The sequence below is a fragment of the Mus musculus genome, chromosome 18 (genome assembly GCF_000001635.26).
Source record: "Mus musculus strain C57BL/6J chromosome 18, GRCm38.p6 C57BL/6J".
Classification (NCBI taxonomy): Eukaryota; Metazoa; Chordata; class Mammalia; order Rodentia; family Muridae; genus Mus; species Mus musculus.
Genome location: NC_000084.6, coordinates 9,955,316 through 10,064,089, shown reverse-complemented (window position 1 = coordinate 10,064,089; position 108,774 = coordinate 9,955,316). Strand labels below are relative to the sequence as shown.

The window sequence follows — 108,774 nt, the reverse complement described above, 5'->3', positions numbered from 1 at the left end:
TTTCTTCCAACAGGACCCAGTTCAGTTCTCAGCATTCAATGTCTCAACAACTAACTCCAAGGGATCTAAGACCCTCTTCTGGTCTCTTTGACACCAACACAAAGGTAGCATACACATACATATGTACATAAACATACACACACACTTAAAAACAAGAAAGGCTGACTCCTTATACTTGTAGTTTCTTCATCTGTTATATAAGACCATCCTGAGTTCAGGGCCCACCTGATCTGGGGGAACAGGAAGATCATGCTGCTTGCTATGAGTAAAATAGTGTTCATTTTTCTCTGTCATGCACATGTTTCATGTTGTCTCTATCCTAAGAACTGTGATAAACTTAATTTGTGACTTGCAAATGGGATGTAGGGTGTGGATCCTTTCTTTATCACCTGACAGTTTACTTACTGCATTCTTAGAGACATCCGCATTAAGTAGTATGTCAAGGTTGAGTAGCAGCCAGCACAGTTAATTCATACTAAATATAAGGATTTTTTAAAAATGAAATACTGGCTTGGCAGTGGTGGGGCATGCCTGTAATCCCAGCACTTGGGAGGCAGAGGCTGGTGGATTTCTGAGTTTGAGGCCAGCCTGGTCTACAGAGTGAGTTCCAGGAAAGCCAGGGCTAAACAGAGAACCCCTTTCTCGAAAAACAAACAAACAAAAGGAATATTACATTTATTTTTACAGCAATACAGTTAATACTAAATATAAGGGTATCTTTTTTAATGAAATACTAGTCTGAGCATCACAGTGCTCAGAACTGAGTGTCCAGAGGAAGGACTCCTAATGCTGACTTGCAGAACTGCTTCTCTGCATTCCCAGCATATTCCAGTTCTATAATGGCCAGAGCATGCTGGTCCAAGAAGCTAGTACCTGACAGTACTTCCAAGTATCTGCTATATCTACAGACCAGTCTGGCACTTTGTACTTTTTGCCACTTAGGAATTTCACATCCACTCATGTGAATCACTGTCCATCCTGCCTCAGAAAACCACTTTAGCCAAAGATTGTCCTACCCAGAACCCTAGCTCAAGATTGTCTAAGAAATATATTACAGCTTCTAGATCTCTCCTCTCACTGGAAGACACACTAATGGAATGGAGATTTAATAGTCCACCTGAAAGAGACGGGACTGTGGGGGCACTTGTAGCTGACAGAGATTGTCCTACATCCAGCTGTTAACAAAAATAATTCATAATATCATGCTTTCTTTTTGCTTGACATACACAAGGACCTATGTTTGAGCTTGCCACCACTGCCCACAAAAGAGTGGTGACAACAAAAAATAAGGAGGAAGGAATCTTACTTAAGTTATGAAAACAAAACAGACTGGGCTAGAGAGATCGCTCAGTGGAGCTGATACTGTGGCACAGCACTCCATACCCAAATACCTTTGAGAGAGAGCTGGTCTCCCAGAAGTGTGGGCAAGCCTGTGTGCTCCAGTAAGACCACCACTTCTGCTCAGAGGGAGACCCGCTCAGAACCCTCAAGACACATGAACTGAGGAGCAGCCTGGCAGGATCCTTCTGGTTTCCATCTGTGCCCTGAACTGACCCAGTGCCACAGCTCTACATACCTGAATACTGCCAGGAAAGAACTGGTCTCTCAGGAGTGTGTAAACACTTGTAAGCACAGGTAAAACCACTACTTCTGTTCAAATTCCTGGCCTAAGAGGGGCCCGCCCAGAGCCATCAAGACACAGAAACCAAGAAACAGCCGGGGACAGGATCCTTCCAGTTTCCATCTGCACCCCTGAGCTGATCCTGTGCCACAGCTCTCCATACCCAAATTTCTCCCAGAGAGAACTGTTCTCCCTTGAGTACTGATGCACAGGCTTGCAGGAGGGACAAGCCACAGTAAGAGACAGCAAAACCATCTAACACCAGAGATAACCAGATGGTGAGAGGCAAGGGCAAGAACATAACAGAAACCAAGACTACTTGGCATCATCAGAACCTAGTTCTCCCACCACAGCAAGCCCTGGATACCTGGACACACCAGAAAAGCAAGATTCGGATTTAAAATCAAATCTCATGAAGATGATAGAGAACTTTAAGAAGGACATAAATAACTCCCTTAAAGAGATATAGAACACAGGTAAACAGGTAGTAGCCCTTAAAGAGAAAACAAACAAAAAAAAATCCCTTAAAGAATTACAGGAAAGCACAACCAAACAGGTGAAGGAATTGAACAAAAGCACCCAGAATCTAAAAATGGAAACAAGAAATCACAAAGGGAGACAACCCTTGAGTGAGAAACCCTAGGAAAGAGATCGAGATCAGGAGTCATATATGCAAGTAAAACCAACAGATAAAAGAGAAGAAAGAATCTCAGGTGTAAAAGATACCATAGCAAACATTGACAAAACAGTCAAAGAAAATGCAAAAGGAAAAAACCTCCTAACCCAAAACATCCAGAAAGTCCAGGACACAATGAAAAGATGAAACCTAAGGATAATAGGTATAGAAGAGAGTGAAGATTCCCAGTTTCAGCAAAGTTATAAAAGAAAACTTCCCTAACCTAAAGAAAGAGATGCCCATGAACATACAAGAAGCCTACAGAACTCAAAATAGATTGGACCAGAAAGGAAATTCCTCCTGTCACATAATAGTCAAAACACCAAGTGCACAGAACAAAGAAAGAATATTAAAAGCATTAAGGGAAAAAAAGTCAAGTAACATATAAAGGCAGACCTATCAAAGTTAGACCAGACTTCTCACCAGAGACTATGAAAGCTAAAAGAACCTGGACAGATGACATACAGACCATAAGACAACACAAATACCAGTCCAGGGTACTATTCCCACAAAAACACTCAATTACCATAGATGGGAGAAACCAAGGTATTCCATGATGAAAACAAATTTACACAATATCTTCCCCAAATCCAGCCCTGTGAAAGATAATAGATGGAAAACACCAACACAAGAAGGGAAATTACACCCTAAAACAAGAGTAATCTTTCAACAAAACCAAAAGAACATAATTCCACCTCTCACAACAAAAATAAAGCAACAACCACTGTTCCTTAATATATTAACATCAATGGTCTCAATTCCCCAATAAAAAGACATAGAGGCTGGATATATAAACAGCACCCAGAATTTTGCTACATACAGGAAAAGCACGTCAGTGACAAAGGCAGACGCTACCTCAGAGTAAAAAGCTAGAAAACAATTTTCCAAGCAAATGGCCCAAAAAACAAGCTGGAGTTGGCATTCTAATATCAAATAAAATCAACTTTCAACCAAAAGTTATCAAAAAAGTTAAGGAGCACTTCATACTCACTAAAGGCAAAATCTACCAAGAACTCTTAATTCTGAACATCTATGCTACAAATGTAAGGCCACCCACAATCATAAAAGAAACTTTACTAAAGCTCAAAGCACACATTGCACTCACAATAATAGTGGAGACTTCAACACCCCACTGTCATTAATGTACAGATCATGGAAACACAAACTAAACAGATGCAGTGAAACTAACAAGTTATGGACCACCTGGATTTAACAGATATCTATAGAACATGTCATCCTAAATCAAAAGTATATACCTTCTCAGCACTTCATGGTACCTTCTCAAAAACTGACCATATAATCCTTCACAAAACAGACCTCAACAGATACAAGAAGACTGAAATAATCCCATGCCTCCTATCAGATCACCACGGACTAAGGGTAGTCTTCAATAGCAACAAAAACAACAGAAGACCCACGTACACATGGAAGTTGAATAATGCTCTACTCAAGGATAACTTGGTCAAGGAAGAAATAAATTAAAGACTTCTTAGAATTTAATGAGCTGGGCGTGGTGGCACATGCCTTTAATCCCAGCACTTGGGAGGCAGAGGCAGGTGGATTTCTGAGTTCGAGGCTAGCCTGGTCTACAAAGTGAGTTCCAGGACAGCCAGGGCTATACAGAGAAACCCTGTCTCGGAAAAAAAAAAAAAAAAGAATTTAATGAAAATAAGGTCACAACATATCCAAGCATATGGGACACAAGAAAGTAGTGCTAAGAGGAAAACTCATAGTTCTGAGTGCCTCCAAAAAGAAACCAGAGAGAGTATATACTAGTAGCTTGACAGCACACCTGAAAGCTCTAGAACAAAAAGAAGCAAATATACCCAAGAGGAGTAGACAGGAGGAAATAATCAAACTCAGGACTGAAATCAACCAAGTGGAAACAAAAAGTACAAAGAATCAACCAAACTAGGAGCTGGTTCTTTGAGAAAATCAACAAGATAGATAAACCCTTAGCCAGACTAACCAGAGGGCACAGAGACGGTGTCCAAATGAACAAAACCAGAAATGAAAAGGGAGATACGGCACAGCAACTGAAGGAATTCAAAAAATCATCAGATCCTATTACAAAAACCTGTAGTTGCCCGGCGTGGTGGCGCATGCCTTTAATCCCAGCACTCGGGAGGCGAGGAAGCCAGATTTCTGAGTTTGAGGCCAGCCTGGTCTACAAAGTGAGTTCCAGGACAACCAGGGCTATACAGAGAAACACTGTCTCAGGGAAAAAAACAAAAAACAAAACCAAAAACCTGTAGTCAACAAAATTGGAAAATCTGGATGAAATGGACAATTTTTCTAGACAGATAACAAATACCAAAGTTAAATCAGGTTCAGATAAACCATCTAAACATTCCCATAAGCCCCAAAGAAATAGAAGCAGTCATTAAAAGATTCCCAACTAAGAAAAGCCCAGGACCAGATGGATTTAGTGCAGAGCTCTATCAGACCTTCAAAGAAAACCTAATACCAATACTCTTCAAATGAATCCACAAAGTAGAAACAGAAGGAACCCTACCCAATTCATTCTATGAAGCCACAGTTATACTGATACCAAAACTAAAGACCCAACAAAAAAAGAGAACTTCAGACCAATTTCCCTTGTGAATATCAATACAAAAATACTCAATAAAGTTCTCACAAACCTAACCCAAGAACACACTAATACAACCATTCACTACAATCAAGTAGGCTTCATCCCAGGGATGCAGGGATGGTGTAATCCACTACATAAACTCAAAGGAAAAAAAACAAAAAACAAAAACAAAAAAAATCACATGATCACTTCATTAGATGCTGAAAAAAGCGTTTGACAAAATTCAACATCCCTTCATGTTTAAAGACTTGGAAAGATCAGGAATTCAAAGCCCATACCTAAACATAATAAAAGCAATACAGCAAACCAGTAGCCAACATCAGACTAAATGGAGAAAAACTTGAAGCAATCTCACTAAAATCAGGGACTAGACAAGGCTGCCAACCTTTTCAATGTAGTACTTGAAGTTCTAGCTAAAGCAAAAAGACAACAAAAGGATATCAAAGGGATACAAATTGAAAAGGAAGAAGTCAATCTATCACTGTTTGCAGATGATATAATAGAATACTTAAGTGACCCCCAAAACCCCATCAGAGAACTCAGCTGATAAACCACTTCATCAAAGTGACCGGATATAAAACTAACTGAAACAAATCAGTCGCTTTCGTATACTCAAAGGATAAACGGTCTGAGAAAGAAATTAAGGAAATGACACCCTTCACAACAGTCACAAACAATATAAAAGATCTTGATATGACGCTAACCAAACAAGTGAAAGATCTGTAGGTCAAGTATTTCAAGTCTCTGAAGAAAGAAATCAAAGATTGGACATAGTACTATCTGAGGACCCAGCAGTATCATTCCTGGGCATATACCCAGAAGATGCTCCAATAAGGACACATGTGCCACTATGTTCATAACAGCCGTATTTATAATAGCCAGAAGTTGGGAACAAACCAGATGTCCCTCAACAGGAATGGATACAGAAAATGTGGTACATTTACACAATGGAATACTACTCTGCTACTAAAAACAATGACTTTATGAAATTTGCAGGCATATGGATGGAAATTGAAAATATCATCCTGAGTGACGTAACTCAGTAACAAAAAAAAAAAAAAAAAACACCCAGTATGTAATCACTGATAAGTGGTATTAGCCCAAAAGTTCACAATATCCAAAATACAATTCACAGAAAATATGAAGCCCATGAAGAAGGAAGACCAAAATGTGAATGCTTCAGTTCTTTCTTCCTTTCTTTCTTTTTCCTTCTTTCTCTCTCTCTCTCTCTCTCTCTCTCTCTCTCTCTCTCTCTCTCTCTCTCTCTTTCTCCTTTCCATTTATTTTGTTAGATGTTTTCTTAGTTTACATTTCAAATGTTATCCTCTTTCCTAGTTTCCTCTCTGAAAATCCCCTATACCCTCCCCCTGCTCCCCAACCCACCCACTCCAACTTTCTGGCACTGGCATTCCCCTATACTGGGGCCTAGAACCTTTGCAAGAAGAAGGGCCTCTCCTCCCATTGACGACCGACTAAGCCATCCTCTACTACATATGCAGCTAGAGACACAAGCTCTAGGGGTACTGCTTAGTTTGTATTGTGGTTCTTCCTATAGAGTTGCAGATCCCTTCAGCTCCTTGGGTACTTTCTCCAGCTCCTTCATTGGGGACCCTGTGTTCCATCCAATAGATGACGGTGAGCATCCAATTCTGTATTTGCCAGGCACTGGCATAGCCTCACAGGAGACAGCTATATCAGAGTCCTGTCAGCAAAATCTTGTTGATATATGCAATAGTGTCTGGGTTTGGTGGTTGTTTATGTGATGGGTCCCAGATGGGGCAGTCTCTGGATGGTCCTTCCTTCAGTCTCAGCTCCAAACTTTGTCTCTGTAACTCCTTCCATGGGTATTTTGTTCCCCCTTCTAAGAAGGATCAAAGTATCCACACTTTGGTCTTCCTTCTTCTTGAGTTTCATGAGGTTTGCAAATTTTATCTTGGGTATTCTGAGCTTCTGGGCTAGTACCCACTTATCAGTGAGTGGCATATCATGGGTGTTCTTTTGTAATTGAGTTACCTCACTCTGGATGATTTCCTACATTTGCCTAAGAATTTCATAAATTCATTGTTTTTAATAGCTGAGAAGTACTCCATTGTATAATGTACCACATTTTCTGTATCCATTCCTCTGTTGAGGGGCATCTGGGTTCTTTCCAGCTTCTGGCTATTATAAATAAGGCTGCTACGAACATAGTGGAGCATGTGTTCTTATTACCAGTTGGAACATCTTCTGGATATATGCCCAGGAGGGGTATTGCTGGATCCTCCAGTAGTACTATGCCCAGTATTCTGAGGAACGGCCAGACTGATTTCCAGAGTGGTTGTACCAGCTTTCAATTCCACCAGCAATGGAGAAGTCTTTCCTCTTTCTCCACATCCTCACCAGCATCTGCTGTCACCTGGGTTTTTGATCTTAGCCATTCTGACTGCTGTGAGGTGGAATCTCAGGGTTGTTTTGATTTGCTTTCCCCTGATGATTAAGGATGTTGAACATTTTTTTCAGGTGCTTCTCAGCCATTTGGTATCCTCAGTTGAGAATTCTTTGTTTAGCTCTGTACCCCATTTTTAATAGGGTTATTTGGTTTTCTGGAATCCAATTTCTTGAGTTCTTTATATATACTGGATATTAGTTCCCTATCAGATTTAGGATTAGTAAAGATCTTTTCCCAATCTGTTGGTGGCCTTTTTATCTTATGGACAGATTTTACCTTTGATGAGTATTAAGTTCCCCTCCTTGTCTTTTTTTGTTAACTTTGGGTTGAAAGTTGATTTTATTCGCTATTATAATAGCTACTCCCACTTGTTTCTTGGGACTTCGCTTGGAAGATTATTTTCCAGCCTTTTACTCTGAGGTAGTGTCTGCCTTTGTCCCTGAAGTGGGTTTCCTGTATGCAGCAAAATGTTGGGTCCTGCTTATGTAGCCAGTCTTTTAGTCTATGTGTCTTTTTATTGGGGAATTGAATCCATTGATATTAAGGGATATTAAGGAAAAGTAATTGTTGCTTCCTGTTATTTTTGTTGTTAGAGTTGGGATTTTGTTCTTGTGGCTGTCTTCTTTTTTGTTGAAAGATTGCTTTCTTGCTTTTTCTAGGATGTAGTTTCCCTTCTTGTGTTGGTGTTTTCCCTTTATTATCCTTTGAAGGGCTGGATTCATGGAAAGATATTGTGTGAATTTGATTTTGTCATGTAATACTTTGGTTTCTCCATCTATGGTAATTGAGAGTTTTGCTGGGTATAATAGCCTGGGCTGGCTTATCTTTGTTCACATAGCAACCAGTTGATGTATGACTTTACCCGCCGACAAGGGGCAATAGACAGAGGGGAGGTTCCAGTCAGATGGTGTGGACTCAGACAAGATAGCCTTACCTGCATCCTTGCATTCTTTTTCATCTTTACAGTCAAGAGCCCTGCCCTGGCATTTGGGCTCATGGACAACTCTTTTACATGAATCACAAGTTACAAAATCTCATTTTCCTTCATTCTCCTCTTCTTCTTCTAAGTAATTCTAATCTTAGAATTTTAGAACTCTATATCTCTATGTGGAGAATAGAAATCATACTACTGTATCTTAACTATAGGTTGGTATTGATGCTGGAGGACCATAAGCTATACTGTATCTTTAACATGGGAACAAAAACAGAATAAGAAGGGATAGTAAACAGGACTAGGCAGGGACCATTTTAGCGAGGCTTGAGGGTCTGGGCATAATGTAGGTGCACGTAGATCAGATCTTTGGCTGGAACTGGTGAGATGTCTTTGGGGTACCCGGTTTGTTCGCTGTAGCCAATTGTGACCAGCCTTCTTTCTGCACCACCTGCAAGCCTTTTAACTTAGCATACAGATTATTATTACAACAACATGTAGATTTAAACACATCATTTAAGACAGTGATGGCCATGGGAGCCCCATAAAGGATCTCAAAAAGAGTAAAACTGAATCAAGAGGGAGTATTTCTAGTTTTAAATAGGGCAAAGGGAAGGAGCACCAAGTCTGTGCCAGTCTCTATGATTAATTTTGTCAAGGTCTGTTAGAGTTCTATTTATTTTTTCTATCTGTCCTGAGCTCTGAGGTCTGTACACACAATGCAATTTTCATTTGACCTCTAAATACTTGGCCACACCCTGACTTACCTGGGCAACAAAGGCAGGGCCATTATCTGACACTATTGCTTTTGGCACTCCGAACCTTGGAAAATTTTTCTTTAATAATCTTCTTGATGACTATCTGAGCAGTCTCATTTTTACAGGGAAAAGCTTCTATCCATCTTGAGAACGTTCACAAAACCCAAAAGGTATTCATACACATATTTTTCTCAGTAAAGTCTATTTCCCAGTAGATGTCAGGTCTGTCTCCCATGGGAGGACTAGTTTTTTTTCTTCAGTTTTTACTATTTTATACAGGGTTTCTTTTACCAGTCTTAATTTGTCTATAACTTGATAGTCTTCAGACTGTCAGGATCATTGCTCTTTGGGATGCCTGTTTGGTGGTTAGATCTGCCATCTGATTTCTTTTAGCCACAGCATCTTACTCTTTTTCTGCAGATGTCAACAACTCTCTTTGTCTGTATATTGCTCCGCACAGTGGCAAAAGCATATCTGCTGTCAGTGTAGACTTCTCTTTTGTCATTTATAGAGCTTGTATCAAAGCCACAAGTTCAGCTTTTTGGGCTGAAGTCCCTTCAGGGAGGCTGCTGGCCTAGATCATTTGCTTTCTGTCCACCACTGCACTGCTGTCCCCACCTTCCGCTTACCTTCAACTGTGAGGCTACTGCCATCCGTGTACCAGCTCAAACTCTCAGGCCAAGGCTGATCTGATCCTTCAGATCATTTCCAGTATCAGTTTCTTCTGCCAGAATGTCAGAGCAGTGAAGAGTAGGTGAAGTCTCGGCAGGTAGCAGGGGGAACGTAGGTTACTTGTTCAGTCAACAAAAAGCTCTGATAATGTGTCCATCGGTCAGGGAAACGGTTGGATAATGTTTTCAAGAGCGTTAGTCAGCCATTGGTCAGGGGGGCTGAACCACACTTTTTAGGGCATGTGCCAAGTTTTGTCTCAGAGTCAATTTATCTGCGTCCTTGACCAGAAGCCACTATGTGCAGACAAGCAAGCCATCTTACAGTCACCAGGTCTAATTTTTTACAAGTATGCCACAGGTCTTTTCCAGGGTCTCAATCTCTGAGTAAGAACCTCTTTGGCAATATTGTTGTTTTCAGTCACATCTAAGAGTCTCAAAGTTGGGGACAACATTAGGGCAGTCTTAATAGCATCAAAGTCCATCCAAGATTGTTCTTTATTTCTCTATATGAAGGGCTGTTTATTTCTTTAATTTAGCAAAACCTGGAATCCACAATCTGCAAAAGCCCGCAGTGCCCAGGAACTTTTCTAGCTTGTTTTGCACTGGTTGGTGGGGGAATGTGAAACACAGTCTCTTTTCTAGCTGCTTCAACAGGTAGGCCACCGGTCTTTTCTAAGGACTCAGCTTCTGTGTTAGCACCCCTTTTGCTATCTCTTTACTTTTAGCCACAAACAGGAGAAGGGTTGGTCATGAGGGGGGCTCCTCTTCTTTTTGTTAGGGCAGTCTCTCACCCAGTGCCCTTTTATTTACAGTAAACACATTGATCTTTAGCCAAAAGCTTTCTTTTGTTGCCAGGTACTAAGTTTTCTAGTTTCCCTGACTTTTGTGGCCAGCATTTCATTTTTCTTATCTTTTTAAAAAATTTTTCTGGCTTCCTATTTCTTACAGATCATTTCTAAGTGTGCCACTTTGCTAGGTTCTAGTCTTTGTCATTTACCTTTCTTTGCTCCTGTTTCCTAACTGTAATGGAGATCTCATATAATGATATATATGAGATCCTCCTTGTCTTTGCTTCCTTTGGATGTTATCTAATTATCACATCTATATTCTGTCACTTATCTTCTCTCATAGTTTGCCTCTACCCTGGTTTATCTTTCTGTCTCACAGCACATCTCTGATTCTGACTCTGGTCTCTGTCTTTGTCAGCCTCATTTTATTGGTTCCTCTTCTAAATATTTCTCATTCAGAGTATCTCTCTCATCTCAGACCTAATTTCCTTCATCTCTATTCTACCTCTCCTCACTGTTAACCTATCTCTTCTGAGTCTGCTGAAGCTTTGCTCTCAGCTCTTCTTTGCAGACCTCTATCCTTCTTTTGTTTCTCTTCCTCTGCACTTTCTTATCATCGACTTACACTAACTTTTTTACTGACTAACCCTGTCCTTCTCTTAACTTCTGTAACTTCCTATTACCTCGGTCAGATTGTTGGGGCACTTTCTAGTCCCACAGAGACGAGACACTCATCAGAGCCTGGCAGTTAGACTCGCAGGTGCTCCTTACCTTGGACAGAAGCCCCAAGTGGGCAGATGCCTCCCTCACTGGAGCTTGGAACAGACTCACTGCCAGCAGCTCAGGGCAGTGCCTGAGAAGAGAAAACACGTGGGGCAGAGAAGGGAGTGCAGCTTTCACAGCTGGCTGCACCAGACCACTGATATCTCAAAATGAAAGCACTTTTTTCTGTTAACAAGAGACGGGATGCCGGGGACAGGGGAATGAGAAGCTGCCAGGGAACCTGCGGTGCAGGCTCCTGGGAGCAGCAAACACTGGCAGGGACGGGGGAAGGCGTCAGAGGCAGCGACTCAACCACTTGACGGACGCCTGGTGCTCGCTGCACTGTCTGCCCGCCTGGCTTGCCCTTGGAGGCGGCGGTGGTGGCAGCGAGGGAGGGAGCAGCCAGGCGGGCACAAGGGACGTGCGGGCAAGCACCCATGTGCAGACTCTGAGGGGCAGCGGCTGTAGTCAGCCCCTCCTCAGCTGTGGCAGGCATTGTGGCTGCTCTAGGGAGCTAGGCGGGACCAGTGCGGGCCACGGCGGGCCTTGCCCCTCTTCTTCTCTCTCTCTCTCTCTTTTTTTTTTTTTTTTTTTTTTTTTTTTTTTTTTTTTGCCCGCCTGCGGGCAGCGAAGTATGTGGCGGTGGTGGGCATCCCGGGGAAACCTCTGTGTTGGTGTTCCCCCCGCCCCGGGCCTCAATTTTTTTCCGCGGCGCCTCGCCTCGGCCGCCCACACTCGCCATTAGCGTCTCACAACTCGCTCGCAGGGCACAGATGGCCTCTGTTGCCGCTGAGCCTGCAGAACCCAGAACCGCAGCACCACTGCTGCTGCCAAGGTCCTAACTGCTCCGCCAAAGCCAGAAGTTCTTAGTCCGGCTCTGCGGCTGCATCCCAGAACTCTTCTGAGCAGCCCGGGGCTCATGCAGGGGAGCAGGTCCGTCCACGGGAAAACAGCGCTGAGTTGTTTTTTCTTAACTATCACTGACAAATTCTGTCCCAACGTTAGTCCAAGTCTACAGTCAGAGACAAAGGGTTGACACACACACAGTCTGTCCCATGACAAAAACCACAACAGAAACAAGACAGCAACAGTGGAAAAAAAAAAGACACCAGTATATCTAAGCACACTCGTCCGCATCTGGACATATACAACCAGCCAAACGCTATTTCCTGACGGGGTCGGATTCCACATCGACTCCCTTTCTGACGGGGTAGGATTCCACATCCACTCCCGCTCTGGCAGAGAGAACACTCTCTTCCTTCACTCTGCCAGGCAACAGCCAGGTCCTCTTGACTGTTCCATACCCTGGGCACTCCCTCCAGGATCTCCCTTGGAATGTCTTCCAGGTGTGCAGCCTGTGGGGCCATAGTCCGTTGTCCTCCCACAGCCACTAGGGTCCTTTCGGTCCACAGTGGCAGCTGCCAGAATACAGAATACCAGAACTGGTAACACAGGTGGGGCTCAAACCCACAATCTCAGAACTGAAAAACTAAGACACAAATTCAGCAGTGCCACACTTAGACACTTAGACAACAGACAACATAACAAGACTCACACAAACAAACGCACCTCCAAGGGGTCCTTTGGGGTTCCTGGGTGTCACGCAGATCTCGGTGGAACCTCCAAATGAAAGAACCTAGTGGGGAAACCCCCACTCAGCTCCTGATTCGGCGTGCACCCAAGAATCACGAATAGAACACAACACCTTGATGTAACAACACGAGGTATTTTAATGGCGGAGCTCCGGGTCGAAATGTATCTCACACAGGAGACAGTGGATTCGACCATGAGGCTTGGAAGCTAGGGGTTTTTATAGAAAAGGAGTGGGGCTAGGGGAGGAATTGCCGCGGTTTCACATGATTGGTCCATTTAAACATCAGCAGCCTATAACATTTAACTTAGGTCAGAGGGGTGGGAGATAGGGAGGCGATGGGCCTGCCCGGGTATGTCCTGGTCTGTTCTGCTATGTTCTCAGCCCCAGGTTTCAAAGCTCACAAACAACTCTTTGGGCTATTTGACATACATTACATGAATCACAGTTTTATTTCCTTTCAGTGCCACACTTAGACACTTAGACAACAGACAACATACAAGACTCACACAAACAAACGTACCTCCAAGGGGTCCTTCGGAGTTCTTGGGTGTCACGCAGATCTCAGTGGGACCTCAAAAATGTTAGACCTAGTGGGGAAACCCCCACCCAATTCCCGATTCAGCGTGCACCCAAAAAATCACGAAGGACCATCTCTTGATGTAATTACATGAGGACGTTTAATGACGGAGCTCCGGACCAACATGCATCCCACACAGGAGATAACGGATGTCGGCCACGAGGCTCGAAAGCTAGGGGTTTTTATGGGGGAAGGGGCTTAGGGGTGTGGAATCAGCATAGCGACACACTGTTGGCTTATTCAAACATTAACAGAAAGATTACAGGGCATCAGGACTTTGTTCCTGTGGGCTGGGGGCTTATCTTTGTTTACATAGCAACCAGTTGATGTATGACTTTACTCGCCGACAAGGGGCAATAGACAGAGGGGAGGTTCCGGCCAGATGGTGTGGACTCAGACAAGATAGCCTTGCCTGCGTCTTTGCATTCTTTTTCATCTTTACAGTCAAGAGCCCTGCCCTGGCATCCGGGCTCATGGACAACTCTTTTACATGAATCACAAGTTACAAAATCTCATTTTCCTTCAACTCCACCTTAGGTGGGCTAGCTGACAGTGGCAGAACTGGTCTGAGCCAGCCTGCTCAAGGCTGGGGGAGGCTATAATTCCTCCCTAATTATTTAATAAAATTTAGCTGGACTGGGGCATAAAGTTTACTTATGCTCCACGGTCCTGCCTGGGAATTACGGTGGCTGGAAGCCTTGCCTGTCTTAGGACTGTGTCTAATTGGACTTATTCCGTATCCATCCTGAAGAACATATGCAGCTTGTTTGTGTTTATTTGCACAAACATGGCTCTATGGTGTTCTTATGAACAAACCATGGCCTCTTGGCACATGCCTCCGTCTTAGATTGAAATAAGCCATAGACCCAGTTTCCCATCCTTGGCTGCCAGCCCTCATTGCACACCTTTTTCCCAGTCAGACCAAAGCCACAATATGCACTCAATGCATCTCTTCATATCAATGAATTACTGCCATATGCACTTGCTGAAGGTGAGCCTTTGAGGAGGTAACTGGCCTGCTTGAAATACAAAGCTGAAAGTTGAAAAGCAACAGGATTAAGGTTGACTATGGGGAAGTTCAGGTACTCTATTCAGCTGCAAATTAGCAATGATCAAGCCCAAGCTCTGGCCTCCAGGTGTGAGGGAGTTGACTCTGAGAATCAACAGAAAAGCTGTTACTTCTCATGTAAATAGGCTATGCTCCAAGTTAACTCTGCTGGCTAATAAAGATTTTTAACTATCTTCATAATAGGAATCTCTAATAGTGGATTTATTATTAGACCAGTCCATGATTGAGTCAGAATACCTGGTCACATTAAAGGAAAGAGAAGAATCATTATAACTACTTCTTTTGATTAATTTTTCTAAGTCAGTTTCCAAAGTCTCTATGTTCTCTGTCCTACAAGGTTAAAAAGCTTGAAGCAAGGTTTGTCTAATCTGGGACAAAGGCAAGCAAAGGTGGGTCAAGAACATACACCCAATACAGCTTTCTTGTGACCATTGTCAGGACACTCAGCAAGCTCACAAGTCAACCTGTTACACAAATCATTCTGGCAGCTAGCATGCCCCTGCAGCATTCTGTGGAAAAACCACAAGCATGTCATCTTCCCCATATTAAATATTTGATCAGGATCATGCCATATTCCAATAAGTGGATCCTTCCATCTCACCTAGGCATAAGTATGCCTAGTTTTAAGATACTATAAGGCACTCATCAAGGAGTTCTTTGACATCCAAATTTTAAAATTTTAAAAATAAAAAGTGTGAAGCTGGGCATGGTGGCACACACCTTTAATCCCAGCACTCGGGAGGCAGAGGCAGGTGGATTTCTGAGTTTGAGGCCAGCCTGGTCTACAAAGTGATTTCCAGGACAGCCAGGGCTATACAGAGAAACCCTGTCTCGAACATCTCCCCCCAAAATAATAATAATAATAATAAAATTAAAAATACAAAAAGTGTGATTTAAATAATGTACACGGAGATATAATTCCCCCTTTATTGTTTTTTAAGAAGATAGAGTTTTATAATTCCACAATACCTCATCCTTGATAAATATAAAAAGTCTCAGTAACATGGGTAACATTAAATTGTTGACAAAACATCTCAAATACTTGACTGTAATAGCCTGTTCCAAAATCTGTTTTAATCTGATTTGGAACACCAAGCATTAAAAAAAAATATTAACATAGGCAATGACTAATTACACTTTTAGTTGCTTCTCTTGTTAGAGCTGTTGCAACTAGAAAGCCTAAAACTGTATCAATAGTCTCATGTGCATATTTTATTTATTAAAAATCAGAAATAGGAGTATTCATTTGCAATAATTGATTAAGTATAAGTCCTCAAGAATTAACACCATTTTGGGGAACAGGTAGAAACTGAGGACACTGAGAACAAGTCTTTACAATTTGACATGCACATTCTCTAAAAATACCAAAATATTATCTTAAGCCAGTACTGTTTTGATGATGTAAATAATGAGATTATGCGGCCAATTATTCTTGTGTAAGGCCTATAATCTGCCTGGGATATAAATCTGGGGTGGCATTGTCTTAAGAGGTCTTGTCCGGACAATCTAGAATGAGTTCTTAAATGTCCAAAGACAGTCCTTTAAAGGAACAGTATTTTTTTTCTTAACGTGAGTTGTATATGCATAAACAATTGCAAATTTGAGAATTTGTAGTATCTAAGAAACAAACAATTTCAAGCAATTGTAAGCTCTGAGATATATAGATAGATAGATAGATAGATAGATAGATAGATAGATAGATAGAGATAGATACACTATTAGTATACAAATTAAAGCTTGATTTGTCAACATTTTAATACACTGACTACAGCACACAATTTAATTATCTGTGCTGAAGCAGGAGGAAACTCAAAAGAATAAACATGTGATCCAATCACATATGCTTTCCTCCCATACAAGGGCTGTTTCTAAATACAGTAATTTGGTTTTTTTGTTTTTTTTTGTTTTTTTATGGTTTTTTGAGACAGGGTTTCTCTGTGTAGTCCCAGCTGTCCTGGAACTCACTTTGTAGACCAGGCTGGCCTTGAACTCAGAAATCCACCTGCCTCTGCCCCCCGAGTGCTGGGATTAAAGGCATGCACCACCACGCCCGGCTGGTAGATGTATTCTTTATGGGATGCATGTATGTATAAATTTACAGAAAATACAAAAGCATGCATAGAAGCAATCTTTAACAAGTTATATTTTGGATAATGATTATCAATTTTACCTAAAAAGTTTGCTATGCAATAGGCCAAATATCAATATTCTGCAATAACCAATTTAATTGCTGTTTGGAAGAAGGAACAGATGCCTCGTCAGGTTTTTAAGACACATTTTTTTCTAAAATAACTTCATGATTTTATCTTACAATTCTTTATTAGCACTACAACAGCGTCATAATGGGATGTTAAAACTTTAATTGGATATGAAGTAACATGATTTTACATTAATGTTCTATTTTGCCAAAGAATTGCTGTGGGAACATTGAGTAACAATAACTGAAATAAGCAGCTAATATTTGATTACCATTGATTACAATTGATAACAATTAATTATAAAAGCTTCCTCTACTTTCTGCAAAGTATTTTGTTTCTCACCAGTTAATTTGCATCTCCCTTGATAACATCCAACAAAGGTTTAAGTCACCTTAAGACCTTAGCCATTTAACATCTCCTGGAAGCTTTTGAAAGTAATTTGAAGTAAGCAAATCATCTTTTCTTTCTTAAAATTTCTGTAGCACAATTTTTCTAGGATTACTAAGACCCTAAATATTAAAAAAATATTGCCTCTGAATCCTTTCTGGAGCAACAGCTACTCCCCAGAACTTTAAAGTTCTCATTGTGTGAGAGCAAAGATTTGAAGTAAGCTTCCCTTCAGAGGCATTTGCTAATAAATTACTTTCCTTTTAAGAAACAATATACACTGAAGGATTCAAAGTTTTAGCTTCTTGTATTGAAGCAGAGACAGAAAAAAATTTTTTTCTTACATAACGTAAGGCTATTAGCCATACCTAGAGGCAAAATTTTCCAATGATCACAAGCTCACTGGAAGCAAACCCTTTACAATTATCGGGATGCAAAGGAAAAAAGAGCCATCCAAATCTATAATAATCCTATATGGAATAGGCAAGCCAGATTGTAATGCCTCTATAAGTTCTACAGCCTCATTGACCTTTCATAAATCTAAAATTTAAACTTTATTTTTAACAACACTTGGATAGATCTGTAATAATGTTGTTTTAGCTTAAAAAAAAATTCCCCAGTGGCAAGCAAAGTCGAGGTCCCAAGAACTTCTCTAGGCAGGGTTTGCAAAACAAAAGAAATGTCACACAAGCTTTGCTGAGGCTCTTCTGAGCTTTGCATTAACTCAAATGTAAATATTTCTTAATCTGAGCAGAACTGTCTGAGTTTTGGCCCAAAGATTATCTCTCTTGTAGTGAGGACAAATTCCAGGGGAAATTTTCAACTGTCTATGTCTCTAACTTTTTGGACAGTCTTTCTTAAGATGACTTATACTTAAAACATTTTTTATAACCTTAGTGCTGTGAAAGCATTGCTTGTACTGTAGTCCCCTGCAAGGCAGCAACCATAGCCAAACTGATTGTATGAGGGTCCATTTTCTGCACAAAGACGAATATATCTAGATAACTCTGCCTTTGTTTTGTATGGCCGGAAGGCCGAAGTGAGCTACATTAGCACTCTCGTAAGATGATTACTCTTGTAATCATACTAATTACAATATATGGGTGAGTTAAAAATCTTAAACTTGCGATCAAACTGCAAACTGCAGTCAATGGAACACCGGCAATTTTAATCATAATTTTTAAGTTTCTTTTGCAATATTAGAATATATCCATAACTTTTGGAAAGCAAAACCCAATTTTAAACAATTTATTCTCTTTAAAAATCAATACCAGAAACATCACTTTCATGTTACAAAGTTTGGCTGCCAATTTGTAGATATGAATGCATGACATTGCAAATTTTAATGCTTCATTAAAGAGACATTGCTTTAAATCTTGTCTCTTATAAGTCTAGTTTCTAGGGTAAGAATCACATAAAATATTATCCCAATTTAGAAGTATCCTTAGAGGCTTAGTTTCCTGGGCTGGTTTATGCCACATGCTGTTGTTTAAAATGACTCAAACCCTGAATTACCAGTTTTAAGCTAACTTTCTTATAACTAATATTGTACCTTTTTAATAATGCCCAATAACTTAAAAGCCAATACTCTATGACCAAGACATGCAGAGCATATTTATACCTTTAAGACAAGTCAGAAACTGGAAGGAAATAAAATTTGAGACCCGTGATTCATGTAATTTATGTCAAATAGCCCAAAGAGTTGTTTGTGAGCTTTAAAACCTGGGGCTGCGAACATAGCAGAACAGGCCAGGACATGCCCAGGCAGGCCCGTCCTGACTGGCCTAGTGCCTCCCTATCTCCCGCCCTTCTGACAGTCTGTTGATGTTTAAATGGACCAATCATGTAAACTGCGCCAATTCCTCCCCCAGCCCCACCCCTTTTCTATAAAACCCCCTAGCTTCCAATCCTCACGGTTGAAACCACTGTCTCCTGCATGAGATATGCTTCGACCCGGAGCTCCACCATTAAACTACCTCGTGTTCTTACATCAAGTTGGTCGTCTGTTCGTGATTCTTGGGTGCACGTTGAATCGGAAATTGAGTGGGGGTTTCCCCACTAGGTTCTTTCATTTGGAGGCCCCAGCGAGATCGAAAGACCCCTTGGAGGTACGTTTGTTTGTGTGCGTCTTACATGTTGTCCGTTGTCTAAGTGTGGCACCACTAAATTTGTGTCTTGGTTTGTAAATTTGTGTCTTGGTTTATGAATTTGTGTCTTAGTTTGTAAATTTGTGTCTTGGTTTGTGAATTTGTGTCTTGGTTTTAGGGTTACGAGATCGTGGGTTCGAGTCCCACCTCGTGCCTTGGTTTTACATCTGGCAGAGTGAGGAATGAGTGCTTAGATACTGGTGTCTTTTATTCTCTGTTGCTGTCTTGTTTTTGTGTTGCTGTCTTGTTTTTGTTTGTGGTTTTTGTCATGGGACAGACTGTGTGTGTGGTGCCGACTGTGGACTTGGACTTACATTAGGACAGAATTTGTCAGTGATAGTTAAGAAAAACAACTCTGCACATCCCTGGCTGAACACAGCCGCAGGACCGGACTGAGAACTTCCGGCTTCGGCGGCAGCAGCAGCGTGCACTTGCCAAGGCGAGGTGTCACGTGAGAAACTGTGGCCTGGGGGGAACACTGATGTGGAGGTTTCCCCGGGATGCCTGCTCCACCACCGCCATACATTTCACCACCTGCGGAACGGGCAAGAAAAGAAAGAGGGGTGAGGCCCACAGGGCCCACGCTGGCCCCTCCTGGCTTTCTAGGGTTGACTAGAGTTGCTGCCTCCACCACATTCCCCTCCGCCCCCTTCCCCAAGTTGGCCCAGTGCAGCCAGCTGTGAGAGCTGCCTTCTCTTCCCTGCCCCACGTGTTTTCTCTTCTAGGGTCACCCCACCCTAAGCTGCTAACCTTCGAAGGGAGACATCTGCCCACTTAAAACTTCTGTCCCAGGTAAGGAGCACCTATGAGTCTAATCACCAGGCTCTGACAAATGGGTATAGAGGTCTAAAAAAAGGTGAGCTTAAACTGTAAGGAAGAGCAAAGCTTCAGCAGACTCAGGAGAGATAGATACTAGTGAAATAGAGATGAAAGAGATTAGAGAGGTCTGAGATGAGAGAGATACCCCAAATAAGAAATATTTAGAGTAGAACCAGTAAGTAAGAGGCAGAGAAGGCATATGACGAGAGGAGAGGAAGAGAGAGAGAGAGAGAGAGAGAGAGGAGAGAGAGAGAGAGAGAGAGAGAGAGAGAGAGAGAGAGAGAGAGAGAGAGGCGAGAGGCAGAAGAAAGAAAAGACAAGAGGGATCTAGACAAGAGAGAAATTTGACTAAAATCTTGGCCGCAGAGATAAGAGAGAAAGAAAAAGACAAGATCTAGACAGGAAATCTGGGCAACAGAAGTCCGAGCCTCCACTAAAAAGGCTCAGCTGTGTCAGATTGAAGTTACTTGAGATACATCCTTCGAGACGGGAAGTAGTGGCTAAAGAAAGCCAGAAAAAAGACTGTAACTCAGATCCCCACCCCAACTACACAAAGACAAGTAAGAAAATTCTTGGGCACCGCTGGTTTCTGCAGGCTCTAAATACCTGGGTTGGCGACCTTAGCTGCCCATTGTACACCCTAACCAAGGAAGGAGAAGTGTTTGTGTGGACCCCAGATCACCAGAAAGACTTTAGAAAAATGAAAAAGGCCCTACTGATGGCCAGCCTTTGCCTGACCTAACCAAGCCTTTCACTCTATGTAGAAGAGAGATCACGGGTCGCCAAAGGAATCCTTACTCAGACTTTGGGACTTTGAAAAAGGCCAGTGGCTTACCTATCCAAGAAGTTAGATCCTGTTGCCAGCGGGTGGTTTTCTTGCCTGTAAGCTATTGCTGCCATAGCTCTGCTTGTCAAAGATGCTAATAAGCTCACTCTGGGACAGCAAATAACTGTAGTGACATCCCACACTCTTAAAAGCATTATCTGAAAGCCCCCTGACTGATGGATGACGACCAACGCTCCTGTGACACATCAGAGCTTTTTGTTGACTAAACGAGTGGCGTTCGCTCCACCTTCTGTCCTCAATCTCACTACCCTACTGCCTGAGACTTCACCTACTCATCACTGTGCTGACATTCTGGTAGAAGAAACTGGTACTCAAAATGATCTGAAGGATCAGATCAGCCTTGGCCTGAGAGTTCGAGCTGGTACACTGATGGCAGTAGCCTCGAGGTTGAAGGTAAGCAGAAGGCAGAGACAGCAGTACGGTGGTGGACAGAAACCAAGTAATCTAGGCCAGCAGCCTCCCTAAAGGGACATCGGCCCAAAAAGCTAAACTTGTGACTTTGATACAAAGAGGGCTGTTGACATCTGCAGAAAAAGACCTAAGATGCTGTGGCTAAAAGAAATCAGATGGCAAATCTAACCGCCAAACATGTGGCCCAAAGAGCAATGATCCTGGCAGTCAAGGAGCCTAAAGATTATTATGATGTCAGAGATACCAGCTTTAGATACACCCCTGAACACTATCAAGTTATGGACATTACTTGACCCACCTGGGGGCCAAGAAATTAAAAGGTGTGGTTAGGTCCTTTAACTACTATGTTACAGGACTCTCTGACTTGGCAGAAAAAAATAGTCAAAAGCTACAAGGCCTGTGCTATGATGAAGTAGAATTTACAGAAATTAAGCCAGCTAGATATGGCAACAAGTACTTATTAGTGTTTATAGACACCGTTTCAAGATAGATAAAAGCTTTTCCTACCAGGACTGAGATGACCAATGTGATAGCCAAGAAGATCCTAAAAGAAATCTTCCCGAGGTAATGGACCTGCCTTTGTTGCCCAGGTAAATCAGGGACTGGCCAAGATATTAGAGATTAATTAGAAGTTACATTGTACATACAAGCTCCAAAGCTCAGGACAGGTAGAAAAGATAAATAAAATTCTAAAAGAGACTGGTGCAGACTTGGTGCTCCTTCCCCATGCCCAATTTAAAACTAGAAATACTCCCTTTTGATTCAGCCTTTCTCTTTTTAAGATCCTTTATGGGACTCCCATGTTCATCACTGTCTTAAATGATGTGTTTAAACCTACATATTGTTGTAATAATAATCTGTATGCTAAGATAATAATCTGTATGCTAAGTTAAAAGGCTTACAGGTGGTGCAGAAAGAAGGCTAGTCACAATTGGCTACAGTGAACGAGCCAGGTACCACAAAAGACATCTCACCAGTTGCAGCCAGACATCTGATCCACGTACACCTACATCATGCCCAGACCCTCAAGCCTCACTAGAAGGGCCCCTGCATAGTTCTGTTTACTATCCCTTCTTGTTCTTATGATTTCTATTCTCCACATAGAGATAATAAACTTCTAAAATTCTAAGATTAGAATTACTTAGTAGAAGAAGAGGGGAATGAAAGGAAATAAAATTTGAGACCTGTGATTCATGTAATTTATGTCAAATATCCCAAAGAGTTGTTTGTGAGCTTTAAAACCTGGGGCTGCAAACATAGCAGAACAGGCCAGGACATGCCCGGGCAGGCCCGTCCTGACTGGCCTAGTGCCTCCCTATCTCCCGCCCTTCTGACAGTCTGTTGATGTTTAAATGGACCAATCATGTGAAACCGCGCCAATTCCTCCCCCAGCCCCACCCCTTTTCTATAAAAACCCCTAGCTTCCAAGCCTCATGGTCAAAACCACTGTCTCCTGCATGAGATATGCTTCGACCCGGAGCTCTGCCATTAAACTACCTCGTGTTGTTACATCAAGGTGTTGTGTTCTATTCGTGATTCTTGGGTGCACGTTGAATCGGAAATTGAGTGGGGGTTTCCCCACTAGGTTCTTTCAAAACCAAATAAAGCAGCTACACAAATCATATAAATTTAGGCCAATCAAAGAATTTTACTTTTTCTAGCTATAATTTCAAGATAAAATACACTTTGTCATTTGCTGAACCCAATAATTACAATTGCAGAGAATTTTCTAGGAAAAAACAACTATCAGCTTATTTGCCTTAGAACTAAGAAGCTGCAGACTCCTTTTAAAAAACAGTTTTTCAGCAGGAGCTATCCTGCTTGCCTGTCTCCTGGCTAAGGTGCGGGGCAACTTAGATAGCCTCCACTGTGTAAACTGAGACTGAATCAAGAGATGGATAGATAGTCAGCAGATAAAGTTTTAAAAATTTTTTCTTTTCAACATGAAATATAGAATAACAGTCATTCAGACAACAAAACAAAACCAGACATGAATTGACCCGTGGACAGATTGGTGTACCAAACACAGACAATACAGAGTATAGAGAACTTGATGTAACCAGAACTAAGGATGTCTTCTGTAGGGGCCAAAGAGAAAGCAGGGCATCTCCCGATTTCCCTCTGTCCCTGGGAGAGCTCTGAAATCCATTTTCCTTCTCTCTTCATCTCTCTCTCTCTCATGTCATTTGTATATCTAGCATCTCCTTTTATTTTATTTTATTTTATTTTATTTTATTTTATTTTATTTTATTATTTTAAGCCCTACTCCTCTCACCTGATGCAGTTCTTGACTGTGGACAAATGCCTGGTTAGAATTTTCTACTCCCATTTTCCACTGTCAACCCTTAGCTTATATCAGCGCTGGGCCAATGCTGACTCAGTGTAGCCTGTATCCTTTTTGCACCCTTAAGATCAACAGCCTTCAAAAGATGACATTTGTAGTGTTAATATTAATTCTGTGTGTTGTTTACTGTGCAAGGATACATTTTTTTTCAATTTAAATGAAAATATTGCATATTTATTCAAATTATGTATTTCATTGACTTCTGTGACTTCTATACAGTTTTATACATTTCAATTACAAGTTTGCAAACTAATCTGTCTGTATTTTTAACAACTCCCTTCACTTTTTGTGAACTACTGTGAAGATTTTCAGTGGTAGGAAAAGGAAAGTGGATAAAGATTTTCATTTTTATAATGTAATATCTCTCATCACCCAAATAAGTGAATTTTGTAGTACAGCATTCATTCCACTAAAGAATCTCCAAATTCTATTCTCTGATCCATATCTTATCCACCTCATATCTGCCTCTGCTTTTTTTTTAATTTCAAGATTCTTTTTTTTTATTAGATATTTTCTTCATTTACATTTCAAATGCTATCCCGAAGGTCCCCTATACCCTCCCCCTGCCCTGCTTCCCTACCCACTCATTCCCACTTCTTGGTCCTGGCATTCCCCTGTACTGGGGCATATAAAGTTTGCATGACCAAGGAGCCTCTCTTACCAGTAATGGCCGACTAGGCCATCTTCTGCTCCATATGCAGCTAGAGACACGGATATTAGCCCAAAAACTTAGAACACCCAATTTGCAAAACACAAGAAAATCAAGAAGGAAGACCAACGCATGGATACTTCATTCCTACTTAGAATAGGGATACTTCTTCCTACCTTTCTTGTGGAGCTCCACCAAGACAGTGTTTTCCTCAGTTGGTCATTACGTATTCAGGCCGCCTGATCGAGGCACCACCTGTAGCTGCCCACAGCTACATGAACTGGGTTTCTGAAAGGGAGGCTGGGGCTGTATGGGAGAAAATGAGAGAGAAATAATGAGCCAAGACAAAGTTTTCTGACCAAGGCCCAAAGTTTACTTAAGAGTCTGAGCTTATAAAGGGGAAGGTTCATCTACCACCAAGCCAGGCTCTCGTCACAACTGGACCATATTCAGAGAGTGAGAGACTTTGGAGCACTCAGTCCTAAGTGGAATGTCTTCATCAACCCCTCCTTTCAGGCCTCAGGGAACTGTAGGTAAAGGAGGAAGATTTTGAAAGCTACAGTCAATGGATGACACCAAGGAAACAGGGTCTTCCAGATACAACAGGACTGATGCATGTAAGAACTCACAGAGAGTGTGGCAGCATGCACAGGTCCAAGCCAGCAGTGGTCCCAACACTAAAAGCGGGTAGTGGACATAACCAGGAATAAGTTATCTCCAGTTGAGATCCAGTAGCAAAGGAACAACTAGTTTTCTCCAATGGCATTTCACTGGGTATATAACCACATTTAAAGGTAGGCCTCATGCCCAGCAGTAAATAGCCAACATAAGAAGAATTCTGGTATTTCCATAGACATTTTGTCTCATGTTGCTTTGTTTGGACATCTTTTGCGTTACTGATCTTTCAGTTGTATATTTTGGTTTCCATTTTTGTAGTTTATGGTATATGTCTGTATGTGTTTCTCTGTTTCTTGTGTTTTCTCTGTTATTTTTTTTCTTTCTTTTCTTTCCTTTTTGCTAAATGATAGGGGTTCTCGTGTAGCCCTGGCTGTATTGTAACTCTCTATGTAGACAAGGGTGGCCTCGAACTCAGAGATCAACCTGCCTCCAGAGTGCTGGGATTAAAGGCATGCCACACCATATCTGGCATATTTTTCTTTTTCTTTTTTTTTTTTAAGTTCTGGTTTTTTTTTACATTTTTTTGTCTGACTGTTCTTCAAAGAGAAAGAAAGTGTGAGGTGGGGTGGGTGGGAAATGAGAGTATCAGGGAGGAGTTTGGGGAGAGGAAACTGTGATCAGAATATATTTTATATTTCATGACAAAATGTATTTTCAATAAAAAATAATTATTAGACAGGAGAGAGGTAGATTGTAACATAATAAATACTTTTTCATAGTTTACAGTGTAAATTCAGGAAATATTCCATTAAACTTGATAAATTAAATAATAAGGTTATGTTATTTAGAATTATAGAATTACAGGAGATCTGAAATGAAAGAGTCAAAATGCAGCTACTTGTAAGATATAAAACTAAGGCATGGGGAGATAGATAGAAGAGTTTTATATTTCTTTAAAAGGCTTTCCTGTAAATAATCAGCCCTCTAAATCATCATTTCCATATGCTGGAACAGCCCAGCATGTAGAAATGTCAATATTACTTTTCTTTTGTGATAAATAGTGACTTTAAGAAGGGAGCTCTGTTAAATTGAGACTGAACATTTTCCTCAGTTACCTAGGCTCTCTATAATCATCACATCCCATATTGCCCATCCTGCCTTATCTATCCTCACAGTCCCACACATGCACCCGCTGCTGGGAGCTATTTTCCCTCCTAACCTCCATATACACTTAGATATTGTGATAGTTCTAGTTTTCTCTTCTTCTTTTTAAAAGATTTATTTATTTATTATATGTAAGTACACTGTAGCTGTCTTTAGACACTCCAGAAGAAGGTGCCAGATCTTATTACAGATGGTTGTGAGCCACCATGTGGTTGCTGGGATTTGAACTCAGGACCTTCAGAAGAGCAGTCAGTGCTCTTAATCGCTGAGCCATCTCTCCAGCCCTCTCTAGTTTTCTTTCTTTTCTTCTTTCCTTTCCTTTCCTTTCCTTTCCTTTCCTTTCCTTTCCTTTCCTTTCCTTTCCTTTCCTTTCCTTTCCTTTCCTTTCCTTTCCTTTCCTTTCCCTTTCTTTCTTTCTTTCTTTCTTTCTTTCTTTCTTTCTTTCTTTCTTTCTTTCTTTCTTTTTTTTTGGTTTTTCGAGACAGGGTTTCTTTGTATAGCCCGGGCTGTCCTGGAACTCACTTTGTAGACCAGGCTGGCCTTGAACTCACCTCTCTAGTTTTCTAAGACAGGTTCTTACTGTATAGTCCAGGTTAGCTTACAACTCACAACCTCGTGTTTCTGTTTCTTGAATGCTAAGATTATGGGTATAAGCTACTATTCCTAGCCATATATTTTAATATAGTTTATTTTATTTTGATACCGAGTCTCACTATTTAGCCCTAGAACCTACTATGTAGACTAGGCTGGCCTCACATTCACAGAGATCCACCTGACTCCCGTGCTTGGTGTAAAGGCTTGTGCCTGGCATTGTTTTTTTTCCTTTTCTTTTCTTTTCTTTTCTTTTCTTTTCTTTTCTTTTCTTTTCTTCTCTTTTCTTTTCTTCTCTTTTCTTTTTGCTTTTCGAGATAAGGTTTCTCTGTGTAGCCCTGGTTGTCCTGGAACTCACTCTGTAGACCAGGCTGGCCTCGAACTCAGAAATCCACTTGCCTCTGCCTCCCGAGTGCTGGGATTAAAGGTGTGCACCACCCTGCCCGGCTGTTTCCTTATTTTCTGATGGTCTATTACTTCTTGGAATGTAGGGTCCATGAGTATATAATTAACAAATAATTATCAAATTAATGGACTTTATTGCTTCAAGGTTTTCCTTTTTTCTGTAATTATCTAGAGCTCTGATGCCCCCAAATGTCTTCAATATCCTTCAATTTCTTTCTTCTTTGATTTCTAGTATCAACATTCAGTTGATATATACATACATATATATTGCAAACATTAAGTAGATAATACAGATCATAATCTATTATTTATTTATTTGTATGTTCATGTGTGTGTAAGTGCAGATGTGTGCATGCCATATGTGGTATTCACAGGAAAGCTCTTAGGACTCAGTTCTCTCATGCCACCTGCTGAGATATGGGAATTGAACTCAAGTTTTCAAGCTTGCATGTAGTTACTTCTACCCACTCAGTCACCTAGCTGGCCCTACAGATATAAATATTGCCGTACCTCACGTAGAGGGTAGAATGAACTATTCATAGTCTAAGGGGAAATACAAAATATAACTGCTATATATCCACATAAATAGGATAATATACATCATTAACTGCTAATAAATAGCAAATACTAAAAAAGCAAATGAAGCACTAAAAGGGCCAGTAGATGCAAAGATCAGTTGTTTACAAAGGCAGAGAAGGGGCAGGAGAGCTGGTTCCAAAGATTGGCTGCTTTTCCATAGAATGTGTGTTCAACTCAGGTTCCAAGGAGTCCAGCACCCTCTTCTGGCCTCTGTGGGCACCAGATACACACGTGGTCCACAGACATACATGAAGGCAAAACACACATACACACAATACATTTCTGAAGAAATAAAAAGGCTTCGGAGACCATTACAGAAAAGTATAACCATCAAAGATCAGTGCTATGGAGCCCAGTCCCAGTGGACACATCTACCAGACCTCAGGCTCCAGCACCTCAGGCTCAGGAAACCCTTTGGAAAGGGAGGTGGAATCCTCAGGGATCAGGGAGTTTGCTGTGAGATTGTATATCCTAGAAATGTCAGACATTACATTTATAAAGTCTTACAAAATGGCTGTCTAAACATGAGCCAAACAAGGATGACACCAAAATACATGCCAAAGTGTGTGTGTGTGGGGGGGAGAGCCACAAAGATCTACAGGCAACTAAGGAATGCTGAGAGGGGAAGAATCCGTCTTCTCCAGGGAAGAACACACCAACTGGTTACCCAAGTCCAAGTGGTGATCCATAAAACATACATACAAATAGCATTGTACAGATTAAGCATGTTATATCTAGAAATACATACATGCATGGAACAACGATTGGTGAAAAAAGAGAATGTGAATTTGAAAGAGAGCAAAGAGGAGCATATTGACATATAATATAACGTAATTATATTATAATTCCCCAAAGAAAAACTTTAACATACAAAATAGAGAAGAACTTCCATATTGTACGGTTTAAACATCTATCATCAGAGTAAGTGGAGAGAAATTGGGGTCTGTAGGAGTGAAGAGCAAAAATTGGACGTAGGTCACCAGGTAAAAGCCTTTGATATATAAGCCAGACAATCTGAGTTCTAACCCACATAAAGGTAGAAGGAGAGAACTGACCTACAATGTTGTCCTTTGACTCCCACATGCATATTGTGGCACATACACACACACACACACACACACACACACACACACACACACACACACACACACACCATCACTGTCAATAACAACAACATCAATAATAATAATAATGACTGACAGAGTAAAAGCTGGAAGGCATGAAAAGGCATTCTTCAGTGTCCAGTAGGTTCTAGGAATCCCTGCAGATACCCACATTTTCAAAGCTCATGTCTCTCATACAACTTGATATATTTGCTTATACCCTATTCATACTCTGTTATACACATGGGACCATCTCTGTTACTTATAATACCTAGTGTAATAAAAATGGTTGTTATAGTGTTTTGTTTTGTGTTTAGATGTAAAAAAAAAAAACTGGGGTTTTTTGTTTGTTGTTTTGTTTTTTGAGACACCTTTTTCATGGAGACCAAGCTGGCTGCAAACTTGCAAGGTAGCTAAAGCTGGCCTTTAACTCCTGATTTCCCCACTTCCACTCCCCAAACATTAGGATTACAGGCATGTGCTGCCTTCCTTGGCTCATCTGTGAAATTGTTTTGAGAGTAAAGATTAAAAATTATATACTTCCATTTGGGCTACAATAATATAACTTTGGTAATTGAACTTATTCTAAAATGTAGATGTTTATCATTCAAGTACGCCTACTATTTACTCTGTTGTGGACTATCTTTGTTTGATAGTTATTTTGACATATAATCATTCAGTAGAAAATTTAACTTTACAACCCTGAGGAGGATCTGTATCAGTATAATTGTTATCAATGCATGACTGACAAAACTGAACTGCCAGGAGCTTTGTCACTCATAAACATAAACATAAGCTTTGAGATAATTTACAAAAGATCAACATGAGCAGAACAGGTACTGTTGGTTTCCTGTTAAAACCCACTGTCCTTCCTGAACACTGATGGCTTTAAGTGTGTATACCTGGGCTCCTATGATTCATTTCTCAGGATTCTATGTTGGCAGGTATGTCCATGTAATTAGTTTCTAGTGAAGTGTGAGTAGGAGCAGTTGATGTACGTTCCCTCTTTTTTTAAAAAATATTTTTAAAGATTTATTTATTTTATGAAAGTACACTGTAGCTGTCTTCAGACACTCCAGAAGATCTTGTTACAGATGGTTGTGAGCCACCATGTGGTTGCTGGGATTTGAACTCCGAACCTTCAGAAGAGCAGTCAGGTGCTCTTACCCACTGAGCTATCTCACCAGCCCACATTCCCTCTTTTTATTTAAAAGGAAACCACTTGGGCTGGATAGAAGTCTCAGCAGTTAGTACTTGCTGCTTCTTAGAAGAGGTGATTTTTGGGCCTAGCTGCCTGCATGGATGTGTATAATAATTCCAGCTTCAGAGGACCCAGTGCTTTTCTCTGACTTCCTTGGGTAACACACACACACACACACACACACACACACACACACACACTGTTCTTATTTATATACCTTTAGGCAAAGGCATTCATACACAAGAAAATAAATCTTTTTAAAAAGTGCTGTCTTGTACTTTCTTTTCTTGCTTCTTTTTTGGGGGGGACCAAAGTCTGCATATACATGTAACCTATTAAATCAAAGTGAAAAAGCAGAAAAAAAACACTTTTTAACACCTTCCTCCACAATGAGTGATTTTTAGACTGTCTCAGTATTTTCTGAGAACTTGTTAGTGCTTTAGACTTATCTAAGATCTATAGAGGAATTTGAATTTACATTTGAAAAAGGCAAGTAACTCATGTTCACATTTAATTTGTGTGTGTGTGTGTGTGTGTGTACATGTATACACATTTTGTTTCTTGTACCTGCTTAGAAGTCAGAGGACAACTTGTGTGTGTGTGTGTGTGTGTGTGGGGGGGGTCAGCTCTCTTTTTCCAGCGGGTTCCAGAGATCGAACTCAGACCCTCAATCTCAGCAGCAGGCGCATTTGCCCACTGAGCCATCTGATAGGCCCCGTTCACTTCCAGTTAGAGATACAAGTACTTCTGTAGTAGGTGGCAGATGAATTTTACAGATTCTTAACGTTCACATTTGGTCTGTTACTATGTATTGTAATGCTAAGTGCGGACCCCTAAGGCTTGGCTGCCCCAGAGACAAGAGAGTTCACACTAGACCCCAGGGATGCTGAGTTGATGAAACCCTGCTATCTCAGCTCCCTCACAGATCTTGCCTCAGACTGATGCCATTTCCAGAGACTTTGCTTCCAAAACAGCCTCAGGAAAGACTGCTGATCCTGGTGACCTTGGCTCATCCAGCCTTTCAGATTGTTACAGTCAAGACTTCAACTAACTCCTCAACTTTCTAAGACATAGAGACCAGACAACAAATGATGTCAACTAGCTTTCTTTTGACGTAACCAGTTTTTCATTTCCTTTTGGACCTCCAAACGGGAATTCTTTGCTCCAATTCAGCAGGAAGCAATTATAAGGAGTATGCCATCCATTCCCTTAAATTGGGGTAGATGATTTTGGTCATTTTATAAATTATAGATATGTTGTCACTTTAAGGGATGATTTATAAATAATAATAGTCTTGGACAGGGAGTAAACTAAATAGAGAACTTAGACTCAGGAATTTTTTTTTAATTATCTTTTTTTTAAGATTTATTTATTTATTTAATGTATATGAGCACACTGTTGCTGTCTTCATATATACCAGAAGAGGGCATCAGATCCCATTACAGATGGTTGTGAGCCACCATGTAGGGAATTGAACTCAGGACCTTTGGAAGAGCAGTCAGTGCACTTAACCACTGAGCCATTTCTCCAGCCTGATTTGTACACTTTCTTTCCTCTTCTATATCCTTCTTTCTTTTTTAGGTAAAGGGTTAAAAAGAAAAAGGGGGAATATATTAATATTATAAGAAAATAGATAGAGAAAATGGATTATTGAATCTACTCTTAAAAGCATTTTGTAGCCATAATTGGTAGAAATCTTTATATTTTGATGTAGAATTAAAGTTATATTTTGTTATGTTAGTACAGAATTTTGTTCACTGATACAGGTTTTTTTCATTGGTATACATTTTTGTATTTTGATAAAAAATTTAAAATTAACTTTGTTACGATATGTATGCTTCAACTCTGAGATAAGCATTGTGCCTTTGCATCTCATTTAAAAATATAAGGTTTAGTCCCATCCCTTTTTTGTTTGTTTGTTTTTTTTTTGTTTTGTTTTTCAAGCCCGGCTCAGCCCCATCCCTTTTAATAGCTGCCATTACAAACTGTTTAGGATAATTACGTGATGCAAGTTAACAGTCACTCAAACTCATGGCCTTGACAGTTACTAGTCTATATTATCACAAAAATGTATGCCCTGGGTTGTACAGATAATAGGTAGCTGGAGACAGGCAATGTTTGCTTGTTCAGATATGCTATGAATAGATAGATGGTCTTCAAAAATCTCAGAGACTCGCAGAATGTGGCATTTAAAAATGTTTTTATTAATTTAAGATTTTTTAGAATTGAGACATGTCAGTTCCTGACAGCAACCCATAAGACTTGGAAGAAGATGGTGGGCATAGAAAGGCCTCCATATGGAGTTGCTTCAACTGTGGCAAGCTAGCCACTGGGCAAGAAAATGCTCTAACTTTATCTACAGACAGAACGCTCTCCAGAAAGGATAAAGTACTAACTAAACTCTGCCAAGACAGTGTAAGCTCGATCTTCATACTTCTTGCTTCACAAAAGGTCTGTGAGATATTCTGGACTAGAAGGCTGAAGATAGATGCTCCAATACTATAAGGAATATTGGGGACTGTCCAGGTGGTGAGCTGTCTCAGTCATTTCTATGGTTTTTGGAAGCTAGGTCCCTGTGCTTTCTGTATACTCAAATAATATTTATTGTTTCTCAGATCTGATGGAGTTGAAGACAAGACAGTTATAGTGTCACAATTAAACTTTAAGTTGTTTAAGATTTAAGAAGAAGGGGGGAGGGTATGGGGGACTTTTGGGATAGCATTGGAAATGTAAATGAGGAAAATACCTAATTAAAATAAAAGATTTAAGAAGAAGTTGTGGGTCTAAAGGATGTTTTTAGGATGGAAATACAAGTTAAGATAAAAAAATAACTTAAATAAAAAATTCTAACTCACTAAGGATAGATGATTAAGTGCTTTATCTAAATTGTCAAATGTAATGAACTGGACATTATTAATGCATACGATACCTTATAACTTTCATAATTGTTATAATTGTATTCAATTTATATCTGAGAGAAAAGGAGTCTTTTATTGGATTAAAAAGCAGAATTGTTAAGATTTGGTCAGTTGCTATGTATTGTAATGCTACATGTGAGCCCCCAAGGCCTCGTTGCCCCAGAGACAAGAGAATCCACAAGTGATGCTATGTGACCTTGCCCCTCCCTAAGTTACTTCTGATTGGTGAATAAAAATGCCTATAGCCTATGACTGGGCAAAACTGAGATAGGTGGGGCTTGGAATTTCCTTGTCTTGAGGTCAGAGGAGACCATGAAGGAGAGAAGAAGGTGGAGAGAGGAGAAAGATACCATGAGTTAGGAGTCAAGAAAGCATAATGATGAGGGCTGGCCAACTGGAGTTAAGAGCAGCCCAGATGAAACATAGTAAGTGATAGCTCAGGGTTATGGATAGAAAAGTGGATTCTAATAGCATAGATGGTAGATATAGTCCTGATTAAGGCTTATTATAAATATAAAGGTTGTGTGTGTCTTTTATCTGGGAATTAAATGGTCAAAGGAAGAGTAGAAACCCTGGATTGGGACTAAAAATGTCAACAACATCTTGGTCCACCAATAACCTTTCCTCCTTTCTTCCCTAACTCTTCCACAACCATCTATCTTCTTCAAACAGCTGGACCTTGAGGCCTTTTTTTTTGTTGTTGTTGTTACAGAATCATGCATTTACTTGGTATAGTCTGAATCTTTATTGATTTCCAACTATGTTTTGCATCCACTTAGGAAATATTTACTGAAAATCTTTCAAGGCAATGCGACAAAGACAACAATAGGTTAATGAAAGCACAGTAGTGAGGATGATCTAGCCATAAGTGTTAATTCCAGGTTTCTACCTGTGGCCGAGTGTTCTCCTGTTCTCTCTCCCCTCTCTCTCTGCTCTCTCCCTCCTTCTCTCCCTCTCCCTCTCTCTCATTTTGTCCTGCCTTCCCATCCTTTACCCCCCCCCCCCCGCCCCTAGAGCTTCTCCCCCCCAAGCCCCGCCCCCACAACGTCAGTCCTTCCCCCCCTTTATGCCCCTCCCTCAGGCCCCGCCCCTGCCCCGTGCTGCTCTCCCCCGCACCTCCCCGCGGTGGCTTCTTGGGCGAACAGCGTGCGGCTGCGTCATCGCCAGTGGCCGGTTTGAATGAGGCTTGTCGCACCGGAGCTGCCGCCTCCACCTCGCTTCCACCCCGGCCGCCTCCACGAGTTGCTTCGTATTCCTCGGCTGCCCTTGTCAGACCCAGCCTCCCGCGCCTTTTCTTCCTTCCTGCCTCGCCATGCCACTCTACTCTGGTGAGCTCCGTCCTCCCCCGCGCCGCGCCCTCGCAGCGGACGCTAGGCCTCCGCGTAGGCCCAGCCTGCAGAGGCGCGCGCAGGGCACAGCCGTGGGACACGGTGGGAAGTGCGGAGTGGCGGCCGCGCGAGTTGGAGCCCAGCTACGCGTAGGAGCTTGTCTGCTGTGTCTCCGAGTGGGTTGGGTGGGAGCAGGAGTAGAGACGGGGGAAATCTCAAGAGTCGTGACTCTGCAGAATAGTTTCTGTCGCTGCCCTAGAGTGTGCTGGGAAAGGTGAGGGTGTGTCTTGGGGCTCGGAGACCAGGCTGCTGGAGTGTGATTGCTTTGAGTTCCTAGATGATAGCAGTGGGTGGAATGAGCATGGAGGGGAAGTTGGAGATAGAAGGTCTCAGGAATTAGGTTTGCTTACTTTCTGCTTGGTATTGCACTCAGTAGCTCCCTTCGCTCACACGTTTGGTTCTACTGCTCCCTTTGTACCGATTTCAGTTCTATCTCCAAGCCCCTGCAAATCAGTCTTTAGTGCTTAGTTTTAATTTCAGCATACATCGTTTTGGATTTCGAAGATAAAACATAGTGTTAGTTTCGAAAGGCAGATGAATACAAATACTGGCAAATGCTATTTCTTTCACTGTGGCATTTGGCAGGAGTCTTTTCTTGATGTCTTTCCAAGGTATTGACCGAGGATCACGTTGTCCTTACTTAATGGACTTCCCTGTACTTCCTCTTAGTCAAAATGGCCTCCGAAATGTGTGTGGCGACTCTGGTTGGCTATAGATATGTGATTTATTGGTTCTCTCTGACCCTCCACTTTAGGCAGACATAATTCCTTTATAAGATACTGCGTTTAAAGAATGATATGAACCAAGAAAAAAAATCGTTGGTCTTAGGGTAGATTCTTTTATTCATTTATTTGGAGACAGGGTCTGCTGTGTAGGCTTAACTGGCCTGGAATTTAAGAAATTGCCTATCTTTGCCTACCAATTGCTGGCATTAAAGATGTGCACCACTGTGCCTGGCCTCCTCTCCTTATTTCTAATACTGTTTTCATTTAGTCTTATGTTATCTTTAGCTTGTACTATTATACATTACTTTTTCATTTTAGGCCTGTGTTATCTCTAGCTTGTACAATTATACATTACATGTAGTGGCCCACGTACTTGGGAGGCAGAGTGGGGTGGATCTCTGATTTTTGAGGCCAGCCTGGTCTCACCCCCCTCCCCCCCCCCAAAAAAAAAACCCAACCCAACAACAACAAATAACAAAAACCCAACCAAACAACCAGAAAAACCCATCATGCTACTCTTATAATGTTGAGGAGGATCAAACCGACCCAGGACCTTGTGTATGCTAAGTAGAAACTGTCCCTCTAAACTATGTTCCCAGTGCCTTTTCCTTTGTTTCTTTATGATTGCAGTTTGTACCGATTTGAATCTATTTTTCCTGCTACTGCTAGAGATATCTAATAATCTAACAGACCAGCCAGCCTTTATTTAAATTTACAAGCAATTACACATTTCGTATACCATAACAGGCCATATGTATGTTTTAGCATGCCACATGCTACCTTTTTTGTTTGTTTGTTTTTTGAAATTGGGTTTCTCTGTTGTAGCCTTGGCTGTCCTGGAACTCGTTTTGTAGGCAAGACTGGCCTCAGACTCAGAGATCCATCTGCCTCTGCCTTCCCAGTGCTGGGATTAAGGTGTGCACCACTGCCTGGCCACATGCAACCTTTCTGACTTGGCCCGTATTATCTAGCTTTCAGTTTACTTTTCTACTGTCTAATTCACTCTGGGAATTACTGCTATCTCAGAACTCATGCTAAGTGTTTTTCTTGTCCATTTTAGGAATACTTCTATTTATACTGATACCTTTGTTTGGAGATTCAACTCAAAGTTGGCAATGAGAATTCAAAAGTTAATACTTCCTCTAAGAAATCTTTCCTAGTTGTGTTATGGTGGCTCATATCTCTTATCTAAGACAGAAGGATCATAAATTTTGGTACAGTGTAGTTTACAGAGGGAGACCCCGTTCCAAAAAGCAAGACCAAACAGAACAACAAATAGGAATACTTTCTTACTCAAGATCTTTGCTTGGCTGTTTGTGGTGGTACATGCCCTTAATCCCAGCACTTGAGAGGCAGAGTCCTTCTGTGAGTTCAAGGCCACTATGTAGGCTACATAGTGAGACGTGTCTTAGAAAAATAAAAAATTGTTGCTCTTTAAGCCTTTAGTATTTATGGTAAGCATTGTCACTACTATGTCCTCTTGTCTTTATTAGGCTGTATTAGCTTGGTTGCTATGAAGTCAATGTTTGTTTATTGTATATGAGTGGGTATTTACATGCAGAATGTGATGGTCAGAGGAATTGCTTTCTTTTCTTCTTCTTTTTTTTAACCTTGTGGGTTATGTGGACTCACTAAATCAGGCTTTAACACACTCAATGAACTGTTGATAGCATTGAGATGTAGAGTCCGGGTTAAGAATTAAAATTTTGAGTCTAGAAGTTAGAACTTTGTTTTGAAATTCCCATTTTTTTTAAGAAAATACATTTTTCAATGTATGTGCTTGTTTTATTATTTATATGTTTCAAAATATATAAATAGCTATTTGGTGAACTTGAGCAAAGCTTTTTAATTGCAGTATATTTTATCTTTGTGACCTTTTTCCTCCTTTTCCTTCTGGGGTGGCTTCACTCTAAATCCTCAGAATGAGGTAGTGCTCAGTTTCTTGAGTAGCTGAAATTACAGGCACATGTCACATCTCAGATATTTTTAAGTGTTTAAGTTCTTTGTCACCTAAATTCATTCACATTTTTGTGCAACCATCATTATTTCTAGAGTCTTCATTCTCAAGCTGGCACTCTTGCTGTTAAAAACATTTCTGTTACTTATTAGCTCTTGACAGCCACCGTTCTTTTAGTGTTTAAAGATCTTGACTTTGAATGCCTCAATAAAATAGACACATATTTACCCTTTTATGGTCGATTTGTCTCACTTTATGCCATATCACCACACTTGAGCTGTCTTGTGGTGTGTGTAAGAATTTTTCTACTTAAAATTGAATGTGGGTGAGCTTTTCCCAGCATGCCCCTTCCCTGCCTTCTCTTTTTCCCTCCCATTTCCATTTATATTCCCTTACCCTCTTGCCACAGGGATCAGCCCCAGAGCCTCACACGTGCTAGGCAGCAGCTTTCCCACTGGCCTCATCCTAGTCCTTTCTCAACTTTTGTCTGAATGATGCTGCTCTGAAGGAGTACACAGTTAGCTACTTTGAGTCCTTGCTTATGTACTTCTGGGTGAGAAATTTAATATGGTAATACTCGGGCTGGCAAGATGGCTCAGCGGGTAAGAGCACTGACTGTTCTTCTGAAGGCCCCAAGTTCAAATCCCAGCAACCACATGGTAGCACACAATCACCTATAATGAGATTTGATGCCCTGTTCTGGTGTGTCTGAAGTCAGCTACTGTACTTACATATAATAATAAATAAATCTTTTAAAAAATATGGTAATTCTCTGCTTAAATTTTTTTGAGCCAGTGTCCCATAGCAACCACTGTTGCACAGGATTCTACTTTCTCTACTTCCTTACGAACCCTTGTGTTTTCCTGTTGTAAGCAGCATTTTGGGTGGGCCAGCAAAGTGAGTGTGCTTGTTGTGCCGCCTGAGGTCATCTGTAGCACCTACCCACATGGTGGGAGGAGAGAACCAGCTCATAGGAACTCTCCTCTGACCACAGCGATTGCAGAGGCATGGGCACCTCCCATGCACATCCATGGACACTCAGGAATAAGGAAAAGGCAGTACAAAATTAAAAGACACTTTTTTTTTTTTTTAAAAACTATGCTTGCGTGCTTGTCCACTTCTAAGGCTGAGGCAAAGGAAAACAAAATTGAGCTCAGTCTCAGCAATGCTGATTTTCAACCTCAAGAAGCCCCCAATTAATCGGGGGAAAACAGCTATTTTATGTAGCTAATGCATATTTGTAGTTTTGTATACTTGAGTACCTCTTGCTTGGGAAACAGCCTTTCATTTCTCTCATGCCTTTCTTATAGTTTAGAACTGTAAGATTTTTTTTCAAAAACTGGTGTGGTGCACGTATGTCTGCTTTTGCAGGTACAAGACAACTTTCGGGGGTTGGCTCTGTCTTTCCACTCTGAGAGCTGGGGATTGAGTTCTTGTCATCAGGCTTGTGAGCCAAGGGCCAAACTCTATCCTCTGAACCGTCTCATAGGCCCAAGGATTGTTACAACCTCTCTAGCGCTCGCTTGCTCTCTCTCTGTCTCTCAAATTGAGACAATGTCTCATGTATATCTTGTTGGCCTGGAACTCTGGAAAGGCTGGCAGTGAACTCACAGGGGTTCACCTCCTTCTGCTTCCTGAGTGCTAGCATTAAAGGTGTGTATCCACATATCCAACATGAATTATGTAATTCCTTACCCTGTTCTCAATGCTCTTTTATTCTCTCAAGATTTATTTTCTCATAACCTCTCTTTTGTACCAACAGTATGTATTGCTTTAAACCAGTGATTTTTTAACCTGTCGGTCTTGACCCTTTAATAGGGGCTGCCAAAGACCTTCAAAAAACACAGTAGCAAAATTACAGTTTTGAAGTAGCAATGGAAATAATTTAATGATTGGGGTCACCGCAACATGAGGAACAAAGTTAAAGTTCCTAATGCTGGAGTTAGGAAGCATTAGGAAGGTTAAGAGCCACTGCTTTAAGGCTAACCACATCATGAAGGCCAGGAACTTTATCCTGGGAAATGATTCAGTGTGCTTAGAGGTTCACCTTAGTTTACAGAGTGACATTAGTGGATCAGTCACTTCTCAAGTCAGTCTCCTCCCCTCTTCCTTCTTCTTCCCTTCCTTTTCCTTTTGTCCTCTTGCCTTCCCTTTCCTCCTTTATCCTGCAGCACTGGGAAAGCTGTACTTTCAACACATTTGTATTTAGATAATGGGAACTGAGTTAGATCCAGTGAAGTTTTGCTTTGGATCCATTGCATTTATACTGGCTCTGAAACATGACGTTGGTAGGTAGGGGCGGAATTGAGACACAGTCTCTCTGTGTTGTCTCTGCTGGCTTTGAACTCACAAAAGTAGCTTGCCTCTGCCTCCCAGGTGGTAGGACCTGGTATATTTTCACCTTTAAAAGGTTATGCCCTAATGATTTTCTAAATTTGAGGTCTATAAATTTGAACATTATGTAAGTGAAAATATTTGTTTTTGTTTACAGTTACAGTAAAATGGGGAAAGGAGAAGTTTGAAGGTGTAGAATTGAATACTGATGAACCTCCAATGGTGTTCAAAGCCCAGCTTTTTGCATTGACTGGAGTCCAGCCAGCCAGACAAAAAGTTATGGTGAAAGGAGGAACCCTGAAGGTAAAACTGATGTAAAATGTCATAAATGCTGCTTAACAGGACGAATGCTAGAGACTAGGTTATTGGAGACATGGTCTCATGATGTAACCCTGACTGGTCTGAATCTTCCTGGTAGATCAGGCTGGCCTTAAACTCTCAGATCTGTCTGCTTCTGCCTCCCATTTAAACTGTTCTAGTGATGTTGTGTATGTGAGGAGCATCATGTCTGTTTCAAAATGTAGCATTTATTTAGTAGATACCTCCAGTGGTCAGGACTATAGCATGCTATAATTATCTGTAGTGTTTGAAATTTTTGGTATGAAGATGTTAATTTTATTTTTGTTTGGGCTAGTAAAAAATGGATTGGTATATCTTTAGTAATTTTACATACAGGGATAGAAAATTTTATTTGTTATAAGTATACAACCAGGGGTTGGAAAGATGGCTCAGTAGTTAGGAGCACTTGTTTCACTTACAGAGGACTCAGGTTGGAGTCCCAACATCCGTCTGGGGACCCACGACAGTCTATAATTTAAGTCCCTTATGGTTTCCCAGGGTATGCAAAATACCTGCGCACATGAGCTATAGGAGAATAAAAATGCAACAGTAGGAATAATTTTTTTTTAAACAGCACAGAATGTACTTTTGTAATATGTATTTGAATGTTGAAATTTAGTTTAACATCTTCATCAGAGCCCTGCTTCTCAAGTAATGGGACACATTTTTATACATTATTCTTACCTTTTCTCATAGTCTGCATTTTAAAGAAGAGTCTTTTTCTCTTAAGAGTAACTGCTGTCGGGGCCTGGAGAGATGCTCACTGGTGAAGAGCACTGACGGTTTTTCCAGATGACCTGGGTTCAATTTCCAGCAGCCACAGCACAAGCTTATAACTATCTGTAACTCCAGGGGTTCTGATACCCTCACATAGGCATATATATATATATATATATATATGCAGGCAAAATCACTACTGCACATAAAATTTTTAAAAAAGATAAAAGAAAAAGACAGTAATTATCTAATTCCTATCTAGAGCTGGAAGGAAAAATGTCTATTTAAAAGGAGAAAAAAAAACCCCAACATTTTCTCCTTTGGAGACCATATAAACCCTATAGTAAGGGTTCAAGCTTAGTAGCCTTTGATGGAGGACCATAAAAATAATGAGGGTTTTTTTGCTTTTGTGTTTGTTTCCTCTTATTGTTCTTCATACCACATAAGGATCGCTGAAAAATATTTTTGTAGGCTCGATGTGACATTCTGAAGAACAGTAGTTAACTTAGGATAAGGACTGCCTGCCCATTGGTTGGTATAGATAGAGATATTGATGAAAACTTGTTTACTCCCCAAAGCCTATGAGCCTTTGGCTTTCAGGGACTTGGATAGCTAGTTTGTGGTGGGCTGTGTCCTAATGGGATACTTTAGAATATAGCAGAAAATACTAACCAAACAAAATTGACTAAAAATAAATAATATTTACTGTATATATCTTCTATACCAGACTTTTATGATTTTTCATTACTTTTGAATTATATATTATTTATATTTTAAAGCTAAGGGAACATAAAATGTGAGATGTAAAAGGCAAGCAGGTCTGAATTGAAGCTTTAGTTTTGGGGCAGGCATGTAAATTTTGTTTTGAGGTAGCTTCAAATTTAAAATTGTGCAGATGTGGTTAAACATGTTTGTTTGTCTTTGAAATAGGATGATGACTGGGGAAACATCAAAATGAAAAATGTAAGTATTAAGAACACTCATTACAATGAAGTGAGCCAGCTATCTCACCAAAATAAATCTCAAGGTCCCTTTTTAAATGTGTATTTCCAGTTGTTCAGCACCATTTATTTATAATTCTTATTCAATTATAATTTTAGAAGAAGTCATTTCCACAAGTTAATTTTGTTTGAAAATACATAGGTGTTTAGACCAATTAGGAGAGGATGAGCCTACTTTGAGTACTCTATCTTCTAAATCTTAGAGTGTGGGATGCGTCCTATTTTGTTTAGGTCTTTAATTTGGCACAACAGAGTTGTGTTTCAGTATGGAGACCTTGCCTGGCTTTTGTTAGATTTTCAGAATCTAGTGTTCTGTTGCAGTAGGAGCAATATTTTAAAAAATTGTTTCTCAATGTTTATGGCTAGTGTATAAAATATAATTGATTTTCAATTTTATTCTTATTCTGTGATCTTAATTCACATAATATTCCAGTAATGTTTTTGGAGATTGCATTGTCTTTGCATCTTCAAATAATGAATTTGCTCTTCCCCTTTTAGTTATTGTGACTTTTATTGAGATATAATTGCTAAACCAAATAACTTCTGTTTTGTTTTTTTTTCCTTGAATTCTTAGTAGAATTTCTAGTATACTACTGAATAGAAAATAGAGAGTGGAGATTTTCTCTTGAATCACTAACATTTAAAATTATGAACAACTGTTAAATGTCGTTAAGTCCTTTTTCTGTTACTTGTTAAAATGATCATCTGATTTTATTTTATTTTTATACTTTGTTCAGTGTCATTGTTACCTGTCACCATCCTCTGTCCTTGGTACTGGGGATGGAACTTTGGGTCTAGTGCATGCTAGGCAAGCTCTTTAACACTGAGAAGGTACACACCAAGTGTGCTCTCACTGATTCTCAACCCATCCCTAACACCTGATACTTTGCTATGTTGTTTAGGCTGGTTCTGAACTCCTGGGCTCAGGCAGTCTTGCTTCAGCCTCAAAAAATGAAAAATGTGTATCTGGTGGGTATGGTTGGTATACTTGCCTTGAATCCCAGCACTCTGGAGGCAGAGATAAGTAGATCTCTGGGAGGTCCAGGTCAGCCAGGGATACTTAATAAGACTCCATGTCAAAGAAAAAAAATGCAACTAACCCCAAAGGGGATCTTGTATGTGGACTTTACCCATTGATATTTATCATATGGAGATATTAAAACTGAGATATTTAGGGGGCTGGAGAGATGGCTCAGCGGTTAAGAGCACCGACTGCTCTTCCAAAGGTCCTGAGTTCAAATCCCAGCAACCACATGGTGGCTCACAACCATCCATAACAAGATCTGACGCCCTCTTCTGGAGTGTCTGAAGACAGCTACAGTGTAACTTATATATAATAAATACATCTTTAAAAAAAACTGAGATATTTAAAAATATTATTCATTGATTTAAAATAATTACAAAGAAAGTTGGCAATTGACTTTGTGGGTAAGGGTGCTTGCAGCTAAGCCTGGGGTCCTGAGTTCAATCCCTGAAACCCATAGGGTAGAAGGAGAGACCTGGCCTCTGCAAATTGTCCTCTGGCCATTATGTGTTGTACGTACACACACACACACACACACACACACGCACACACACACTTAAAAATCATAAATAAATAAATAAAAAACTGAGAAAAGTGCCTAGCCCAGTTTGTGAGTTGACATTTTCAGGAGTGATAACCTTGAGAACTAGCATCACTCAGTGGGATGTAACTGTTTATGGCTTCTCAGTGTACTGCAGAGGATCAGCTGTATTCAGAGATGAGATTTATTTATAACAATATTTGCGAGTTTATGATTCTGAAAGAATCTCAGGATCCAGTGGAGGTTCACAGACAATATCTAGAGTACTGAGACTGTTTAAGAGGAAGAAATGTTTATCTCCTTAATATATTGCTGGGTTCCAATTTTTTTTTATTTTTAAATATATTTTTAAAAGATTTATTTAATGTATATGAGTACAGTGTTGCTGTCTCAGACACACCAGAAGAGAGCATTGGATCTCATTACAAATGGTTGTGAGTCACCATGTGGTTGCTGGGAATTGAACTCAGGACCTCTGGAAGAGCAGTCAGTGTTCTTTAATCTTTGAGCCATCTCTCCAGCCCGGGTTCCAATTCTTAATTAGGATGTTTGCGTGTATGATCATGAGACTTGTTAGCCTTCATTTCTATATTGATTTACGGACTTACTTTGTGACTCTGGTTGGCCTTGAACTTCGTATGTAGTGGAGGATGAATGGCCTTGAACTGATCTTGCCTTTGCCTCCTGGTGCTAGGACTAGAGGCCTGTGTCACCATACCTGGCTAGTCTGTATTTTTATTACATACTTAACTTTATTGTCAGAATTATGCTGAGCTTATTAAGAGAGTTGGAGAAGTATTTCTTCTTTCCTGATGAGTTAAAGAGTAGATGTTCTTCACATATGTGAAGTAATTTACCAGTGAGTTCTTTTGGACCAGGTTTTTCCTTGTGTGTGATTATTTTAACTTCCTTAAGAGATTTGTAACTTTCGCTTTTTCTTACATTAGTTTTCAATGAGGGTGTTTTAAAGAAAGGGATAGAAGGAGAGAGAACGCTGAGCATCCGTCCTTGTCTCCCACTGTGTTTGAGATAGGGCTTCTTTGCTGCTGTGTAGGCCAGGAGCGTTAGCCCCTGCCCTTCTGGAGATTTTCCTGTATGTGGTTCCTTTTTTGTCTAGGAGCACTGGGATTAGAGATGTATGCTGGCATGTCCTGTTTTATGAGTTGTGTCTCTTCAAACTCATATCCTTGCTTGCATGGCAAGTACTTTCCCTATTGAGTTAATATTTTCCCAGTCCTGTAGGATGACTTTTAAAGACATCCTATGCCCATGGATTTGCAGATCCTCCTGTTTCTATCTCCCAAGTTCTAGGATTAGAACATATAGGTTTGTGCTATCATGCCTAACTTAATACTGTCTCCTGTTTTCTTCTTCTTTTTTTTTTTTTAAAAAATAAATGGCCTGATTTATTTTAAAATTCATCAGTTTTTTTTCCATTTTTTATTAGGTATTTAGCTCATTTACATTTCCAATGCTATACCAAAAGTCCCCCATATCCACCCACCCCCACTCCCCTGCCCACCCACTCCCCCTTTTTGGCCCTGGTGTTCCCCTGTACTGGGGCATATAAAGTTTGCAAGTCCAATGGGCCTCTCTTTCCAGTGATGGCCAACTAGGCCATCTTTTGATATATATGCAGCTAGAGTCAAGAGCTCCGGGGTATTGGTTAGTTCATAATGTTGTTCCACCTATAGGGTTGCAGATCCCTTTAGCTCCTTGGCTACTTTCTCTAGCTCCTCCATTGGGAGCCCTATGATCCATCCATTAGCTGACTGTGAGCATCCACTTCTGTGTTTGCTAGGCCCCGGCATAGTCTCACAAGAGACAGCTACATCTGGGTCCTTTCAATAAAATGTCTCCTGTTTTCATACTGAGTATTAATGGTCTATTTAAATATTTGCATCCTTAGTTTTGGAAGAAGTTTCCTTAGTCATATTTTGGTAGTGTATTAGAAAAAGTTCATGGAGAAATAAAATGAAGGTTTGAAAGTTATTGAATTCAACATAGATATTTTGTGTGTGTGTGTGTGTGTGTGTGTGTGTGTGCGGTGGTTGTTTTAATCCTGATCACAGTTTCCCTTCTACTCCTTTCAGCTCTCTCCCCTACTTCCCTTCTTCCGCAGATCCACTCCTTCTCTGTTTCTCTTCAGAAAAGAAATCAACCAAATGTAGCATAACAAGTCACAATCAGACTAACCACATACCCTGATATTAAGGCTAGTTGAGGTAACCCAGTAGAAGGAAAAGGGTCCCAAGAGCAGCCAACAGTCAGAGAACCCTCACCCCCTATATTAGGAGTCCCATAAGAACACCAAGCTACACAACCATAGTATGTGCAAAGGACTTAGTTCGGACCCATTCAAACTTCCTGATAGTCACCTCAGGCTCTGTAGCCCCCGTAAGCCAAATGAGCCCTGCTTAGTTGACTCTGTGGGCTATATTCATGTGGTGTCCTTGACTTCTCCTGCTCCCATAATCCTTCCTCTACCTCTTTTGCGGGGTTCTCTGAGTTCTGCCTAATGTTGACTGTGGGTCTCTGTACCTGCTCAACTCTGCATCAGTTGCTGGAGGAAGCCTCTCTGATGACAGCTGGTCTAGTGTGAGTATAGCAGAATATCATTAGGAATCATTTCACTAACCTTTTTTTTTCTTCTTTCTTTGGCCAGTTGAGTTTGGTTCTATCTTAAGTTTCTGGGTTATCCAGCCTCTGGTTCCTGGCCATCCAAGCATGTCTTTTGGTGTGGTGGCCTCAAGTTGGCCAGTCATTGGTTTGTTGTTGTTTTGAGGCAGGATCTCACCACATTATCATAGCTGTCCTGGAACTTGCTATGGAGTCCAGACTGGACTAGAACTCAGAGTATTCCATGTTGTGACTTCTCTGGAGCTGGAATTAAGGTATTTGCCATGGTGCCCAGCTCAGATACTGCTCACCTTTCTAAAGAAACACAGTCACTCCCTCCAACTACTACCAGGGCTAGGTTGCCAGGCATCTGTTTTGTGTAGATTTTCCTTTTTTCAGCTAGTCGTCATGCTGTAGTCTGAGTGCTTTTGAGATTTCCTTTATTGAGCATACCATTGTCAGCTTTTAAGTGTTTTCATGAATTTATTTCTTTTGTACAGGGAATGACTGTACTAATGATGGGGTCAGCAGATGCTCTTCCAGAAGAACCCTCTGCTAAAACTGTCTTCGTAGAAGACATGACAGAAGAACAGTTAGCAACCGCTGTAAGACGCACCAGATTTTATGTTGAAGGGCAGTTATTAAGATGCCTTCCAGAAAGTAGTATCTAAAGGTTCTAACTATTAACATTGATGTAGCAATAAGTAGAATTTTAATATTTTTGAAACTAGCTTAAGCTTGGCCTATTGTCAGGTCACCATAAAACTCAGAAGGATATTGTATACTTTGATTGTTGTTGCTTTTCTTAATTTAGAAGTGATTTTGACTTAGCCTTAATTTACATTTAGCATTACATACGGAATTTCTAATTCAGGGCTTATGCTTTTATACTTCAAAGCAATGAGATATTAAAAAAAATTATTTGGGCTGGAGAGATGGCTCAGTGGTTAAGAGCATTGACTTCTCTACCAGAGGCCCTGAGTTTATTTCCCAGCAACCAGATGGTGGCTCACAGCCATCTGTAATGAGATCCGATGACCTCTTCTGGTGTGTCTGAAGACAGCAACAGTGTACTGATATACATTAAATAAATAAGTCTTAAACAAACAAGCCCCCCAAAACCAAACTATTTTACAGATGGTGTTATAAAATGCACACATAAATATACAGATATAAATTGATATACAGTAAGTATATATTGGGAATATTCAATTGAAATATTTACTACTTATAAGAAAGCAGGATCAAAGAGAAGCTTAAATGCTAGAATATTTAAATTCTTAAAACCTTCCGTGTTAAATACAGTTTATCTTCATATATATTTTTTAAATGGTACAGAGGGTCAAAACTAGGGTGTGCTAAAGCAGGTGCTTTCCACCAAGGTCGGCCTGGCCTTTATCCCAAAATAAATGTAAAGTCAATATATAAAATGGCCAAGACATGTCAAATTAAAGCGAACAAATACTTACTATTAGATACATTGTTTTTGGAAGTGAGGGAAGATCTTTTGAGACTGAGACTCACTGTGTTACCCAGACAATCTTGAATTCATGATACTCCTTTGTTCTGACTATTGAGATTGCAGGCATGCACTATCAAGCCCAGCTCATTTGTATATTTGTTTTTGTGTACTTGTTTTAAGTCTTTCTACCTGTTTCTTTTGCTACCTGTTTTTTTTTTTTGTTTTTTTTTTTTTTTTGTTTTTTTTTTGGCCAGGTGAATTGATAGGCTTATCCTCTTATTTTCTAGACAGTAATTACTACAGAATTCTTGCCAGCATGATGCAAGTAAAATTTTTCTGTTGGGGGAAGTGAGACACTGTTTTAGTGTGAAGTTAGAGTATTAGTTAATAGGGCTAAATGATTCCTGACTCAGAGTGTGAAGTTTAGAGATTAAAGTATGTCATGCCATTTTATAAATGTGTTTATTTTACTCCATCCCCTTTTATCAGATGGAATTGCCATGTGGATTGACAAACCTTGGTAACACTTGTTACATGAATGCTACAGTTCAGTGTATTCGTTCTGTGCCTGAACTCAAAGATGCCCTTAAAAGGTAAGGCTGAAAAGACTTTGTTTAAAGCCAGGTAGTAGTAGCTGCACACCTTTAATCCCAGGCAGAGGCAGCTGAATCTCTGTGAGTTGGAGGCCAGCAATCAAGCAATCCCCCCACGTCCCCCAAAGACGTCTCTGAGTAAAGGTGGTTGACTTTTGGATGAGTGGCATGGCTGTCTTTCATGGACTTCTTTGAGGGGCTCATTTACTAATACCAGTCCACTCTTAATGCACTCATAGTTTTTATTCACAGAATTGTACAACTGTTAGCACACTAAGTTTTGAAACCCTCCTCTCTTCTAAGAAAGGAAATGTGGCCAGGCATGATAGTGCATACTTTAGTGTCTGGTCTACATGTGAGGTCAAAAGAAAGAAAGGAAGGGCATGTGCTCACTGCAGTCACTTTTATTTTCTCTACCCACCTTTAGCAATTCATTTACTTTCTGTTGTGAAAAGTTTGCCCATTTGCAGACATTTCATCTATATCTATCTATATCTATATATATATATATATATACACCATATAATATGTGGTCTTCCAGTTGGATTTATTCTTTCATAATAGTTTCAGAGGTTTATCCATGAAGAACATGTATTACTGTCACCATTTCTAGGTATGCACATATATAATAGTTTACTTAATTCTGTTGACATTTGGGTTGTGTCCACTCTTTATCATGAGAAATGCTGGCATGGACAGTGTGTTAATTTCCTAATGCTGTGATAAAATACCATAACTAAGTTAGCAGCTTAAAGAAGAAAGGGTTTATGTAGGAGATACACCTAAAGAAAGCATTGGAGGAACCAGATTTGTTGAACACTAGGGCCTATTTTCTTCAAAGGAAGAAAATCACTGATGCCTGGTTACTGGGAAGGCTGGAGTGGATGTTGTCTAACCTTGTGATCTTTTCGCTGTTCTGTGGAGCCAGCCTTCCTGAATCCCCTCCATATCCTGAGCATCGTTTAGCCCTTATCCTCAGCATTAGCCCATATCCTGAGCATTAGCCCATATCCTGAGCACCGTTTAGCCCTTATCCTGAGCATTAGCCCATATCCTGAGCATTAGCCCATATCCTGAGCATCGTTTAGCCCTTATCCTCAGCGTCCTTTCTCAGTGACTAGAATTCATCCTTATGATAGATGTACTTTGTATCCTCCATCAATAGACTATCCTTATGTTTATTACAAATCCTTCTTATGTCCTTTTCCCGAGTACTATTTATTAGTCAGTACAACTCATTGTAAAGGTCACAGGTGTTTTGCTACTTGGCTAGGGAGTTTTCATAAAGCTATACCTAAAGCTTTGTTGTGATAATTGTACATGGAAACCTTTTCCCAAAGTTTTACTGTTATTAAATGTATAAGAAAAATAAACCCGGGGCTGGAGAGATGGCTCAGGGGTTAAGAGCTTTGACTGCTCTTCCGAAGGTCCTGAGTTCAAATCCCAGCAACCACATGGTGGCTCACAACCATCCCTAATGAGATCTGACTCCTTCTTCTGGAGTGTCTGAAGACAACTACAGTGTACTTACGTATAATAAATAAATAAATAAATCTTTAAAAAAGCAAAAAAGAGCTGGGCGTGGTAGCTCACGCCTTTAAAAAAAAAAAAAAAGAAAAGAAAAATAAACCCTAAGGCCACACTCTAGTAGAAGTTTTGACCTAGCACTTGCTAAAGTGGTGCTGACCCTGAGTTCATTCTTCACCTTGCTTCCTTGCTGGTATGAGGCATGCTGGGTACCGACAGCTTTATTTTGGCTTACAGGTCCAGACTCATAGTGTCTTTAGTTGTGGGAAAGGTTTGATAGCAAAGAGGCATGGCTGCAGGAACAGGAATCAGAGATGGGAGACAAGAGGTGGTGCAACTCTTCAAGTCACTCCAAATGAAGTGCTTACTCCAGCAAGTTCCATAACTTCCCCCAAACAGCATCGTGAACTGGGGACTGTGTCCAAACACATGAACCTGTGGGGGACATTTCTCAGTCAAACTACCACAAGCATTCATGTACAAAAGTTTAGACAGTGCTTTCATTTCTCTTGTTTATGTACATAGGAGTGGATTGCTTAGTCATTGGATAACTGTTTAAGATTTTGAGAAACTCCAAAGAGACTGCAGTGTTTTACATTTTACCGGTAGTGGAAGAGGGTTCTAATTTCTCCATCTTTGTTCAGTACTTGTTACAGTCTGACTTTGATTGCAGCCATCCTGAAGGTGTGAAATGGTGACTGATAATCTTCTTTATGTTTCTAATGTCTAATGATGATGAGCATCTTTTCACTTGACTATTGGACATTTGTATACGTTTAGAAAATGTCTTTTTAAATCCTTGGTCTGTTTTTTTTAATTATTTGCCCTTTTAGAAAAAAATTAGTTACTGTTTTTAAAATATATTCTAAATTGACTTATTGGCTAATTTTCTTCTGTATTCCGAGTTGTTTAATTTTGTGAATAGTATGTCTACAGCACATTAAAAGTTATTTTAATGTAGGAGCTCGGAAGATGGCCCAGTGAGTGAATATGGTTGACCTGAGTATGGTTCCTGGAACCTATGTAAATTGCAAGCTACAATGGCATGCATCTGTAATCCAGCACTTCCTGTGGCTGAATGGGAGGAAGCACAAAGACAGGCAACTCGGAAGCTTATAAGCTAGCTAGCTGGTGTATGCTGTAAGACATTCCTCAACAAAGTAGAAGGAGAGAATGAATGACTGAAAGCCCTTTAATCCTCATGTGTGCACTGCACGACATGAGGGCACATGGAGTAAATTTAAAGAACATTTTAATGTAGTTAAATTTTAATTTCTTATTTTATCTCATACTTTTGGTGTTGTGTTAGAAATTAACTCTGTAATATAACATCACAGACTTTTTGTTTGAGCCAGGGTCTCTGGCTTTCCTGGAACTCACTATATAGACTTGGCTGGTATTGAATTTATAGAAATTCATCTGTCTCTACCTCTACCGGGATTAAAGATGTGACCTACCATACTTGGCCACATTTCCTTTTTTAGGGAAGAGGAATTTTTCTTGAGGCATGTGACTCATTAGTTAAAGATGTTCTTTGTCCCCTGCCTCCATTTGGTTCTCTTAGGTTTTTTTTTTTGAAAAAAAAAAAAAAAAAAAAAAAAAAAAGGTTTCGTCACTATAGTTTTGAAAGTTAGAAGCGATGATAGGAAGGCAAAGCTCTTGAGTTGGAGGCAGTTTAACGTCTTTTTTGTGCCGGTTTTCATCCTATTTACATAAGCAAATTGCTTTTATGTTTTTAAATTGAGACATACTTTATATCTACAGGAATACATGGCAATCATGTTTGATTTGATTGTTTTTATTTTTTTCCTTGTTAGATTTGATTGGTTTTGAGAGATGTGAGTGCTCTGTAGTCTGCTTTCCTGTCAGCCTGGAGCATTTCATACTCCAGAGGCCATGCTTTCTCTACAGTTCATTGCTCATCCCCCCAGATCCCTCCAGTGACTTCAGCTTTCATGTCCCTTTGCAGTTCTGGGATGCACATGGATCATGTAGGCTTCTCTTTTTGGTTTAGCTTTTTACTCAACCTAAAGTTGAGATTCATGAAGGTTGTTCCTACTTGTAGTTCTGCTTGATCTCTTAACAGTAGTTACTTTAGTGGATACATTAGAAAAGTCATATTTTACCATAGTGACTTTGTCATGAGTGGAGATGGAGATTCTTTTTGTGAGGTCATGGGTGACAAATGACCATGGTTGGATTTTTTTTTTTTTTTTTTTTTTTGGATGCTTCATGTTCTGTGCTGATGTAAATTAACTGAGCATCATAAAGTTGGAAGTGAAAGTAGAAACTATTCTAGGACCTTAAGCTGACAATGACTTACTTAGTTTATCTTAGACAAGTTAATGCTGGAAGTAGGTATATGGCTTTTGCTCCAAGCAGTGCTATACAGGAAGTTAGTACAGCATCTAAGGGTGTGGCTTTTACATTTATAATTTATTTTTATTTTTTATGTACATTGGCATTTTCCCCGCAGGAACAGGAGTTGTAGACAGTTGTGAGCTGCTATGTTGGTGCTGGGAATTGAACCTGGGTACTCTGGAAGAGCAGCCAGTGCTCTTAAAGCTATCTCTGCAGCTCCTGGCTTTTAAATTTAAATAGCCATTTAAGGTCCATTGTAAGAACAGAAGAGAAAAAAATACTTTGAGAAATTTCAAGGGTATCCTAATAAGTTCTTTTAAGTAATTTCTTCTCATTTTAATTTCAGGATGAATTTAATCATGCTATATTTAATTTTCCTAGGTATGCAGGTGCGTTGAGAGCTTCAGGAGAAATGGCTTCAGCACAGTATATTACTGCAGGTCAGTATGTGTACTGAGGGGCTGTAATAGTTAGTGAAAGTTATTTTATGTGTGTGTGTGCATAGAGACCAGAGGGACAACTTTACTGGGTTGGTTCTCTCCTTGGATTGTGTGGGTGTCCTTGGGGAATTGAACTCCCAGCTTTTCGGCTTGGCAACAGCCACCTTTACCTCTTAAACCATCTTTTCAGGTAAAACCATAGTGCCTTTTTTATTAAAAAACAAAAAAGAAGAACAACAACAATGTGGCGATGATGGTACAAGTCTTTAATCCCAGCGTTTAGGAGTCAGAGGCAGGTAGATCTCTGAGTTCAAGGATAGCCAGGGCTACATAAAGAGACCCTGTCTCAAAACAAATGGACAAACAAATAGCAACAAATTTCTTTTCTTTATTTCTTTTTTTTTTGTACGTCACTTTATTTATATTGGAGTATCTTTACCTTTTCATTAAGTAGCTTAGACTGTATCCAGATTATAAACCAGTGATAAATTTTTTCTTGAAAAATAAACTAATGAAGTGGAACCAGGCATGGTAGTACATGCATATAATCCCAGTACTTAGGAGACAGAGGCAGGAGATTACAAGGCCAAAGATAACCTGGAATATCAACAGGCACATCTTGCCCTTAAAAGACGTAAAATAGCCAGGTAGGAGTGGTATACACGTTTAGTTCTAGGCCTTGGGAAGAAACAGGCAGATGGATCTCTGAGTTCGAGGCCAGCCTGGTCTACACAGAGTTCCAGGACAGCCAGGGCTATAAGAGAGACTCTGTCTCAAAAAAAAGAAAAAGGAAAATAATCCTTTGGGTTTTTTTTTCTTCTTTGTTTAGTGTCTGTTAATGTGTGTGTTCTTGCAGGTATATTTTTGTGTGCTGTGTGTTGTGCATTTGTGTATGTTGAGCCAGGACTCAGCCTTAGGTGTTACTCATCTGGAGCCATTTCTATTTTTGTTTGAGACAAGGCCTTTCATTAGCCTGGAACTTAGGCAAATGTGTGGTCATCGAACCCAGGGATGCGCCTATTGCCACCACCCTAGTTTTGGAGTAACAAGTGTGTACCACTGTCTCTAGCTATTTTGTGTGGTTCTGGGAGTTGAATTCAAGCTCCTGTGCTTTCTGATAACCACTTGATTGACTAGGTCATCTCCCCAGCCCAGACCTTTGGATTTTTTGTGTTGTAATTTTGTTTTCAGGTTCTAATAAATCTCTAGGAATGACATTTAGGGGGTGACAGAAATAAGACTTAGTATTGATGTGATTGTTATAAAACAAAACTTAGTTGGTGTTAATAAGGAAGTAATATGTATGAAAATAAATCTAAATTACTATTTTTGTGGTGCTAAGGATTGAACCTAGCGATGCATGCAAGCTAAGGGTGCTTCCTTCCTACTACTAAGCATTTGCTATTCTTTAAAGGTTAGACATCCCGTGCTTCTTTACTCTGTGAGAAAAATCTGACATTGTAATAATTTATTTGATTTTAATGCATTGGTGCGAGGGTTTTAGATCCTCTGGAACTACAGTTACAGTACAGTTGTGAGCCGCCATGCGGGTGCTGAGTATTGAACTTGGGTCTTCTGGAACCACCGAGCCATCTCTGCAGCCCACTGACATTATAATAAATTAATAGCCCCCACTTTTTTAGTTACTGAGACAGGATGTTGCCATGTAGTCCAAGTTGGTATTGAACTCAAGAGCTTATTGCCACAGCCTCTTAAGAGATTGGATTATGGATGCCTACCACCATGCCCGACTAAAAATGAGCCATCCCATAAGTAATTGGATTAGATAAGGTTTTAGAGTTGTACTATTTTTCCTCAGAAGTTTTATTGAAATGTAAGTAACATATCATACAAGCCACTCATTTGAAGTGTGCCCATCAGTATTCATAGTGTTGTATAGTTTTAGAACTTTTTTTTTTTTTTTTCCGAGACAGGGTTTCTCTGTGTAGCCCTGGCTGTCCTGGAACTCACTTTGTAGACCAGGCTGGCCTTGAACTCAGCAATCTGCCTCTGAAGTGCTGGGATTAAAAGCATGTGCAACCACCTGGCGAACATCTTCTTTACTACAAAAACAACCATGTATTCAATGCATTACTGTTTTTCTTAACCAATGTTTGTTTTCTTTTTAAGCTCTTAGAGATTTGTTTGATTCCATGGATAAAACTTCTTCTAGTATCCCACCTATTATTCTGCTGCAGTTTCTGCACATGGCCTTTCCACAGTTTGCAGAGAAGGGCGAACAAGGGCAGTATCTTCAGCAGGTAAAAGGGACGGGTGTCTCTCATCTTGTAAAAAGTTTATATTATCTTTGTGTTTATATGTAAATGTGGGTACACACATGTCACAGTATGCATGTGATGGTCAGAGGACAACCTCTGGTGCTGGTCCTTGCTTTCCAACTTAATACAGCCACTCTTGTTTTTCCACTGTGCCCTCCAGGCTGGCTGGCATACAGGTTCTGAGGGTTCTCTCTCCTGCTAGCACTGCGATTACAAATGCTTAAGCTGCAGGTCTGACTTTGACATGGGTTCTGGGCATTCAAGCTCAGGTCCTTATGCTTGGACAGCAAGGATTTCCCACTTAGTCATCTCTAATCCAAGGTTTTCTGCACTCAGTATAGTAATTGGAGACACAAGTATCAGTCTGCTCTTGTTCATATCAGTATCTTGTCTAGATTGTGTATAATCTTACCTGGTCATCTTGATGTTGTTTTTAATCCCTGTATATTTGTCACACAGGCCCAAGTGTTTCTTTAAACATTCAGATAAGAGGAGGGGTACAGCTAAATGATTAGGCACTTCTTTAGCATCAATGAAGCTTTGGGTTTGAGTTCTATACCCACACCCTCACCCCACCCTGCAAAAAAAAAAAAAAAAAAAACGATAGATAAATTAAAAATAAGTGGAATTTTGGGGTTGGAGAGATAGATGATTCTTTTCCCAAATCCCCCATTTTTTTTGTTTTTTTGTTTTTTAAATGTGTGAGCATTTATTGCTCTTCCATAAGACCCAAGTTCTGTTCCTAGCACTCATATTGGGTAGCTCAGAACTACTCTTAACTGCAGCTCCAGGAAAACGTGCTGTTGAGCTTTCCTCGGGCACTCACATATGTGTCATACACCTACACACATACACATGAGGCAAAAAATGAATATTAGAAATTGATTCTTGTTTGGTACCAATAAGGTAGTCACTATGAGTGATTTGCTGCCTCAGTCTAAATCTGTTTGATGCCTCTGATTTTAATCACGTATTTTCTGCCTTGCTCATCTTTCTTCAGCTTGTGGCTCCTTCCTTTTGCTTAAATTATGAAAACCCACTCTGTAGTGTTTTGGTCTTGTCCTTGATTGTCATTTATGTGATTGTGGCTCTCTTAGGTCTCACCACTCTGTGGCTCCCTTCCGCAAATCTTCAGCTCTCACCCTTTCTTCTGGCTCTAGTCCCTGCATGGAAATTGTATTCCTATATATGTGTATTCACTACCAGGACCTTTTGTAGTCAATAATATTTTGAAATACCTGCAATAGTGTAGTGCAATTTAGGAACACAAAATCTGTAGATGAATCTTCTGAAATTTTTTATGTTTTGAAAACTCTTATACCAATTTGATTAAAGTAGTTATTATTGTGGATGACCAAAATACAATTAAGGGACTGAAGGTACAGCCCAGTGGTTGAGAGTGCTTGCTGCTCTTCAGGGGACTCAGGTTTGGCGCTCAGTACTCAAATCCTCCAGTTCCAGGGATCCATACACTCAGGAACACGCACAGATAAATGTTTAAAAAGTTTAGAAAAATTGGAATTACATTTCTATTCATTTTGTGTGAAATGTGTAAATGTATGTGGGCTTGGGATATGTGTGGCACTGTGCATATATGGAGGTTGGGGGTCAGGGGTCAGTTTTCCCTTTCTATCATGTGGATTTCAAGGATCAAACTCATGTTACCAGGTTTGGCAGCAGGTGTTTTACTTCTTGAGAATGAGTTTTGCTATGCAACCCAGGCTGGCCTCCAACTTAGATGTAACTTAGTTTGGTCTCAAACTGATGGCCATCTTCCTGCCTTACGCCTTCTGAGTGCTGAGAGTAAGATGGGCACTGCTGCATCCAGCCAGGTAAGAATGGTGTTTGTTTTGAGACAGGGTTTTTCTGTATAACCCCAACTGGCCTGGGATTCTATGTATATCAGACAGCCTTGAATTTGTGGCAGTCTTTCTACCTCTGCTTCCCAAGGGTAGGATTGTAGGTGTGCATCATCATACCCAGATCTGCTTGAATAATTTTAAAGAAGAAATTATCTTCCTTCCCTAAGGAAACAATAGCTTAAAAGAGTTTTATAGATTAAACCCTGTCTCATTTTATATCACAGGATGCTAACGAATGCTGGATACAAATGATGAGAGTCCTGCAACAGAAACTAGAAGCCATAGAGGATGATTCTGGTAGAGAGGTAAGTGAAGTGTGTTGTGATTAGAGATTTTCATCATGCCACTTTGTGTAGTATAACAAATTTAAGCTTATCCCTGAATAGTTTACAAATAAACAAGACTCAGACTATGGTTATTTTATTTGGTTTTGACAGTTATTGGGGGTCACCCCTAATCTACTTTTCTAATTGCTGACCTGGTTGCTTCCCTAGCAGTGTACCCTATAATCTTGCTGTTTCTTCTGGCCATGTGCTCATGGTCTATCTCCCCTCATGGTGGCTTCCTCCTCTCCTCTTGTTCTTCTTCCTCCTTCTCCACCTGATCTCTCCTCACTCCCTTTTCTTTTCTACCCCTAGCAAGGTAACTCAAAACCCACCTACCTCTAATCCCTCCAGTAATTGGCTGTAGCCAATTTAATTAAATCAAGGAACAAGGTTTGCAAAACCAAAGCTGGTAAACATGAGAATTCACTAGTAGGCCTAGACTAGAATTCAGCATTAAAATACATACTAACAGAGCAAACATCAACAATACCCCCCACTTTTTTTTGCCTTAATAAAAAAGCTCTTTAATAATAATAATAATAATAATAATAATAAAAAACATAGCCTAGGAACAATTATGAAATTATTATAAAAATTATGTAAGAGATATATTCAAAAAGTCTAGTCTGTTCATATTTGGCAACTCATGAGAAAGTATTCTATTACTTGACCTATCATGGTGAATTTAAGGCTCTGTATCTAAATCAGTTTTTATCCAAACTTGTATTACCATCCTAAAAATAACTTCTTAGACCTAGAATATCTTAAATCCTAAACAGCTTAAGCTTATAGTAAGACTATGGCTATCAGAGGTCTGAAAAGGAAATATTACCTGAGTATATAGGAAGCACAAGAGCGTAGCTTCCAAAAATCATAGAAATGACAGACCAAACCTCAACAACTTTGTGTTTTATTTTAATTTTCTTTTTGTTTTTTTCCTCTGAAAAGCTTTAAATCAATCCATCTTAATAGGTAGATATCAGGCTGGGGAGATGGCTCAGCAGTTAAGAGCACTGGATACTAGTCAGAGGTTATAAATTCAATTCCCAGAAATCACATGGTGGCTCACAATTGTCAGTAATGAGATCTGATGTCCTCTTCTGTCATGTAGGCATACATGCATATAGAGAGAGTGTGCGTGCATGCGTGCGTGCGTGTGTGTGTGCGTATGTGTATATGATAATCTTCTGCATCAGCCTATACAGCCTGTACTTAGATTTTAAGGACTTGCATTTTAGTCCATTTCTAAATGTAACCTATTCATGTTTATCTACATGTTTAATCTTTTGGTAATGTTTTTGAATCAGAATGAAGTACAATATCTTAAATCATTTTTAAATCATTTAAAAATCTTAAGTATCCTGGGCAGTGGTGGCGCACGCCTTTGATCCCAGCACTTGGGAGGCAGAGGCAGGCAGGTTTCTGAGTTCGAGGCCAGCCTGGTCTACAGATAAATCTCTTCGCCTGGATGACCTGTCAATTGATGAATGAGTATTGTTTAGCCCTCAACTCCAGAGTTAGAGAGTTTATCTCTCTTTTCAGATACAATTATGTTTACTTTATGTCATTGAGTCCAGCTTTGGCTGGGTACCTTTATAATTGTCATTTCTTTCTGTTAATCATATGCCTCCATCCATGAACAAATGTATTTTATGTGTTTTTAACCTTTTTATACTGCCATGCTCCCACCTTGATGATTGGTGGGGGCGTGGTTGTGGCTTGAGTGGATACGCTTCTGAGATTGCAAGCAGTCACTACTGTTCTTGCTTTTTAAATATGAGTTCTGGGCATTGGATTCAGGTCCTCTTGCTTGCAGGGCCAGTACTTTACAAACTGAGCCCATCTCTCCAGGCCCTGTCCCCATCTTTGTCACAGGATTTCACAAGTTCCAGGACAGCCAGGGCTACACAGAGAAACTGTCTCGAAAAACCATCCAACCAACCAAACAAAATCTTAAGTATGCATTAGTAATTAGGATTGTGTTGAGATCTACAAAAAGTAAAACTAGAATTTTCTTTTTAATTTTGTAGACGGATTCTTCATCTGCACCAGCGGTGACACCTTCTAAAAAGAAAAGCTTAATTGATCAATATTTTGGTGTTGAGTTTGAAACTACGTATCCTTTTTGAGCCAAGCTTTGTATAGATGGTCTTTATAATTTTTAAGAAGTAATTGTCACTAAAAGCATAGTTGGCTGATTGGCACTGCAGGCCTCAGGTTTCTATGCCTAAAAACTTATAGTTGTGAGAATTAGAAAATAATAAAATAGTCTTTCAGGGATTTTGAGCTTTAGATAAATGTATATATATCTTAAGGATATTCATTACTTTTTTCTTAAGAACATGTTTTTCTGTGTCTCTTTAATTTATCTCATAGAGTAGTTTCAGTTATGTGAAATTCGTATATTAATAATGTACATGAATTCAAGGAACTTGTTTTCTTGGGTTAAAGGTAGAAATTTGGAGAATATCTCTGTTTACCTTTGGATTATTAAGATACATTAGAATCATAATGACAACTTATATTTTGTAAGAGTCCTTGTTTCTCTTAAACACATACTCATTTTTGATAAAGTGGGTAGGCAAATGAACATTTTTAAGCATGTTGCAGTGAATTTTAATTGGGAGATTAATATTTAGAATAAATCAATGAATGACTATTACTAACTCTATGATAATTTATTCTTTTCAAGATTAACAAATTGAATACCTGTTGCCATTCCTTAATTTACAAAGCATGAAATGTACAGAATCTGAAGAAGAAGAGGTCACCAAAGGAAAGGAAAATCAACTTCAACTTAGTTGTTTCATTAACCAGGAAGTGAAGTATCTTTTCACAGGGCTGAAATTGGTAAGGAAGTCATGGTTGAGCCTCATTTGTGGGTTCCATATTTGTGGATATGTCTCTTGGCTGAAATGTATTTGTAAAGTCAAAGGTGGTTCTTTATTTTCGTTGTTAATTTTGGTGTTTAGAATTTATCCCCAAGCATACAGCATTCCTAAGTATGAGGATACTGTACTGTGCCTTACGAAGAAGGCATTTGGTCTGAGTATGAGTTAGGCTACTATCATGGAGGTTCAACACTGTAGGTAAAGTAAGATATCTTTAAATGGAAACACCCCAAAGGTTACCTGTTGATTGGTTGATGGAAACGTGGCCAGAAGTGTCCAGGAATCTACCTAGGAGCATAGCTTAGTGAGTTCATGGCTCAGGGTGTCCTCGATAGATAGAGCACAGCTTTTCTGTATACCAAGGATTACCTGGGTGATTCTTCACACTTCATTTGGGCTTTTATCTCATGAGACATTAACATAGTTTTATATATTACTGAATTCAATTTAGAGGGCATGCAAAATATAATGTTAATGTTATTGCATTAGAATTGAATGCTGTGGCAAGGATTCTGCAGGCAGATTTTTTAATTTTGTAAAATTATAGCCAAGTGATACTTGGGAGTCCTAGATGACAACTTATAGTAGCTAATGTATGTATTCATGTGTGTATATAAGTCCAGGACCTTACAGTCCTCTTGCATCAGCTACCATAGTGCTGGAATTGCTGTGTACCACCACACCTACTTCTACTTGATTGAAATACACATTTTTGAATTATTTTCTTTATAATTTTAAAGATTTTATTATTTGTTTGAATTTTTTCTTTTCTTTTCTTTTTCCTTATTTGGGTTTCTCTGTTTCATCCTGGCTGTCCTGGAAATTACTCTGTATGTCAGGCTGGTCTCCACCTGGGCATAAAGGCATTACTGTTACTACATAGCTATTTTTGTCGATTTTCTTAAGTCATTTTACTCCATGCTTCACCTGTGCATAGCTATGTGTTAAAGCTCCACAGTGATCCTTTTATAATGTGATTGGTAATTTTTTTTTAAAAACTAGACTTAAGTTGCACAATTGTAAGATACTAAATTATAAACAGTAAGGTTTTCTAGTCCATATTTGTTTAGTTTTGCTTATATATATATGTATGTATATATAACACTGTATATATACATACATATATACTTATATATATATATATATACATATATATATTGTTATAGTGGCAATATTAGAGACTCCTTATTACAGATGAGCTATATGCCAGGTTGTTTCCGAGGTTTCCAGCATGCACTAATTTGTGTTGTTTTTACATCACTCTGAAAACGTGACTGGGGGAAGTAAACCACACCTAAGATTTTCTCACATCCCTTGTATCAGTGGTTCTCAGCTTTCCTAATCTGTGACCCTTAAATAGCATTCATGTTGTGCTGACCCCCAACCATAAAATTATTTTTGTTTCTCCATAAATGTAATTTTGCTACTGTTGTGGGTCATTATGTAAATATTTGATAGGCAGGATATATGATATCCAATCCCTGTGAAAAGGTGGTTCATCCCCCAAAGGGGTTGTGACTTATAGGTTGAGGACTGCTGCGTTAGATTAACAAGTTTTCTTTGTTAATTCTTCTTAGATTTAAAATTAACCTAATTGATGCTGGCAGGCTTTTATATATAATGCATGAAGAACCAGGGTTTCCTACATTCTCTTAATTTCTAGTCTCAGTATTCTGATAATTCATAGATACAGGGTAACAGAAGGCTTTATTATTTAATAAAATAACACTATAGCATACCTTCCTGACTTAGAGCAACATTGTATTCAGAGCCTTTTAAAAATTAATTTTTCTCTTCTATAGTACATCGTAATTGCAGCCATCCCCCCCCCCCGCCCCAGTCCCATTCCCCATTTTGACTCTCACTCCCCTACCCTCTGTTCCCATCTCCTCCTCCATTTCCTATCAGAAAAGGACAGACCTCCCAGGGATATCAACCAAACAGGGCATAACAAGTTACAGTAACACTAGGTACCTCCCCTAGTATTCAGGCAACCCAGTAGGAAGAAAAAGGTTCCAAAGTAGGCAAAAGAATCAGAGACACCTGCACTCCCACTGATTTGAGTTCTTTAAGAACACCAAGCTACACAACCAAAGCATGTGCGCAGGGCACAGCTCAGTCCCATGTCAGGCTTTTTGATTGTTGCGTCAGTCTCTGTGAGCTCCTATAAGCCTTGCCTAGTTAGTTCTGTGGGCCGTGTTCTTGTGTCCTTGACCCCCTCAGAGGGGTTCTTAATAGTGTATATTATATGATTTCTTATCTTATGATACTATATCATGTTTATTCTAATTGTTATTTATTGGGATAAATCCACTGATATATTATTATAGTGCTGTTTTTAAAAATTAGATATGTGATTTTTGTGTTGCAGGGGATAGTTTTTAAATTTGATGTTTGGTTGTTTGTAATGTCCTTTTTTAGCGACTTCAGGAAGAAATTACTAAACAGTCTCCAACACTGCAGAGAAATGCTTTGTACATCAAATCTGTAAGTTATATATTTCCTTTTGAGATTGAGTTCCATTCCATTGAAAGGGTTCAAGGGGAAGGAGGTGGCTCATTAGGAAACCTGCTTGCTGTGCAAGCCTGAGAACTGGAGTTTGGAGCCTCAGAACTCATGAAGAAACTGGGGAGGCATGACTTCCTGTCTCTAATCCCAGGGTGCTGGAGGTGGAGCTGGCTGGTTGGAGCAGTGACTCCACATGCACAGTCAGTCACACATGTGCTCTTGCACATATACACTGTAAACATGCATGTAAGTACACATGCATGTAAATACACATGCATGTAAGTACACATGCAGATGCTCACCCTCACTACACACAGAAAAGCAAAGAGACTGTGTGCCAGTTAATCTTGTCTAATCTTTATTTTTATGTGCTCCTGTCAAAAACCAACAAACCAACAAAACAAAACAAAACAAAAAACCAACAACAACAGAAAACCCTTATATGGCATAGATTAAACGAATTTTTCTCATTTCTCTCCTTAGTCTAAGATCAGCCGGCTACCTGCTTACTTAACTATTCAAATGGTTCGATTTTTTTATAAAGAGAAAGAATCTGTGAACGCCAAAGTTCTTAAGGTTAGTAATGAATTTTAGTCTGTATATTAAATATAATCCTGAAGGCAATTCCTAACCTGTAATAGATGTATTTATCTTATTAGGGATAGCTTTGCGATGCTTAGAGGTGATTACATTAGACAGTGATTCTTAGCCCACAATTTATAAGGATTATGTATTATCCATTTTGTTTTACACATGCCTGGCTTCTTTCTCCAGTCTCAAACAGCTAAGCCTTTGACCCACCTTTTTATATTTTTCAAAAGACTCACAGATAATCATTAATTCTTATACTCCTCAGAAATCCTGCCTGAGATTAGATTGGAAATGAGGACAGCTGCAGTAAGCACATTGCAATTGCATTTAAGCCCCACAGAGCTTCAACTGTGTAGCTTAGCTGTATGTATACAGTCTTCCTTTGGAAGAGGTGTATGAATCTAGCCTCTGGAGCTGAAATTCATAACATTTTCTGGTAGTTACAGGTGAAGGTTAAATAAAGCTTGGTCTTTATTTTTTATTTATTGTAATTATTTTAATATTGCTCTTTAACTGTTTCAGTGTTTGTATAGAAACAGCAAAGCAGAGCCTGGTTTAAACCCCACATTGGGACCCATTACTTGACTAGCATCTCACATATTACTTCTGAATCACTGTCCTGCCATACACGTATAGTTTCTATGCCCACGTGTATGGGCTTGATTATCTAATAGGAAAGATCATGAAAAGTAGTTACTGTACAGAAGTTAGAATCAGATCATTCTGTCAATTTTTTTTAGTGTTAGGAATTTTGAATATGGATATAATTTATCTTGGTGAGATCTACTCCTCTTTCCTCCTATTTTCTCTCAGTCTTATAGCACTATTACTTCCCAATTTCATGGGTCACTATGATATCACAGAGTCATTTTCAACTTTATATGAATTATGAAATATTATTTTGAAAGTCTTATATGACTGGGCAGTGGTGGCAAATGCCTTTAATCCTAGAACTCTGGAGGCAGAGGCAGGTGGATCTCTGCGTTCAGGACAGCCAGGGCTACACAGAAAAACCCTGCATTAAAAAAGACAGAAAAACCCTGCATTAAAAAGGAAGAAAAAAAGAGAGTTATATGTAGTTTGAATAATTGTCCTTTTTCATTTGTTTTTTTTTTTTTTTGGTTTGTTGCAGGATGTTAAGTTTCCTCTTATGTTGGATGTGTATGAACTCTGCACACCAGAACTTCAAGAGAAAATGGTCTCTTTTCGGTCAAAATTCAAGGATCTAGAAGATAAAAAAGTGAATCAGCAACCAAATGCAGTAGGTTCCTTTTGCTGTATTTTTACCACTGCCATTTAAATCTTCATTTAGTGCCCAGGAGTTACTGTTATGAGTGACCAGCCTGCATATCAGTTAGGAGGTGCATATATCTTGATGCAGGCCTCTTATAGCTGGATATGCATTAACACTGCAGGAAGCAGGGCTCTGCTGTCATAAAGCAGACTCCTTATCATCCTTGCTCTGCAGTCTACAGCACATGTAGACTTCACATGAAACCTGAATTTCTCATATGGGATGATATTCCTTGTGAGGCATTTTAATTGGAAGTACAAAATATACCTTCCTAGTCTCATTATCTATCCTTCATCATGTTTCTATGCTTTTGTAATTTCAAAAAAGTTACTATGTGAAATTAAGCTCCCAATTTTTTTAGACATAAACTTTTGAATTAACTCATTCATATTTCATAATTTCTCAGAAGTCATCCAGGTTTTGTATGTCAGTAGTTATGTTTTGCTCCTGAATAGTATTTCCTTGTCTGGGCATTCTGTAGTTAAACCATTCCCCTGTTAAGTGACACATTATTTTCAGTTATTGTCTATTATGAATAAAGCTGATAAATGTTTATTTGCAGAAATTAGTGTAAGCAGGAGTTTAATTTTTCTGAAATGAATGTCCAAAAGTGTAATTGCTATGTTGCATGGTGGTAAATGCCCAGTTTGTCAAGAAAGTGCCAAATGATACTTGCTTTATATTCCTGTGAGCACTGCCTAACTGACTCGTGCTCTGAGCTGAGCAGCTGTTGCTGTTGTTACTAGGTTTCATTTGAGCTGATGGATAAGTTTGTGGTACTACCTTAATGATACTGTTTTTCATGTTTTGGTTGCCCTGTGTGTCCTCTGCTGAACTTTCTATTCTGTTGTAGATTGTAATTCTTAGCTATGCAGATTGCAAGTATTTTTCTCAAAGTCTGTAATTTTATCTCTTCATGCTCCTTGTGGCAGAGAAGAAAGTTTAAGAATTTGATAGTTTCTTTAGGTATTTTGATTCATTTAATTTCTGTGTGATAAGATGTTCAGATCCATTCTTTCGGGTATGATTATCCAGATCTCCAGGATATTAAACAAACAAACAAACAAAAAGTGAAACCTACTATTTTCCAGTTGAATTATTCTGGCATCTTTATAGATAATTGGTTGACAGTAGATGTGAATGTGTTTATGAAGTTTTCAATTCTATTCCAATTATTTGTATGTCTGTTCTTTGGCCATACTACATTGTTTTTGTTTTATAAGATGGGATTCATGGGGTCCAGGCTAGCCATGAATTTGCTAGATAGTTGAGGGTATCCTCCTGACTCCAGACCTCCAAAGTGCTTGGTTTTCAGGCTTGTGCCACAATATTACCCATACCTAATGCAGGTTCCTTATAAAGACTGGACTTGTGATCTCAAGTTTGCTCTTTTCAGTCCTTCTGCAAGTGGCATCACTTGCTTTGTTGGTGCTGATCTTCCATCCTGAGCTATTGTCTTTTTTTTTTTAACCTATTGTTCAAACAGACTTTGTAGAATTGTTTTCTTCTTTTTTTGTTTTTGTTTTTTGAGACAGGGTTTCTCTGTGTAGCCCTGGCTGTCCTGGAATTCACTGTGTAGACCAGGCTGGCCTCAAATTTAGAAATCTGCCTGCCTCTGCCTCCCAAGTGCTGGGATTACAGGCGTGTGCCACCACTGCCCGTGGTAGAATTGTTTTCTATTTGATGAAACTGTGGAAATAATCAATGTTTGGAGACTTTTTAGTTTTCAAAGGTCTGATTCAGTTTCCTGTATAGGACATGTACAGAATTATTCAAGTGAACTATTTCACAATGTATCTGTTCTTATGTAATTGACTAATTTCATTAGCATTTCCCATTTGTCTATGGAGATTTTCATTAACTGTTTTCATGTGTGTAGGGCAAATCTAACCCATTTCTTTACTGTTAACTGAAATTTGTCTCTATTCTTGAGGATTCCCAATTTTATTGGTATTTTAAGGTCTGGCCTTGTTTTGTTGAGTTTTCTGTTTTCCATTATTTTTATTTGATTTGAGGCCTGTTTAATTTTTCCCCATTAGTAAGATGAGTTGAGGTAGTGAATTCTTACTACATTTTAGTTAATCATACTACTTTTTTTTTTTTGTTTGTTCGAGACAGGGTTTCTCTGTGTAGCCCTGGCTGTCCTGGCACTCACTTTGTAGACCAGACTGGCCTTGAACTCAGAAATCCACCTGCCTCTGCCTCCCGAGTGCTGGGATTAAAGGCGTGCGCCACCACGCCCGGCTCATACTACTTTTAGTGTAGGCCTTTATTCATTTTAGCTGGCATGGCTTCGAGTGCTGAAACTTTACTTAGCTTCTTGTTCTCGTTATTTTTTTGTTTTGTTTTGAGGTAGCCTTTGCTCCTGCAGGTTCACAGACATGGATTATTAACCTCACTGCTCTACCTCTGGCATGTTAAAGTTTTAGTTAATGGCTTAACATTAGCCATATATCCAGGCAACATGTTACTGTACTGTGATAATATTGCATATTATTAAAGTCTTTGGCCTTACAGTTTTTATGATAAGTGTAGTTTATTGTTTAATTATTTCACAAGGCAGACTATTATGTTGTCCGTGATTCATTGATTTGTAGATAGTGTAAATATTTATATAATTAAGTACTCAACAAGAATATGTATTCATTTCCAATATCACAAGTTAAAATTCAGATTTTTCTCCTCAGAATGACAAGAATAGTCCTCCGAAAGAGATTAAGTATGAACCCTTTTCATTTGCTGACGGTAAGTGGATGTCTCAGTTTGATTGTATACATTTAAGTTAGATTGCATGTTCTACCATTTATCTTTTTAATCATATACCTTGCACTCTTCACGCTATCTTTCTTCTTTGGCTCACTCAGTAGTCCAGAATGGTCTGGAATTCCCCATGTAGCTAACGGTGGTCTTAAGGTTATTTGTACTCTACCCTAGCTTCCCAAGAATTGGTGTGACAGATATAAGCCACCATCCCTGGTCTAAAGTTAGGCTTTTTGAAAAATAATGTCCTTAATATAACTTAAATAAAGTACTTTAGACCTAATTGTAGCTCTGCACAGTAATATGTAATGGAGTCCAGTAAAGCAGTGTTTCTCTAGTCTTAACTTGATAATTGTTACTTTGACTGAGCACAGCACATGTCTATTTGTTGCCTGTTTTAATTGAATCCCTTCTCTTTAAGATATTGGCTCCAATAATTGTGGCTACTATGACTTACAAGCAGTGTTAACTCACCAGGGAAGATCTAGTTCTTCAGGTCATTATGTATCATGGGTGAGAAGAAAACAAGGTAAAGAGTATTATTACAGTTGTTAACTACTTTATTATTACAGACTTTATAGCATTGTAGGTGTTTTTGTTTGTGAACTTCATGCCTTTTAAAAAGGAAATATAATTGCCTAGTCTGTATGCAGGTGTGTGTGTGTATGTGTATGGGTGCATGTGTATATAGGCCAGGATCTTCCATTAGCATTTCCTTGACACTTTCTTGCTGAGCCTGAGCTAGGTTGAACTGGACTGGCTAGCCAGGGAGCCCAGGTAACTGCTCATTTCCCTAGCCCCTCAGCACTAGGGATACAGACGGGAGCCATCACACAGCTTTTGCCTGGAGATCAAAACTCAGGTTTGCATTTGTGTGAGAGGCACATATGTCACTGACTGAATAAACCCCCAGACTCTTCTCAGTCTTAAGGCCCTCAAAGCTTGCTTATCTTTTCTACCGAAACTTACAACATCAGCAGTTATGGCTGAGAAGAGCTTGAAGCGACAATCTCTAGGGGATGATGAAGTGCTCGGGTTGACTTGTTGTCTTACTTGTTGCCCGGCTCAATATGGCTGCGCTCTTACATCTGTTCTTGTTTTGTTTTAAATGATACTGGGATCAAGCCAAAGATACCTTTCTTGCATATGCTGAGCAAGTACTTGACAGCAAAGTTCCTTTTGTGTTTGTCTGTTTTCATACTTGATTGGCACACATCATGAAGCTTTGGAGCACTGCAGCATGTACTAGGAACAGTGAGAGTAGAATGGCAGATCATGCATTAGAAGTTAAGAATAGCTGTGATGTCACGGAAATCGTGAAATCATATTGAACCTGCATGGTCCCTGGGCCATGTCTGAAGAGCTGTTCATCAGGTGGAATATTGTTGCACATCAGATCAGTCCCTTTTGCACCAGAACTCTGAGAATAATGGTGTGTATCTTCTTAATTTAGATGAATGGATCAAATTTGATGATGATAAGGTCAGCATTGTAACCCCAGAAGATATTCTGCGGCTGTCTGGTGGTGGAGACTGGCACATTGCTTATGTTCTACTTTATGGGCCTCGAAGAGTTGAAATAATGGAAGAAGAAAGTGAACAGTAATCTTCAATTTAGCTATTTATGCTTAGGTGTGAATGTTTTTGTTGTTGTTGTTGAACATTTCTATAATCTTGAGCTCTAAAGAAAATGAGAACAGAACCAAGCCACTTGTGCATCTTCAATCTTAAGACTACGGGAAATTACGTTTGGGTCCTACCTTGTATAGAGGTAGCTTCAAGACATTCTTTAAAAATCTCATTTTTTGCATTAATCCTTAGAAATTCTTGGCTGAAATCCATTTTATCCCTTGCCTTTTCAGCCCAAGCTTTAGCAGTGATGTTTATTGCACACCTATCTGTTGTTCTTGCATGGTTACTATCACCTTCAGTAGCTGCCCGTCCTCTGCCTTATCTAACCAATATTTTTCTAGGAAGGTGGAAAAGTGTTGCTCTCTTCGTGTAACTCAGTGCTGCTGTCCACATCCCATCAACTGGGTGCAATCAAGTATTGTCCAGACTGACTGTTGCTGGCCTTTCATGACTTTACAATAAATTGTGATCAATAAGAACACACTTGATTATACACTTATTATTGTGTCTCTAATGTACTGTGGTTTATATGTTAAACTTTGCATTGGTTTTTGTAGTAATCATAATGTGTAAACAAGCTCTGGTTGCTTGGAAACCAAGGATATTTAATAATAAAAATAAGGAAAAAGAGGGATTAACAACTTTTGACATTTCTTTTTAGTATTAGAGCTTGGCTTAAGAGTCAAATGAATTCAGTACTATACAGTTTCTGCAAATGGCTAATAATGCTAAGCAGTCAAGGATCTATTTAAAATACAAGAAACTTTAGCTTGTCCAGTGTTATTACAAAAGAAATACAAAGTAGTAAAGGTGATGAGTTCCTTTGGACAGTGAATTCTGTGATCAGTTTCATTCCCTCACACGTTTGTTGTTTCTATTTTCTTTCCCAAAGTCTTTGTGCCCATCTTGAAAGTTACTGATTTTTAAGATTAAGGTATACATTACCAAGAGTATTGTTTATTAATCTATTGACTACCCAGTGAGTAAGTCCTTAGATGTTTCAGGAACTTTAGCAATCTAAGGAAAGGATGAAGTGTTGAATATTCGTGATCTGGTCTGATTTGAGTTGACTAGGAATGTCAGGAATATCATGACATCTTCCACCTCATGTTTTAATGCTCTGTAAAGTACCCAAGATTCCTATAGGATAATAAATCTGTAATAGTGTGGGTAAGTCAGCATTTTAGGTTTGTAAATAGTTTGCTAACTTAAACATTATTAGCAGTTAAGACGCCTTACAATGGGGAGTGAAACATGGAATGAAACAGTGCTGTGTGTACTGTAATAGTTTGTGTCATGACCCCTGGGATTCAGTGTTATTTGCTAGAACAGTTGTAGAACGAAGGAATTTGGCACCTGTGTTTTCCTACTAAACCAGGTGAGGTAGATTTAGAACAAATATGCCAAAACTATGTTTAGAATGCATTAAGAAAACTATTATACAAAAAGTGTGGTGATAGTTTATTTGACCTAAAAAGGCATTCCAAAAATAATTCTTTAAAGTAGAAATTGGACTTCCATCATTTTGTTTTAAATAAGGTGTTAAGTGTTTTAGAATGAGGTAAAAAAACATTCTCCTCCCTTTCAATCCCTGAACTTGCCTTAATTTGCTTAATGCAGAAGACATCTGGAGGCCAGGGTTGTGCTTAGTCACTGCTTCCCCAGCTAGTAGAGTGCAGTTCAAGCAAGAACACTTAACAGTGGTCTGCCCAGTCGCCCTTCACTAGTATACTAAACACCCACAGGAAATGCTGTATGGGACTAGAACACGAACATCTTAACCGTCAGCCAGTACCACACATGCTCTGCTACATATAGGGTATTTTCACATCTCAAGTGAACTGACAGGAATCCCTGGGTGTTTAAAGACTTAAGGAGGTCAAGTAATCTTTGTAAAGCTAAAGGAGTAGTTGGGTCTTAGACTCCACTTCATATAAACTTAGAGCTAGCAAACAAACATTTTCTGTTTTGGACAAACAGCTAATGATTTGGTTTTTGCAGGCCCCTGGCTATCAGTTTGAACTCTTTGCTATTGTAGTGTCAGCATGTCAGAGTGCCAGGAAAACACTTAAAACTATCCATGGTTTGCTGATCCTCTTCTCTCCAGTCCTAAGGTTTCAGAAGTGTCATCTTGTAATTTCAGAATAAAATTTTATAACCGATAGCATGCAGGAAACTAATTTGGGACAGTACTGTTAGTAGTACTCATTTAACTTCACTGTAGAAATACTTAACAAAAATTGGTGTGATCTTGAGGTCCTTTTACTTTGTTTTCCCACCCTGTTCTCCACTCCAATGCCTGTTCTGTATGTGGTTTTTGGAGCACCAGCCAACTGTACAATAGCTGTTATAAAAGTGTTTATTGTTTACCAAAACCAGTGAACCTTTTATCAAATGCTGCTTGGTAACAAAATCTTATCACTGTTTAATAAAAAAGAAAAGAAAGGAAGAAAGCTAACTGTTTGTTTCAGTGTCATTAGTTAGACTTTCTGCAAGGTCACTTAATCCAGACTTGTTTAGTGCACTAATCAGGTTATCAGTTGTTGCATGAACTCCTTCTTGATCTTGCCAGGCAACAAGGAGCTGCTTGGCTCTCATCTTCATGTCTTCACTGTCACACTCAATCTGCCTAATATCAGAGTCTTTAATTTCCAGGTAAGGAGCCAAAATCTTCCACTGCTCACCAAGTTTGTTGGCAAATGACTCTATCTGCTCCCCTGTTATAGGTTTATCTCGCCGAACATCTGGACCTAGAAAATATAGAGATGTGCAATTAAAGTATCTGAAATAACTGCAAAGCTGAAATGACCACTGGGTTACTAGTCCCCTAAAACTTTACTTTAAAACTTGAAAATTTTCCATAGGCGTATACACTCAAAGCTATTTTAATTAGAAACACTTTCTTGTAGAGGAGATGCTCCAATTCCCACTAGTTAGAGTTTAAGCTCTGCTGTAAAACACCTTTCTTCTTTACCTCTTAAAATTATCATTTCCACATTTCATCTATAAAATGTGTTTTAAGTGACTAGTGTTTTAAATTTCATATTTTAAGTCAAAAGATAGAGATAAAATGGTAGAACTGAGAAGTAGATCAAATTAGCTCAACAAAGATCCCCCAGCCTTTTCCAATTTTGTAAAAAAGCCAAGAAAATTCAGTTCTTACTTTCATTTTCCTTTAGTAAAGCATCATTATCTTCCTCGTCTTCATCCTCACCTGTCTTTATTTCTTCAGAAGGGGGCTATAGTAAATGAAGAACAGTGATGTTTAAAAGGACACCAGTTTCTGAAGATAGCTAAGGTGTACGACTTTGGGTAGAAAGAAGATTGAGAAGCATAGGCAGGTTTGCAAATACCTAAGCTTTAGGCAGTACTGTCTAAGGGGCGACAGAAAACTGATAATGCCCATCATTACCATACTGTTACAACAGTGGAAGAGAGCAGAGTAGAAGGGGCTCTGCCAGGTGAGCTACTGCCACTCTTAGACCCTGCTTTTGACAAAAGACAGTAAAACACATTGGCAATGTGGAAAATCTGATCTAGTTTACTGAAGATAGTAATTTTAACACTTTGGGTAAATTGCATGCTGCACAGAAAATTACCAGTATCTCTTACTCTTAGTTTTACATTTTCTCTGTAAATATATTCAACAACATCCTCACCCCCATTCTAAAACATGATGGTCTGCAGATTACTATTTTTGTGAGAAAAGCTAAAGTGAATTCTGCTCAAATAATAATAGTTTTAAAGCAGATCATGTCTACTAGGGTAACGGGAACAATGAAGTGCATCACTTACTGGTAGTTCCTTGGCCAGCTTTATCACCATGTTTTCCAGATACTCTGGTAGACTCTTAAACTGCTGGTTGGTTGGCTGAAAGAAGTGAGGGCTTCTCCGGGCTAAGAGTCTAAGAGCTCTCCATCCATAATTTGAATTATTTACGGCTCTATAAGAAGAGATGTCAGCCTTGTAATTTATAGTTACTCAGTTCCATAGTTATTTTCATGTAACAAGTGTCACAAAATTTTATGCTCTCTTGCAAATAACAGCTCAAAGTATACCATCTTATAATTTGAAAGTATATATTTTGCTTTATTTTAGCAAGTCAATGGTCTTATGTCCCTAGTCCTGGCTACTAGACACTATGCATAGAAACCACCCAGTTATAAAGAAAAGAAAAAGATAATTGTATCCATTATCTGTAATGTTACCTATAGATGCGTGTTTAATCTAAAGCCTAAATGTTTCAAAATCTAATTTGTCTTACTTGCTAAAGTCTAAAATGTTACAAATCTGGAAAAAGAACACTTAGGGCTTCAAGTATTTTGTAATAGGGACCTGTATTTAAGAGTTGTATTATATAATGGCTAATCTTTAATTCATATTAACATCAACCTCAATGAATTAAAAAATGGCTCAGAATGCTAAAGCAGTAAATATCCAGTGGCCGCAGTAATGACATACTGATGTCAAGAATAGAATGGGAAACCGAGAAACAAGGGACCCATGAGAAATCTTAAACACCCCACTCCCACCACCACCAATGACAGAACTGCAGCAAGTACAAATGGATTCCACTTAGGACTTTTTAGGATTTGCCCACCTCGGGAACCCCAAATACAGACTTGCAATCTGATTTATTTAGTGGTGTATAAACAGTTAACTTTAAGTATGAGAAAGATTTTAAGCATGAGATGAGACTTGGGCATATCTTACTTTGTTATTATTATACTGATAGACTTTGTAAGCCACACTAACCTCAAACTTAATCTTCAGCTTCCTGGGTGCTAGGATTATAAGGTCTGTGCTAACCAAGCCTGCTGCTGTGCATGCATGCACATGTGTATTTATTTTAGGCAGGTTCTTTTTGTTTTGTTTGTTTTTTTTTGAGACAGAGTGTCTCTGTACAGTTCTGGCTGTCCTGGAACTCACTTTGTAGACCAGGCTGACCTCGAACTCAGAAATCCACCTGCCTCTGCCTCCCAAGTGCTGGGATTAAAGTCGTGCGCCATCACCGGCTTAGGCAGGTTCTTACTGTATAGACCAGGCAAAGAAATCACCGGCACTGGGATTAAAGGTGTGTATATCTATTTTAGATTACTAGTCGGCCATCACTGGGAAGAGAGGCCCCTTTGCATTGCAAACTTTATATTCCCCAGTACAGGGGAATGCCAGGGCCAAGAAGTGGGAGCGGGTGGGTAGGGGAGCAGGGCAGGGGAGAAGGGGATATAGGGAAAGCATTTGAAATGTATATAAAGAAAATATCTAATAAGAAATAAATAAAATTAAAAAAAAAATTCAATTGTGTATTGTTTTGCCTGCATGACTGTGTCATATGCATGCAGTGCTAAAGAAGGCCAGAAGAGCACATTACATCCTCTGGAACTGGATGGTTAGCCACCATGTGGGTGCTGGGGATGAAACCTGGATCTTCTGGAAGAGCAGTTAGTGTTCTTAACCTGAGTCATTTCTCCAGCCCATAAAGATCACTCTGGTGCAAGGAGAATAGAACACAAAATTAAGAGGTTGGAGTATGTAAAAACTTACCACAGGGTCAAAGCTAGCTATGTCATGTACTAACTACATGCTATGCATGGATCAAAATCAGTTATTTAATCTTCAGAATGTGAAATGAGTGGTTACCATGTAGCAAACGAGAAAAGTGGCACAGGGCTTATTTGTTAGAGCCTGGCCAGTAGTGGTACACGGGAAGAGAACCTATGCATTTTGACAAGAGGGCCCCTGCCTTTAAATCACAATTCCAGAACAGCTTCCTAAAAACTAAAACTGCTGTCACATGGGACACTTTAGAGAAAAGACTGAATCTTAAAAGTTACTGCAGGAATTTAGAGTAAGACAGCAGGTGTGGAGGCAGGTGGAGGGGGCAGCAAGGTGATGGTGAGTGGTTCCACCAAAATTGAGACAGGTCTATTGACAGATGCTGTTGGGACCTTAAAAAAAAAAGAATACTGGAGTGATAGGGAACACAGTCTCAAGTGGGTGGGCTGACCAGAATGGGAGGCTGGTGAGGAAACGAGGTCAAAACCTAAATTGGCTAGCAGAAAAGACTTGTGGAGAATAAACAGTAGAGGTGAAGGTCAGAAGGAGGTATGGGGTGAGGGCTGAGGGGTTATTCTGTCATGTTTTGGAATTGACATGGAAATAAGGATGTTATAGTAATGTGAACTGCATGCATAAACTCATCTAAAAGCACTACTTTGCTGACTTAACTGTAGCATTCAGAGGATTCCCAAGAAAACATGCTGAAATTAGCATCATTTCAGTATACCATTACTTACTTATATTCACTTTCAACCATGTTTTCAGGATCTGCTTGTTCAATAGCTTCTTCAAAGAACTCCTCCAAAGTTGGCATGTATTCTCTGGTCATTGTAAAGTAAACAGTGAGGTTTATGTGTAGTACTCTAAAATGGTGGCAATATTAATTTTAACAGCATCCACATGTGATAATTACATCTAAGACCTAAATGCAGGGACTCTAGATCTCTTTGAGAACATAAAGACTGAAAGCTCAATTCTAAAATGGGACAATAAAGAAGGTATAGGTCTAAAAACGATTCACTCCATATTTCATCAAACCATGCACTGTGATAGACTGTACTATTCATTTTTGAAGACTTCTGTCTGATCTGATAAGCTCTGCCTATCATACCTTTATTCTTTTAGTTTCAACATGGTCATATCTTTGTCTTTATGGTGTTTTATAATCAATATGTAGGTAAAAATTTAAAATACCTATCAATCTTTCTTCACACCAGAATGCCTGATTTTTGTTCATTTGAATTTAATTCTCTGTGTACCTTTGGTCCTTTCTCTCTCTCTCTCTCTTTTTCTTTTCCTTCCTTCCTACCTTCTTCCTTCCTTCCTCTCTCTTTCTTCTTTTCCTTCCTTCCTTTCTCCCCTCTCTCCTTCCTCCCTTCCTCCCCACTCCCTCCCTCCCTCCCTATGTACCTTTGCACTCCTCATTTATTTTAGAGATTACATACTCTGTCTTTACAACTCTTTGAGGCTCTTATTCCTGTCTTCTGATTTTGTTATTGAAGTCTGCTGTTAGTTTAATTTTACTTTTGTTTTCTCTTTTCACTCACCCTTCATTTTTCACATAGACAGGTCTGGCTTATCTATTTAATGCTAAAGCCCAGATATCTTAAGCCAAAGAATTTACGAATTAAGCCTATTTAGTCCTGATCTTAAGAAGAGCTTCTTTCACATTCGTGTGCTCTCTCTGCTGGGCTTTTGCTCAGCTTTGTGTTGTATTGTCTCTTACGTCTCCCAGCTGATGGGATTACAGTAACGAGCCACCATACCCAACTATCTGGTCCTTTTTGACAGTGCTAAGTTTTTCTTGTTTTAACTGCTACTTCTTTATTTTACAGCCTTTATCTGATTCTAGTTTTATCTACTAATTTATGAGTATGAGTATTTTGTCTTCATGTCCATCTGTGTACCACTTGTGTGTGTCCTTGGTGCCCATGGAAGCCAGAAGAGGGTGTTGGATCCCCTAGGACTGGAGAGAAGGAGTGCTAGGAATAGAACTTGGGTCCTCTGGAAGAATAGCCAGCATTATTAACCACTGAGCCATCTCTCTCTAGATTCTTTATGAAACTCATGGTAGATTGTTCCCTTGACAGTAAATTTGGATGGGTTTTTTTGTTTGTTTGTTTTGTTTTTTGTTGTTGTTGTTTTCGAGACAGGGTTTCTTTGTGTAGCTCTGACTGTCCTGGAACTCACTTTGTAGACCAGGCTGGCCTCCTACTCAGAAGTCCGCCTGCCTTTGCCTCCCTAGTGCTGGGATTAAAGGCGTGCGCTACCACGCCCAGCTGGATATTTTTTAGGCTTTTTCCTGTTAATAGCTCCATCTGAAGGTCTGACCTTCAGAGAGTTTACCACCAGCCTAGGATTTCCTAGCTGACAATTTTAGCCTTGGGTTCCCAATTGCTGCTGGTACTAGAAATGTCAGCTGCATGACATGTTCTTGTTTCTCGGGAAAACCCCTAGCAGAAACAAACAAGCTTTCTGGTTTCCACTGTTCTTGTCTCCTGATGCTTCTCTTCCTTTGCAGGCAGTGTCTCTCCTTAAACCAGGGAACCATACTCAGGTTCCTCTCCTGCATCTCTGTGAGTAACTTGGACCATCTTACTGCTTGCTCACTTGGAATATCAAATCATTCCTAACTAAATTATTCTTTTGGTGTTGAGTTCCCATTTCTTTATTTTCTTGTGACCTATAAAAATTTACCAGCATTTCTAGGTGTTTTAAGGTAAACTATATTCTGCCAGGCCCAAAGTTAATAACCACAATAAACTTTTAAGCTTTGATCATTCCTAAGAAAAGGTTTTATTATAGTTTACTGAACACTGAGAAAACGAACAGAAGTTTTACACTTGCCTTGTCTCTGATTTACAGGCTTCCATATTATCAGGACAGAGATTCCAAAGCCTTGTGAGCTCCTCACTACAAAATAAGGCAGTCATAGTTTGTATTGTAGCATTCTCATAGGACATCATAAAACTGCGTATTTAACATGAGTAGTGGGTCTGGGGGTGGTGACCCCTAGTCTAAAATGATAACCATTTCTCAGAAACTATTCAATAATAATAAAAAATGGAGAATTAACTGGAAGGTGACAGAATTGAACTGAATGATCAGTGCCCTTTCAGTAAATATAAGTGAGCTGCACTGGCCCAAACATTTATACTGTCCATGGCCTAGAAAAGATTACAGCCTAGAGCCAAGGGCTTTTAAAGTGGGAGACAACAGGAAGGCTTAAGTAGTTGCCTAGCCTTAACAGCAGGGCCATCTCTTTAGCCTAACTAGAGAGTTCTTGTAGTAATATTTTCAAACTATAAAAAGAACAATCAGGAACATAGGAAAATGAAGGACATACTTTCCAATGAGGATTTTCTTGTTGGGCCCTTTGCCTAAGAAGTCTTCTGGGGCTGCTCTCTTCCTCACCACTCTTGTGGGCTTGGTATCTGACGCTCTGTGAACAGAACATACATATTCTGGGGACTGTATATGGATATGTAGTAAGCATTTGCCTAATGTGCACAAGCTCCTGGATTCATTTAATCCTACTTACAGCAAAACTATCAGAAAAAAAAAAGAGAACAAGTGAGCTACATATTGCTTTTACCCTAAAATACAAAATCTTCATGGTGTGATAGAACAGTCATCAGACAGAAGACAGAATTAGCACATTATAGGGCAAGTAGACACGCCATTCTCAGTCACACCAGCGTGTCCTGTGCACGCGCTCGCGAGCGTCCTGATCTTGTGCTGATTATTTACCTTTCTTTAACAAAACTTGGGCAACCTTCATTCTTCCATGAGTTCCAATTTTCCTCAGTGTTTAATATATGCTAGAATAAACAAAAGACATACATATCTACATAAAAATATTTTGGAATCATACTTGGTAGTAAGAAAACTAGTGATCGAATACATACCTCTACCATCTTTGAAAATCTTTCTCCATCAGGGGGATTTTCAGATAGCAGCTGTGATTAGAAAGAATATACTAAGGTTTCAACAACTTTCTGCATCATAGGAGTGGTTTGTAGGCAGAGAACCAAGACGTGTTTGTGTTCTTGTACCTGAGCTTAACTTTATCCTTATTTTCCTATTTGGGGCTGAAACAAAGAAAATTCTAAATTTCCATTTTTTCAATCATGGGTTTGTTGCATGTTGGACTTACTTGGTAGACTGATTTTGTAGTATCTTCAATCCAGAGTGATTGCTCATCAGTTAAAACATAATTTGAACTAGGGAAAGAAAGAACAAATGCATGTCTAAGTTATAGCATATGTTTTTATATTGAAGCTATTCATGGCACCTTAAATTAATCATACTGTGTGAAAAATTACCTACAACTGTGACAAACATGAGAATTATTGAGAAAATTCTTGCACTTCATTGTCAAGTGTTAAAATTGAAGTCATGAAAGTATAAAGGCAAATAAGACATTCAATTACCTGGTCTGACTATAGAGTAATAATATTTCATAAATTTAGGAGAGATAAGAATCTGAGAAAGCATTAACATATCATATTCTATATGTATCATACTCCATATGCAGAACCAACTGCAGAACCATTCCATGCACATTTTAAAGAGAATACATTGATTCGGTGACTTCCCCAACGCCCAAAGCTTTAATTCAACCTATGTCTGATTTCAAGCTCTTGATCTTTCTACATCACACTAAACTTTGAAATAGAAGAAAAAATTACATTTTGGTTGGGTACCGTGTGCTACTTAATGACAGTTCTGAAGGAACTGCGGTACTGCTGATACAGGACTATGGGTTCAGCAGGCAACAATGGCATGGCCTTTATGCATTTCATATTGCACCGATTTGTGTACAAGCAACAGGATTCTGGCTTCAGTTATGGACAAGACAAGAATAAATGGTATGCTTTTTGTTGGAGGGGTTTAGACACAATACAGATCCTGACAAGGTTGTATGAAAACCTAAAACAAGAGAACAGTATGTAGGGGGTACGGGGGCAGAGGTCAACCCTGAGTATTATTCCTCAAGTGCTTTTCACCTTGTTTGTGAAAAAACTGTGTCTTATTGAGATCTGGGTTTTGATGACTAGACTAGGCTAGATGGCCAGCAAGCCTCAGAGATTCTCCTGTCTCCACATCTGCAACACTGAGATTACAAGATGTGTCTTGTACCTGACTATGTAGGTGCTGGAGAACGACTTTGGATTCTCATTCATATCAATCACTTCACCAACTGAGCAATCTTCCTAATCCCTAGAATTCACATTTGTTTCAAGATTTTCTTTGGTTCTTTCAGTTCTAATATCCCAGAAAGTTTATGCAATTGGAAGGTGTTATTTCCTTAGTTTACAATTTAGCATGATGCCTAGGTGAGGTAACAGAGACTTCTACGCACTAGAAAGAAAAACTGTGAAAGTCTAGGATTCTGCAGAGACTCACATTATCAAATGTATATTTTGACACTTTACCTAAAACAAATATCATACATCTAAAAGTTCCCAGTTAGCTGTCTGGTTGCTGTAGCATTAGTACTTTAAGGCATGCAGTAGCCAGTGAGATACTACCTCAGTGGGTAAAAGCTCTTTCTGTGCAAATTTGACAACCTGAATTCCATACCTAGACCCTATGACAGAAAGAGAACTGACTTTTGAAATGTGTCCTGGGACCTCCACAGGTGCACCATGGCACCCCTCCCTGTAATAGTAAATTTTAATTACAAAATGTAAATAATGCTAGGCAGTGGTGGCGCACACTTTTAATACCAGTACTGGGGAGGCAGTGCCAGACAGATCTCTGAATTAGAGGCCAGCCTGGTCTACAGATCGAGTTTCAGGACACCTAGGGCTACAGACCCAAACCATGTCTCCAAAACAACACCCCCCACCCCACCAAATAAAAAACAAACCAAAACATCCCCCAAAAGCAAAGCCCTGTGGCCTAAAATATGAAAAATTCTTTGCAAGGTCTTCTCATTGTCACTGTTTATATGCTACACACATTAACTCACCTTTTGAATTTGACCTGTCCCTTGAGATATTGAAATAAAATGAGATACTGCAACAGGATGTGTCGACGAAAGTTACTGTCACTCAGTTGTAAATCCATCAACTATTCAAAATATAAGCACATACACAAAACAACACATTAAAACCAAGTATGACTAAAAGCACAAATTATATAGTTGTAGAAATGGAAGATTCTGTTTCATTCAAAAAAAAAATGCTGAAAGCTTCCTCCTCGCTCAGCCCAAGAACAGAGCAGCAAGAGCACCACTCACTTTCTAGCCCTGCAAACAGATGGGGTTGAGTAAGCGAGCAGAAACAAGGAGGGAATTATCTGCAAATTAAAAATGGGCTGCTTCTCTTTAGATTTTGGAGAACTAAATTGCATTGTAACTGTATCACAGAACATGGAGCAGAGTGGACCTGAGGATCATAAGTGAGGATATTCTCTAGGAATCCTATCACCTCGCTGCTTCTACTTTGAGAGTGAGTGGTGGTAAAAGGAAAGACATTCTGATAACAACCCCCAGACAGAGCTCAAGGATCGCTAAAGACTTTCTACACACTTGTAGTTTTGCCTTGCTTTTCTTATTGCTTTTCTTTTCTTTCCTTTTCCTTTCTTTTCTTTCTTCCATCACATACCAGGGTGTTCTATTACTAGCACCTTCTTTCACACTCATGACTCAACAAGCTGCACTGTTGTCTTATTATAACTGGCCTTTCTTCAGCGTTGGGAAGTGAGTATTTGATTCCCTCTGTCTGGGGGTTGTTATCAGAATGTCTTTCCTTTTACCACCACTCACTCTCAAAGTAGAAGCAGCAAGGTGATAGGATTCCTAGAGAATATCCTCATTCATGATCCTCAGGTCCACTCTGCTCCATGTTCTGTAATACAGTTACAATGCAATTTAGTTTTCCAAAATTATTTTTCATATTCACCCTCCACATGTGAATGGCACACCAGTGGTTTTCCTTTCCTCTAGATCCCAACTGACTTTACTGGCAACATAAAGGCTCTTAGCTTCTGGATTCTGCCCCAACTGACAGGCACAGCCCTTTTACTTTGATGTTTGTTCCAGTCACAAGTTAGACTACTGACCACTCAGTCATTTCAGCTCTGGAGTCTTACTCTCACAGTCCTGTACAGGAGGAGCAATTACAATCTCATATCCTTTCAGGGCTCACTCTGAACTGCTCCCAATGTAGCTAATACTTAAGTCTTACTAAGACAGACCCTTGTTTATCTGTGAATCCTACAGTTTTTTTATTATAATTGAATTTTGGTTTAGTTGTTTCCTTAAGGTGTTGTGGGCCAAGAAATATATTAACAGTATTGTGTAAATACATAAGCACTTAAAATAGAGTAGCAAAACAAAAAAGTAATTAGTGGGTCAGATTTGGCTAAACCATTTTCAACCACTTACTGAACACTCTTTTGTACCACAGTCTATCACACCTACGAAGCCCACAACTTGATTATAACAACTACCTTCTTTATACCAACCCTACGGTTCTACCCAGATAAAAAGCCAAGTTGTTTGAACAAATAGACAAATCACGTGGCTGGACAAACACTGTTTCTACTGATGTCCTAAGAGGAATATCTTCATTTTACTCAGCCATCTTTATTCTTTAAAGCCATCTCTCGTATTCCATTTTGACCCCTCAATTTCTATTTGCTTTCCAAGAGCAAAAAAGTTCATTTAATCAGAACCCATTTAATTTCTTGCTTCCTCCTCAAAGGAAAACTTAGCTGTACCTAGACCTGCACCTGCTTTCTCATCTGCTTCTGTTGCATCTCCCTCCCTGCTCAAAGAAAATCCTTTTATTTGTGTGCCTCAGTCTAACCAAGCCCCATTTGTTACCCCTGCCTCCCGACCCTTCTACTCTCTCTTCCTTCTTCCCAAGTTCTATTTTGTTGATATTAAATAGCCTCCCTGAAAGATACCTCACCATACTTTCTTCACCCTCCCCAATGGCAAAGATGAAAGAAAAAGAAACAGCTATATTTATGGTTTTCAATTTGTCCTTTACCTGCTCTGATTTGTCTTTCTTACCATTCTGTATCTAAGATCACTAATGAGTCTATGCTGATATGAATATATGCTGAGTATATAAGTCTGAGCACTAGTTTTATTCTACTGGGCATTGCTTGGTTCCCATAAACTCAAGCTTTCCTATTTAACTAGTCATTCCTGCTTTCTCAATCTTCTACATCCCCCCACTCCTTTCTTAGTGCCTCCACAGCCTTAGTCTTCTATTTCCTAGTCTCTCCACCCTCTTTCCTCCTGATTAAGTCTTGGTTTTCTTCAGACTTTGGTTCCACACTTCTTTTTCTAATCTACACTTTCCAGCTGATCTCATATATTGTATACATTATTTGCCACTTAAAAACGAATCAAATTCCAAATCTATACTGTTAACCCAGATCTTGTTCCAAACCTCCAGAATCATATACTTAGCTGCTCAACAATTCTATTTCATGTTCAACTGCTATCTGGTTCATGAATAAAACAAAGCATCAGTTTTTCTCCTAAGGCCAGTTCTTTAGAACTGGCTAATTCACCACCCACTTACCAAAGCAATAGCCATTTGTCTAAGAAGACATCTGGAGGAAGCAGTAGCTTGACTGCAACCCCCAGCAGCAAATTAAGGGAATAAAAGAACAAGGGCAGAACACAAAAGCAGACACCAAGAACACTGAGAGAGGACCACAGTGGGGAGGAGGTGATTACTAATTCTTTGTCTTCATTTCTAAGTGCCCTTTACCACATTTACCTTCTTCATTTATCTCATGCTGGAAGCCAACTTTTATTGCTAGGAACATGGATTAAAAGTAGCACTCAACTAGACAGCGCAGGCTGAGATGAGACTGCGTGACCATGCACACTAACTGCTTACCATATTCTGAGGGAGATGAAGCTCAGAAGACAGAACTACTTATTTAAATCTACGAGCCAGCCAGTGCCAGCAGAGACTAAACATCTTCAGCCTTACTCTTCCTTTACATTATTTACACATTTTTTTAGTTCCTTTTCTATTGGTTGCCATTTTCATTGTGTCATGGATCAAATATTGCTTTGTAAACATTTTTGTTTCTAGAATAAAGGCCTTTTATACTTCTTGACTTTTGCTAATTGCTTAGCTCAGGCCTCAGCTTGCCTCACATTATTCTAAACATAAAATGGCTCATATTGGATCACTTATGCTGTCATCAATTTTCCATGAAAAATTTCCATGAAATATTCTTGGTAAAGCAAAGGCTAAATCTGAAATCTTCCATTTCTATCAATTCAACATAAAATACTTTACAAATCTGTACTAGGAAAAAAGTTTAGTGCATTTCATTATTAAAACTTTCATTAACTGTAATAATACCATGAAACAAAAATATTCCTTCTAAAATTAAATATTTCAAAAGTTTAAAAGGCACAAATGTTCAATATTCACATATTACCACCTAGTTACTTGTTTCACATTTGTTTAAAAATAAAAAAACACATTCTGAAACTGCTTAGTGCCTAATACCCTCCATATTCCTATTCCCCTCTCCTGCTACGACAACCATTCTCATGTGTTTGGTAATTATGATTTTCTTTTTCCCGAGACAGGGCTTCTCTGTGTAGCCCTGGCTGTCCTGAAACTCACTCTGTAGACCAGGCTGGCCTTGAACTCAGAAATCTGCCTGCCTCTGCCTCCCGAGTGCTGGGATTAAAGGCGTGCACCACCACTGCCTAGTGGTAATTATGATTCTTAGGCATATTTTATAACATTAATATATATGTGGCATCTATAAACACTATACAGATATACTCAAACTATATCACATTCATTGTTCTGTAATTTGCTATTTTCACACAATACTAGGTTTGAAATCTACCCACATAAATACATGTAGCTTTAGGTTCAGGAACTAAAAAACAAATTGTGTGTGTGTGTGTGTGTGTGTGTGTGTGTGTGTGTGTGTGCTCTTCCTCCTCAACTTGTTTTTTGGTTATTGTGTTTTGTCTCAGCAATAGAAACTAAGACATCTATGACAGAGTCATTCAACTCCCAAAGGGGCTGCAACTGACAGATTAAGAACTGCTGCTCTAGGAGGTGCAATTAGTAATAAGCATTTTTAACTTTAACACTTAAAACTGTTAAAATGTTGAATCGGTATTTTCTCATACCTTTGTCAAAACAATTTATCTTGGGTTTTTTTTTTTTTTTTTTTTTTTTTAAAGACAAGGTCTTGCTATATAGCCCTGGCTCTCCTGGAACTTGCTATGTAGAATAGGCTGGCCTCAAACTCCGAGATTGGCCTACCTCTGTCTTCTGAGCACACTAGACCATCTAGGGCTATACAGGAAGATAGATAGATGGATGGATAGATAGATAGATAGACAGACAGACAGACAGACAGACAGAACCAAAGCTAATAAAATCCTAAATGACATACAACTAAGCCTAGCTCTGCAATGATTTCTTAACTTCCAAGAATGCAGAGTTATGCTACCAAATATGCTTCTTTCTAAGTTATTGTAAATTTCATTTGTTTCATTTTAAATTTAATTATACTGTAGCCAGACACTGTGTTTAGTACAGTATGTAATCTTTGAAATTTGCTAAGACTTCCCTTGTGATCTTATACATATATTTGTGAATGCCGCCCCCCACCCCACCCAAGCAGCACTACCTGTTTTGTACAGGTCTCCAGATGTATTCTATCAAGTTTAGTGCTTCTGTTATTCAATCTTCCACATGCTTCCCAATCTTTTATCCCTAACCCAGCCGCTTCACATAGCTCCATCATAATTATGAAAGTACCAACTTCACATAATTTTACACTCTTACTGTTTTTTTTTTTTTTTTTTTTTTAAAGATTTATTTATTTATTATATGTAAGTACACTGTAGCTGTCTTCAGACACACCAGAAGAGGGCATCAGATCTTGTTACGGATGGTTGTGAGCCACCATGTGGTTGCTGGGATTTGAACTCCGGACCTTTGGAAGAGCAGTCGGGTGCTCTTACCCACTGAGCCATCTCACCAGCCCCCCACTCTTACTGTTTTAAGAATATAGTTAGTGTAAGTCAGTTCTTGGTGGTTCATTCCTTTGTTATGTACATTTTTAAACTTTATACTTTTTCCTGCCAATTCTTTGATGTTCAAGTGGCTTTGTCTTTTAAAAAAAGTTCTACTGTCTTTATACCCATTTCTGTTTTCCAATTTCTTGTCTTTCTTAAAATTAATTAATTAATTAATTAATTAATTAAATGTATATGAGTAACATCAGAAGAGGGCATTGGATCCCATTACAGATGGTTGTGTGTGCTGGGAACTGAACTCAGGACCTCTGGAAGAGTAGTCAGTTTTCTTAACCGCTGAGTCATCTGTCCAGTTTTTGATAGTGATCTTTAACTTGAGTCCCCTAAACTTTGGAGTTTTAATTAGAGTGTTTGAATGGGAAGCTTTTCTTGAGGTATTTACTTCACTTTCATTTTCTCACTGTGTACACACATCATTATCAAGTAGTTTTTGCATTTATATCAATCATGGCCCAAGAGCCCAAGTGTGAAGTATTCTGACTTCTGGGAGTAGCTGCTTTATGAGATCATAGGTGGCATTATGTATGCAGTCATTGAGTAAGCAGATATGAGACAAATCTATAGCTTTGTTATTCCTGAGCTGGTAACTTCCTATAAAATCATTGCTCTTGGCAGGTATCAGTAATATACGTTAAAATTCTACAATAGTCCCAGTTTCCAGCAGTACGTGGCTCTACTCTGGTCCAACAGGGAGCACACTTGACCTCTGTTACTTGCAATCAAACAGTGTGGCCACCATCTGCTTTGGATATAGTCTAATGGGCCATGGCTTCAGTTTCACTCTCATAACTTGCTATTTCCTTATTATTTATTTATTTATTTATTTAGTTTCTGAGACAGAATTTTTCTGTGTATCCCTGGCTGTGCTGGAACTCAATTCTGCAGAGCAGGCTGGCCTTGAACTCAGAGACTGCCTATTTTTGTCTCCCAAATGCTGGGATTAAAGGCATGCACCACTACCACTGGGCATAATTTGTTTTTTTCTGATCTATGAAGATATTTATTTCTGTAAGCACAGCTTTCTTTTTGGTGCTCTCTTTATACTTTACTTGTCATTCCTGTATATTTTCAGAAAAAGGAGTATAAATAAGTAAGTCAAAACACAAACTCGATGTGCCACTTTGAACAAAAATCACTGAAATGCATATAAAAACAGGGAACTTTAAAGCCCCTTAGTTTTAACTATATAATAAATGAATTGCAAAATATTTTTATAAATGCAAATTATATCCTAACTTAAAATTTAAAATATATACACTTCATAGTAATTAGGTACATTGGTTCTAAAGTAAGTCTTCTAAAGTGACTTAATGGAGAATAACGCTGTTATAAATTAGTCTTGTCCAAGTAAGAAATGGGAATCTCAAACTAAAACCAATCTTGGCTGTAAGTACAGCAATCCTACTGACCATGAACAGACTGCACGTTTAGGACAAAATGCCTCATCCTCAGTGGCAAAGGAGCATCATACCTTTTCACTTGTTAGAAACTTGGCGAAGTATACATGCTCTCCTCCTGTTTTCAATTCTTCCATCTTTTTCCTGGAGGCTTGAGTATCATCTAATTTATAACTTTTAAAAACAGCTAAAACTTCTTCAGAATACTGCAAAGAACAAAAAAGAGTTTCCTTTGACATTGTTATGAAAAACTCATTCGGTGGTTTTCTGCATCAAATGCTTTAGAATTTACTCCCAGTTAACATGTATAATATAAGGCATATTTTCAAAAAGGCATAAAAAATTCTAACAGCAACATGGGGAGTAAAAGTACTTTTGAATGAGATTTTATAATATTTAAAAGCAGGAATAAATACTATCCCTCAAAAACTATAAGACTTTTGCAGCAAACAGAAAAGGATATATCTTGATAGCATAATCATTTCCCGTGAGTATCTGCTCAATTCTGTCTCTGGGATAAGAAAATATTAAGCTACTGAAATGTCTCATTTATGGCACAGTATGTATGCATACCCTCCTGTTATAGTTCACTAAATCATCTCATACAAGTAGTATCTAATGTAAATGCTATGAAGATACTTTTATAAGCAATCAGTCTGCGTGTTTGTTAGTATAGGCACAAATTTTCCAAATATTTTCAATCTATGGATAACTGATGTCATAGAACCTACTGATATGAAGAGATGATTATATATAAAAATTTACCAGTGAATTGTTTTGTTATGTGGTTATGATGTCATTGCATCCTAAAGACGTGTTTATGTGAACAAACTAGTGCTGTGCTTGGATTTCATCAGAGAAGCCTCTTACTGCAGCAGGGGATGGGAAATGGCCAAAATGTGACAGTAAGTGACAGTGGAGAGCTCAAACCGTAAGGAGAACATATATGTCATTATCACCAAGTGCAGAGAACATGGTAGAAGGGGCTGAAAGATGTAAAGGTAAGAGGACTAGGTGAGAAATGCAGCAAAAAGCTACCTTCTGGATAAGACACAGACACTGTACTCAAGACCTCATTGCAGCTGTGGTTACCTGCACAGGACTGCACAGGACTGGGCCTGCCTGTCAGCACTTGGTCACGGATTGGGGATGAACCCTTAAGCCCCCTTCCCCTGCATGTCTGCTGGCAGCTAATGGTTATTGGGGAGAACAGATCATTTTCTTCAGGGTATAGCCACTAATTCACTGCTATACTCCAGTAAGTAACTCCTCCCACATGCATGCAAGCAAAGCATTAACTTAGTTGGGTCAGATGCACAAAGAAGACATGAAGGAAGGAAGAAAACTTGCTGGGAAGGAAGTTTTGGGAGTGGTGGTGATAAAAAGGAACGAGGTAAAAATACCTAAAATTCATGTATTAAAACTGTTAAAGAACTTTTAAAAACTTAGCAGTAAAAGTGATTGTTTAACTAGCTATGGAACCCTCAAAGCCATTTTATGTGCTAAGACTAACAAATCAGTAAGATGTAATTCACCCAAGAAGAGACTCCCTTATCTCACCATTTGAATCTCAATTTAGAAGGTGACATTCCTCTAAGATAAATGAACACAGACCACTTATGTTGCTTTAAAAATTATCTATGTTTTTTATTTGAATCACAGTCTTCCATGTCGACAAGACATATGGAGATTCTTTTAAGATAGGGTTGGCAAATGTTTTGTAAAGGTGCAGACAGCAAGTATTTGGGCTTTGTGGCATGTATACTGTCAGCTCAAATGCTCAACCTGCCACCACACTGTAGAAAACCACAGATAAATGAACCTTCATGGCTGTAAGCCAACAAACCTTTTTATAAAGCAGACTGACTTAGTTTGGGGCAATCGTTTTATGAAGTCTGTTTTAAAAGGAAAACTAGAATAAAACAACAGTTGGGCAGGACAACTTTTTTCAAGCTTTCTCGCTTCTGTAGACTCTGCTCCCTACCTCTCAATAAATATTGGTGTGTGCTCTTCAAAAGCACAACTTACACAAATTACAAAAGCACTTCAAATACAGAAGACATCCTGAAACAAAATCATCACTTTATGTGGACAGCAATTACTATGAAAAAAAAAAAAAATCAACCCTTGAGGCTTTAATGACTAACCTTTAAACCTAAAGCCACTTAAAAACTATACTACAAAAATCAGTGGCTAAGAATCAATTTACAACTTAATTTCTGTATACTATAGAATAGGTATGAAAGCATCAGACGGGGAGTTCTATAGTGAAAAGTCCTTGAACAAGACAAAGTCTACCCCTGTCATTACCTGAGAAATGTCAGCTTCAGAGGCCTATGACTCACCTTGAGAAACGTTTTCCAAGAAATCTTCTCATAGCATTGCACTGGGTTCCTGAAGTAATCCTGAAGTGACCAGAATTTTCTATACAGGTTGTAATCAATTGGAATAGAACTATAAAATAAATACTGTATTACATCACTTAAATTATTTGACAGACACAGAAGCTCATAAAAAGTTTCTTTCCCCTAAAAAGTATACATTTAAAAAAATTAATGACATAAACTTTTAGAAACAGTCTGAAGGGTTTGGAAAACATGCTAGGAGTAGCTATGCGGAGTTAGTTGGAAAAAGTCATATGTGCAATATGTGGGCCATGTTTTACCATCTGTTTTATTGCACTAAAGGGAAAAGGACAAACATATGCTGAAAAACAGTGAGAAGAAATGAGTTTCCTAGGATACCATGAGTAAGTACTATCCTGGAATGCCTCTTTCTAGACTTAACCCAAAGTAAGTGGATAATGCTAGTACAAGACAGATGTGTACGGGACAAACCAAGTCAGCATCACAAAAGCAGCCCTTTCTCCAGTGACTTCACTATGGCCTTACTGACTTAACTTCCAGTTTGGCTATGATACTGTGTGGGACCAGTGGATTCTTCTAGAAAATATGGAAGGTTATCTCTGGCAGAGAGAATCATGCAACCATTTATATGCTCATCTTTGTCTCAGTAACTAGAAGATCTAAATATAATTGAATGTTTGACACCAATAAGGATATTTTGTTTATTTAAGGGCTAGAGAGATGGTTCAGTGATTAACAGCCCTTAGTGTCTTGCAGAAGACTGGAGTTCAGCTTGGCAGCTATATTAGGCATATAAGGCAGCTAAAAACTGCACAAAACTTCAGTTGTAGGGGACTGGGACACCGGGACACCTCTCTAGCCTCCAGAGGCACCTGCACTCATGTGTACATATCTACACAGAGACACACATACATATAAATATAAATAAAAACAAATCTTTTTTTTTTTTTTTTTTTTTTTTTTTTAGTTTTTCGAGACAGGGTTTCTCTGTGTAGCCCTGGCTGTCCTGGAACTCACTCTGTAGACCAGGCTGGCCTCGAACTCAGAAATCCGCCTGCCTCTGCCTCCTGAGTGCTGGGATTAAAGGTGTGCGCCACTACTGCCCGGCCAAACAAATCCTTTTTAAAAAGGGATCTTTTGTTTTTAGCTATTTTTCTTTGTGTGTGCATGTGTATGTTATATTTATGACATATGTTGTCCTTGGGTATGCATGTAGGTACATGTGTGGACACTGGAAGACAACATGTTGGGTACAGGTGTTTGCTTTCCACTTTCTTCAAGGCAGTGTACACTAGGTTAGCTGGTCTGTGAGCTTCCAGGTATTCTCTTGTAGGAGCTCTGGGAGTACAGATGCACGCTACAGTGCCTGGTTCTACATGGGTTCTGAGGATTCAAACTTAGGTCTCCACAAGTTCTTCTCCTTATTTTCTTCTTCTTTACTGGCTTTACAGAATCAGTTTCATTTATTATCTGTGGTGCTGGGGGAATCAAACTCAGCAAATACTTTGCCATTGAGATATGCCCCCTTTCCAGAGTAAATTTTCAAGCAATATCAACACACTAAGAAACTTTTATAGTTGAGGCACTAAAACATCTCCCACTTGATGGTTATATTCCCCTTGGCTGGATATATTCTTTCATGGCTAAATTAATTGGGTTTTTTTTTTTTTTGGTGTTGAGTATTGAATCTAGGGTTTGTGTTTGCTAGGTAAGAGTTTCACTGAGCTATACCTCCAGCTCTTCAGATAAACTTGGAAGAGTCTACACGCCAAATACCAATTTACTGTCCACTTGTACTATTCTTTAGAAACGTACAGATTGGCTATTTACCCACACAAGGTATATGACACACGCATGCATGCACGCACACACACACACTCATGCGCACAATGTTATGGAACAGAGGGTTGAGCCCAGGATTTCATGCATGATAGGCAAGTGCTCAACGACTGAGCTGCATCCTTTGCCTCGTTGGTTTTTGTTTTGTTTTGTTTTTTGAGACAGGGTTCCTCTTTGAAACCCTGGGGCCTTGAACTCAGAGATCCACCTGCCTTGCCTTCCTCTGCTGGGATTAAAGGCATGCACCACCCTCACCTCCAGCTTTTTTTAAGGACAGGTTTTTGCTATCTTTCCACCCACATAATGGAAAAAGAGAACCGACTTCCACAAGGTGTCCTCTGATCTTCCCTTTTGTGTTGGCACATGCATATACATACACACTAAACAAATAAATTCACAAATGTAAAAGTACATAAACTCATCCATAGGGAAGTTGTTTAAGTAGGGTCTGGCCTACTCTGAACCTTGGCTCTTCCCATCTCAGCCTCCTAAGCAGCTAGAATTATAGGCCTGTACCAGTAGACCCAACTTACTACATTTGTAAGCAATAACAAATTAGAGGTAAGAGTTACTGTCTAAAATAGAATGTCTGAAGTAAGATTCAGTCAAACCCAGACATCTGGATATGAGTCAGGAAGGTCTCTTGAGCTTAGAATTTTAAGAACAATATGGACAACAAAGGAATAGCCATCATAACATGAACAACAAAATAGAATGTTACCTAAGTATCTTAAACTGAAATGTTTCAAAAACCATTTTTTAAAAAAGTGTTGAACATTTTTGGTGTCTTTATTTTGAGATAGTCTTACTATATTACTCAAGTTGCCCTCAAATTCGAGCCAGTCCTCTAGCCTAATCCTCTCAGGTTCTGGGATTAAAGGTTTACACTAACATTCCTGGCCCACCGAACCATTTTACACACTCTTATATATTAATTTTAGTATAAAAATGTTTATTCAGGGGCTGGAGAGGTAGCTCAGAGGCTGCTCTTCCAGAGGACCTGGGTTCAATCCCCAGCTTACACATTTCTGTAGCTAAGAGGTCCAGGGGAAAAAAAGAAAAACAAACATTTATTATTTGAATCAAAATATCTAGACTAGACTTCACATTACAAATTTATGGTAATATATTTACTTTGCAATCCAGTTTTTGTTGTTATGGTGGTGGTTATTTCTATTTTTTTGAGTCAGGGTCTCAATGTTTAGCCTGGCTGGCCTGATACTTGCTATGTAAACCAAACTACTAGCCTTGAACTCATAGAGAACCACTTGTTTAGCTCCAAAGGCTGGGATTAGAAGTGTGCCACCATGTCCAGCCATAAATTCAGTTCTTTTATTTTAGGTTTATTAATTTTAATAGTATGACAGTTTTGCATATATATATATATATGTATATATATATATATATATATATATATATATATATATATATATATATATATACATATATATATATATATGTGTGTGTGTGTGTACTATGAGGTCAGAACAGGGCATCAGCTTCCCCTAGAACTGGAGTATTATATAGTTGTAAGCCACCATGTAGGTGCTGGGAACCAAATCTGGGTCCTCTATAAGAACAAGTTCAACATCTGAACTATCTCTCCAGCAGCTAAATTCACTTCTTAAGACTAACAGGGGGCTGAGGGGGAAAGACTAACTGGTAACTCAGTTACTCATCAAGAATTATAATTCTCGTAGCAAGTCTAAAATTACCTTTCAGTTATCAAAATTAAATCACCTTTCCTAAACCTGTTTAGATGCTATTGGTTGGCTCAATAAAAAGTGTTTACTTTCTACAAAAAAAAAAAAAAAAAAAAAAAAATTATAATTCTCGGGCTGGAGAGATGGCTCAGTGGTTAAGAACACTGACTGCTCTTCCAAAGATCCTGAGCTCAAACCCCAGCAACCACATGGTGGCTCACAACCATCCGTAATGAGATTTGACACCCTTTTCTGGAATGTCAAAAGACAGCTACAGTGTACTTACATAGAATAAATAAATAAATCTTAAAAAAAAAAAGAATTACAATTCTCCATACACTTTCCTCCTCCATTCATAAAATAATTTACAATAGACAAAGATAGCCAAGTGCCTGATCCTATTTAAACAGTATTCCTGTGGTTGAGTTTATTTAGTTTTCTACTTATATATTTATTTGTTTAGTGTGTATGTACAGGAGTGTGCCATAGGACAAGTGGCGGGGTCCTTGGACAACTTGTACAAGTTAGTTCTCTCCACCATTTCTGTCCTGGGGATCAAAGTCAGGCTATCAGGAGCTGGCAGCGGCACCTTTACTCATGGGCCATCTTTGCCAGCCCTTTGGGCTACTTTATGACCTTACAACAATAGACCTGAATGCATTAAGCAGCGACTAGCTAGCAGAGTATTTCTGAGAGTCTATTTACACTTCAGATAACTCATTATCTTAGAACCTACTACTTTTGCCCAGAGTTGCACAGACAGACCCTAAAGGTCCATTTTATCCATGATATATGTAAACAAGTTGGTCTCTATAAAGAGAGTAGCCACAACTAGAATAATGAATAATGGTTAGAAAATGACTAGAAAATGAGATACTTTTCTGTGTGCTTTATGATTTCCACTGTATGTTTCATCAGCAACTACAATGAAAAATACTAAGTGCCTTAGTAGACCACTTTTTATCGTCGTCTTTCTGAATGCTTTCAACAACTGTAGTAAGTAGGCAGCACTGCTACATTTTAAAGGAACCAACACTCAGTTGTAGGAAACCTTGTTCAAGGTCATATGACCCGCAAGCAAGCACTAGAGTTAAATCTGGGAATACATCACTTCTAAATGCTTCCTATGTGAATATAGGATCGAATTTGAAATCTGGGATATCAGAAATACCTCTCCCTTTTTGATCTTCTGGGCAGCAATTATAGAAATTCTTTCATTTACAACTGACAGTATGGCCTATTGCTTCAGACATGGAAGAGTACTATTCTGACAGCCCAGGAAGATTTTGGTTTTCTGGTCCCCCTTCTCATCACCTCTTCTAAACTAGCACAATAAAGAAACTACCTGCAACAAAGACTCAGAACTCACAGAGTAAGAAAAGAATGATAAGAAAAAGACTTGAAAAACTAAAAAAAAGAAAGAAAAAGAGAAAGAGAAAGGGAGGCTTCCAGTTCTTTGCATGTCATTACGTCAGTACATTACGTCAGTACATTATGTCAGTACACTCACCATGAGTACCAGGACCATAGTTTAATGGAAGGGAGAAGAGGGGGCTAAGGTTGCCATGGCTAGGGTATGTGTAAGATGGGCTGCTCAAACAGTTCAAAGTATTTGTCCATAATTTAGAAGGCAACTGATAACAGCCTACTAGTGACTCAGGATTTATTATTTTATTTAACACACACGAAGGGTATGTATAAGAAAATCCTATAAGCACGACTTCCTCCCTCCTGTCTGTATCTTCGTTTCAGTATTTGATATCTCATTAAAGGGTTATCTTTGTAAATCAAGACATCTTAAGCTCTAAAAACTCACCAAGTTGTCGGGGCTTCATCATCTCCCATTTCACCTTCTTCTACATCCATCCCTTCCTCTCTATCCTCAGTATGCTGAATAAAACAAAACCAAACCCATTCTGTCATGAAGTAGTCACTGAGCAAAAGATGACATGTTATAGGTTAAGTAATTTCTATATTGCTACACATTATTATTAGGGAAGCCTAGATACAGTAATTGTTCTTTAAGGCAATGGCATTTTGGGTGACAGGAAACCAACAGTAGTATGACAATAACATAGCATGGACATATGTAAAGACACAAGATCTGCCTTATTCTCCAAATATTTTTTCATCACTGAAACAAATAGTCTACTACTACTACTACTACTACTACTACTACTACTAAAGAATAGACGCTAACATGGGTGTTAATGCCGTAGAAAAATGCACAGGCAGTCTTCCCTTGTCACTGGCAGTAATATATATGGATGTACTTTTTCTGAGAAGTAACAACAAAATCTGAAATACATGATGTACACTTTGACTAAGCAATTTCACTTATCCTAAGGAGATACAACATGGGTTAGTAATTATACACACAATTCACTGTAATATTAACAATTTCTTACTACTACACACTACTTGAGCCAGGCAAGGTAACACAAGCCAGCACTGGGAGATGAAGGCAGGAGGATCAAGAGCGCCAGGCCATCTCCAGCTACAGTGAATTCAAGAGCAGCTTGGGGTATGTGAGACCCTGGCTTAAAATTAAACAAAACAGATGATTTAAATGTCTACTGACAAGAAATTAGGGTACATTCATTCTAGAATCTAATCTGTAATTAAACTGAAACATATCAGTTTAAAAAAGAAAATGAACTTAAGAACTTTATATAGTATCTTATTTGGGAAAAATAACATTACTTTGTACAAGTACTCAAAAAAGTCTTAAAAGATTAGATGGAGAATATTAGGGGTGGTTATAGAGATAATACATACTTACAGAAAACATGTAAAGACCATAAATAATGTTCAAAGTGGAAAACACTTTCCCTCTCTAGTTACCTTATGGTTATGTACATGAAAGAGCTGAGCCCTTCTCTAACATCCACTTTAACAGAAGACAAGCTAATCAGTAACAACACAATCTAATTCTGATTACAGTCAATATCCTTTGAACTCTAAATACTGCTTGAAATTTTTACACCCAACGCATACTAATTTAATGTATTAAAAATGAAGGGCCAAGTGAGATTTCTCAGCAGGTAAATTCATCTGCTGTGCAGGCCTAGTTACCCAAATCCAATCCTTGAGATTCACAGAGGAAGAAAAGTAGGACCAATTCCACAGAACTGTCTTCTAATTTCCATGTGTCCTCTCCCCACGTGCACATGTACACACAAACTAACAAACAATTTTGAATGAAGTTAAAGGTCTTCCAATTTTTGGTGATTTAAAGACCCTATTTACATCAATTATCTTAACTAAAACGTCTAAGTATGCTCTGTAAGAAGGTTTCTGGTCAGCCTTACCTTCTGACCCAGGGTGCTCTCCTGCTCGTTTGTATTGAAAACAGTGACGTTTTCCAGGTTAAACTGACTCTGCAAATTAAGACCTGTGGAAAGAGATTTTCATGAAAATGCACTGTCAGTTTTCTGCCTCTGAGTGCTAGAAATAGGCATTTGATACTATACCAGGCTGAGTTAGCCCTTTTTATTCCCAAAATTCAAAACAAAAATACATAATATATAGTATTTAGAATTTTCCTAAAGCATTTATTTCAGTTTGATAGAATAAAATGAATTAAAATATTATAAAGAAGGCCAAATTATTTAGCTTTCTTTGTTCTGCCTGCCGAGCGTCTCACAATAAGTGTATCGTAGATTCAGATCCTGGCTTTTATTTAGGGTCCAGATTAGCTTTAACTACCATTCTGAAATACAAAGTTCTTTGAAAAAATGGGTGACTCCAAGGCTGGGAAAGGAAAAAAGAATGAGCCTGGATAATCTATGAAAGAGCTCCCAGTGGCAGAAACAGGAATTATGTGAGGAAAAGAAAACATATTCTAAGAGTCCATGACTTGCTGAAGAATGATACCCTGGACTCAAATCGTACATAAACACAAAGAGTGACCATTCTGCCCAAGTCCAGCATGTTGAGGTCTCCATTACCAGGACAGAGAGACAACCAAATGAGCTAGCATGCCTGATTTAAACTACATTAGGGGATTCTGGGGTAGGTGACCTTTACCTTGTTCCATTTCTAGGGACATTTCATTTCTACAGCACAGGGCTGGAAGCTATTGCTGGGGAAGTCTGGACAATATGACATTTATAATCTAAGGAATAAAATATCCACAGTTCATTTGGAAAGAGGTAACTAAACTAACATGCCAGCAAGAAGACAACTTTCCCCTTATGGAAGGATCACCATTAATAAACATAGAAAAAGTAAGAAAATTGCCATGATGCCTTAATAATATTCATATCAGGCAAGATCCACTGATGGATATTAGCAGACAAAGCTTAAGAGGAAAAGAAGACAATGTGAGCGTTGTCTCAAAATATCAACCCTCCTCATAAGTATTACAGATCACAAAGGGAAAAGCTGCAATCCAAATAGGAGATACCATCTTAACTAGGCAATGAGTGATAATAACACTCCCAGTATAAGACATGTCAACATCAACTTCAAAATGATGCTTTGAGAAGGTACATCAGTTCCCTCTGAGTTCTTAAAACACCTAACTTTAATTCCTATGTGTTAAGTCACAAGAGATAAGAGAGACTAAGGGACTGTGACTGGAGAGACTAGGGCACATCAAGATCCTGGAATAGGAAAGGGAAGTAGTGATCAAGGTGATGAAATTCTAATGTCTCCAGCTGGCAACCAGGACTGTAGCAATGGATTTCTTAGTGTTAATAATTGTATTAGACACTAGTGATACTATATAACCGTATTCAGATATCTATACTATCCTTATAATTCCTGTCACAGAGAATTAGATAGGAAATTCAGTTATTCTACTAGTAGCTTTTGCCCCCCCCAAAAGATGAAAAATCTAATAAATGATCTAAAAAGATCTCTTATCAAGACATCTTTTAATCTACATCTTTAGACAACATTGAAAAACTGTAGTATGGTGCCGAATTTTCTGGACGATGAAGGCTCTGATCTTAGAGGCACCATATACAAGCAATGAAAACCTTCTCTCAAGAAAGTTATCCATCATGGGACTCAAAACTATTCTTCTCACCGGGCAGTGGTGGCACATGCTTTTAATCCCAGCGCTTGGGAGGCAGAGGAAGGCGGATTTCTGAGTTTGAGGCCAGACTGATCTACAGAATTTCAGGGCAGCCAGGGCTACACAGAGAAACCCTGTTTCAAAAAACCAAAAAGAAAAAAAAAAAATACAACAGTTATCAGAAACACAAGACATTCTAAGTTAAAACCAAAAAAGATATCACAAAAATACAACACACTGAAATGATCAGATATAGACACATGCTTACCATATTTTAAAACTAGAAAGCAAAGTTCAAAGTATCAACAGGGAGTAAAAAGCTAAAAAGTGAAAAGATCTCCCAGATATGAGAACCACATCAAATGATTTAGAGTGTAATAGAGACAGACAGACAGACAGACAGACAGACAGACAGATATTCATATAAGAAGGCAAGCAGGTAGAATAAAAGACAAGACAGGTTTGGTCTGCTGCTATGTATTGTAATGGTAAATTCTGTATCCAAGGGCTAGGCCTGCAAGTGAATTCTCTTGTTTACAAATGTTTGCAAACCTTGTTCCTTGATTTAAAACAACTGGTTACATAAAATTGACTACAGTTAATTACTAGAGGGATTAGAGGTAGGTGGGTTACCTGGTTGGGGGTGGGAGTGGAGAAGAGTGGGGAGCCAGGAGAGAAGGAGGAAAAACAGGAGGAGAGGAGGATGCATCCATTAGGGGAGATGGACCATAAGCACATGGTCAGGAGAAACAGCAAATATGAGATATACCGTTGGGGAGATTGCCAGGCCAGCAGATAGGAGATTAGGGATTAACCCCCACACCCCCAACAGTAACTGTCAAACCCAAATAAAATAACCATAGTATGAATCTCATTTATTTGTAAGCTAGTCAGGATAAGCATAAAGTTGTCGTACTACTGATACAGTCAAAGAACAGATCATATATAATTGGAGATGCAAAATAAAAAAAAAAGGCATTTATAAAATGTAAAGTTGTCATCACCACAACTTTTAGAAGTGGTAAAAGGCATGAATCCAAATTTAAAATGTCAACAAATCCAAAGAATATTAGGTAAAAAGCAATCCACACATACATACATCATAGTAAAATCAAAGAACATCTTAAAAGCAGTGAAAAAATTATCTTTCAAAAGCTAGACAACTGATTAGTCTATAGAACATAAAATGAGGGCCATGAAATGGCTTAGCTTGATAACATGAGTTCAACTCCCAGGACCCACATGGTAGGTTGGAATGGACTCCCATAAATTGTCCTTTGATCTCCATATATATACATGCACACACACACACACACACACACACACACACACACATAAAAAGTTTAAAAAGAATAACAAAGAATGAGAGACTAAATATTAAGATTATTACAAATGAAATGAAATCTATCTAGTACTAACCTAGCATTTTAAAGCCACTGAACTCATTCATACAAGGATTACAGAGAAATTAAGATTTCATGAAAGAGATGTCATATATGATTATAGTTCTGTCTGGTTGTGTGTTTGGTGTGTGTGTGTGGTATGTGTGTTAACTTGACATAAACTAAAGTCATCTGAGAAGAGGCAACCACAACTGAGAAAATGCCTCTCTAAGCTTGGCCTATAGGCAAGCCTATTGGCATCTTCTTAATTAGTGGTTAATGGGGGAGAGGGGGTGGGCTGTGCCACTGCTGGCTGTGCAGCTCTAGTATCAGAGTATGTTAGAAAGCTGGGTATAGTACTGGTGCATGCTTTTAATCCTAGCACTCAGGAGGCAGAAGCAGTGAGTTCAAGGCCAGCACGGTCTACACAGTGAGTTCCAAGACAGACAGAACTATATAATGAGATCTTGTCTCAAAGGGGGAAAAAAGGCAAAATGAGCAAGCCATAAGGAGCAAGCCAGTAAGCAGCACTCCTCTACAGTTTGTGTCATCTCCTACGTTTAGGTTCCTGCCTTGAGTTCTTCCCCTACATTCTCTCCGTGATGGGAGTGTGACGGAGTTTTAAGCTGAAATAAATCCTTTCTTCCCCAAGTTACTGTTGATGGTATTTATTGCAACATTAGAAATCCTAACTAAGCCGGGTGTGGTGGCACACGCCTTTAATCCCAGCACTTGGGAGGCAGAGGCAGGCAGATTTCTGAGTTTGAGGCCAGCCTGGTCTACAAAGTGAGCTTCAGGACAGCCAGGGCTATACAGAGAAACCCTGTCTCGAAAAACCAAAAAAATCAAAAAAAAACAAAAAACAAAACAAACAAACAAAAAAAAACCCAGAAATCCTAACTAAGATAAGTTCTGTATTAAAAAAAAAAAAGAGTAAGGGACAATGACCACAGATGAATGAGGAGTATATACATATTAAGACTAACCAAGAAATGACTGGGAAAGAGAAAACCTAGAACTAGCATGACAAAAAGAAAGCACACAAATCCAACATTAACATATTCTATAAGCTTACTATAAGCACGCGCCATTGCATGCATATCACATTTTAATACAATCATCACAATAACATATTAAAGGCAGGGAAAAACCAAATCAAAGAGATACCAAATTCTAGTACATCTGAATAGATAAAAGACAGGGAAGGCTCCAATTCTGGAGCCAAGCAATGGTTCTACAAGTATTTGCTTCATCATTATATTTATGTTACATACTTTGCAATGAGTTACATTTCATAATAAAACATTGTGAAATAGGGGCTGAAGAGACTGTCCTGTTACAGAGGACAAAGCCATTACATAGATGGCTTGTAACCATCTGTAATGCCAGCTCCACAGGCAACATATGCATGGCATGCATATACACATGCATTTACACAGCCAGGTAAATCACTCATATGTATAAAATAAGGTTTTTTTTTTGTTGTTGTTTAAAAAATTATAAAATTAAAGGAATTTCATGTGTACTAAACAGCAATTACTGTAACAGAAAATGGAAACAGAATAGGCTTATATTCTGAAATTGAATACAGACAGAATAGTTCATACCTACACATATTACTATGATTCAGTAGCACCCTGTTAATAAACTTTGAATTTAAGACTATCTATATCATACATAGAGCTGGCGAATTTATAAGAAAGTAAAGCAATTTTATAATGCTTTCAATATTTTATGTTAAGTTTTCTTATTATGACAGATTTTACTCCATAAAAACTGGGAGAGAGTTCCTTAAAAAGAATATAATGTATAGAAACTTACCTGATTTCTCAGATAGAGGAAAAAGCCTGGCCAAAAAGAGTTGAATTCTTCCACAGAAAACTGTATTCTGAGATTTAGACAATCTTCTGAGGAGATCTAACAATGTTCAGAAATGAATAAGACAGAAGAAATCATTTTATGTTTATTATAATTGTACCTGAATTTTTAGCCATTTGCCCAGGATTTTCCTAAAGCAAATGGAAGTATCAGTCATTGTCAAAGAAAGTACTATAAGTTAGAAACAAAAATCTGTGGGTAAAAACCAATGAAAGTGAATGATGAGTTTTAATAAATTACTTAACTTAAAAACAAAGATCCTAATTCACTTTTAAAACATCTTCATTGCTGGGGAGTGGTGGCGCACGCCTTTGATCCCAGCACTCGGGAGGCAGAGGCAGAGGCAGGCGGATTTCTGAGTTTGAGGCCAGCCTGGTCTACAGTGAGTTCCAGGACAGCCAGGGCTACACAGAGAAACCCTGTCTCGAAAAAAACAAAAACAAACAAACAAACAAAAGACATCGTCATTGTTAAATATTAAACCACCAACACCTATTCTTCTGGTCACGTTCACAGTTTTAAAAGAGTAATTTAATACTGAGTTACTTACCATTGCACATACGCAGTAAATAATTTTTGCCAGCAGAATAGAATGTATTCTGAAATTAAGACCAAAATTATTACTATACTTTGAAAGTTGCCCACTCCCTTCAATAAGTCATAGGAATTAAAATATTAAAGAGCACTAATGTATAAGAGTCTATTTCACTACTGTTACTGATTTCAAGCATTTCCACTTGAATATGCATTAACAGCATATCACTGAATAACTTGTAAACATCTAGAAGTGTGTGTGTGTGTGTTTGCTTTATCTTTAAAAATTTGTTTTATATTTGTTTATTTTATGAGTGTTCTTCCTGCATCTATGTATGTGTACTATACATACATCTATGTATGTGTGTATGCAAAAAGGCTAGAAGAGGGCATCAGATCACCTTGAACTGGAGTTATGTATGATGGTAAGCCACCATGTTTGAGTACTGGAAATCAAACCCAGGTTCTCTAAAGGAGTAACAAGTACTCTAAACTGCTAAGCCATCCCCCAGCTTTCTTTCTTTGTTTGTGACAGGTTCTCCCTGTGGAGACCAGGCTAGCTTGGAACACAGCATTCCTACCTATACCTCATAACTTTACAATACTATGCCTGCTTGAAAGCATGTACTTTCAAGTTACTTATTAAATTTTGTACCTCAAAATTTTCTCTACATTTGATTCTTATTATTACATAATATATAATTCTTTCACAGGGACAAATGTTTTGGCAACCACCAGTATTAGAATTATTACCAAATAAACTACAAACAAAGCTTTCTTCTGAATTCTATCTCTATAGTGCTAGGATTATCAGGAAAGGAAACCAAGGCACTTACTGACTTCCAAGTAGCAACATTTTTTTCAACAAAAGTGAATATTGTGTCACACTGATCCAAAGGAAGGCAGTCTAAGACATCTCCCAATAGCACAAATGGTGTGGACGCAGTACAAACACCTACAAATGGGGTATAAATCAATGAAGAGCTAGTGACACTGCCTTCCAGCACAAGAAAGAGAATCCATGGACAGGCTATATTACAAAGTAATAATAAAGTGAAAGTTACTATATGCCTCTAAAATCAATGTCAGTAAAGAATGTTTCAAAAAAAGAATGTTTCAGCCATTGACTAGAAGTTCAATAAGTATGTGTCAAGCTGAATGAACATTATTTATAGACAAACTGGAAACACAAAACATAAAGTACTACTACTAATAATCTCTTTCAAAAATAAGATTTTCCACTGCAGACTATTGTATTTAAGCCTTTATTTGCAGCTTAAGTAGACAAGTCCGTGTTCTAGGCATAGTTCGCAGGAAAGCCATCACCAATCTTAAGTAAATGACATAGCAAGTTAATGAACTAAGCACACATTGTAAACTGAGTAACAGGGAAAGGAAAACTTTTGGGGAACTCATCTAAGTACACTGGATAAATGAATCAACAACCGAACTAATAAACAGCCTACACAAAAGTTTAATAAGTAAATAAAAATTTAGGAAGTTAGATTTACAAAACAGCTCACTTTGACAATGGGAAACCATTTTTACCTTGTGTGCTCAAAAGAATATGTGATACAAATGATACTTAACAGGTTCAAAGGTCATTTTCACAAATATTATTTAAATTAATCACAGGGTTAAGAAATATTGATGAACTGCTTTTAATTTTTACTTCCTGAAAATATTTAATAAGGTCTTATCATGTATCAGCCTCTACGCGCCTATGTCCTGTGTTTAAAGTCTTTTAAACCAATCTTATATTGGCACTGATACATTTTTACAAAAGATTTATTTATTTTATTTGTATGTGTGTGCCCGAGTATATGTATGTGCGCTCCATGTGTGCAGGTGCCTGCAAAGGCCAGAAGAGGCCTTCATATCCTATGGAGCTGGAGTTAAAGGTAGTTAGTTATGAGCTGCCTGTCATAGATGTTGGAACTGAACATAGGTCCTCTGTAAGAGCATCAAGTAATCTTAGCCAATGAGCCATCTTCCAGTGCCCCAGTGCTGTTTTTTTTTTTTAATTTCTGCCTAGTTTTTCTGCTAGCAGTCTACCCCAATGTACTTAGTCTTCTCAGTACGAGATACACTGGCCTTTAAACTAACCCACAAATCTTAGTTCCTTTGCCATTCTCATCTCATATAATTTTCTAGCTATGCTGAACGTGGCCTTCCTATATCTATCTTCTTCTCTATTTCTGGCAAACTTTATTTCTATTTGTAGACCAGATCTTCTTTTTTTCATTTTGTTTTATTTTGACTCCAATTTCTGACTGTCCTGATTCAGCCTTACAAGTGTGGGATAATAGGTATTTGTCACAGATCCAAGCTCATCTTACTTTTTAAAATTCATCAACAAACTCTAACCATAGCGCTTACAGCACTCACACACTCACACACGTCTGCCCTGCATTACCCAGTAGACTCTTACACTGAACCTCCCAATCCTAACTTAGTACATGCATACAATAAATGCTCACTAAGTACTGATATATGATTAAAACACTTGAAAACAAACAAACTGTAATGTACATGACATAATCGTGATGAGCAGTAAGTAGGAACATCTTCTTGGCAAAGGAAGGAGTCAAACAATGAGCAGGGGCTGTGAGTGTGGGTCAGTGGTAGCACAGCATGCATGAGGCCCTATATTTGGTCTCTAGCAACACACATAAAAGATGAACAAAACCAGACAGAGGAAGAGGTATGTCGAGAGTCTTAAATAAAACAGGTCAGATCTAAAACAACTTTTAGGAGAAACAGAAAGATACTTACTTTCGGTCACTCCCCCAATAGCAAGAGAAATAATAGCTAAAACGTTCTCACATGCGGAATGATTTATCTACCAACAGAGAAACAAGTTTATTTAGAAGCAAGAATTTGCACTAATTTGTTAACAATAAAGACAAGTTCTATGAAATTAAGCAGTCATACAAACAGGAATGAAAATATCTTATACAAAGTTATTTTATAAGATGAAAAACCATGAACAGTAATATACACACTAAGTATATCAAGCAGTAAAGAGTGAGTCAATCAAAACCCAACTTGTGAAATGTTAACTTTTGCATGACTACGGTTATAAGATTATTGGGCACAGAAGTTCTAAGGTTGTGGGTGAAAGGCAACAGCAGGACAAAAGCAGGGCCTGGACTGAATCCATAGTAACACTGCAGACTTAGCAGAGGGCCTTCTGCAGGAAGGTAACAATAGGAAAAGTGACTTTCTTAGCACCTCATAACAGAGAAACGATTAAAGCTGAAAAAAAGATCAATTGGTCTGACCCAGAATTATCTGACAAAAAGAGGGGGGATACTATATTATGGTCATCAGAAGAGAATCTACCACCATGGGACCCAATTTCTGCTTAATCAAATATAAATGTTAAAAAATCTTTCATTCAGGATCCCTGCTAAAGGTAATATTTAGATTCTTCATGGTTAAATTTCTTCAGCAGGGTTAAACAAGCCTTAGTTATTTATGTATGCTTATAGCTGAGGAAAAATCCCACAAGAAAATGAGGACATGGAATCCTCGCTCTATGCTTAACATCTTTGGACTAGACCACTTTTACACAGTGTGTCATCATTTATATAACAAAGTGAGACTCTACTTTTAAAACTACATTTTAAAAACTGTATTTTGTGTACCTGTGTGTGTTCTTTATGGAGGTCAGAGGACAACTTGCAGGAGTCCTCTCCTTCCAACATCTAGGATCTAGAGACCAAAGTCAGGACATGGCGCTCTGTAGCAAGTGCCTTGACTTGCTGAGGCATCTCCCTGAGTCAGTCTTTACTTCTTGCTCTTTAAGACTGAATGTCAAACCATTTCTTATCATCAAAGCTTAAACTGTACCTGAGCCATCAAGAGCCTAATGCATTGTCTCAAAGGCAGAATGCTCATGCCCAGAAAACATGTCATGTTTAAATATCCATTCTAATAATAAAGCAATTTTTAACAACATGACTTATTAACCGGCCAGCATATTTTAACAAAGGGGGTAAATACTTACAATTTCTTCTTCCAGAACACCTCTGAAAGCTTGGTCAAGGGTACATTTTTTTTCATTTTCACTATTAAAAACATAAAATACCTTCATTTCACAAATAGTTCACAAACATCATGGAGTCCTCTTTTCATGGACAGTGTGCTTTACCTGCCAGGTAACTGACTGAAGGCAGTCAACAACGGCTTGATATTTTTGTTATTCAAGGCTTCTCTGGTAGATTTCTACAAAAATAAAAATGACAAATAAGTAGAAAGCTTTTGCTGTTTATAAAAATTTACCATTCATCAATTATAAGTCTTTCTAACTAAAAAAAAAAAAATGTTTTAAACTGGGAAATATTTTCTGCCAGTCATTTTTATTAACTTTTATTTCTAGTGATCGTAATCCTTATCCCATGAAAACCTGCCAAGAGCTAACTAGACATTTGCGCCACAGGTTTCCCTTTCCTATGTATCACACCAATCTATGTTTCCTGCTTTAAAAAAACCTTGCTAAGTTTGATGGGGCATCATGTAACCAGTGCTGGGGAAACATCAGTTTACGGTCAACCTGAATTCTCTGAGTTCCAGCCTAGCCTAGGCTGCATAACAAAACCCTGACTAAACAACAACAATCCAAAAGACAATACCACAAAGCAAAGCTTGAGAACTACTTATCTAAATGCTGTAATTCAGTAGTGGAGTTCTTTGCTTGGCACGTTCTACCCCCAGGACTGAGGACAAGGGGCAGAGGGAGAGGTTCCTTTCTTGGCGGGGTGGAAACTGACTTCAGGGCTCCTGCCTGAGAAACCCGTCCCGCCCAGCTAGCTAATGAGCTGAAGCTGACTGAGCTAGCCTGGGTGAGCTTTCCACGCTCGCCCGCAGGACGACGGTAACGACCAGGGGTCTCGGGACTTGCCCGCGGAGGGAGGGTCAGGACCCACAGACGCGTAGCCAGTGCGCCTTTCCCTTAATGTCAGTCCCGGAAGGGGCCAGGAACGGACCCGGCGGCGAAAATCCCTCAGTCCCTTCAGCGAGAGAAAGGGAAAGAATAGCGCCAGGTCAGAACCACGGCCTTCAGCCCCTCAGCTCACCGTAAATCGCGTCCGCGCCTCCGGCAAACTGAAAAGCGCCGGCGTCGGAGACATCTTGGTTGCGCGTGCCCACCACTGCACTGCGGCGCCCAGTGATGACGTCAGGTTGGGAGCAAAGAGACGGCAACGGCTAGAGTGGCCAGCGGTGAAGATCTCCGGTGCGGTGTGGCTCAGCCATGTGGCGCGTAGGCCGGGCTCTGGGACTCCACTAGCAGTGGAGCGGCCTAGGGTGTTTCGTGTTGTCAGCTCCGCCCTGGGCACGGCAAGGCTGGTTTTCCTAGAGGGTGAATGACGGCTTGGTGCCGCTTCAAGGGCGGTGCCGGAAGGTAGCGCTCGCGAGAAGCCGCAGAAGTGGCTTGCTTTGAAGTAGTAGCGACACTGCGGCGTCACTTAACGCCCCCTCCCCACCCCCAAGTCTGAGTGCCAGAGAGGTGACAGATTTCGGGTTTGTCTGACAGCCCGGTGGCCCTTGGATCCTGAAGTTTCTCAGAGCTGTTATGAAGAATGAAGTGTCCAGTTGGGCGTGGTGGCGCACGTCTTTAATTCCAGCACTTGGGAGGCAGAGGCAGGCGGATTTCTGAGTTCGAGGCCAGCCTGGTCTACAGAGTGAGTTCCAGGATAGCCAGGGCTACACAGAGAAACCCTGTCCAAAAAAAAAAAAAAAAAAAAAAAAAGAAAAGAATGAAGTGGCCGGATAGTTATTTTATTGTTACTATTATTTTGAAACAGGGTCTCCCTATGTATCGCTGGCCAACGTGGAACGCTCTAGGTAGGCCAGGCTGGTCTTGAACTCAGAGATTCACCTGACTGGCTCCCAATTGCTGGGATTACAGGGTTGGGCCACCATGTCTGGCGTACTTACTACTATACTCATATCTTTACCCGGAACTATACTGTACTGAAGACCTATGAGGAATACAGGCCATTGCTGCTTGGAAAATGGGTGGCACTGCATCTAGGTTGTAGGCATACCTTGCAAACTGGTGATCATTATTACCTCATGTGCCTCTCTTTTCTCTAGAGAAGTTTGACTAATGAGAAGCTGAATGACAGTAATCTAATTATAGTTAACCTACAGAATAATAAGTACTTACATAAAGGCAAGAGAATTTTCACAGCCAGTAAGAATGCAGGAAAAATTAGCTGCAGGATCTTGCCACTAAAGGAAATTGTGAATAATGATGACTACCAGGATGATTGCAATCTTTTTTGTTTTAGCCAAGAGATAACTGAAGTTTGGTTATAGAAAGGCAAAATTGGGAAAATTATTAACTTGGAAATACACTTTATTGATCCCTGATTATCATTTTACCATAGGTAATTGATAGCTATCTACAAGACCTAAGCTCTCAAATACAAAAGTCTGAACAGAAGAGACGGAGTTTCTTGACTTATCCATAAAAATGTGGTTAGAGTTCCATTTGTTTATTCAATAAACATTTCTTAGACCCTTTGTATAAAGCATTGGTTGAATAAATTAGTTCCCAGCACCTACACTGGGCAACTCAAAATTATCTGTGATTCCTGCTCTAGGGGTATATAATCTGACGTCTGGCCTCTGGGTACCCACAAACACACATACACATAATTTAAAATAGATCTTTTGAAAGACTTGTGCTATATTCATGTCTATAAACGTAGGCTGCGATAGCTCAGCCCTCATAGCTACTGCAGGGGCTGTATAGCACTACCCTTCCCTTGTCAGCCGTGCCCCACAATCTCCCCAGGCTTTTTTTTTTTTTTAAATTAGGCAAGTAAATGAAGGCATATGCCCAGAGCTAGTCTCTGAAATTTTTATTCAGCGATAAGATCATTTACCTAATATATTCAAGGCCAGGGTCCCATCTCTTAATACCCCCAAGAAGAAAAAAAATGAAACTATTAGAGTTTTAAATGATAGGTTACATTGGTTGGAAGACTAAGAAGTTAGTAGAAAGTTGTCAGAGGCTTGGCAGCTATGTGAAAGTCTGGGTTGAACCTTTAGAGTGGCCTTATTACAGCTTCAGTCTTTTTTTTTTAATTCCATTTTTTTCAGTCCTTCATATATCTCTGCTAATATCACCTCTGCTGGTTTCTGTGCCTTGATTCTGCAGCCTCTGAACACTTGCCACCACACCAGTGTTGAAGTTATCTTGGATAATCTTCAGATCTCCATATTTTACATCTCTATAGATTCAGGGTTATAGGTGGAAGTTTTTTACTTTTTGGCTGGTCACTTCCAAATCTTGGCCTTTGTGTTTTGGGAGCTTTTATACCCGTTTCTTGCTTCTTTTCAGCTTATGTAAAATCATATAGCTCCATTTCAGTATTTCTCTCCTTAGGGAGTTTTGATTTCAAACAGCTAGCAGGATAATAATCTACTGGCCACTTGTATCTTGTTACTTCAAGGGCCATGATGAATATTGAACTAATGCATCTCTCCTACTGCTTGGAGGGTGCTTAGCCACAGAGAAAAATGGGGCCAACACATGAAGCAGCTGAAAGATGAGCTGAGAAAATTAAAAAAGGGTGGGGGGAGTAGGATCTTAAATGGGATGGAGATATGGATTGTAGCAGTTTGAGCTCTGAATTATTTCATGTCAATTGCATCTCTTCCCATCCATATAAGTTACATGAACCCAGTAAATCATTTCCATAATAGCCTAATGCTATTAAGAGTTAGACTCATTAATTTGTTATCAGTCTCATCTGATTACTGCAAGAACTGAAGGGCAATTCATTTGCAATTATGTAGTTTATTACTTAAATTTCCTTTTCATTTTTCAAACTCAAAATGAATTAGGGTCGCAGAAGTCTTGACTGGGATCAACTAATGATCCAGGATCCCCGTGAGCCTAGTGAGGTTAGTAGCTGGATTTTGCCTCTAAGCAGCAGTACTTTGTGAATCTATGTGCAGGAAAGTAGCATATATGTCTTCTCTTGGGTGAAGCC

At 39.1% G+C, this 108,774-nt stretch overlaps 2 protein-coding genes across 8 annotated transcripts; one reads left to right on the top strand and one right to left on the bottom strand.

Moving 5' to 3' along the window:
- Positions 1 to 33,940: 33,940 nt before the first annotated feature.
- Positions 33,941 to 70,475, top strand: Usp14 (ubiquitin specific peptidase 14). Of its 6 annotated transcripts, none has more exons than NM_021522.4 (16): positions 33,941 to 34,177; positions 39,411 to 39,556; positions 41,240 to 41,272; positions 45,995 to 46,099; positions 47,446 to 47,549; positions 51,819 to 51,877; positions 54,008 to 54,138; positions 56,243 to 56,323; positions 58,375 to 58,460; positions 59,080 to 59,194; positions 61,657 to 61,722; positions 62,227 to 62,319; positions 63,467 to 63,595; positions 66,316 to 66,373; positions 66,810 to 66,917; positions 67,842 to 70,475. In NM_021522.4, exons 1-16 carry the CDS (start codon positions 34,162 to 34,164, stop codon positions 67,991 to 67,993), a joined length of 1,482 nt encoding a protein of 493 aa, NP_067497.2. In that variant the 5' UTR covers positions 33,941 to 34,161; the 3' UTR covers positions 67,994 to 70,475. The 6 variants fall into 6 exon arrangements, with proteins under 6 accessions (NP_067497.2, NP_001033678.1, XP_030106415.1 ...); XM_030250555.1 differs by having other exon boundaries at positions 34,167 to 34,326; positions 67,842 to 68,649; XM_006526134.4 differs by lacking the exon at positions 33,941 to 34,177 and adding an exon at positions 34,192 to 34,451 and having other exon boundaries at positions 67,842 to 68,649.
- Positions 68,606 to 105,910, bottom strand: Thoc1 (THO complex 1). Of its 2 annotated transcripts, none has more exons than NM_153552.3 (21): positions 105,844 to 105,910; positions 104,919 to 104,992; positions 104,775 to 104,835; positions 103,538 to 103,604; positions 101,599 to 101,717; positions 100,779 to 100,827; positions 100,172 to 100,267; positions 95,257 to 95,339; positions 93,762 to 93,835; positions 88,383 to 88,491; positions 86,112 to 86,243; positions 79,556 to 79,656; positions 77,735 to 77,801; positions 77,487 to 77,537; positions 77,329 to 77,399; positions 76,925 to 77,020; positions 76,426 to 76,491; positions 74,316 to 74,399; positions 71,815 to 71,962; positions 71,183 to 71,258; positions 68,606 to 70,769 (listed from the first exon to the last, which is right to left on the bottom strand). In NM_153552.3, the coding sequence occupies exons 1-21, from the start codon at positions 105,895 to 105,897 to the stop codon at positions 70,474 to 70,476; spliced, it is 1,974 nt and encodes a 657-aa protein (NP_705780.1). In that variant the 5' UTR covers positions 105,898 to 105,910; the 3' UTR covers positions 68,606 to 70,473. The 2 variants fall into 2 exon arrangements, with proteins under 2 accessions (NP_705780.1, XP_030106279.1); XM_030250419.1 differs by lacking the exon at positions 105,844 to 105,910 and adding an exon at positions 105,669 to 105,779 and having other exon boundaries at positions 70,361 to 70,769.
- Positions 105,911 to 108,774: the final 2,864 nt, after the last annotated feature.

What these genes read in the sequence shown, in the direction of transcription:
- Thoc1 (NM_153552.3), bottom strand. Translation starts at nt 105,897, where the DNA reads ATGTCTCCGACGCCGGCGCTTTTCAGTTTGCCGGAGGCGCGGACGCGA. An exon ending in GATGAAGCCCCGACAACTTG is followed by an intron (nt 88,492 to 93,761) that starts GTGAGTTTTTAG and finishes TTTATTTTATAG; the next exon opens with TTCTATTCCAATTGATTACA. An exon ending in AGTTTCTAACAAGTGAAAAG is followed by an intron (nt 79,657 to 86,111) that starts GTATGATGCTCC and finishes TATTTTGAATAG; the next exon opens with TTGATGGATTTACAACTGAG.
- Usp14 (NM_021522.4), top strand. An exon ending in TGAAAGGAGGAACCCTGAAG is followed by an intron (nt 39,557 to 41,239) that starts GTAAAACTGATG and finishes TCTTTGAAATAG; the next exon opens with GATGATGACTGGGGAAACAT. An exon ending in ACCCTTTTCATTTGCTGACG is followed by an intron (nt 66,374 to 66,809) that starts GTAAGTGGATGT and finishes CTTCTCTTTAAG; the next exon opens with ATATTGGCTCCAATAATTGT.